The sequence below is a fragment of the Lacerta agilis genome, chromosome 3, assembly GCF_009819535.1.
Source record: "Lacerta agilis isolate rLacAgi1 chromosome 3, rLacAgi1.pri, whole genome shotgun sequence".
In the NCBI taxonomy this organism is placed as follows: Eukaryota; Metazoa; Chordata; class Lepidosauria; order Squamata; family Lacertidae; genus Lacerta; species Lacerta agilis.
This window is the reverse complement of record NC_046314.1, coordinates 36621729-36765907: the sequence shown is the minus strand read 5'-3', so window position 1 is coordinate 36765907 and position 144179 is coordinate 36621729. Positions and strand designations below refer to the sequence as shown.

The 144179-nt window shown below is 42.0% G+C and overlaps 1 protein-coding gene across 6 annotated transcripts; it reads left to right on the top strand.

Moving 5' to 3' along the window:
- Positions 1–60227: 60227 nt before the first annotated feature.
- On the top strand, positions 60228–138228 carry IMPG1 (interphotoreceptor matrix proteoglycan 1). Of its 6 annotated transcripts, none has more exons than XM_033143274.1 (19): positions 60755–60897; positions 74316–74549; positions 81800–81966; positions 82193–82221; positions 85399–85463; positions 86427–86473; positions 88092–88247; positions 102646–102704; positions 105288–105308; positions 108026–108273; positions 108832–108908; positions 111021–111360; positions 127389–127915; positions 129189–129408; positions 133509–133719; positions 135790–135957; positions 136053–136155; positions 136483–136560; positions 137794–138228. In XM_033143274.1, exons 1-18 carry the CDS (start codon positions 60816–60818, stop codon positions 136489–136491), a joined length of 2763 nt encoding a protein of 920 aa, XP_032999165.1. In that variant the 5' UTR covers positions 60755–60815; the 3' UTR covers positions 136492–136560; positions 137794–138228. The 6 variants fall into 6 exon arrangements, with proteins under 6 accessions (XP_032999163.1, XP_032999165.1, XP_032999164.1 ...); XM_033143273.1 differs by having other exon boundaries at positions 136053–136234; XM_033143272.1 differs by lacking the exons at positions 60755–60897; positions 136483–136560; positions 137794–138228 and adding an exon at positions 60228–60378 and having other exon boundaries at positions 136053–136408.
- The last annotated feature ends 5951 nt before the right edge of the window (positions 138229–144179 follow it).

Genomic DNA, 144179 nt, shown 5'->3' with positions numbered 1-144179 from the left:
AAGTTAGGCTCCAGTGGATTGAGCGGATGAGACAAATAGCGGGTTCAACAGACAAGAAGGCGGTTTATGTACATGCTGTAGAGGGAAGGGAGAGGGAGATAGGGTGCATCAACACGGGAAGATAGTCCATCTACCAGAAGGAAAACTCTGGTCCTAAATGTCTGCTGCCTTGAAGCATATCTTTGGGAGGAGAAAGGCTAAGGATTAACCCAACGAAAATCTGAAGTGGAGTCCCTACGACAGTCAGAAGGTGCCTTGATTCTGCATACTGACTGATTCTTTTTATAAACACTATAACCACACATGATACTAACCACACATGACAGGCTAATGTACTTATCTTGGGGGGGGGGAGAAAAGATTGGTCTGTGTTGATAAAGTCGGTATAATTATGATGAGATACTAAGAAGTAACATCAGAAATGATATTAAAAATACACTGGGTTGCCACTCAGCCAGCCAGCCTTCAATTAAATGTGGAATACATCCAACAGTGGACCATTAAACCTCCACTGAGTTCCCCCATGGTCCTCATGATTCCACCAAATTGTGAGAAAAATGAGAACATTTCACTAGTGTTAACCAATTGGTTTTGGATGGGCTTCTATTAAAAGGAAAGTTCTGATTCTAGAATCCCAACACCAATAAGTCTCCAACTGAACTTTGAGCCAATGTGTGTGGCTGGATGTCTATATAAGACCTTGGAAAGCTTCTCAGGTGCTGAATAAGTTAAAGAGTTATCAACCAAATGCTTCCTACCTCTGAATCGGACTGAACTTGTCCTGTGGTGTTACTCAAAATACAGATTTAACTTTGCTTTGCTGAGTATCCTTTCCTGACTATGGACACCAAGGCTTTAGTATTCAAGACACAGCAGCGTCAAACACTGCAAGCAACTGCTCCAAGGTCAGCTTTCAAACAGTATGATGTACAGTTCAGGGTGTTGCTCCACTGAACTCAAATGGTCTTCAGCCCCACCTGCCTCAAGCTATTATCTTCTGTCTCCTAGAAATTGATTATTGTAGAAGGATGGCTTATTATGCAACCCAAGTGCAGCACATACTTCACCTTCTGATTGCTTACTGACTGCGTATGGCTAACACAGAACAGTGTTTTTGCTGAACTACATATGGTATTTGCTGTCATTAGTAATAATTCATTTGGGGTAGTTATGAGCCAATTGGAGCATGCAGCGTGGTTAGCTTCACTGCAGGATTCTCCACCCCAGAGCTCGTGTTAATACTGTTTGTTCATTGGATTCCCTTTATTTCTGATGTTTTGGTGGTGAGAATCAATGTTTATGAATCCAAAACAAGCACCTTACACAAGAGGGTGTTTTCAGGGAGCTTGGGGAAGCTGCTTTTATACAAGTATGAAAATAATTAGAAAAGAAATTGCCCCCCCCCCCCAAAAAAAAGACCCCAGAGGAACAAGCATTTTCAGTGGTGGTGGAATGCTGATTGACCATTGGAGGGGAGAAGCGGAAAATGGGGGTAGGGGGAGGGAATGGAGTGGAGTGGAGTGGCTGGAATCCTGAACACCGCAGCATTTTGTGGATTCTCCCACCAGTCAGAATAGTACCTGTAATATGCTAATTCAGGGGTTGCTAACCTGTGTGCTTCTGTATGTTGGTGGACTACAATTCCCATCATCCCTGACTATCAGATGAGGCTTGCTGGGTTGTGAGGAGCCATGACACTAGCTTCGCACTACAGAGAGGAGGAGGGGTGAGATGGCAGGGAAGTTGCCATGATGCAAAAGCACTGACGGAGCCAACCCAGCACACCTGTCAGCACTTTTTTTGTGTGTGTGGTAGAAGCCCTAAAGTGTGGAAAGTCAATTGAAGTTCTACTTGCAGCATATGATGGAAGCTCAATGATTGGGTTGTGTTTGGAGGTGTCAGCCTGGAATCTACAGTACCACTTCTACACAAGTTGTACTCTGTCCTTGAGAGAGCTCTCGAACTCCCATATATTGAGTCAGCTAACATATTTTACCATTTGTAACATGTACTTTGTCACTGCTTCTGAGTGCTTTTCACTTGACTTTAAAGCAAACAAACCAAAATGGCATGTCAGAAGAGTATTGTGTCTATTCACCCTGGAGGATTATCCTACAGAAGTTCAGCGTGTTCCTTCAAGTGGCAACATAGCTGTCTCCACAGGGACTTTTCTCTACAAACTAAAAACAAAACAAAACCAGACCACTCTACAGTCCAACACACAAAAATCCACATCACTAAGACAATATCCCAAGATGTGCACACGGTTAACGGCCTCTTTCCAGAGACCTTTGAGTGCTGTGCAATGGAAGGTGTACATAAGCGGCTCCTCTTGAGTATTGCTCCTTGACACAAAGACACTTCCATGGATGATCTTATCTTGTCAGGAAATGCCCTGGATAAAATGCAAAGGACAGATATGGAGGATACTAAATTTCTTCACTTGACTAGATGTGGGCTGAACTGGGTTTGGAGAATTGAACTATCCCACCGCCACCCAAACTTGGAAAATGTGTATTCATATTTCATATGATATGCCCCTAACGATGGGATCCAATCCTTCACCCAGCAGTCTCCTGGTGAATTTCCAAACCTCCTCCCCCTTTCAACCCTATGACTTGCTTCTGCCCCTCTTCCTCCCTCTGGTGCCTGGCATATAGTAAGGCAGAAAGTAAGGCACCAGGAGCACTGGAGAACACTACTGAATATTTTAGCAGCACTAGGAAGTATTTTCCCAGTCTACTAAAAGATTCAACAGTGTTGGAAGCCTACATTGCCCTGTGCCAGGCACCAGAGGGAGGAGAGAGGAATACCTTCTTCCCTTTTTCTACCGCCACAGAAACAGTAAGAAAGGTATTGCAAGTGAGAGGAAAACAGGAAAGAAGGACTTCACATTTAGTTTGCATTAAGACTTGACTGAGCAGAAGTCATTTGGGGATGCAATGCTCAACTCCTCTTTGAAGCAAGCATTATGAGCCAATAAGATTTATATTTCTAGCCAAGAAGTACAAAATTTTAAACATTACTATTATTGACTATGACACCTAGAGGTGGCTCATGCTTCAGTGTCATGCAACAAATTATAATAATGGTACCCAGGTGAAGGGAAAGGTAAAGGACCCCTGGATGGTTGAGTCCAGTCAAAGGCGACTATGGGGTTGTGGCGCTCATCTCACTTTCAGGCCAAGAGAGCCAGTGTTTGTCCACAGACAGCTTTCCGGGTCATGTGGCCAGCAGGACTAATCTGCTTCCAGCAAACGGGACACCGTGATGAGTGCCAGGGTGCACGGAAATGCCTTTTACCTTCCCACTGCAGCAGTACCTATTTATCTACTTGACCTGGTATGCTTTCAAAATGCAAGGTTGGCAGGAGCTGGGACAGAGCAACGGGAGCTCACCCCGTTGCGGGGATTCAAACCGCTGACCTTTTGATTGGCAAGCCCAAGAGGCTCAGGGGTTTAGCCCACAGCACCACCCACGTCCCATTACTAAGTGAAGACAAGTAAATTAGCCCAATATCTTAGATATCTTAGTTTGGGCTCAAGCATTCCAAACAATCAGCATTTATGTGACACTAGCTGGCCCGGCCACGCGTTGCTGTGGGGTTTTTCTTTTTCTTTTTAAAGTTCTCCTGACCCCGAGAGTATTTTGGAAGCTCCTGTTTTCATTCTTCCCTGTCCCTTTAGAGCAGGGGTCAGCAACCTTTTTCAGCCATGGGCCGGTCCACTTTCCCTCAGACCATGTGGTAGGCCGAACTATATTCTGGGGACAGGGATGAACTAATTCCTATGCCCCACAAATAACCCAGAGATGCATTTTACATGCGAAGCTGCAGCGGCCATTTTAGGTGAGAGCACTGGTGACCTTAAAGAGCATTCTCCCCCACCCCAGTCCCAAAATTACCCAGTCCCAAAATCACGCACCCCAGCAACACAATCCCCTCAGAGCTGGTCTTACTCAGTGTGACCTCTCAGGCATGCCTCCTGCTCCGTGCTTTTTTTCCTCGGAGCATGCAAAGCTGCGGCGGCCATTTTAAGTGAGGGCACAGGCATTGTTGCTCTGGCCAGGTCTGATGACGGCGATGGGCGATCCGCCTTTCTATTGGATGCTGTTGGAGTCTTCATTCCTTTTGCTAGTGAGGTATAATAGGCACATCACTTTTTCCCCTTTATCCTTTATTTTAGGTATGACAGGTGTGGTTTTTATTATGCCAGATCCTTCCTTGATGGTCAAGTTACGCTTTGTCCAAATTTGATGCTGGTTGGTGCAGCGGTTACGGAGAACATAAGTTTCCGGCGTACACGCAATGGGAACATTTTTATATATAGATAGATGAGGTGAGACTTCTTCATACTAGGGAGATTTGAGATTTTAATTTTCAAAAAAGTTCTTTCAAACTTTCTCAACTTTGTTCAGAAATAATAGTTCTGACTGTGTGTGTGTGTGTGTGTGTGTGTGTGTGTAATAAAACAACCTTCTATGAAAATAAGATTGTAATTGTATCTCATTAACATAAATACAGTCATAAGGCAATAACTTTTGACAATGAAATTGGTACAATATATCCATCAATCATACCATAAGTTATACAGGTTTAGGAAAAACGAAAAGAAGAAACTGAAATACATAAATGCAAATCCATTTTCCTTCTTTCTCCTCTTTCTGGGCTGTTAGTTGTTGTTGAGACCCATAGAATTTCCCCCCAGCTAATTACTGCTGAACCATCTCTTGCCTACCCACCCCCTTCTCAGTGCTGCTGGCTCTGCCACTTAGAACAAGCCAAGGTGCATGGATGTATGTGCATGCACACATACACAGAGCCATAACTGGTAACTGCAGCTGCATGTTCCCCCCAGAGGCTCCTAGTTTTTGCCCTGCTCATCCTGGCCACCTGTGCTGCTGTCTCAGCATCTGCCACATCCTTCCATGCCACCATGAAAGTGAGAGGAGGGTTAGAATGGGAAAGACAGCGGCGAACCACAGGGCTTGGATTGTGTCTTTGTACAGCTGAAGTGACCCACTCATAGTCAGGATGCACTGTTCCATGAAATATAATCTTCAAAACAAGTTGGCTTGTCTTTCATTGTTTTGAACAAGGTCTCTGGTTAAAAATCAGATAGCAATACTTTGGGCATATAATTTTTCTTTAGTTAAAAAATAATAATAGCTTTAAGTTTTTCGTAAGCCTCTATGCCATTGATGTTGCTCTTAAGAGCCTAAGACCTGTTAGCTGCACTGCTTCTAAACCGCACGACCAGGCGATTTTTGTTCTGTTTCATAAACAGCTTAGCCACTGATCTTTGAGGAGAAAATGCACAGTTGCAAACAGCATGTGGGTTACTTGGGTTTAACCGCAAATGTCAAGTTTAATTTGGAGCTAGCAAAATGAAGGGGCCCCTGACATAAAGTTGGACAGCTCAGCTCTGCATGTCAGTTGGCAGAGTGCATGGGGATGACCTCTACCGGCTGGCTAATGTTGTCATCTGCTAATGGCTATTGGAGTCCAAAGAAGTAAGGGGAAAACTTTGCTTTGCTTGGGCATTTTTTATTGCACCCAAAGTATTACAGAGGAGACTTATATGACATATTGCGTGCCTTTGTGAGGTTCGTAAGAGTCAATTCATGTAGTTGTTTCCTCCCAGTGGCAAGTAGGATTCCATTTTGCGCCAATCATAGCTGTCAGAGAAACCATGGCGTGAGTCAGACTCCTTCCCACAATGCTATAATCAGCTCTTATCCTGAGCTCCCTATGCCAAACAGATCACCTTCACCCATTGGTTCCTCTGCTACAACCATTAGGCTCATCTGGAAACGATCTCTTACCTTAGAAAGCCAGTATATGCCAAGTTAGGATTGTGGGTAGGGATGACGAAGATATTTTGATTCAGTACATACTGAAAGACAGACTTACTAAATGCACACTTTCAAAAACAACACCAAAAATTGAAACGTAGCCACACTTTGAATATTGCAGTGCAGTTCCCCAGCCAACTAATGTGTACAAAAAGGCACATACTGGGGTAAAGTATGCATTAAAAATGTATATGTTGATGAAAATGTCATACAAAAAAATGCATTATATTGGGGAAAATGCTTTGCAATAATATGTATATCAGGAAAAATTGCATGCAGAAATGTGTACCAGGAAAAAAAATGCAGTTAAATGCTAACTAATATTCATGATGATTGAAAAATACCGGTAATAATCCCAAATTGCTGCAGAAATGTGGAAAACTGAATTTAGGACTGGGGGTGGAAATGAACCCAGATTAACAGATCCATCCATCCCAATTGGTGCTAGCATGCAAAGATGGATTCTTGGTGACTGCTCCTGAACTTTGGAATTATTTTCTCCTCGAGTGTCATATTATATTTTATGTCAAAGGCCTATGGAACCTTCTGACTTGACTGACCTGTGTCTGACCTGAAAAGCTGGCAAAAGCCTGTCAGAAAAGGCTTACAGGATGCTCAAGCTACAGTTTCTATCAAGCACAGCAAATCCTATTGTCTCTGTAATCAAAGTTTACTTTCCTTGAGGACACTGTTTGCTGAAGAGAGATTATTCTAGCTGTTCTTGCAGAAGCTATTGTGCTGAAGAAACCAAAAGTTTGAGCATGAAACTAGACCATCACACCTAAAACTAACATTTCTGCTAGTTGATTTTTCTCACTGTATCCTCAAGTTAACACACAGAAATGCTGGTCAGCAGAAAGCATGAATCAGGCTCTTGGCTCAAGGGCATGTGTCTGAGCTGTTTGCAAATTATTGTTCTCCAAGTTTGCTTCTGCAAGCTTGTGTTTGCAATTTTAACATGTAGGCTGAAAGTGGACTAGTGGACTTTTGTGACATCTTGTTGCAAGTAATGGCCAATATCTATGCAATCTTCATTCCCTGAATGAATTAATCAAGTTTATTTGTCCAGTCTAAAGTCTGCTTGCCTACCTGCCAGCCTTCCCTTTTCAAGAACTTTTGTGGTTGTAAGTTGGGCATGGTAAGCGTGTGTAGTTCTTTTCTGACACGTTAAAACCTGGGAATATGCATCAAGCAGAAATAATGTTAGCTGCTGTTTTTTCACACTAACTTTATGTGCCCCCCCCCAAGACAAGACTCCTAATCCTTGGGCTGGTCAGGTTATCCAACAATCCTCTCTCCCCTTCATTGGTAGGGATGGATGAATCTGTCCATTTGGGGTTAGCTGGTTTTTAAAATCCTTATGAAAATTTATCCACAGCTTATTGTACATTTTACAATTCAAAGTGTTAGTGTTGACCTTTAAAGCCCTAAGCAACCTCAGCCCAGTATAACTGAAGGAGCATCTCCACCCCCATCGCTCAGCCCAGACACTGAGGTCCTCCTCCAAGGGTCTTCTGCTGGTTCCCTCACTATGAGAAGGGAAGTTACAGGGAACCAGGCAGAGGGCCTTCTCGGTGGTGGTGCCCGCCCTGTAGAATGCCTTCCCATCAGATGTCAAGGAAATAAACAACTATCCAACTTTTAGAAGACATCTGAAAGCAGTCCTGTTTGGGGACGTTTTTAAGGATTTGTGTTTTTATTATGTTGTGTTGTAAGCCACCCAGACTGGCTGGGTATAAATAATGAAATTATTATTATTATTACATTTCTCCTAACACATAATTTCTGAAAGCATTCTTCTCCAAGTCATTTTTAAAATGTTGTTTTCATTTTGGTACAGATTCCTTGGTTTGCATTGCAAAATTCAGAGACCTGCTGTGAAAGGATAGCTGTGTGTTTCAGTTCATGTATTATTTTGGGAAATTAAGTAGTTTGACACTAAAATGCAAACTGAATTTCTCCCACAGCCCCACTTGCAGTAAGCAAATGAATAAATAGAAGTGGACCTGGAAGAGGAATGTTTGCCTTTACTTTTTAGCACCTTTAAGATGATGGTAGAGGTGTGCGAGTTGCCAGCCAGCATCATGCAAGCGCATGGGTGCTGGTGTGCGTGTGGGTTGCATGATGCTGTCTGCTTACACAGCAGTATTTGCACAGAGCTGGCAGCAGCACTCTGCACCCTCGGTACCAAGCAAACTACTGTACAGGTTACTGTTCGGCAGGGAAGAATAATGATAGTTACTTGCTCATGTTCTCAAGCAAGAGCAGGCTCTAAGTTGAATTACATACATAAATGAACTCACTTATTTATTTTTATTATTGAATTTATATACCACCCTATACCCGAAGGTCTCAGGGCAGTTCACAGGACAAAATACATTATTCCAAAATACCTGTACATTATTCCAATGCATGTTGCCAGTGCAATGACTGCTGCACTGCTCTGGTACGATGTGAATGGGGATCACTATTTTTTCCAAGAATTATGAAATCTGTGAAGAAGCCCAAAGTGATTCCATGGTGCATGAATGGCATGTGTGAGAGAGAGTGAGGGAGAGAGAGAGAGAGAGAGAGAGAGAGAGAGAGAGAGAGAGAGAGAGAGATTTTACAGAATACGTCTTTGTTTTACATGCAGTTGATGACACCCAGGTGAGAGGTGATAACCTTCTTAAAGAAACAAAAATTAGCACTGTGCTGCAGATTCAATTAATTTCATGGGGTATTTTTCACCCCACGTTGGACTTTGAATATCCATTGACATAAAAGAACATTTAAATCTGACTCAATGGCTTTGAAAAGCACAACTTATTTCATCTCTCATTAATGTGATTTTCATTTCATATTTTAATGATCTAGTTATTTGTACAGCCTAGGAGAAAAAGATGTCATGATTAAAATGTGGAGTGGGGGAAATCTCGTCAGAGGAACAGGCAACTTGTGATGAAAATGCTAATCAAAGTCCCAAACAGGGACTGTTTGGTTCATGTTTTTCAAAGAGACAATGTGGATTTCAAGGAAACATATGTACTGGTTCTCCTGCCTCCCGCAGGAACAAAGACCAGGCAAACACCACACTCTTGATGGATGACTGAATCAATATGGTAAGTGTTGACAAAATATAAAACCACAAAGGAGGACCAAGGAAACTAGAACATGAAAAACAATGGATACATCATAACTAAGAATTAATTTATCAAAAGGCTTACGCTACAAGGGCAGAAATCCAGAAATCCACTTGTACCATCCAGCAGTGAAATTGTTTTCAATCATGCACATGTAACAACCACAAGTTCCCCCATTTTGCATTTGTTTTAAGAAAAGTTTGGGATGTTGTCCAATGCAATCACTAGTTCATCAGTTTTCTGAAGAGTTTTCAGAAGGCAGTAGCTATAATATGGATGTTCTGATAGAATTGGGAGTGTAACAATGCGGAATGTTGTGTGACTAATAATTGAAATCCTAATGAAGAAAGAAAATACCATCCTTTCATTTTGAAACTGGCTTTTCCATAGAGATACTTTATTTGCACATTTTATTTGTTTTTTTGGGGGGGGGAGCGCATGAAAGCTGCAGATGCCCCGATTCATTAACAGAAAAAGAATACACAGTACTGAGGAATAACTGCAAAAACTATTATGTCAGTTAAGGCTTAGAAGTGAGATGTCAAGAGTTTGGGAAATATCTTGAGCCCTAAAGATTAATCTCTTTCATACACAGAAAAGCAGAGGCTATGTTGAAACACCCCTTTTGAACACACAGCCAATAAAGTGATAAAATACAAAAGATGTTACAATGTGGCTGTGTTCCCGTATGTGATCTGGAAGAGATATTTTCAGCAGATTCAATATTTAAACAACTGTACCAGCCAAAGACCATATGCTGTTTTCCAACCAATATCTTAAGCTTATCGAAAAGCCTTTAGTTCCACACAGGAAGAAATTAGGAAATTGACTGCTTTACTTTCTCTTTATGTCTGTGCTTCTTCATGGTTGCCCTGGATCACAGGGAGGACACCAGGGGCCTATTTCTAATGTCATGCTATGGATTTACTATACATGGCTTCTGTGGGGAAGCAAGGAGGAAACCTATTTAGCCCAAAGGGATACTGTGCAAATAACTCCAAAGTAATGAATTAGCAGGCTTCATAGAGGTTAGCCCAGCAAGTCAGAGTAGAGGGACAAAAAAGTATTACAGTAATTCCAGCGAGAAAGGTGTGGTGGGAGTATATAATAATTCTAATGGCAAAACATTGGGTGATGTCCAACATTAGCCAGTAGACCCATTAAATGCAATGGTCTTAAATTGATTAATTTCAGTGGATTTTCTCTATGTCTTAGTTGAATATCACTTCTTACTTTTGTGTGTGTGTGCTAGTTTTTGTGTTCAGCTTCAGGTACATTTTTGCTATGTTTTCAAACACATTTTTAATCATTATCCAGAGTTCTATAGAAACTTTCCCCCAGGGTATCTCCAGTGTCCAGAACTGTGTAGCTGCTATACTTGTAGTCCTCCATTTTAGCCATCTCCACCTTTACTGAGAGGAAAAGTTCATTAACATTCATTCAAAACGTTCATTTGTTGCTGCTTCTGTTTGCTTCTCCTCCTCCATCCCACCAATCGCTTTATATGCAGGCAGGGTCTAAGTTGACATCTTCAGTCTGCTCCTGCAGTCACACCATGACCCCTCTGGCCCTCCTTTTTTTACACCCAACTGTGTCAGGGCAGTGAGGTGCGGCAGCCGAGACTGCTCCTGGCTACTTTCCCAACTGTGGTCTATAAATGAATTGACAGTGACTATTTGTCTGTTAGGCTGATGACCTTATTGTTCATTTCTAGACCAACGCTTCTATGATACACAAATCAAGAGATATCACTTTCATAGGTACTATTTGGGGCTCTGGCATGGTGTCACGTAGACTTTTCTCCTGAGTCTTCACAACGCTCTCCCTGTCTCAGAGAAACAGCAAGTGGGATGCGGCAGGCTCATTAAATAATGCCTCAAATTTTCATTATGTATTGGATTACACCGCAAAGGTACTGTCACACTTCAGTTACTCAAAGTAAAGTGCTTCTGAACCAAACATGTTTGGCCCCCTTTAAGCCTGAGGAGTCACTAGACAAATGCACAGCTCTCCAGAGAACGAATGCTTGGTTCAGCAGTTCCCAGTTCTGAAACACGGGAGACACACTAAGCATCTCTGATCTGTGCGCACAAGCATCAGAGTGAAAATGACAGGCAGAGCTGTGGAAAGAGACAGATCCTGTATTTGAGAAAGTTAAAAAAGAAAAGGTATAGGTCACTGAAAACCTTATGACAATCACTGGAATTATTTAGAGAGGGTGTTTCTGTTTCAAGCAAGGTGTTTTCCCCCCGATAACACCAAAAATTAGGGAATACCACAGATTCAAGGCATAAAAAGAGACTTTCCAATAGATGCACACAAAAGCTTAATTAATCACAACCCAGAACCCAGAAATGCTTTGAAAGAATGTATTTCTCGGGTGTAATATTTTATTATTTCTCATATGCTTTCTTCACAAAGAGCTAACAAATAATATCCTAGCTCCTACAACTGCTTCTCCATGGAGAGATTCTAATCATTTCATTGAAACATGTTGAGATTGGAGCCATAATTAAACTATTTCTTGCACCTTTTGAATTATGTCTCTTTTGTGCCTTTCCTTTTCCACACAACACTAGTCAGCCCCAAGTAAACAGCACAGGAAAGCGGGTTCTCCTTCATGGAGAGCACGTGTTGCGGTGGGGGCCAGCAAGTCACCCCTCTGTTGCTGGGCGGGATTGTATAGATAGCCATTGCTGTGATTGGGCTCTGGGTGTCGTTGGGGAGATTTCTATGTTGAAATTGTTGGTGGACAGCCCAGAGGTTATATATGTCTTTGCACGCAGCGTGAACTTCCTCTTTGCTGCGTGCATCAGATCACCCGCCCTCCCTCCCTATTATTAGGCTTCTGCGTATGACCTTGCTATGCCTGTCATGGGGTCGTCTGCTTTTGGGGCAGGGGCCTGGTAGGAATTTTTCCATTTGGCTGATTGGCTGGTGCCATCTGGTTTTCGCCTACTGCGTAGCAATTCATCACAACTTGTAAGGTTGGCGGTTAGTCATTGGCTATTAATGTGTTGGTGGAGGGGTCAGGATTGACTGTGGCTGCCCCTCCAATGCTGCTGCTGTGCGGGGAATTCCCATTAAAGGAATCCAGGAGCTCGCCATGCTTTTGTCCGTATCCCCCGGTCGGGGGCCAGGGCCACGCAAGAGCCCCTGGGAACATTAGGGGAGAGGTGAGGGTCAGACCTCCGGCTCCCATTTTCTCCCCAAAGTGTTTTCCCTTTACTGACTTCCACAGGCGGGTGGATGTCAGTTCTGTCCCCAGTGGGACAGATAGTCTGAACCAATGCCTAAGCAACCACTCACATATTTTGTATTTTAATAAAGTTGTGGCCAAAATTATGCCAAAAAAAACCTTAAACTTAAATCTCTGTGTGAAGTGTGTTTCATTTGAGGGGTGGTTTGGAGACCTCGACACGCAAGCGGCACAATCCAGGAGAACTGTTCCTGGACTGTACTATTACAGAATGAACGTGGGCCCATTGGAGGGCAAAAAATCCTGCCTGCAAATACAAAATTGCCATATTAGAGAGGCGCTAGGCTAAAATCATTTGATGTGCTTGTGACACACACATTAAACTTTACATGTGTATCATACACAGAGGGAGAAATATTGAATAGCGATTTCCCTGCCTGAAACCTGAAGTGGTGCACTCCACGCCAACACAGTGTTACCCGCAGCTCAATCAATGTTTGTGTGAACTAGACCTCAATTCTTTTATGCATGAGGAAGATAACCCACAGTAGATAAAAAGGCTGCAGGTGGGTCGTCGCTATTCAATGTTCTCTCACCTGCTCTGCATGTATAATACAGAGAGTTTCTGCTTTATCTCCAGCTTGAGTCCCAAAGCAATTAGGGTCTGCTTGCCTTTCAGCAATCCTAGTAGGTGAACTACCCCCACTGTAGGAGACTTGGTCCTTTGTTTATGGTCCTATTGCCAGTAACACTTGGAGGTTGCGTTATGCAAAAAATTGTGTGGAAATTATGCTCAGAACTATTCTCCCCACAGGGAAGTTTGTAGAATGCTATTTCCTCACAATGCTTTTGGGAAATAAGGACCCCTTCATATCCTGGGTGATGAAGGACCTGGAAAAGGAGCAAAACTGACAGCTGGTTTAGTAGTCAGAGCCATAGAGAGGGACACAGGCAAATCAATTGCTGGTGGCAAAGCTGGAAGCTAAGGAATACTGTATATCCCCCATTATTATTCTCCTAGCCAGATACTAGAAGTGTAGTTTGAAAAGCTAGGGTTCATCATCTTTTACTACTATTCACAGGAGGGGAAAACTTAGTGAAAGATGATTCCAGATTTGGCTTCTTTAGTGCCTTGAATATAGGTAGCATATCAGACACAGAATATATTGTCAGGCATCGTGGTTGACTTTGTCAGGGAGTGGTCCCTGATTGACTCCAGCTACAAAAACTAAGGCTGCTGAACATACTTGAGCTGGGGTTTTTGTGCGGGGGGGGGGGTGTTGTTGCTGTTATTGATATTAATTTTTGTATCATTTTAGATATTATGATTGATGTGTGACTTTTTAAATTTGATTGTGCACTTTTTGGTGTTTTATTCATTGTTTATGACTACTTTTGTTATGTTTGTAATTATGTATTTTTTCATGTTTTAAGACGCCATGAATATGGTTTTAACTATGCATATGCAGCCTACAAGCAAAATGATATGTGCATGTATGTAGATTGACATTTCAGTGCTACTAGCTTGAGAAGCCTCCTGAATAGGGAATAGCCAATCAGGGAGCATTTGAAGATGGGGTGAAGGAAAATTCTAAAGTATTGTCAGGAACAGGAACCAGTGTGAGACTAGAGATAAGAAAAAATGTAGATATTTATGTTTCCTGAAATATAAAAGTATAAGGATCAGCTAAGAAGGAAAGGTGGAGGAAGGGCAAGAAAATATAGATAGATACCAGAAACTAGGTACTGAGATAATGGAAACGAAAAATCATATTAAAAAAAGCATAGTGGATAATTGGAAAGCTGACATAAAGTGAAAAGGGTTGAGCGTAGCATAAGTCAACGTCACACACAGAACAAAGGAAAGTTGCTGGATGAAGAGCTGAAGTTATTTAGCTGGAAGATTTAGAAGAAATTATAACTGCAAGAAAGGAAAATTGTCAGAGAAGATGTGCATAAAGTAAAAAATAGACCTTGAAAAATGAGGGGGAAAGAGCAAAGAAATAAAACTGTGTGACAGGGTAACAGAGGAGCTGCGGTTTTCCAAACCTAAAAGCCATGTGGGTGATATCAGGTAGAGAAGAAGAGTCTGAATATGCTTGCTCTGAAAATGTTTGAAATATAGGGGACCCAACAAAAGGGCAAGGAGCAACAACAAGGAAGAGCATCTTCCAGCAAAAAGTGTGGCGTAAATACCGGTAAGAGCCAAATGATAATCTCCACCTGCAAAATAGCTTTTATTAAGTTTCTATGTGCCACACTATTAATGTCATATGTGCAAAAATGTGAATTGGACAACAATATGTAGGACCACTATTAACATAATTTACACTCCCAAAACCAAGTGCTTTGTAAACATGATCAGGTTTAACAGATTCTGAGATGGAGCTCAGTGCCAGAACGTTTTTTTTTCAGCCATGGACAAGATCTTATATAGGCATAGCAGTATGCCAGAGGGTACATGTCAATCAGTTCATAGCCGGTCTTTTAACTGCCTTGGTGTTTGTGCAGAATGTAGATGAGTTCAGCATTTTAAAGCATTTCAGAGGAGGGCCTGATGTAGGCCACCTACTGTGCTTTGATATTTCACCTTCAGCCATGAATCCATATATGCCAGGTCAAGCTTAGGCAAGATGAACTCCAAAGTTTTCACTAAAACTACACAATGTTTTCAGCAGAGATGAATGGCACTGTACATTTGCAGCATTGCTATAGCATACCACTTCAAACAGTCATGCATTCCCCCAAAGAATCCTGGGAACTGTGGTTTGTTAAGGGGTCTCAGCACCCTTATTTCCCTCACAGAGCTACAATTCTCAGTGATTTAAGAGGCAACCCTCCCTTTCCACGGAACTCTGACAGTTCTTTGAAGGAAGCCATGGCTGTTTAAAAGTGGTATAATACTGTTTTGAGTACATAGTGCAAATGAGCTCTCCCCCCCCCCGGAGGGGGGTGTGAGGTGTTGCTGTTACTTCCCATATAGTGACAATCCCGATCAACCACTCAACAGCATGACACAGTTCCCCTGGGGACTTGTGAATTTCTGCTTGAGAGACAGACAAAATACACTTGGGAATATATGGTAGCGAAATGAAGGCTAGCATCTGGCTCTTCACTTTGCAGACATTAAAAAGTGTAAAGATCACACCACGACCTGCTTGAATCAACAGTGTAACTAAGCAGTTTTTATGTGGACTTAACGCCACATTTATTATGTACCGTACAGTATATATACATCAACCCTATCTAATAACTGCCAAAATTGGTTATTGAATATTTTAGATTTTGTCTTCTATATTTTTATTTTTGTACACTGCCTGGACAAGATGATAGATAGATAGATAGATAGATAGATAGATAGATAGATAGATAGATTATAGACAGATAGATAGATAGATAGATAGATAGATAGATAGATAGATAGACAGACAGACAGACAGACAGACATACAGGCAGACAGATTCAAATGCCACTATTCAAAAGACAAAACCAGCAAAAGTCCTTTATCTCAGTCAAGAAAGGCTGATTTGGGACTGCTTCACTATGTGCAAAGATTGTGTTTCCTGCAGGAAAACCATTGTTCCTGATAGTAAACACAGGTTTGAAGGAAAGATGCATGTTCTTTCATATCACATGCACATGCCCGGGAGCCTGACTCAAGCTGCCATTCCCTGCTGTGGTAGTACATGTGGAGAGTATCAGAGCCTGAAGAGTTAAATGCTCTGCTGTGACGCACTGATCACTGTGTGGGCAGTTCACATACGGGCTTTTGTCTTTGTCTGTGTGTGCTGTATTTTTTTGGTTTCGTTTTCACCGACCGGAGCAGTCATGGAACTGAGCACTCCGGGAGAAGATTTATTGTTTTGTAAATAAAGTTAGCTCGTTAAGAAGACAACGCTTCAGTGAGTTATTACTGGGCTGCCTTGGCAGTTACACACAAGCTTCTGCTGTGGCTTTGAACTCTGCTAATAGCCAGGAGTTGCCAGGCATTAAAAGCAAAGCAACGCAGTGATAGCGTGCCGGACCCTGGTATACGCTATAGATTGTGGAACACTCCATTTCACAATCCAGCAGGTTATGGATGTAATTAAAAGCACAGTGTTAGCTGCAAGGCGCCCACGCAGCCAGCTGGAGAAGCCTGTCTTGATGCAGTCGGCATAGGGCAGTGGAACTCGCTGGCAGAAGACGGACACAGAAGTGAAAGCAGCTATCGTTCCAGCCCAGGAAGGGAGCCAGGAGAGCTACTGAGTGAGTACGCTAAGAGCCCCAAAGGAGCTGGGAGATGGATGGCAATAAGGACAGCTTTGCTCCACCTTTTGCACCCTTGAATGGCCATAACTGGGAGGAATGGCAACAAAGGGCAAGGTTTTGGCTATTGGGGAAGGACCTTTGGGATTGTGTATCAGCCCCCCCGGTGTCTGCCCCTGATGGAGCCACGCAGGCAGAGCTAAATACAGCTGCAGCAGCAAAACGCAAAGATCAGAGAGCGCTTTGTGCCATAGTCATGAGCTGTGATGTTTCTGTGTTACCCCACGTCCAGCAAGCTGCATGTGCACATGAGGCTTGGCAAAATTTAGTACGTGTGCACCAAAGAGAAACAGCTGGAGCAAAACTACATGCTATGAGGCATCTGTTTGAGCTGAAACTAAAGCCTGGGGAAAGCGTGAAAACCCACATAGCTAGCGTTTTGGCAGCATTTCATCGGCTGAGGCAACACAAAATTGAGTTTGCAGAGGACGTTATGGTGTACATTCTGTTATCCAGCCTTGATAAAAGCTTTGAAAATTTATGTCTCTCATTTGAGGCTATGCCTACTGCTGACCTGACCCTGCACTATGTTTCGGGGAGACTTTCAGATGAAGAGCAAAGACGCCAGAAAGAAGCAGCAGTTTCTGTTTCTAAGAGTGGCTGTGCTCACAAAGAATGCAGTTCGCAGAGAAGCAGGGAGGATTCCTCCACTGTACAAGCTTATGCTGGAAGGAAATGTTATCGCTGCAATTCTCCCTCCCACGTAGCTCGAAACTGCACCTGGCAAGAAACTTCAAAGGCCAGCCAATTAAGTTCCCATGGCAACCAACCCAGAAGGGGGAGAGGAGGAAACCAGAGACGTGCCAGAGGCCGTGGCAAAGGCTTTGAAGGAGGCAAAGTTTTTCAGAACTTGTCTGCTGCCATGGCAACAGTCCGGGGAGGACAGAAAAGCAGTTTATCTTGGATCATTGACTCGGGAGCTTCAGACAATTTATGCCCCCCTGATGGCCAGTTGCAGAACTGCAAAGAAGTTGCTGAAAAGAAGCAAGTCAACTTGGCAGATGGAAGCACCAGGACACTTTCTTCTACTGGTTCTTATTTTATGCAGTGCTTGCATGCACAGCTAAATGTTTATGTGTTACCTGGCATGAAAAGTGGTTTGTTATCAGTACCTGCATTGCTAAGAGATGGCTTTAAGGTCTGTTTTGAAGGTGACACATGCTCTATCTCCAAAGAGGGGGTAGTGCTAGTTAGTGTGAAAAGCCGAAGCAAGGATGGGCTGTTTGTCCTAGATGGGAGGGGGCAAACAGACAGGAATAATCCAGGTACAGCGCAAGCACAGTGTGTCAATGCTCCTGTGCATGATAGGTGTCAACATCTCTGGCATCGAAGAATGGGGCATGTATGCTGGAAATATGTGAGCAAAGTACCAGAATGTGCTCACGGGTGCAAGTTCAAGTCATGCTCTAAATTTCTCGATTGCAGAGCATGTAAACGTGCTAAAGTCAAGAAGTGTAGCTACCCAAGGTCAGAACGGGTAAGCACACGGTGTTTTGAGCTGATTCATATGGATCTGACCGGTCCTATGGCTACTGCCAGTCTTGGCGGGTCCCATTATGCTCTAGTTCTTGTTGACGACCATTCTAGAATGTCGTGGTTGATCCCTTTGAAAGACAAGAGGGAGGCAGCCTCAGTGGTAAAGGACTGGGTCATTGAAATTGAGCTTCAATTTTCCCTAAAGGTGAAAAGCTTTCAGAGTGACCGAGGCGGGGAGTTCCTAGGGTCAGATCTGAGAAATTTCTTTCGGAAAAAGGGCATTAAGCACAGATTAACCTGTCCTGACAGTCCACAGGAGAATGGTGTTGCAGAACGCCGCAACCGCACGTTAGGGGAAGCTGCGGACGCTATGCTTTTTGACGCTAATTTGCCGCAACGCTTCTGGGCGGAAGCCTGGCGGACTGCCAATTTTTGTTTGAATAGGGCCTACAATTCTGTTGTGAGGGACACACCCTATTTCGTACTGTATGGCAAGAAGCCAAAAGTGCATTTCTTCCGAACTTTTGGTTGTGAAGCCTATGTTCTTTTTCCCAAATCTAAGAGAAGGAAGGGAAGCCCCAAATCAAGGAAGATGATTTTCTGTGGCTATGAGCCAAATTGTAAGGGCTGGAGGTTTGTGAATGCAGAAGGTGACCAATCACGTATCCACATTAGCAGAAGTGCTGAGTTCTGCGAACAAGATGGGTGGAGGCGTGTTCACGGCAATCCTGATATTCTCCTAGACAGTCTAGATGTGTCTGATGATGAGGAAGGAGAAGTACAGGAACCTGAAAGAGTACCTAGCCCGGTAACTCCAAGAGCAGTGAGACACGAAGTAAAGAGTGAGCCTACGTCACCCACATCTAGTCCCGAGGTGACACGGAGACGCAGTAAGTCACTGAGTGAGATCTCTGACACGAAGTCTGACTCTGATGTAGGGAAGTCAGAGGGGGTACCTGACGTTGTGCTAAGACGGTCAGCACGCACAACAAAAGGCAAACCACCCGAACGGTTCACAGCAACCAGTGTATGGGCTTGCATGGCTCAATGTGAGCCAGAAAGCTTTGAGGAGGTTCAGAGGTTACCTCCAGAGGAAGCTAGCAAATGGCAGGAAGCGATGGAGAAGGAATTGAACTCCATGAGATCGCTAGGAGTCTATAGCACCACACCACTGCCAGAGGGCAAGCGAGCTGTTGGCAGCCGGTGGGTATATAGACTCAAACCCTCAATATCTGGTGAACCACAATATAAGGCAAGGCTAGTCGCAAGGGGTTTCACACAGCAGAAGGGGTTGCATTTTACAGAAGTTTATGCTCCCACTTCTCGCAGTGAATCTCTTCGCATGCTTCTAGCATCAGCTGCTCAAAGAGGTTTCACTGTGCAGCATTTTGATATAGATGTGGCCTATCTAAATGCAAATTTGGAAGAAGAGTTGTATATGTTGCCACCACCAGGTTTCGAAGAGGAAGGTACAAATCTAGTGTGGAAACTCCACAAGTCAATTTATGGTCTGCGACAATCGGCCAGAAATTGGAATTTGTATCTTAATGATGTCTTGGAAAAAATGGGTTTCCAGAAAAGCTTGGCGGATAGCTGCCTGTATCTGAAGGGCTCTCAGGAGCAACAGGAGCTACTGTTAGTTTTTGTCGACGACATCATATTTCTGGCAAGGAGCCAGAAACAGGTGCAAAAATTTGCTAAAGAGTTGGGCAAATACTTTAAACACAAAAACCTAGGACCTGTGAAAAACTACCTAGGAGTACAGGTTGAAAGGATTGAAGATGGTAGTTTCATGCTCAGCCAGGAAGGCAAAATTGAGCAGATACTAGAAAAATTTAGGATGTCTGACTGCAAGGGTACTAGAACACCCATGGAAGCAAGTTTCATAAAAGATTCCCAAATCGGGGATAAAGCCGTTTTTGAAAGCCTTCAGTCTGCTTTGGGAAGTTTGTTATACTTGTCCCAGTGGACTCGACCAGACATAGCTTTTGCAGTCAATTTGCTGAGCAGAGAAGCTTCAGAACCTAGTGTCCATGCCTGGAACGGTATAAAAAGAGTGTTAAGATACCTGCACAAGACTAAAGATTTCCGCCTCAAGCTGTCAGCACAGGGTGAGCCAAAACTTACGTGCTACACAGACAGCGATTGGGCCAATCTAGAAGATCGGAAATCTGTATCAGGTTCAGTAGTAAAACTTGGAAATTCTCTGATTGGTTGGAGGTCGAAAAAACAGAGTCTAATCGCACTCTCCTCCACCGAAGCTGAGTTTAGTGCTCTATCCGATTTGTGCAGAGAGGTAGAGTTCTATAAATGTTTAGTACAAGAAATCTACGGTGTTTGTGATTTACCCATTGTCATCTTGGAAGACAATCAACCTTGTCTAAAATTGGCGGAGTCAGCGCAATTTAAGGCCAGAACAAAGCATCTGGATATCAGGTTTAAAAATGTGTGCCAAAGTGTTCAATTAGGATTGGTGAAAATCAGCTATTGTCCGAGTACTGAAAATTTAGCTGATGGTTTCACAAAACCGTTAACCTTTCAAAGACATGAGGAGTTCTGTAAAGGGTTATCTCTTGTATAAGTTGATGTACTGTTGTTTTCCACAGTGAACCAGCGCGAGAGGGGGTGTGGAGAGTATCAGAGCCTGAAGAGTTAAATGCTCTGCTGTGACGCACTGATCACTGTGTGGGCAGTTCACATACGGGCTTTTGTCTTTGTCTGTGTGTGCTGTATTTTTTTGGTTTCGTTTTCACCGACCGGAGCAGTCATGGAACTGAGCACTCCGGGAGAAGATTTATTGTTTTGTAAATAAAGTTAGCTCGTTAAGAAGACAACGCTTCAGTGAGTTATTACTGGGCTGCCTTGGCAGTTACACACAAGCTTCTGCTGTGGCTTTGAACTCTGCTAATAGCCAGGAGTTGCCAGGCATTAAAAGCAAAGCAACGCAGTGATAGCGTGCCGGACCCTGGTATACGCTATAGATTGTGGAACACTCCATTTCACAATCCAGCAGTACAAAGGTGTTTGGGACATGAATCTATTCTTCACAGTTTGAATGTTTGCTATTTGAAACACTGCTGTTAAAGTCGCTGTGCTTGCAACTAGGGATGGGGTGGAATTTTGATTCAGTCCGCATTGAAAGAAAACCTTAGAGGAGTTACAGTTTCCAACACAGTCATCCTTTGAAATCTGCTCTTCTCTGAATTTTGCAATGCAACTCACCTGCCAAGAAAGCCATGCTGTTGGCATTCATCTGTCTCAAGAGACAATGAAGTGCGCCTCTGGGGGTGAAGTCAAACCACTAGATAGGCAGCACTGAAGCGACCTTGTTGGGATGCAGGCCTGGGCAGTGTTTATGGAGGTCCTGGGCTGCCCAGACGACAAGACCCCCCCCCCCCTTGGCTTCATTGATGTGGTCCAAAGGAAATCTGAGCAATACATTTGACACCAGCTTGGCTATAGGAGTTGCTGGAAGGAGGCGTACATAGCACCATCCAACTGTCTTGGGGACTCCATTCCAGATTTGTGTGAGATTTACTCCTTCGCCTTTTCTTCTCCTGAAGATGTCCCACAAGGCAGCAGGTACAGATTTTTCCTTGGGGTTTACTCCTGAAGCCTTTCTCACAAATGAGTATAGCCACAAGGCAGCAGAAGTTTAGGATCATAGTTTTCTGTGTACTGTGTACAAAAATACATCTGCTAGAATAAAGTATGTATAGAAATGAATACAGCAGTGAGGGGGGACGGACCCACAAAATGGAAAGCATAATGGGAAAGGCTGTGCCCCAAAGCCCTATATTGCCCTGGTTCTGCACGGAAGAATCTATTAATTTAATAATTTTGACAATTACAATTGTCTCTAAATGGTATACAAGCAACTCAATACAATAAATATGAAAAATCTGTTAAAATTATGAAACTGGAATTCAGTTCAAATGCTTGCTGGAATAATTCAGTTCATCTGGGAGGGAGCCTGTCTGACTTCAGCTGGAATTGAGTTCCCTAAAAATCAGAGAATGTTGTGAGAATAATATTTTTTTAAAAAAAAAACCCAGAGAAGGACTGATGAGGATATGCATACTGTAGCCTTCAGGGAAAACCATGATAGCACAGCACAGTCACCTGTGGAAGGATTAATCCTCCCATCCTAATGAATAAAAGCAAAACAGTATTTTAGAAGGTACGTTTAATTAAAGCATGGAACACAACAGGAAGGAAAATTTTCACATTTCTGTGTGTAGGAGGAAATTGCTACAATTCAAATTTAAATAGAATAATAGTTAATAGCGAAGCTCTAAATTGTCACTAATTACAGCATATTAATCCCGTGGTTTCCTTAGGAACATCTGCATCTGCCTGTCACGACCTTTTAAGACAGGAGTGGGCAACCTTTTCTAAGTGTTTAACTAACAGGAGAGGCCCTTCTTCACACAGTGTACTTCACTCCTGGTACCGTACGTTGTCATTTTCTTGACAAGAAACACCCATATATGTTGAACATCCGTCAACTGAACTAAACCTTCTCTAACTGAACAAGGTACCTGACAGGTTTGCTCTTAAGAGTCTATTAACATTAAAGTTACAATGACATATCTTGGCAGGGGGTGGATAGGGGCTACAGAATAGGAGAAGGCATGGGAATTGGGGTGGGTGGGTGCAACGAAGAGTTGGAAAAGGGAAGGAAGATAAGGGGGAAATGAGTTTATAAGAGGCATGGGATTGGGGGTGCAGCTGAAGACGAAGGTCTGAAAGGTGCTGCAGAATGGGAGGGGGTGTTGGCTTCATAATTGGGTGGGAAGTGAACAGGGCACATTGTAATTGCAATGTGTGGGAGGAGGAAGATGCCATGGGGTGGTCTTTGTGTGTGAAAGCTGGGATTGCAGAGTGGTCAACCAGATGCCTATGGGAAATCCAGTATCAGGACAGGTGGGTAGCCGTGTTGGTCTGCCATAGTCAAAACAAAATCGAAAGTTCTTTCTAGTAGCACCTTAGAGACCAACTGAGTTTGTTCGAGCTTTCGTGTGCATGCACACTTCTTCAGATACACAGTGTGTATCTGAAGAAGTGTGCATGCACACAGTATCAGGACCTGAGCTCCACAGCACTCTAGCTTCCTGCAGTTTCCAGCAACTCAAATTCCCTCCCCTGACTGTGGCAGTAGAGCATATATCCCTTGTGGCTCATAACCATGGCTGGCCTTATCCTCTATGAATGTGTCTGATCCTTTTATAAATCCATCCAAGTTGGTGGCCATGACCCTATTTGTGCGAGGAGCAGGTTCCACAGTAGCTGAACCATGAGCTGTGTGAAGATTTTGCTCTGTCCTTGAATTACGCTCAACGCTGCAACCTTTCCTCTTAGGGAAGCTGTCCCTAGCCCTTGATCAATATATCTTTGGAGCAGTGTTCGAAACCGGGAAAGAAAAGCAAGGCGCTACATAGCTCCTGAAACCTGGGTTGTTGTGGGGCGCTGCGACGACCGGAGGATCCCCAGAAAGAGGCACATCTAGGGCTGCTCCTGGCAGGGGGGTGGTCGGGCTGCAGAGGCGGAGCTGCACGTGCTGCTGCTCCAACTTCTTAAACAGCTTCAGCACTTCGGTGGCAGCGTGGCTGCAAAACCACCCGCGACCCTCTCACTTCCCAAAGCAGCAGCAGCAGCAGCGATCCTGCTGCCACCATCTTCTCCCTCCCTCTGTCAGGCGAAGCCTCCCGTTCTTCTTCCCCTTCCTCAACGCTGCAGAGCGAGGGGGGGGGGAGCTTCGCTGGGGTGAGAGAGGCGAGGCTTCGCTTTCCCGCCCGGCCATGTAGAGGGAGGAGGCAGAAGAGAAGGAGCAGGAGAGAGTTATTTGGAGCTACAAGCAGCCACGCATTTGCAGCCCCAAACGGCATCTCGGCAGCATCCACAATGGCTTAGGGTCTGGCGCGGGGGGGGGTGTTCTGCAGCCTCACAGCTCTTCCGCACCCCACCCTCTCCTTACAGCCGGATCTGCAAAGCTCTCTTTGAAGTCCCGCTTCAGCTCCAGCGATCTCTTTCACGTAGGGCTGGTGCTGGCGGGGAGGAATGTCTCCACGCGCCCCAGCGGTGGCAGTTTAAATTGAAATCTTAGGCGGCAGCGTACATAATAATAATAATAATTTGTACCCCGCCCATCTGGCTGGATTTCCCCAGCCACTCTGGGCTGATAAAATTCTCTATCGCAGAATGCGCCCATTGCTATGGGAGTTCTAAACACTGCTTTGGACCAGAACTGCACACACGATATTCCGAGTGCAGTCGCGCCACAGATTTGTAGAATGACATGATACTGGCAGTTTTATTTCCAGTTTCTTTCCTAATGGTCCCTAGCATGAAACTCGCCTTTTCCACAACTGCTGCCGTAATGGACTTCCAGGGCAGGGCCTTAAGGCACGTGAGGCGACCACCTTGAGGAAGCTAAGCAAGTCTGGCTCTGGTTAATTGCCTTGATGGGTGACCACCTGGCACCAGCATCGTATGCTGCCTAGAAGAAAACCAAGGGCAAATGTATACAAACAAACAATGTGTCACGTAGCCAGTGTGCAGTGGCATAGCATTTGGGGGGGGGGCACAGGGGCAATCACCCCAGGCCCAAAATTGTTAGGGGGCACAAAATTTCAACACCTTTTGCTACCTTGACACAGCTGTGTCCTTCTGTCACTGGGCTCCATTCAAAACGGTTTCTCCATGCAAACCAGGAAGTGAGGTCTCCAGACAACAGAAGGACTCTTCTTACCCCCTGCAGCTTTGATCTCCTTAGTGATGCAGATGATGTTAAGGCAGTTGAATGCACACACATACTCCATCCATTTCCCTCCCTTCCACACACACCCCTGCACAGCCCCAGGTACTGGCAACCCACACTATGCCACTTCCCATGTGTTCCCCTTCAGATGTTGCCGGACTACAACTCCTATCATCCTGGGCTACTGGCTATGCTGATAAGAATCCAGGTTCTACAGCATCCAAAGAATACTACCACACTGGTCACTGCTGCACTACAAGATGAAGTACCTTTCTTTGTCTGCCTTGTACCGGCTTCTGCCAGTTCACTGGATGGCCCTGTGTTCTATTATTATGAGCAAGGAGGGAAACTTTCCGTTCCACTTTCTTCCCACACCTTAAGCACTCCACTGGTGCCTCTGCCAAACGTAGTGATGTCACACCATGCTCTCCATTTATTTATCTATCTAGTTAGCCGCTTTATAACCCATCATAGCTCTCAGGCTCAAAGCACTTACCAGCATATTTGAAACATAAAAAGCATATCAGAAGGAACAAAAAGTTAAACTAATGTCACAGGTATCCCTGATCCTGCACAGCAGATACTTGGTAGGGAGGCCTAAAGGGCCTTAAAGTTCACTCGCCTGTGAAAAGTAAAGTTAATAGAAAGCTCTCGCAAGGACACCTAACTACAGAAATGTCACCAGCACAATGAATCAGGGGCATAAATAAAAACCAGATTGTTCGTGGTCATGTGAGGTTAAAAAAGGGGGGGGGGGAGAGAAGATGACTGAAGCCAGTTGGCATTTATAAGGATTAGCACGGCAGCAAATTCCTGAACATTATAGAACTCTTGAAGTAGATATAAGCTCCATGCAAAAGTACTAAGCTTCACACTAAGAAGCCCGGAAATTGGGAGAATTCTGTGCTAATCTCTAGCAACATGGAAAGCAGCCTTGTAACAAGTCAGACCTGTTGGTCCACCTAGCTCAGTATTCATACTGGTTGACAGTGGCTCACCAGGGTTTCATAGAGGGGGAGTTTCAAGTCCTGCCTAGAGATGCCAGGGAATTTTAAGACTGGGCAAAAATAGTCTCCTTATCTCTCATCTATTTTCAGGGAGTGAATTTGGGTTGGGGTGAACAAATTTCAGCAAATATTGTTGGGGTTGGGTGCAGTTTTCACAGAAAATTCTCATCTGAGAAATTAGAGCTCAGTAAATTTCCCCTTCTAAGCACCACCACCGTATAATATATACTGCTTTTGGGCTTCCAGTGACAGAGGTGTTGGGGTGCATGGGAAGACAGAATGAGTTTGAAATGAGACTTCAAGCATCAGATCAGGATGGTTGCAGGTTGGGCGCCCATAAATTTAAAAAAAATAAGCACAGCTTGATTCAACTTGGGTGGTTAGACTTATCAACAGACTGATGCTATGAACAAATGAAGGGAGCATCAGGGAGACCCAGGCCATGTGGAATCTGGGTGCCCATGTTTATCATACATCATTTTAATGTATGCCAACTTTCCATAGTTAAAACTTACAACTTACAAAGTGGCTTACAACATGAAACAAAATCACATAATTACAAATATAACAAAATAGTCATAAACAATAAATAAAACAAATTAAAATGTATGCAATCAAATCAAACAATGGCCACATTAAATCACAAGAAGATCTAAAAATCAAGATACAAAAGAATAATATCACCAGCACACCTAAACAATTCCCCAATCCAGGAGTCTGTTTAGCAGGCTCAGCTTTTGTAGCTGGAGTCAGTCAGGGCTACGCTCTCCCAGGCCTGGTGGGAAAAGGCCTGCAAGGCAGGGAGCAGGTCTTCCAGGACTTGCAGCTAAGATGGTTGTGAATATGAATGGTTTGTGTGGGTGGATGTGAGTGGTGGCTCTTCTCACTCTATGCATCTGATCCCACCCAGCACTGGGATGTGGCCCCTGGCATCTTAATTATGAGGGAATACGGCTCTCAGGCGGGGATAAGTTTCTTCACCCCTGCTTTAGAATGGGAGCAGGAACAAATTTCATTCCATCAATAAGCTATTTGTTTAGGGCTATTAGTTATACAATTATATAAGATAACTAATTTCTAAAATTACAAAGGTAAATTTGTGATGTATGAATGTAATTATTTAATTCATACGTGCATTCTTTTTCTCAGTTCAGCTGAAAGTATTATAATTAATGCTATTTTAAGATAAAATGACTGTTAAATTGCTGATGGCTTAGAAGGAAGGGAAACTTTGTTTAAGGAGGAGGTGGTAATTGAAATAATTGAACTTCACGTCGTAGTTCAATTTGCGTTCTGCCTCTTCCTTTTAGCAGTCACGATACAATATAGAATAAATTACTTTAAACTTAAGGCAGCAGTTGTTTAATTTCATTCTTTCTGTGACAAAGATGGAAAAGAGGGCTTATCTCTGTAGCTTTAAACTCAGTGGCTATTAGTAGACTGTTCTTCTGAAGGAATATCCTATACAGAGATAGAGAAAGAAGCAGGTGAGGAACAGAAACTTTTTGTTTTGTTTTGTTTTTTTAACCCCAAGAGGAAAATTACTGAGAAATGAGGCCTAGGCAATGAAGAAACAACATACAGAGCAATTTTAGGCATGTTGCTGAGCACCACCTGTAATTTAAAGTGCACTTTCCTAGTCTGAAGGTAATTTGAGTATAGCATTCTGGAAGATTGAGTTAACCGCAGGTGCTCCACTAAGTACTTCTGTCTCCAAAGATATCCACTTCTCTCCCCTTGGATGAGGAGAAATTCTGCTTCAGGTCTGTGTTTTAGAGCCCTGCCAGCAAGCTGAATATAACCCTATTTAATAAACGTTTTATATTACCAATACTTGGATATTACCAATACTTGTGGACCATGAGACAGTTACCAGAGAAAACTTTCCTGAAGATGCCTCTGTCTTGCTTTGTTATCACAGAAATATTTTCAGATCATTTTTAATTGTTTCCTTAAATATATATACTGTATATATATTTGTAAAAAGTTCTGTTTTAATATTTTGATGTTTGCCACCGACGGCTCCTTAAAAAATACTGGTAAATAAAAAAAGATAAAATCCCCACTTCTAGATCTAACGCATCAGTTTCATTAATGCAATCCAAGGCAGAATAATAGAATCATAGAAACAGAGAATTGTAGAGTTGGAAGGTACCCTGAGGATAATCTTGTCCAACCATACTAAAAAAAAATAAAAAAATTCCTTCCAGTAGCACCTTAGAGACCAACTAAGTTTGTTCTTGGTATGAGCTTTCGTGTGATTTTTTTTTAAAATTTTGTTTTGACTACGGCAGACCAACACGGCTACCTACCTGTAACTTGTCTAACCAGAATATGCAGCTATCCCATATGGGGATTGAACCTGCAGACTTGGGGCTATCAGCACCACGCTCTAACCAACTGAGCTATAGTAAAATGGATGACTGTCAATGCATTGTGCCTCTATAAAATTATATGAATAGTAAACACCTAAAATATTCAAGTTTACCTTTCGTAAAAGGAAGAACAAAGGGGGACTTGTAGTGTGTTTCACGTCTTCCACACATTACAAATCAAGGAATTTTAGAGAAATACACACACACGCACACACACACACACACAACCTTTTAACAGAAACATTTGGTGACTGTCAATGCCTGTGACTAGGGAAGAACTGACTTCAACCAGCTGGTCTATCCATGTGTTCAACTTCCTTTAATTGGGGCAGAGGATGGAGAATGCAGAATTTGGGGAGTTGCTGTAGGAATGTTTTCTAATTATTACCATGCTGTGGAAAGAAATGTAAAGGCCGGGGGTGGGGTGGTAGCAAAGGAATCAGTTCACTCATAAAAGTGATGAATGATATAAAGCAGTGGGTAGAGAGAAGGAAGGAACTATTGCTATAAATGCTCATCCACAAGAGCCATAATTAAAAGCTGCTAAGAATCAGTCATTAAATTATTTCACTTAGGAAGAACAGAAGCCTAGCGTGCTCATCTACACATATTAGCAATCAGTATTAATAACACTGAGACTTAACATATCATACCCCACTCATTAAAGTGCATTCAGTATTGTAGGTCCAGTCCTGTGGATTTCCCGCCCCCCCCCCCCGACAACGGAACTCTCTCCAGAGTCCAGGCTGAATTTCAGGCACTTGGCCTGACTTCCCTATTTCAGAAGGCATTTTAAGGTAGCTTCTGTTTCTATGGTGAATTCTAATTGTTCTTATTCTTTGCATGTTGTCAGCAGTTTGTGTACACTTACATTTTTTATATTAAGCAATACAAAAAGAAAAGGGGGGATGCATAAAAAGCAACATAGTCTTGCCACCATAATTGAATTTTGGATTTGCAGAAGTCCTGTACATAGTAGCCAGGAACTCAGACATGTATGCAGACTTCTGTGCACACAGGGTTTTCCCTTTTAAAACGGGATATATTTTAGGGGGACAAGTAATGTATGCTTTAAGCCACACGGACTATACTTTTACAAATAAAGACTGGAGAGTGTGTGTAGAGACCAGTGTATAAATCTCGACTAGTTATGCTATGACAGTAAGTAAGTGTTATAAACAGGTTTACGAACTGCTGGGAAAATCTGCAGGGCAATGACAACAATGACAGCGAAACAACAGTGAAAAATCATGGTCAGGATTAGGAGGGTTCAAGAGTAATCCTGCGGGATCCATAAAATATCTTACAATCCTTCCCTCCAGAGAGTGTCACAAATGATGCCTATTTCTAGCAGCCCTCTCCCAATACTATTTAAAAGGATGGATTAAATATTGCCTTTTAGCTGAAAGATTGCGGAAAAGGAGTAAGAAATGTTTTCACACTTTCCAAGGCTACCCTTCAGCAACCTATCATTGCTCTCAACACACCGTGGACATGTGCATTCTTATGTGCCAAGACAACCTTCTCACAATATCCAGCAAATGGAATCAGGGGCATAGCAACGGGGGAGCGGTGGGGGCAGTGCGCTCCCATTGCCACGTCTCTGGGGGTGACAAGGCATGCGGTTTGCCGGCGGCACCGCTCCAGCGCCATACGGACAGTGCTGGGATCCTCTGGTCGTGGCTGCAGCCGCATGTAGAGGATCCTCCGTTCGCGGCTACAGCCGCAAGCAGAGGATCCCGGCACCGTCCGTATGGGTCGTACATCGCAATGCTGCGCATGTGCGCTACATAGCGACGCTCCGCCCCCGGGTTCACGTCATGTTTGCTGCTCCGGGTGCCCGAGCGGCTTCCTACACCTCTGAGTGGAATGGTGGTGTGGGTTTCTGGAAGAGTGACATGACTAAAATCATTTTTTAAAAAAATCAAGGGGTGGGTTGGAATGTGGGCTCATGTGCAGTTCTAATGAAAGAGCATCTAGTTGAGATCTTGGATCCTTAAATTTTGCAACTGCACTCATGCCAGGTTTTATACTACCTAGAGACTAAGGTGGAAGCAAATAGGAAAGGAGATATATTACATGCCATTCAGGGGCTTAATTTAGGGAGAGGGGAGTTAACTACAGATGGTATTCAGCTGAGGCTGCATCTGCACTATACGTTTAAAGCAGTACCATAGCCAGTCTCTCCCCACCCCAATAATCTTGGGAACTGTTAATAAGGGTGCTGAGAGTTGTTAAGAAATGCCTTAACAGAGCTACAATTCCCAGAGTTCCTGGGAAAGAAGGATTGACTGTGAAATCACTCTAAGCTTAGGGGACCTAGCAGTTCGAAAGCACGTCAATGTGCAAGTAGATAAATAGGTACCGCTCCGGTGGGAAGGTAAATGCCGTTTCCGTGCGCTGCTCTGGTTTTTCCAGAAGTGGCTTAGTCATGCTGGCCACATGACCAGAGCTGTCAACCCTCCCTGCTGTTCCCCACTGCTATATACATAGCTGTCAACCCTCCCTGCTGTTTCCCAATGCTATAATAAGGGAATTTCCCACAAAAAAGGGAAAGGTTGACAGCTATGCACATGACCTGGAAGCTGTCAAACGCCGGCTCCCTTGGCCAGTAAAGTGAGATGAGCGCTGTAACCCCGGAGTCGTCCATGACTGGACTTAACGGTCAGGGGTCCCTTTACCTTTACCTTTACCAACTCTCAGCTCACTTAAACTACAGTTCCCAAGATTCTTTGGGGGGAAGCCACAGCTGTTTAAAGTGGTATGACACTGTTATAAATGTATAGGTCATGTGGGTTCATAACTCTGAAATTAATGGGCTTAACTTAGTTATGTTCATTAATTTCATGAGTAAAACTCCTAGTAAAACTTAGTTGAATACCACCATATATGTCTTTCACACCTAGTTCCAACTAATGGGCCCTGAATCTCTCTTTTAAAAAAAAGGGGGGGTTGAATCCTGAAATTCAACACTCTGCTTCCCCTTGATATACAGCAGCTGGCTTTTTAAGTAGTTCCAGGATGTATCTATCAGACAAGGAGAAAGATTTGCAGATGGTCAAGAATGATGGCTTGTTGCAGGTAATTATTTTAGCAAAGTAAAAACCTATTGGCTTTATTTAGTCATGATGGTAAGACTATGGCTTATCAAGCTTGTGCCCTCCCCATCCACTCTCCATAAGGAAGGAGATCAAAATCCTTTATGTCCATTTTCAATTAACTACAGTTTAGCATTATCTCCAAACCATAAATTGTGCTTAGCCTTAACTATGATACTTGAACAAGTTCATAAACTGAGGTTGGAACCTAGCTTGTTTTGGTAACTATAATGAAGACGAATGCTAAATTGTGGTTAGATAAACATAGATGCTAAAAGCTGCTATTTCTTCCCCACACCAGAGGTTAACCGCTGTGGATGGGTGGGGAGCATGCCAGAGTAATTCATAATATGGTAACAGTTTATTGTTATGCCCAAATGCAGCCATTAAAGGCAAAGTGAAATTTCTTTGTGCATCTGTCTCTCTCCCATATACATGTTATTAAACGATAAAAGCTTTGGATAGTTATACCTTCATGTTTACAGTAGTTCCTTAAAAGCATCCTTACGTTTTTTGCAACAAAAAATAAAAGTGGGACAGGCAGCCTTTTAAAAAGTTACTAAGGTAATGAAGAAAAGATCTCATCCATAATGCATAATGGTACAATGGAAGATAACAAAAAAAAGTCAATGCTAATCCAAAAACATTTATCTAGAATACAAATCTGACTCCCACCCCATCTTCCAAACACAAGATTTCAATTCTGCAAATTAAGCATCAATATAAATGCATCATCGGGGCCTTATTAGAGAATTTGTCTTCACACAACCAAGAGGTTCTTCCTCACTGTGCTGGGAGCTCAGCATTTTATATTCTATCAAAAATGTTTAAAAGCTGAGTGAAATCCAGCAATCTTATTTAGTGTCAGCTGCCATAAGAAAGACTTTCAGTCTGGTACAATGGATCAAGATTTGAGTAGCTTGAGTAAGCCATGTGCTAGTCTATGGTGGTCAAAAAGATAAAGATTCCTTTCCTGAGAAAGCGGAAATATTCTGAGTAATACCCCTCCCCACTCCCTCACTATATATAAGGGTCTGGTGGTAACTTCCGTTTCAGTGTATCTGAAGAAGTGTGCATGCACAGGAAAGCTCACTTCAAGAAAAAACTTAGTTGGTCTCTAAGGTGCTACTGGAAGGAATTTTTTTATTTTGTTTTGTTTTTTCCTGAGAAAGTCACATTTTCCTGATAACTACTTTAAGTTATGCTCATTACAACTGCTATTTCGGACTGCAAATTCTCATCAGAATTTGTGTGGAGGGAATGCTTTTCTAGAGCATGTTTCCTAATGCTTCAAATGTTTCCCAATAAAGGTTCTGTTCCAAAAAGTTTTCAGTACAAGCAACGCACTTTGAAATACATATTCCAAGTCAATTGCAATTCACACCAGTTGATGCAGTATTTAAGATGAATTTATTTCAAATACAATTTTTTTCTGTTGTGCAACGCAGGTTTTATTTTTTATTTTTTAAAAATAAAGAAGCAGCAGGGATGAGAAACATGTGGCTCTCCAAGATGTTGCCAGACTTCAATTCCTATGAGCCCCAGCCAGCACGGCCAATGGTCAGGGATGATGGGAGTTGTAGTTCAAGAACATCTGCAGAACAACTGGTTTGTCATCCTGTTATACAACTGACTTAGGCTGTGTTACAAGGTGCATTTCTGAACCCACAGAGGGTTCAAACCACATGCATGGACCTCATGTACATTCCGGAGAGCAATGGAACCTTTTGTGTGGAGTCAAGAACTAACCAACCATTGAAAATCTGGGGTTTAAGTACATTTTGACTTTAACCAACTTCCATGGAGAGAAGAGGGGTTCCTTTGTGAGTCAATAACATAACAACACCTAAGTTCATTGAACTCTTGTTTGTTCCTTCTAGTGTACGATTGTGTTTTGTGATATAAGCTTGAAATAGGGAAGACACGACCTTAATTTTGGGGATACCACATCTTTATCTTTACAGTTCCTAAATCACAAATAGATTTCCATTGTCTATGTGAAGTCTGTTTCTTGTTTACAGGAGCGTGATAATTAAATCTCCCAGCAAATACAAAGATTAGTATGGTGATCTTTTCTACAGCTATTATTACACACCTGAAGATTGCAAGCCAGGATGTTAATTATTATTTCAAGGTCACATCTGAGATAGGAGCTTGTACCAGGGTCACAAATAGTTTATGAGGAATATCTTTTTACATTAAACTTAGCCAGCTGCACAGATGCCATGATCTGCAGAAATAAACCAAGTCCACAATTACACAATTACACAATTACCCACTTGAGAGCAAGCCCACAATAGGACTTGCTTTTGAGTAAACATGCATAGGACTGCAATACACATATCAATGAAAGCAGCATACTTACCAGTCTAATCACCAGTCAACCCACTTCTCACATGCTTGTCATGGAAGCATCCCCAGAGAGCCACAAGATGTTTAGAGTATGTGCAATGTGTTGTTATTCACAGTATCCTGAGAGCTTTTGTTTACTTCGCTGTGTGAATGGAGTTGCTTTGCAAAATGGCTGGCAGGCCTGCATTTTTTTTTAAATGGCTGCTTTCATATATCGCTTGTTGGAGAAATGTATTAAACATTTTAGTGCTGTTTTACTGCCTGATGCTTGAAAATGCAGTAAAGATTGAAAGCAGATAAATTTTCCCTGCATCCTTTTTCTGACATAGGCTGTGTACACATTACCATTTATTTCGGCTCCAGTTCACTACCACTGCTGGCGTTTGAAGCCGTTTACAGTCCATGTTTTCTGAGATGTACACACACCTAGATCAGAAAATTCCCAAGGATTGGCAGATGAAAAGAAAAGGCGCATCACTCCTCTTACTATGTCTAACATCCAATATGTGCCTCTTAGTACGTTTGAACTTCGTTGTTTGTTTCGACTTCACTGTTGAATTAATAGTGATTGCTGGCTAAGAGACCAACCTTTCTCAGTTCCATGAAGTATTGCAGTCTGAATGCACTTTGCATTCTCCAGAGTCTTCCTAAAGTAACTTGCACACTCTCTCTGTGAAAGAACTTCATTAAATTTGTATTACACGTTCAAAATGATGAAATAACTTTGAATTCTGACATACTGACGGGTTTGGTACTTAGCAAAATGCTATTACAACAGCAAAGCACGACTTCCCGCAGATATACATTTAAACAAAATATTTCTTTTAAAAAAAAACAACCATACTAACAGAGCTTCTTTTTCTTTTCAACCAGAGCTCAGATCTGGTACCTCTCGGGTGGGCACCATTGGCATTCTCAGAGAACAAGGGAGAAGTTCGTGGTGAGCTCCAGCACCTCTTTTTCTAGAAAAATAGCGCTGCCTACTAGTATGGGTATTTGTTACATTACATGTCCTTATCTAAATACAAATCCTGAATTTGGTCCTGAAGCTTATTTATCTGGACTATCTGATGTGTACTGATTTGTTGAGCAGCTGATGTTTTAGAGCTGTGCAGACTTTTCAACACATGGAGTATCATGTACCCTGCTTCCCGTCTCATTGTGTTCAGTTGAAGTCATCTGCAGAATTGATGTGCTTACAATTTGACATGATAAGGCTCTCCCTGTACAATTGGGAACCCTGAAAAAGTAGCTTTCCTGATTGCATGGCAGAGGTCACACACAGTTTCCATTTCTTCTTTGGAATGAGAGGTTGCATTGACATATTGTGGAAGACCACTGTTACCTCAAGGAGATCAGGGTACTGCCCAGCAATTGCTCCTCTCATAATTCCATAATGTCTAGAATTCCTGTGGGCCTGGGAATTTAAGTGGTTGCGTTTTTAGACCTTTTACCTCTCCCCGAAATAAATTCACACAGGAGTCAGATATTTGGTTTGGTTTTCGGCAGAAATTTAGGCCACAACTTTATTGATTACAATCAAGTGAGTGGTTGCATAGGTTCTGGTTCCACTATCTCTCTGCACACATGCAAGCAGCGCTGTCCCAGAGCCACGTTCGTGGGACAGCCATGGATGAACACCAGGGACAGCTGATGGAGGGAACACCAAACAGCCTTCCTGATGTCCCCTGGACTCGGGTGCAGGCCGAACCCCTTCTGGGGAACGCCAAACCAGTGAGTCCCTGGATTCCTTTACCGGAATATCCTGTCATTGCACAGGCATGGCCATGTTACGTGCCACGCCTATCACCTGAACCAGAGCCTATCCGCCACCAAGAGCGTAAGCACTCGCCGCCAACCACTCACCCTTGTAACCAATCCCTCAACCCCGCTGACACGGAGGTCAGCCATAAATCATTCCCAAATACAGACAGGTGAACACCATCAAGCCTGTAATGGATGCATTGCGATAGGTGATGCCTGGGTGGCAAATGAGTGCTCCCCCTATGGACAAAACCTTTCTGGCCACCAGCCCAGGAGATACAGGTGTGCTAAATATTGCAACACCTCTTGTGTATTTAGGCAAAGGGCCTCCTGTACTCCAGGGAACTGGGCCCTGAAGGCCAAAAAGTCCTTCTTATAAGGGTGGATGAGGATATGGATGTGATTACTCCCTGCATTACAATTGCTGCCAAGGCTCCAGAGGTATGGAGAGAAATAATCCGGAAGTTGCCAGGCTGCTGGAACTAAAGTTCTGAAGCGCTCTATCTGAAAATGTGAGAAAGCATCAGCAATTTCGTTACTGGCACCAGGAATAAAACAGGCAGAAAACACAATATTAAACTTGAGGCATCCCAACGGAGCCTCGGCACCAACCCGCCCCAACAGCCTAAAAGAAAGCAAGACCGGCAAGGCCAAAGGCACCGAGACCCGGTGAGTCAAGGTCAAGGTGGAAACGACGACCACTGGAAAACAAAATAGGAAATTCTTTCCAGTAGCACCTTAGAGACCAACTGAGTTTGTTCTTGGTATGAGCTTTCGTGTGCATGCACACTTCTTCAGATACACTGAAACAGAAGTCACCAGATCCTTAAATATAGTGAGGGAGTGGGGAGGGGTATTACTCAGAAGGGTGGTGGGAATGGGTGATCAGCTGATAGGTGTGGAAAACCTGTTGACGACTCTTAACGGCTGCAATTAGTCTTGCAGGGAAAGGCAAGGGATGAGATGGCTAAAGATAGCTTTGTTATGTATAATGAGATAAGAATCCAATGTCTTTGTTCAGACCAGGTTTCTCCATGGTTTTAAGTTTGGTGATTAGTTGCAATTCAGCCACTTCTCTTTCCAGTCTATTTCTGAAATTTCTTTGTATTAAGACAGCTACTTTGAGATCTTTTATAGAATGTCCTGGGAGATTGAAGTGTTCTCCTACTGGTTTCTCTGTCTTGTGATTCCTGATATCAGATTTTGTTTAAATATTTTGTTTAAATGTATATCTGCGGGAAGTCGTGCTTTGCTGTTGTAATAGCCAACAGTGCCCTTCAGCTCTCTATATTGGACAAACAGGCCAAACCCTACGCCAAAGGATAAATGGACATAAATCCAAACTACTACTCTTCTTCTTCTTCTTCTTCTTCTTCTTCTTCTTCTTCTTCTGTAACCCAACTATCACATTGCTGGGAATGAGTTACTCAAATATGCAACTCCAAGGGTACTGTGTTCCAGATTTGAAATGAACCATTGACCCTTTGATGATACAGAGGTTTTTACTTTGAATACATACTCGTAATTACTCTCAATTACATTTTCATTCTCATGAATCAGAGCTAGCTACTTCTGTTTCCCATGGCAAACCCTTCTCAGATCAGTTAATCACAGGGTCTTTTGAAAAAAGAAGTCCAAGCCTTCCATAATGGATGTTAAGGTTGTTTCCCCCCCCCCTAAAGGCAAGGCCTCTCCATGTCTCTTTGCATTGTTTCAATCTGCTTTAGCTTCTGAGCAATCTAGGTCAGCATCCATATCAAACTTTTTACTTGTACAACTCCTAAAGTACACTGTTGGCATTTGGTAAATAAATAATAACAGCAAGAAAACGTTACAAATTCAAGGTTGAATATTCAAGACACTGAAGCTTGTATGCTAGGGTAGCTAGGAAAGCCAGAAATTCTGAGCCATCTGTGTATTCTTATCATTTTTCATTATACACAATTTCCATTCTACAATCCCTGATGAACACAAGCAAATCACTTCTGCAACCTACAAACAAGAAGAACTGACACCCCACACCCACGTTTCCCTTAACGTCTTTCTGTGTGATGCATTCGTCAAGTTTAAATAATTATAGAGTGTTTGTTACACCCTGCCGCATGACAGACATGGAGTGGCCACTGCCAGAATCCTCCTATTTCACAGTTTCTCCCCCTAGCATGCTGGATGGAAGCCATACATACATACATACATACACACATACATACATCCCTTTGGACATGCTTAGCGGCTCCCTCCAAACAAGTGTATGGGGGGACACAGGCTGAAAACTTCTTGCTCAGTGCAATCAGCTATACTTACATTCAAATAGCTGTCCACAAAACATGTGAATATTTAAAGCTATTCACTGGATCTCAATAAACCAGTAGGTTTTTCAGCAAGTATGGGGAACTTATTGCCCTCCAGGTGTTGTTGGACTCCAACTCCCATGCTATATCCAAAACACCCACCTCTTCTCACACCATGTTGCACAGATTCTCCAGTTTCCAAAAGTGACAGTATTGGGGTGGCACTGGCTGTCAGCTTCCTCCTCCTTGGCCTCAGTGTAGTTCTTGTAGAAATCAGCAGGGAGGAAGATAGGGTAAAAAACAAAATTAGTTGGAACTGCTTGTCATTGGCTCTGGCACCACCTACTGTTGACCTCCCTGCCTTCTGCCCTAGCAGTTCCAATGGATATGCAGCCCCTGCATATGTACAAATCTTGACTCACACACAATGCTTGCAAGAAAATGAACTAAAATTATTTTAATTGCAGTACCTGCAAGGCATTATAAACTTACAAGTAAGATCTGATCCCACTAATAGAATTCTTCAAGTTTGTTCCATATGAAAGGTTGCCATTCACCTATAATGACTACAAAATATCTAATATAAGGAAATCAACAGAGTAGCTGAGATTGCTTCCCAATCATTGCCAATATCCCAGCAATAAGTAGAATTGCATTCGCTTTTACTGGAAGATCAAACATTTGCATAATGAATTTTCCACCTATGGTTGAAAAGCAGTGGATGGCATGTGTGATCTGGCTGCATAATATAGGGAAGTTTCTACAGATGAGATGTTTATTCCAACACGTGGAGCTAAATTACTTCCAAAACAAATGATTGCTTGGACAGTTCAGTCTGAATCCTTAGTAGGCAACAAGCATTCCAACTGCAAAGTGTGCTGAAGTGGGATTTGCAGAGATGGGTACTGTCTTCTGTAATTAGATGCCAGCTGTACTAGACTGAAAAACTTACAATTTCCTCAAAGTGGAAATTCCTCAAAGTTCCCAAAGTGACTTGCCCTTTTTGTTGAGGTATTTAGAAACACAAGATAGGGTGGAAGTGACATTGCGTTTTTTGGCATTTTTCTAAAAAAAAAAAACAACGAGGGGGAAAAAAAACTCAACAACATTGGGGGGGGGGTCCGGATTTTTACTTCTTGAAATGTTGAAACCCTACACAAGACTGTAGGCACAAATACCTACCTACAGGAGCAATGTGGAATGTGACCATCCTGGTGTTGCTGGACTGCAACTCCCATCATCCCTGCCCATTGGTCATGCTGACTGGGGATGATAATACTTGAAGTCTATCAAATCTGGATGACCACAGGTTCTCCATCCTTTACCTACAGTGCTGTTTTCTTTGTTGAACGTCATCTAGCTAAGCAGGTAACAATCTCAGTACTGAAATATAAGGTAAAACAGCATTTCTCCACCACTGCCCAGTACGTGAAACTCTTCATTCACAGAAAATGTGACTGGAATAGAGTTGGTTAAGAAAATAAGAATCATGCTAGCTCAGTTTCATACAGCCATATATTCACTCTCAAGACGCTTCAATGCCTGGAAAGGATTCCACATTTAGTAAACTCAAAACTGCTAATGCAGTCTTACATACTTCCATGTTGCAAGGGAGTTACATGATAATATGCTCACATTAGGCCTGTTTGGGTGTAATCCTAATCATAATTTACAAGGATTACCCTAGTGCTCTCCCTCCCTGAGTCATTCTTCCACCTTCAGCATGGTCACAAGCATTTTTTAAAAAACTGCTGTTTAAAACTGCTATGTCATCCTAACCTGGACAAACTGTGGTTAATCTTAACTATGGCTGGTGGAAACTAACCAATTTCAAAATGCGGGTTATGTTGGGCTGTAAGGTTTTCAGTGGCTGCTCATGAGTAACCAGGCTGACGCAGAAACTTCTAAAACTGAGTTTCTTTATTGTGCAAATATATACAGTGCAGCTAAGAAGAAGACGTCCAGCTCATCCTTCGGCAGAGTCCGGGAATGACCCCTTCCGGTTCTTTGCCCAGCATAAAAGGCGTGGGATGCGGAACCCCCGCCTACCCCCTCTGCGTCTTTCCCCCCTGCGCAAATGGGGAGATGGAAGGGGTGCTCCTCCAGCCTCTGCTTTGTGTGAAGGCTCTCTTCCCCTGTCAGAGCCCTGACTCTTATTTCCTGCTCCCATCTCCCCCTCCCCACTAGAGGGATCACTGCCTCCCTCACCGGATGAAGAATTGCTCAGCATCTGAGACGGGGGCTCGCGATACCGATAAAGCCCTGGCAACTCCTTGCCTTACGGCGAGGGCAGTCCTCTGACATGGTGCAAGGAAAAAAAATTAGTTATAAAAAGGAGAATTGCTGGATGCCAAGATCCAAGATCCAAGTTTGGGGCAAGTATTCTTAGGTGAGAGAACCCCAGCAGAGATTTAACACTGCTAAAATGCAGCAAAGCATGGAAATATAGACCTTTGAAATATGTCCTAGCACATTTTAATAAGTGAGGAAAATAAAGTCTTCCCCTACATTTGCATGTAGCATTAAATTAAGGGTGGTGAAAGCAGTAGCATGAGCCCGCTCCAGTGGGCATAAAAGCAAAGAGAGCACTTAAACTCTTTTAAAGGAATTAAACAGTTGGCTAAATGGACACTTAATAAAATATGAAAGGAAAGGTTTATTAGGTCATTCATCTAAAAGCAATAACAGGGGTATCTAAAATTACTAAGTAGCAGCTGGAGTCCAGCCTTGTGATAGAAACAAAGGATATTTTGCTATGCTTTAGCTAGTGATGGAGAAGGGCAAGTATGTGTTGATAATTATAGCTGATACACACATCTTTTTGACTAGTTTCCCCCCCTTCACTGTGGAAATTTTGTAGCTGCTCATTTTGCAGAATTGTGGCCATGTTCACCACCACTAATAATAATAATAATAATAATAATAATAATAATATTTTTTATTTATACCCCGCCCTTCCCTGCCAAACCGGGCTCAGGGTGGCTAACACCAATAAAATCACAACAAAAACATAAAACAATTCATTAAAATACAGATTAAAATACAATTTAAAATTAAATCTAAACTGCAGCCTCATTTTTAAGTAGCCCACCAATCACACCAAAAGAACAAAACATCAGGGTTAAACTGAAACCAACCCAAAGGCTAGGTGGAACAGCTCCGTCTTGCAGGCCCTGCGGAAAGATGCCAAATCCTTCAGAGCCCTGGTCTCTTGTGCCAGACTGTTCCACCAAGTCGGGGCCAGTACTGAGAAGGCCCTGGCCCTAGTTGAAGCCAACCTAGCACTGGATGAATGTGGTCCTGCGGCAAAGACCCCGTGAGGAGCCTCGCCACGGCATTCTGCACCCGCTGGAGTTTCTGGGTCAGCTTCAGGGGCAGCCCCGCATAGAGCGAGTTACAATAATCAAGTCTGGAGGTGACCGTCGCATGGATCACTGTGGCCAGATCAGGGTGAGTGGTTAATGCTTAACCACTGCAAAATATTGAAGTCTATGCTCACCTTGAGTTTATCCAGTACACTTCTACCCTAATAATAGCTTTTGCAAAATGGTAGAAATGACTGACAGTAGGTATACTTGAAGACTTTGTCAGTGTATGCCAATTTGTGGGATGCTATTATCTTTCTATAATAAAACTTATAGTTCTGCCCTCAAGGGTTCTTTGTTGAAATTCCATACTGATAATGCTTGAAGACGAGAGATCTTATCAATGACAACTCTCCCGATTGGCTCCAAGTACCTTCCAGCCATAAGGTATTTGTTGCAAACCTTTTTTTGTTTCCTGCCTATTAAAGGAGATTTACAAGCTGGAAAGCCTTTCCTGTTTACACCAGATAAGGATGGAGCAGACATCTTCCTTATGTGTCTATGTCAATGTTCAGGATATCAGAAGGATCCATCAAAAATGGACCATCATGGCAACCAAGCATAACTTTAAGAGCAAGGTGTGCTGTAGCAGTAATCCCCTGGCTGTGTAAACACGGTGCCTGCATGTCCTAAGTGCTCTGGCATCGCCATCAGAACAAAAAAGCCTACTTTGCTTTGGATCTGATTTGTTATAGCAAATATCCTTCAATAGAAGAAGAAGAAGAAGAGTTTGGATTTGATATCCCGCTTTTCACTACCCGAAGGAGTCTCAAATCGGCTAACATTCTCCTTTCCCTTCCTCCCCCACAACAAACACTCTGTGAGGTGAGTGGGGCTGAGAGACTTCAAAGAAGTGTGACTAGCCCAAGGTCACCCAGCAGCTGCATGTGGAGGAGTGGAGACACGAACCCGGTTCCCCAGATTAAGAGTCTACCGCTCTTAACCACTACACCACACTGGCTCTCAAACTGGGGGAGAGTAATGGCTCCAGTTTCCCTTCCTACTTCTGATGCATATTTAAAAGAAAAAGGGGGAAATGAACCATACCCTCCATTTCATTTATGGACTGTGCACAAAATGTTGGATGGGATCATTGAAAGATTGCTCTTACAACAACTATTTTAAACTGTGATGGCTCTGTGATAATCTAAGTTATTCAAGAGATGGATATCTTGCTGGTAAATTAAGTCACTGCCTGTGATTGCAATGCATTACTTTTGCTAAGAAGTTCAAAATTACATCAGGTATAGGCATAATATTAGCAACAGGGTGAAATAATCTTTCTCCCTAAATTGCCCATTAATAGGTATGGGAAAACATAAGTCATTTGTAATGTTATATGAGCTAATTGAACACCGGCTATTAGATGCCTACCGTTTCTGCATGAATTTTAAATGAATATAATTAGAGGCAAATGTAATATGTTAAGATTTCTACAGGTGCTATCACAAAACATCCAGAAAGAACACTGGTTTAAAGAGGGGGGGAAAGCAGTATTTCAGAACATGCTGACAGTCAATATCAAAATTCATAACTTAATCCAGCATTCAAGTTCATGTGGTTTGGCATAACGAAGCAACTTGCAATGCTTTCACATTATAAACATTAGCAGAATCCCCAGGGAATTTGTATCTGCATTTATATAATAATAATAATAATAATAATAATAATAATAATAATAATAATAATTAATAATAATTTATACCCCGCCCTCCCCAGCCAAGACCGGCTCAGGGCAGCTAACACCAGGTATAAAAACAATTGATTAAAATACAACTTATAAAGAAGATTAAAATACAACATTAAAGTGCAGCCTCATTTCAGTAGAAACTAAAAAAAAAAAAAAACTGGGGAAGAAAGCGTCAAATCTTCAACAAGGCCAACTATCCAGACTGGTCCTACGTGGGCCAGAAAAAAACCAGGGAAGTCCTCAAATAGGAGCTCCATCACAGAAAGAAAAAAGGAAAGAGGGGGAGGGGATCAAGTTGATTCCAAGCCAAAGGCCAGGCAGAACAACTCTGTCTTACAGGCCCTCCGGAAAGAAATCAGATCCCGCAGATTTGAACTTTAAGAAAAGACTTGGAGCTATTTTGTCATATACTGTTTACACCCAAAGTTTTTCAAGAGCCCACTTAACCTGACCTGGCTTCTTTAAAGAACAAATCTGAACCAAAACAGACACTTGTTCGGGTCTTACTTGGCCTGCAGGATTCTACATGGAGTGAGATCAGGCTTGTACACCTCCTCCTCCCTGCTTCTTCCTTCACTATAGGAAGTAGACAGCAAGCACATAGGGATCTTTCAAACTGTTTGACTGCAGAATAATTCCCTCTCAGTGGTGAGAAAGGCAGGAGAAATTATGTGTGCCTACAGCCTACTACCAATTATACTTCTTGTGGAGAACATAAGTAATGACTGATCAATTCCTATGCATGCATTTATCTGTCCTCAGATTGAGCTTAATCTGAGTTTGAGTCAGTCCCTGGCACACCCACTCACCCACCCACCCCAGAATGGGAGTTCAAAAGAATAAGGAGATAGTTCCTTACCTGAGAGATCTTGTCACTTTTCTGGGTCAAAGGCTTATTTAACTTCAAGACTTTGGGTCCCAACAGAGGACTTGAAAACTGGCAGCCTCTGGTTATTTCTAAATATTGTTTTCCCAATATAGCATCTTGCTGTTGGCATCCATCTGTCTTGAGACAATGGATAAATGCGCCTTTGGGGGTGAAGCCCCACTCCCACAGGCTGGGCGCCCTGCGTCCAGAACACACACTGCCACAAGCACTCCTCCCCCAGAACGCGTTTCACGCCCCTGCAGGCAGCACGGCCCACCCCCACCCCCACCTGCTCCCCGCCCCCGGTGCTGGAGAATGAAGCTCCGCCACTGAATACTGAACCCTTTCCTGATACAGTGTATGTGGAAGGCATTCAGGAATTGCTCCTGGTGGTTGCAAGCTGCCCACGACTCACTTCCATAAAGCAGCATGCTCAATACACAAGCCTGGTAGACCTGCATCTTGGTATTGGTCATTAGAATCCATTCTCCCATACCCTTTTGGAGAGGCAAGCCGTAGCCATAGCTGCCTTGCCAATACGCTTGTCCAGCTCAGCGTCAAAGGTTGCTGGTTGTGGTGGAGCCCAGGTAGACAAAATCATCTACCACATCAAGTGTGTGGTCTTGTTAGGCTGATGGTAAGGCTGAACTCCATGCAGGCTTGGGCAAAACAGTTGATGTGTTTCTGTAGAGCTTTCTCGGAGTGCGTAGTCAAGGCTGTGTCATCTTGCAAAAAACATAACTCAGAAAAGGACCCACTGCACTTTTGTTTGGGCACAGAAACATGCCAGGTTGAAGAGACCCCCCCCCATCCCTCCTCAAATGAAAGTACACACTGTCTTCTCTGAAGCTGAAGGCATATGAGAGCACCAGGGAGAAGAATATACCCAAGAGTTGAGGCAAGAAGAACACAGCCCTGTTTCACACTGCTCTTTATAGGGAAGGCATCCAAGGATGAGCCACCATACTTGTCCTGAACCCCTGGCTTACCTGGCAGCAAATCAGTATGTCAAGTCCAAGTCTGGGGGTCAAGCCACACAAGCAGAAAGCAAAATCCAGGAAATACATTCCAGGGTCAATCCAAGTAGCCAAGTCTGAAGTCACACAGTCACACATCCTCTACTTGCCCCGGAGTGTCTCTACACTCCTCACTGGGATCTTCTTCATCCTCTTCCTCCTTCCCATCATTCTACCAGTTCATGACAATACTGGATGGTGCCTCAGGAAAGGACACAATCACTGACAGAGTCTATCCTAAGTCACAATATGGCTTTAGTGCTCAGACATCAACAATCAACACTGTTTTCTCACTGTGTCAGCTGCAGGAAAAATGCCTCGAGCAGAGATGCCCCTTGCACATCACCTTCATAGACCTGACAAAGGCCTTAAACTTTGACAGCTGAAAAGGACTTTTCACACTGCTCATCAAGAAGGATGTCCACATAAGCTTTGCAAGAAGATTGTGTCCTTCCACGAGAATATGCGTGGTATACCCATCTATGGCTCCATAAAAACTGACATTTGTCTTTGATACCTAAACATACTGAATTGCTGTTGCACAATGTCAGGAAGCAACAAGAAATGTTTGAAAAATCATGATTTCACATATGACTCGCTGTTTTGATATGGATGTCAATAGATACAAAGCCTTCTCGCTGCTGGCATAATTAGTGCAGAAGTTTGATTGAGAGTGGATTATGTGATAGACTGTTCATTGAAAATTGTGACGGCGCATTGTAAAATTGTTCATTTTGCAATTTATGAAATTATGGTGTGCAGTGGTTGTAAGGAAATATAAAAGAAAGGAAAATGACAGTCTCTGACAGGGAAGATAGTTTGAACTTTGATCTTTCAGAATGACTGTTCTCTCTGAAAGATCCTTTACAAGCTCCCACCACTGCTACATGTTTATATGCTTGCTAATCTCAGATTTCATTGCATTCATCTGATGAAGTTGACTGCAGTCACAAAAGCTTATGCCAAATGTTGGTTAGTCTTTAATATGCTGCAGGATTCTGGGTTGTTTTTCCTACTGGAAAATGCAGGCCTTCATAATTTTGATTAATGACATTTTGTATATATTTAATCAAAGTATTTGCTAAAATGTTTTGTTTCTTTTAAAAAACAACAACCAGTAATTTAGTTCTGCTTAGCTTTTCTTTGTTTGCATCTTGGTTGTTCCAACTCCAGTGTTTCCAACCTTGGGTCTTTGGACTACAACTCCCATCATCCCTAGCTACCAAGACCAGTGGTCAGGGATGATGGGAATTGTAGTCCAAAAGCTGCTGGAGACCCAAGTTTGGGAAACACTGTTCTAATTCAATATATTGGCAACCATCAAACTGCACCACGTGATATATGTTACAAAGCAGAGATACATGGTGGACTGGAAAGCCACAAGAGTTAAACAAGATACATTTGTATAGCCCTGCATCAAGTGAATTCCTGACTTTTGCACTGCCCCAGCCAACATATGCTGACTATCAGATATGGGGTCCAGGATGAAATTTATTTGGCTCAGTTGAATATATGTGAGCTAAAAGTGGGAACAGGCTTAGGAATCCTGCCTTGTAATGGGGAGTTACATCATTTGAACAATAAAAATGCTCAATAGGGGAATATATTTCTGTGCATTTTTTGAAAGAGAAGAAATAATAGCAGAAGGTGACAAATGCAATTATATTTTAATTTCCTTGCAGAGAAGTCTGAGAAAGCATGTGTTATAAGGGAAAGAAAAATACACATCAAATAGCATATTATATTAATATTTTAAAAGCAAGTAAATCAATGGCAGGGTGTTGATGTGTAGCAAGAGATCGCTGGAGACAGATTTCATTTCTAACACAGCTTTGAGGGAAATGCTGTATGTGGCCAGCGGGAGTCGTTTAAGTCCTGGGAAATATATTAAAAGTAAGCAGGTAAAGCAAGGTAGTTTTTCTTGCATTGTAACACCAGCTTTCCATGAAATTCATTACAATTCCCATTGACTGCCTAGCTATTCCGTGTGGAGGGTGGAACTGACCAGCTGTAAATTGTTCTGATGCTGGTGCTGTTGTGCTCAACAGACCTGGAGCTTAGGCTTTTAAACTGACATTTCTGATTCTTTGTGAATGAAAGCCTCAAGGAACCTTCTCCTTTGCTCGCAGAAGCAGATGTTACAAACTCGCTAATCCACAGTTTGAACTGATTACGGTGCCAAATGAGATTATCCATTGGGAGTGAAAACAAACTTGTTCGGCCAAAGAAAGCAGGGGTTTGCATTCTTATGTTACAGAACCACCACCTCTTAGTAATTATATGGTGTTATTATTCACCTATATCAATTCAGTTATGGTTAGAGAAAATATGTCAAGTAAACACTTGTCATCATTTGCATATTATGGAATGGGGGTGGGCCTGAAGTTGAGAGAGAGAGACTTCTGTGAAGGTCCACAGTGAGCTCATGAGACTGTTTTGCAGCTCATGGTCTCAATATCCAGTAAACCAATGCCACTGATGGATGCTTCTTTGTGTGCGGATGTGTTCTGCAACACATATTAGATGCATTAAAGGTAAAGAGGTAAAGGGACCCCTGACCATTAGGTCCAGTGGCAGACGACTCTGGGGTTGCGGCACTCATCTTCCTCTACTGGCCATGGGAGCTGGCATACAGCTTCCGGGTCATGTGGCAGCATGACTAAGCCACTTCTGGCAAACCAGAGCAGCACACGGAAATGCCATTTACCTTCCCGCTGGAGCGGTACCTATTTATCTACTTGCACTTTGATGTGCTTTCAAACTGCTTGGTTGGCAGGAGCAGGGACCGAGCAATGGGAGCTCACCCCATCGCGGAGATTCGAACCACCAACCTTCTGATCGGCAAGCCCTAGGCTCTGTGGTTTTAACCCACAGTGCCACCCGTGTCCCTAGATTAGATGCATTTGTGGTGGGTTTATACAGACCTTCAGACAGAACAGGGGTGGGATACCTTTTCAGCCCAGGGAGCCTGATTGCCATCCTTTTCCTACCGCATGGACCAAATTTGAATGTGGGCTGGGCAACCCAATCACCTAACATAATTATTACATCAGAAGATGGGCAGGTGGGTTGTTTTGCACACACCCCTGTTGAATTCCCTTGCCCAGCATTTGAGACATGCCTGACAGCCAGTTGGTTGTCAGGTGCTTGGGTGCCTCAGCACAAGCTTCTCTGCCAACCCTATGCTGCAGGGAAAAAGCAGCAGGCAAAACAATCAAATTCCTCTTGGGGATGAGCAGTGAGTTCAAACCTGCTTTCTGTTGTGATTGGCTGTGAAACTGAGTTCCTCATTATGTCAGGTGTAGGGCGGGTGGACATGGGATGGGGAAAACATCTTTTGGGGGTTATTTTGGTCTGTGGGACACTTCTGAAAGAGAGGGTTTTCTTCTGTAAAAGAGCACCCATGGCCACTATAGTGTGACCATCTCTCTCTCCCTCTCTCTCTCTCTCTCTCTCTCTCCCCCACCCCACCCATCTTAACAGGGAATTCTATTATGGGGAGGAACAGCAGGCAGGCTTTGTGTCTAAATAATAAGGAAGCCTTTATGCACAATTAATTTTAGATGTCTACCTGAAACACATTTGTTAGGAAAGCTGAATATCGGTGTCTGAAATGTAAAGCACACTCTGAAAGACTGCAGATCTAATCACTTAAAAGAGATATAGGCACAGACAATGCAAACAGAAAGCAGCTATCAAAATTACCTAGGAGGAGTGAGCCTCTATATTATCAACCAAGTTTTTCAGAAGAAAAAGAAAAAGATCTGATTTCCAGCATTTATGCACCAAAACAAATTAATTCCCATGCGGGATTATCAAAAAAGCTGCTCATTTAAAAAAAAAAAAAGCACCAGCAAACTAAACTGATAGCCATATGTGCCTGTAATTATCCACAGGCCTCATTCGATTGTGCACAAGGCAATAAAACTGAAGATAATTTGCCGCCACAGGCACATGATGTATACAGCCGGTGCAGGGAAGACTGAGGATATGAATACAGGAGATTGGCATTGGGTTGAACTAGGCCAGGTAAGTGTAGGTTTGGCTAAGGCATTGGGCATGTATCCAGCATCAGATAGATAACCTCAACATAGGTCGGGTGCCACAACCCCACACAGGGTATCATTGGGAGAGGTGTATTGGCCTGTGTGGACTCCCTGACAGAGCCACTCCTCCTGGAGTCCTTTGACAGGGTACCCCTGTGACTAAGGATCCAGCCAAATACCTTATCTATCATAAGACAGTTGCTATAAGATGGGCGAAAACCAATTTGCCTGCAGGAGAAAATTCCTCCCTGGTCCCAAATATGATGACTGAGACCATAGCAAGATCACACACACATCCATCCAGGCAAGCAAGAAGCATTATTACACTTCAAGGGCACTTCACCAGAGACCCACTGCACCAGCCACCATATTCTCTCATGCAGAAGAAACCTAAGTAATGTTTACTACTTTTTCTCAAACCCTGTAATAGGGTCTGAGGCTTTTCTGAAACAGGAGAGCAAACTCAACAGGCATACTCAACAGGAACGGACATAGCAGTCTTCTGTAACTTCAAGACATTCTGGTGAGTTTTCTGGAACGAGGGGGTACGTGAGTACTTACCTGTTGCTGTTGTTATTTGTGCTCTGTGCTCGAATTCTGCTTGAGAGTTTCCCATAGGCATCTGTTTAATCACTGTGAGAACAGGATGTGGGACCAGATGAACCATTGGCCTGATTCGACAGGTGGTTCTCGTGGCATTTTATTCTTACCTATTGATCCAAGTGGCACAATGTTGTTTTGTTCATTCCTTGCTATACTGTTGCTCCTGGTGTTGTTTGTAATAAAGCGAAGTACAGTGGTGTTGTTTTTTTTAAGTGAACATTTTTATACAAGCATATTATCAGTCCATTTCCAATCATTTTGTTGCTGAGTTTGCTTAGCTAGTTGTTGTTTTTCTGTTGTGAAATGCTGTTTGGGGAATCCTGAGAAACTGGAGATGTTTTCTCACATTATAGAAATCTCTGATTTGGTTAGGAAGAAATCATTTCAGCATTAAGAGTTCGGTTTTGGTTACTGTGTTAGCAAGAACGAATGTTGATATAAAGCTATTATGAAGAATGGAAATTTGATCAGGCAGTCATGTAGCAGTAGAGACGTGTAAATTCAATTACCGGTAACGTTAGCTCATTTTCATACTGTAGTGGAGGTGGGGGGTGTGCATTTTGTGCTGGCTGTGGCTGTTGGGATCTTTATTTTTTATTTTGTTTCTTTCATTTCATCTCTCTTTTGGAAAGTTTTCTGAGCTATTAGGGCTGGACAGCTGGTGCAATTAAAACATGGGATGTGAAGCATTAACACCAAGCATTTTCCAACTTTTTATTCCCTACAGGCCACTTGAAAATTGCTAGGGGTCTCAATGGACCATTTAGGGAACCTTTTGTTCTACAAATCAGAGCACATATTTCTTATTTTAATAACTGCAGTCTTTCCTCTTCAGTGCAATGGATTTTCCTGTTTTGGTGAGCAAAAATGTCCATTGCCAGGGAGGAATCAAATACAGGGAAAAGCACAGAGCTTCATCACTGTTCAGCAAATGTTCCGTAAGCCACCTGAATGGAACTTGCAGATAACAGTTTGAGAATTTCTGAACACAATGACAATATGCTCAAGGTCATGTTTCTAAATATTTCCTCTAACACCTGGCATTTCATGTGCCATCACTATAAGTACTCAGCAGATCAATTATAGTTCTTGTTTGCCTTAATCATTCAGCTATTGTCTCTGTTTTTCCCATTCATTAAATTGAAGCCCTTGTTGCCTCAATCATTCAGTTATTGCCCTTGTTAACGCCATTCATTAAATTATCCTATGTCCGATTCATTCAGCCTCCCTGGGCACTCAATAGTTCCCCAGGTGGACCAAACAACTGGGACAAAGATGAGTAAAAATCAATATGTTAAAAAAAAATAAAAAGTGGATCTGGATTTAAATAACACTTTCTTTTTTATTTTATAGTAGCTCAGACAAAGCCAAGTATATGATCCCAAGGTGTTCATGACTTGGACAACAATAGACTTTAAGTTAAATAGCATTGTCTGTGCATCTGCAGGACCTTTTCTACAGCCCAGTCTGTAAGAGGAATTTTGTGCTGCATCTGAGCAAGATAAGTTCCAGCTGCGGCCCTACCATTAGACAGTAGGGAGTGACTTCCTGATGCAACTGATTCTGGGCTTCATGAAACGGCATCAGATTGTTTCTTGTTGCTGAATTTTTACTGCCATGGAGAGGGAGAGGGCACTTGTGGGGTTTTCTGCCTCAGCTGCCAAAATAAAATGGCAGTCTTTGGGTACTATGCATCTTGATTTCTTGACATGGCGTTCAGTGAGACTGAAGAAGGGCTCCTGGCTATTCCTGATCTGCTGTTTAGTGTAATTGGCCTTGTGAAGAACAAAGAGGTTGCAGCAAGGAGAGGGACAATCATTGGCCCGGGAATGCAGAGCTAAGGCTCCAACATGACTGTGAGGTCACCAGCTGTGTACTCACTTCAGCACAGGTAAGGTTGCCGATTCTGGAGGCCTTTTAAAATGCATGTGCCAATATATACTTCTAAGATGCACTCTATTTACATGTTATTTTTAGACTCTCAATACCCATAGCATTTTTCAGCGTGCAAAGTGATTTACAGTTTATTTGCTTTTTTACAGATCCGTATGTATTTGAAAAAGAGAGAGTGAGCAGGCACACACTCGTCTGAATTGCCCCTCTTACTGGAATACAGCGCGGCAATGCCTCACAATGGACAGCAGATGGTGCCCAAGAACAATGTCCAGCCTTGACCGGCATGCAAGAGAGGTTGGAAGACGGGGAGCAAGGACTACAGTTTTTGTGGCATTGGGGGAAAAAAGTAAGTGTTCGTCGACCATGCTTGTGCAAGGGACTCCTGGAACCGATATTGAAAAGGTCAAAAGGTTGACATGTGCATTCCTATGTACAAAAAAGAGGGGGAAGGGTAGGGCTGTACTGAAGAGGAAACTTTGGAATAGCAACTGTCGGGGCTTTTTTCTGGGGGGGGGGGTGCATACCCCTAAACATTTTGTGAATCTAAGTTTGACCTCATTGAGGGGCAGTATTTCAATATGAGTAGGAAAATGAGAGTACGCATAAACTTTTTTTAAAAAAAAAGAAAAAAAGCACTAGCGACTGTCATTGCTCTTTATTAATTGGTCTGAGATGCTTTGCCAATTTTTTCTGCCTGGAGAGGCTCCCTTGAGCTCTAGCATGACAAAAAAATAATAACTGGAACTCTTCTGGTATAGAAAGTTACAGGAATTGATCAAGAAGTCACAGGACATGCACTGACTAGAAATGAAACAGTTTGTTTTTGCAGGTGCAGTTTTTAAAGCAGGATCGTGTGCTGTATAATGGTTCCCATCATGAGTACAAATCGCCGTGAGTACAAATCATAATGGAAGCGCAAGAAAACGGGCACCTGGAGGATACATAAGAAGAGCCTGCTGGATCAGACCAATGGCCCTTCTAGTCCAGAATCTTGTTCTCACAGTGGACAACCAGATGCCTGTGGGAAACCTGCAAGTAGAATCTGCACACACAAGCCTCCCACCCCCGTCCTTTCCAGCAACTGGTATTCAGAAGAATCACTTCCTCTGACTGTGGAAGTAGGCTGTAGACAAAATGACAAGCAGCCATGGACAGCTTTATCCTCCATGAATCCATCCAATCTTCTTTTAAAGCCATCCAAGTTGATGGCCATTGCAGTTTCCTGTGGGAGTGAGTTCCACAGTTTAACTGTGTGGTGCATGAATAAATGGACCCCCAGCCTTCTGTAAAACAACCGGAGGGACAGAACTGAAACCTGCCAAGGAAAACAGCAACTTAACTCTCACAGTCTGCTTGGGCTTGCTACATTATTCTTTTTTGTTTGTGTTGAGCTCTCCACAGTGTCATCTTCTTCTCAGTCACAAATTTCCTGTTACCTCCTAGACTGAGCCTTTGGCAGTTTCTGCGGACATGTGTATGTTTCACCCCCACATAAATCGAGCTCAGTAATCCAAGCTGTGCCTTCTCAACACCATATCAAGGAAGATAATGCTCAGCAGAGAAAGAGGATTTGAAGACAATAGTCTGGCAGGTCTTACGTTTGGCTTTGTAGCCGTCATCTTCTTACCTTCCTCTAGAATCTAGAACACTGATAATGCAGCAACCATAAGCCAACTTCTTTTTTATCTTGAAGGCAACAAAGATAAACTTGTCTATTAGTATTTATTAGTGGCATTTTAATAAAGATGGAAAATATCATATTCTACCAGGAAAATATAGAACATAATTATCCTTAATCAGTGCATTGGCAACCACCTGTGAGATGCCAGAACTGAGCCCAGCTGAAAAAAGCCCTGTACTTAATATAGAAACAGGAAGTACAAGCAAGCCATACTACTACTACTACTACTACTACTACTACTAATTACATTTGTATATTGCCCATATCAGAAACACATGCCCCATAGCAGAGGTATGTAAGATTCATTTTCAAATGCATAAAAAGGGACATACAGCTGTCTTTGATGTCCTGTGTTAAGTGTTTGTTAAAAAGTTCAGAGCTGCCCCTAAAGTTGCAACCTAAAAACTAAAGGGGAAGAGGAAGGTTTTCCTAAAGCTGTTGCATAAGGACTATACAGTGGTACCGCGGTTTGTGAACTTAATCCGTTCTGGAAGTCTGTTCTTAAACTGAAACCGTTCTTAAACCGAGGCACGCTTTCTCTAATGAGGCCTCCCACCGCCGGTGCCCTTCCACCGTCCGGCTTCTGCTCATAGACCGAGGTAAAGTTCGGAACACTACTTCTGGTTTTGCAGAGTTTGTATACCGAATAGTTTGTAAACAGGGCTGTTCTTAAACCGAGGTACCACTGTAGAACCAAAGGGAGGCATACTCTGGCCTCTGTCGGTGGCTAAGGGCCACTTGCAGGTCTACTCCCTGCCTCCCAGGGAGAAGATCTTATCTTAGGAAGGAGAAGACCAACTGCATCAATGGAGCAACTGCATCAATGCTGTTTTAGTCTTCCTTCCCCATTCCCTTTCCTTTTATATTGTGTCTATTTAGATGTCATGTATGTAGGCAGGGACAGTCTTTATACATACAGCACTAAGAAGACTGTAGTCAGTTTCTCAATATTAAAGAATAGCATTCCTGTTCCACGTTAGAAGTGAATACCAATCTTTTTTGAAGAGTTGAAGAAGGGGATATGCGAATGGATTTGTGTTGTTCCAGGTTTTGGGTACAAGTTAACTATGCTCAGCTAATTAAGGCCATGTTAGCAATGGTGCGTTGATGATGCTGAATGTGAAATGTCAGCATCGTTCTTTAGATGCAATATTTATTTATTGACAGCATTTATATTCTGGCCCATAACCAGAGTTCTCTGGGTGGCTTAGAATAAAGATGTTTAAATACTCTGCCAGCCACAAAATGCAAATACAGCACAAAGTTCAGTAGCTGATAAATCAAGGCATAGCATAAATTGAAGACAGGAGGATTTTCAAGCAGTACGAGCGGATCTTAAAAGCGTCAGAATTCCAAATCCTGCAAAAAACCCTTACAGGCCTTTAAGCCTTTAAAAAGCCCTTTAAGAACCCTTTTTAAAAATCCCTGTGGAATAAAAAGAAAGTCTTCTTCTCACACCAAAAAGAATGCATACCACTCTGGAGACAAGCCAAAAGTATGTTAAAAATAGTGAGGGGGGCAGGGACAACACAGGAGGCAATGAAACATTATTTAAAAAAAACATTTTAATCATGTGCTGAAATATTATTATTTATTAAGTTTCTATACCATCCATCATTCGAAGATCTCAGGGCGGTTCACAAACAAAGACAAAACGATAACCCCCCTCCCAAAAACACACTTAAAAAGCCATGAATATTAATTAGCCAAAGGCCTGGTTGAAGTGGAATGTTTTCACCTGGTGCCTAAGGATGTATAATGAAGGCACCAGATGAACCTATTTGGGGAGGGCATTCCACTAATGGGGAGCCACCGCAGAAAAGGCCTGTTCTTGTGTTGCCATCTCCGGACCTCTCATGGAAGAAGCATATGAAGAAAGGCCTCAAGTGATGATCACAGAGTCTGGGACAATTTATATGGGGAGAGGCAGAGGGTAGTTAAAAGAATGCTTTTTCACAGGTATGCTCTATGCACATGTCATTTAAAAAAATAGTGAAAGGTAGAAAGTGACACAGAAGTTGATATTGGTACTAAGTGAATATACACTTAGCCTACATTACTTTTCTGAATCTTGGTCAGTGTTCCAGTCTTGAGATGGGGAACAAAACACTGGAAGAACATTAATAGGATTTATGATATAAATACCGGTATATCTCTGCCACTGCTTGATGTGCCCATGGACATGAATAATGTTGGTCCAGCTAAACTAGAACAAAACACACATCAGCACCAAAATCTTAGGTAAAACAAATTTAATGAATTGAGTTTTATTTGAGTTCTGGGGGACCAAACAGGCATTTGAATCACAGTAACGCAATCCAAAAGAAAGCAGTGAAGCTGAGTAATGGCAGCCACATAATCTCAGGGTTCAAAGGAACTCCTTTTCTATAAAGGACCCCCAAGAGCAACAGGAATGGGAGGAAATAACTATAGGCTGCAGAGATATGCAGGTTACTGTCTGTAAAAGTAAAAAATGGTCACAGCCAATTCTGTGAGTTGAAACTTTAAAAAAATGATAGAAATCAAATGCTATTTGACATGAAAAGGGAGCATTCTCAACAGGCAGAAGCTGCAATGTTAAAATGGTTCCCAAAATCTTTGACAGTTGAACAGGGTAATCACATACATGTTGACTCAGAAGTAAGTCCAGTTGTTGTCAATGAGGCTTTCTCCCAGGCAAGCTAAATGCTTAGCATAATTTCATCAAGTGCATGAGGACATAAAAGGAACTGTAATGAAGAGATGACATTTAATATACAGCAAATGAATATAAACACTTTCCACATACACACACCCCCGAATGCTATTCTCTTTGTTGTCACACATTCTTTTCTTTTTCTGTCTTCTGTTCTTTTAACAGCTGCAAAACAGAAATGCAACAAGTGACTTTTCCCAAACATGAGGGAAAAAGCATCACCCATTGAATTCCTGCAACTTGACTTCACACAAGATAGTTTTCTCCAGTAGCTTCAGCTGTTGACAAGTGATGATAGCGGAGGTGCATTGTTGTAATAACTCAAAAAAGAAAGAAAGGTAGGAGTGTTAAAAATCTGGAAATATATAGTTCAAGTTTCAGTTGTCAGCATGACACAGTGTGTTGATAAGGAGAAATAACAATTAATATGAAGGCATGTTAATGAACGGGAGATTGCTTATAGGTGTGCCAGTTCACTTCCTTGTATTTTGTCACAGCTCATAAAGATAAACAATATTAGGAATTCTGTTGCCTAATGTTCAGAAGTAGGCTAAGTAACCTTTCCCAGGCATCCTGTCAACTTCAGATAACATTTGTGCTGCAAAGGGAAACTTAGGGTAGTATTTAACTATGTTTTACTTAGACTCATTGAAATTAATAAGTATGACTAAATTGTGCTCATTAATTTCAGCAGATTTATTCTGAGTAAAACACCCTTAATTGTCATCTGGTTCATGTTGCAGGTGTGTATATGAGCTTCACTAACTTTCCACATTGAAAAATATTTTTCAGATGCACCTATCTTGTAGAACAGGTGATAAATAGCACCATTAGATGTCCAGATGGTTTTAATTAAATGTATTTAATTATTGCTTGTCTTGGCATATGAGGAAAATGGCCCTTACATTAGTCTCTCCCTCCTTCCATCCTTCCCTCCCTCTCTCTCTGATTCAGTTCTCCGTGTAGTATCTTAGGAACCACAGGTGTGACTTCAGAAGTAGGGAAGAAACACAATGAAAGAGCAGGAGTTCTCAGAAGCACAATGAAAAGAAGCTTCTACATACAATGTTGTTCTTTTCCGAAAACACCCACAGCAGTGCTGCAGGATGTTTTTGTCATGCTGCTGCTTTATACATTAGGAATCAGTGGACACGAAGCCTTTCAAACTTTCCTAGCACAATATTCTGAAAAAACAAGAAACTTCTTGCTTCCTGTGAAGCACATGAAAAACCCTTAATCCTCAGCATCTCCAGGTGGACCTGGGAGAGATAGGCCTGAGACCCCAAAGAGTCACCACCAATCAGTGCCGACATTACTGAGCTAAGAGGACCAATGGTCTGAGTCAGTATAATGTGGCTTCCTGTGTTCTTTTGTTCTATTGGTGAAGAACTGAGCCAGCCACTCCTTGGGTCAGGCACTTTCTGATATGCAAGCAATAGCTCAAACCTTTTCATTTATTATTTGGGAGTTCAACTTGGTTCAGCCCTGGGCATGATCCTAAGCTCTGCAATGAGTATACTGAGCTTCCTGCAGACGGGAGATGCTCGTGTCTTTTCTGCAGTGAAGTAATACTCTGTACTAAATAGCCATTCCCATTACCACATGACAGGAGGATAAAAGTTCATATTCAGTCAATTCCGATAGCTTGTCCAGCACAAGGATCCTGCTTTGTATATCCAAATAATGTTCATGTGTGGGATGGGTCAGAAATGAGAGCAGCAACTACACAGCCGCCTACATGTGTGAGATAGGAGTAATGGCAGCATATTGGACATGGGTCCAAGAAGTGTTGGTCCAGGAATATGATTTGACACAGAGCCTCCTTGCCCCTGCTTTGCACATGTCAAAATCACCTAAATTACCCTACAGATACAACGGATATCATTACGTCTCCACTCTAGGACAGTCCCTGTGCATTTCAAATGCTCTCGGACATCAGCACAGGGTTCCAATTGTCCCTCCCTTCCCATTTTCCCATTCATCCCATTACTAGACATAAAAGGATATTGGGGGCTCTCCTGTATCTTTCCACAATTGGTTGAAAGAGAGTCTCTTTGTGGGTGCAAAGTTGGATCGCATAAAAGCTGCACCTACAACAATTCCCTTTTGCTATGGGGGCCTACTGGGAAGAAGAAACAACAATAGCTGATCCCCCATTTTGGGAATTTCACAAACCAGCTGTTAATTAGGAATCAATGAAGCAGTCTACTCTGGTTCCATTGTTTTACCAGTCTTAAGTTCAGTTTGCCACATTTCCACATCAAATTTTGCATTTTTAATTTATTTAAAGAAAGTCCTCATGAAAATCCACCAGCCTTTTAGTGAAAATGTCTCATATTATACACCTTTTTGCAAGACTCTTTCCCTACTATTATGCATTTAAATGTTCTTTTTCACTATTATATGAATTTCTCCCTACACAAATTTGTACACATTTTTCTTGGGACCACTGCATCACAAAATTCAGAAAAGTGAAAATGTGAATTATACTCATGCCTCTGTTCTTGGATGCAAATTAGGTAGGTTTGCATTAAGATAGGAACAAAACCAAATTTTCCCTCCATCCCTAGCTATTACCCACATGTTCTGTGATAGGTGGGAAACAAATGGTGACAAATGAAGTCTTCTGGCATTCATCTGTGTTTGCTTCTCTTGGCTGAATGAATGCTTCAGTTTCAAGCACTGCCCTGCTATGCTTCACTTGTATGTTTATAATGTCCCATTGAAATACAGCCATTAAAAAAAAACTTTGCCTCTTTAAGAATGTATAATTATTTATGACAGCAAACCGGCTAGAAGAAGCACTTCTAGATTAATTAACAGTGACCCATAATTAAACACAGCAGTACTTTAGAGAAGCAACAGTCCCTTGATAGCATTACTTTTGCTATAATGAGTGTTTATCATCCTTGTTTGCTTTCACTGTGGTAGTTATCAAGTTTAGTTACCAGGTTTTTTAATTAAGTGGAAATATGGATAAGGTACTGTAAAAATATCCAAGATTTACAGATAGCTCTCAGTGTATAAATTCCATCAGAGAAACATTCATGTGGCCCATTCCTGTCTTTATTTGCAAGTAAATAATTCCCACTAAATTCAATTGAGTTTATTCCCATGTGAGAAGATGCTGTTCATATTAATGTACTGCCAAAACTTCCAGTGGCTGTCATGGGAGGTTGTTTTGTGTGTGTATATACATTTTAATGAAGTGTAGGTGTTTTGTATGGGCTTTTCTAATGGTATGATGTGTTTATGTTTATGTTTTAAAATGTGCTGTTAAGTCTATCGTGAAAAAGATTTGCAGTCTTTTCACAAAGCTGCTGTATATCTTAAGTTTATTAAAGTTAGCAATATTGAAATTTTGCAAAATAGGTTATCAATTTTTAGTAAATGTTAATGCACTTACAATCTCAAAAGCAAAGTTTGATGAGAGAGTGCTGCTGCCAAGTAATTTTGTGCAAACACACATTAATTTAGTAATATGCTAAGTAGTAGATTATTCTGCTCTGAATATGTTCTGGGTAACTAATAATCAAATTTTGGTTCTGCCAGCTGGTATTTCAGTATTGGACTCTAATGCTTTTAAGCATTCTTCAAAAACTTTGATTCCATTTCTCTGCCTTTCCTAGTGACCATGATTATGTTTATCTATTTTGTTAATTATTCTTTAATAATGGGTATCTTGGCTACAGAGCAAGTACAAGGCTTGCAGAGAACATTCAGTCCTCCTAGAAAATCCATTCATTGTCGTTGCAGAGGTGATGTTGCATTGAGAATTCCTGCAGTGTGTAAAAGAACAGAATCTCCTAAAGAATAGACAACATAGTCTTTTCATCCTCTCATATTGTGATTTTTACATGGCTTAATTATGGTTGGAGTTGTACTTTGTTCCCAGGATTTATGAAAGAAGAAATATCAGCATAGCTATAGTGCTGTTGGTGTTCTCATGTGTAGCTCAGAGTAAACCCAGAATTCCATTGTTCAAGATGGCTGATTTCCTGGCACAGATTTCTCCCTTTATTTCCAGCAGGCTGGAAGAAATATTTGTTCAGAAAACATAAATCTATGCCCCTAAAGACTGTAGGAAAAGAAAAAAACAGGCAGCAGGGTAGGTCAATTTGGGGTCCCAACAGCAGCGGCTTTGTAATCCTTGCCACAAGTAGATCGAAGAGGGTGATCTTTGTTTTCTTCTGCCATTGTTTAAATCCCAAGTAAAAATAGAACTCTGACCAGGTTCAAATGAAGGTTGTTCTGAGAGCAACTTGTTCCTGCAGCGCTAGGAAAGTTTCTTGCTGCCAGTGAATCTCACAGTGTGAAGCCTAACCAGGGCAAACAAAGATATGCAAGAGAATGAAAAGACCAATTCCATCATTGTCCCTGCTTTCCTGGAAGACGTGTAACCTCTTTTTAACCAAATAAAGATAACAGTACCCTGGCACAAATATAGGACAGATAAATGTTACAATAGGTCCAACTATTATTATGGAATGGAATGCTGATTTGTAGAAGGAAATACTTGTCATTAACAGTATTGCAAATTTTGTTAGGCTTCAGGCTGCAGAATGCATTCCTCTTACTTTCCTGTCTCTGCCCATGAATCCTTCTTTTCCCTCCCCACCCCCTCCTAATCTAATTTGGAATTGGATGCTCCAAGTTGTGACTGCTACAGGACTTTCCTGCTGAGTCATGACATTGCTTGCTCAGACATTGCTAAAGCAGCCTTTTCATGGTTTGGTTTGGTTTGTTTGTTTTTAACGGAAAGGCTCCGCACCATCAGCTTGCTGAAAGGATGCTCGCTAGCTATGATTGCACCTCACCAAAGTAATGGGCTCTCCTACTGCCGTCATTTGCCGATGCTTCTTGATGTGACATAGGCCACATGACTGGGATGTCCAAATGGCAAGTGTTGACAGGTAATGGTCACTAGAAGAGGGCTTGTTGTTTATCATGGTGCTACTGAAAGTCTACTGGGAGCTGACAGATGCCACTCCAGAAGGTTAATAAGATGAAGGCAGCTCCTCCAGCTGGACCATAAGAGGGATTATGTCTGAGCAGCAGATAAACAGCTTATTCCAGAAACAGACACTGCTTTTTTTTCTTCTTGTTTAAACTTCGTCACTCTTCTCCGAATTCTCACTCCAGTTCTACTTTCATTCTCTTCGGGTTACAGGTGTGAGCTTGAGAATTTGCTCAGGTTTTCTGCATCCACACCTGTTATTGCACATTGGGCCAGAGAGCATTCTAAACAACTTGGGGTTTGGCGGAGGGGGGGGGAACGCAGCTAGTTTTGTTCCTAAAGTCAGTCCAACGGAAGTTCTGTTTCCTGAATAACCAGCCTTGAACATTGTGAATGATAAAAAGCAGCATGCATCTGAAAAGTGGATTAATATTCCTTATAATTTGGCTCGCACTCCAAGTTCAAGGAAGCAAAGGTGAGTATATCTTAAAGTATATTGATGCTTCAGTTGGGGGCATAGCTGTCAACTTTTCCCTTTTCTTGCGAGGAATCCTTTTTGGAATAAGGGAATTTCCCTTAAAAAAAGAGAAAAGTTGACAGCTATGGTTGGGGGTGGGGAAGCAGGGGTTTTAGCTGAGAGGAACAAATGCCAAATTTACTGTGCGAATGTTAAAATGTGTTTTGCACTCCAGATTTGGACATGCTTTCACTGAAGAGTAATTTTTGTTATAGGATTTGTTTTTCCTATTCACTATCGCTGTATTACAGAAGCTTTTTGTGCTACCCTTCATAAAAAATCCTAGTATGCCTGATTCATTCAAATTAGCCTCTGTAGATGATGCACTTCGCTTTAGACCTTTCTGTAAGACACACATAATTTCAAAACCAAAAAAGGCAATAAATGTGAAGAGGTAAGTATGGATTTCTGCTGAATCCAACTAAAATTGGTCATTTAAGTTGCAAATTCACTACCAACTTTTCCTTTTAGTTTCAGTGAGGCTTAATTATAAATAACTTTTGGGTGGATAATGTGCTTCCATTTCATTTTAAGAGAAACTGCTATAGTTCAAAACTGAAGATGTACTTGCCATCAAAGTGTTTATGTGTTAATGATAATGCTGTACAGGGATTAAAAACATTATTTAAGTGTTTGCTGAGAAAGGCAAGAACTACCGGTAACAATGATAATAAAATGGTACATACTACTTTTGCAGTGAATTAATTTTTAAAAACAAACAAATAAAGTCTCACTTTGTTTTAGAATGGAGTCCTAATATAAGCAAAGGCATTTAGTATACATCAGAACTGGGCTTTGTTCCTTCTGATGAAGTGAAAAGTTCACATGCTTTGAAGTTTGTGTAACAGAAACAGCATTGTCACTGTTACATTTCCGTTTTTCTTTCTAGGCAGAAAACAGCAATTGGGTGGGGGATTTTGTTATTGTTTATTAGTTCATTTGGTGTTCTGATTTTCTTTCATTTTTAATAAATAAATAAATTCACATTGCTATGATTGGATTTTTAAAAAAATGCAAGGATTCAGTCCATGTTCCAACTCTGGGTCTGTCCAGCATATTCCAGGAAAAGTGAAGTACAAAAAAATGAGTGGATTTTAGCTCATGCCACAAATATTTTAAAGACTGCCTCACTCATTCTTGAATCACTTCGTACATATACCAGACATATCCATTGTGCAGGTAAACGTCAAATGGGATTCAGGATCAAATCTATTTTTATTGGATTGTCAAAATGAGTAGGGATAGATTAATGACAGTGTGTTACCAATACTGTTTTGAAATAATGTCTCTAGATGAAACAATGCAGTCATTTGTCTGCTATTTTTCTTAAGCTGCCTGATAATAGGAAGTAGAATCATTCACTGGCATACTCAAAAAGCTGTAACAAACACTGATCAGAATCAACATTGAGAACATTTGTCTAGAGAAAAATATAATTTAGCTAAGTAGTAGTACCACTTACAGTTGTCTTTTGAAACCATTGTTTGTTATTCCATCTTTCATTTTCACAATCCAGTTAATGTAATCCTTTAATACTGTTTTAAAAATTGGGACACCTGGATGCTAGAGAAAAGTGAATGCGTATCTGCAGCAAGAGCTATAAGCAAAATGTGGGTAGAGATTCACTGCTCTTGCATTGAATGAACCTTTTAAAGCAATTAAAACAAACGTATTTGACAGATTGTCAATTAACAAGGGTATGAATCTTGTAGCTTTTAAAAAAAAGAAAATTATTATACGGAAATATGTGCTTGTTCTTATATAATTCTTGAGGATTTCAACCTGTCTGAAATTAGGAGTTACTGGGTGACATTTTAGGAAGAAGAAAGTGACTATCTGAAACTTCCTGATAGAGATTATGAATTATTTCCGCAAGAAGTCGTCATTTAGAGGATAAGACACAAGGCAACTACCTGGGTCAGGAGGGGACAGGAAAAGGATTAAATAATAAAATCTCTTTTTTCTTATACTTTGAACCTGCACCAGACAGCTTAACTCAAGATTATTTCTGTGCATAGGGGCTATGACAGATCAGAAGATTTATCTAAAACAGTGCTAGTATTTGTCAGTTTGTGTTATAGTCTTCCTAATGTGATTCCCCCCTCCCCATTTTTCCTTTTTTGTAGTAAGGCATGAAAATGCATGCACATATTTTGATACCCCTACCCTGCTCTCTTGATACTAGAGTCTTGCGGCACCTCAAAGACCAACAAATTTATCATAGCATAAACTTTCATGTCCACAAAGCAGTCCACAAAGGCTTGTATCATGGCAATCCTAATTCCACATACCAGGGAGTAAGCCTCATTGAATTCAATAGGATTTATTTCTGAGTAGAAATGGTTAGGACCACACTGTTAGGCTTTGTTGTTTTGGGTGCAGCAGGCTAACATGGCTAGCCTCTAAAGATTTATATTTTATTTAAATGTACTGCCAGGAAGTTGTCTTTATGCCTGGACAGAGATCAATGGTATGAGAGTTGCATTAGGAAACTTCAATTATTTGTTCAGATTAAAGGACCACTTTCATACTGGGCTCATCAGTTTCTTTCTTGAGTAAAGACAGAGACAGCAATTATGCAGCTGCCCCAGAGCAAATTGTGATGTAGGTTCTCCTCATCCAACTATCTTTTGGAAACTTTCTGCAACAGTAATGTCATCTTCCAGGAAGGTCTGTCATGTTAGATTCTACATTGGGATGAGGACAGTCATGGCATAGCAGCTTACTGTGATGGTGTGTATACAACACGGGCCTACTCTTGACACGGCAATCTAAGCCACACCCTAGAATTCAGTTTCTATTCTTGGCTCCACCTCTGTTTTTCAGCACCTATTAGCTTTGATAATGGGTCTCAGACATGAAACACTGTTTCGGAATGAATCTGATACCCAAATGAAAGGCAGATGCAAGACATTCTGTCATACACGGACCAAGTGTTACGAAAGCATTAATTTGACTTATTTAAATATAAGTAGGAAGTCGGTATATAACTTTTTAATCCTTGCAACAAAATTCCCTCATGACCTAATTGAAATAGTATATTGCACAGGTATAAAGAATAAACTAAAATAATAATAATCCTAAATCTTCTTGTTAGAGAATTAGAGGGAAATATGTACATCCAATGTTAGGAGGAGACTTCCAGATGATTTGACCCACATCAGGAATACTGTAGAGGAAGCTGCTGTTCACCAAGCCCAAATTCATTGCTCCATCTAGCTTAGTTTTGTCCTTACAGTGATTTGCAGCAGTTCTTCAGAGCTTCAAGCATTGCTCTTTCTCAACCTGCAGATGCCAGAGATTGAACCTGGGTCTTTCTGCCTGCTAGCCACATGCTGTGCTACTGACCTATGGTACTTCTTCATCCTTTCTTAGCACATTAAAGCTATTTGGAATTTCCTCTCATGGCTCCATGCATATTAGGCATAATTCCAATGGTTGTTCAGGCATGTTCTTAAGCTGGCAATACACACACATCCCTACTAAGCAGAATTCTAGTCATATTTTTCTTCCACAACCTGAACTATTAATACAAGATGCATGATAATTCTTGTCACAATATTATTGACTCCTTTTGTTGTACATGAAAATTATGCCATGGTGAAATGTTGCTGAAAGCATTAAAACAACAACCCTATATTGCATTTTATTGGGTCACCCACATGTGAATGTGCTATCTCTTGATAGTGTTCGTTCCATCCCTTGATGACTTATCACACACTGTGTTGCCTTCACTGAAACAGTAGAATATTGTTGAACGGCATCAAAGCATAATTTACACATACATGTTATCATCACATGATTCAGGAGTTATTCATATGAATGTGTGAACATGTCCCCTGTCTAAATTACTTACACACTGAGATCAAGTACCTCTACATTGTGTCCTTTCCTTTTCAGAAAAGAGTACGAGGATCATGTGGTTCATGGAAGCCTAATGTGAGTTTTAGGTCAGAGAATAAATATTCACCAGTTTATTCAGACAGGAGCACAAAAGCTTTCTATGTGCTTTGAGAAATCATTCTAATTACTTCTGGCTTTCCACTTCCCCTCCTGATGGCCTCAGCAGTGACTAGCAACTGTTAAAGATCTCTGTTTATATAACTGACCTCAAGAAGGTTAAAAATATCTGTACCAAGAGGCCCTCATCACAATTTTTCTTTTGTTTATGCAAGGCTACAAGCTTTTGAGTGCTCAACGCCATTCCACAAGTTAAATTTTCTGTTCACAGTGGAAATGCTATAGGCAGTTGTATTGGCTGTATTAAACAACACATGCAACCTGTTCTCTAACACAAGACCTGCGAGTGACCCTTTTGTATTATTGAAGTATGACTTATAAATATGACTTATAGGGATATTAGCATAAACTAGTCATCATGATAGATATGCTTGTAATATTTATTGTATACCATCCATCTGTGTCCAAACCATTATGTTTTAAGATCAGGAGGGGGGAGCCTTTTGCCTCCTTCTGAAAGAAGGTATATACAATGAAATGTTTGAATTGACTGTGTTGGTCAGTTGGATTAGATAGAGGCATTGCATGTTTGACTCTTGATAGCATGGTGACTGGTCTACTTGTCCTCTGAGACAAGTAGACTTGATAATAACAGGGGAAATGGGGGGGGGTGAGAACTCTGGCATGCGAGAACAAGGCAACTAATGCTAATAACAGACTCTCTGTACAATAATGATCCAAATGAACAGGTCCAAATTAATATTGAGTAGTACTGTACTCTTGGCAGGAAGCTTACTCTATTGCAGTCTGTGGTCTGGTGTTTTCTTTTTAATTTCATAATTGTACTGTCACTTCAAACCGGTCAGAAGAGCATTGCAATTTGTACGCTGTTCTGTTGCCTGTGTGTTCATATGGATGCATTCAGTGGTGGAGCTTCATGCTCCGGCACCTGGGGCGGGAAGCAGGCAGGGGCGGGGCTGGTGCGCATTCTGGGAGCATGGCGCACTGCCCGCAGGGGCAGGGTGTGCATTCTGGGGGTGGGGTGTGCATTCTGGGGGTGGGGGCGCTGCCCACAGGGGTGTGGTGCGCGTTCTGGGGGCGGGGCACACAGCACGGGTGGGGGGGCAGTTTTCCTTCAAAGAACCAGCCAGCTCTTTCCAACCCAGCACCTTTCTTATTTTCCCTAGAGGACCAAATCCTACTTTGAACTAGCCTTCACACTCTTTCATAGTACAGTGGTACCTCTGGTTACGTACTTAATTCATTCCGGAGGTCCGTTCTTCACCTGAAACTGTTCTTAACCTGAAGCACCACTTTAGCTAATGGGACCTCCCACTGTCACTGCGCCACCAGAGCATAATTTCTGTTCTTATCCTGAAGCAAAGTTCTTAACCTGAAGCGTTATTTCTGGGTTAGCGGAGTATGTAACCTGAAGCGTATGTAACCCGAGGTACCACTATATAAGTTTGGAACTGCCTTATAAAGAGGCAGAATTTTAAGGTCAAGGCACGTAATGGGGGTTATGGCATTTATGTAGAGCCTGTATAGCTCTATACATTTGTTATGCTATCTGTTGGTATTTTAATAGTAAGATTCCCTAAGGGCCAGCTGCTTTAGTATGTCCAGTTGAGAGCTGATGAGTGGCTGCGAAACCAAACTTTTAGCAAGCTGTATCCATTCCCAGTAGAAGGGAGCAGAATTAGTCCTACTCTAGCAGCTTCAAATACACAGCCAAAGCTCCACACAAGCAGGAGCTACCCTTTTAACTTGTATTATCAATCAATACAATTTATTCAACCGTCAGTCGGTACAACTTGTATTATAAGAAAGGGAAAGTTCTGAATGTGAATCTTCCTCCCCCTCCATTGAACTGAATGGGAAATGCTGCTACTGGAAAAATTTGCTCAAGTTGTATAGTATGTGAGTGATATGTCTTTCTTATTCAGCCGGCAGACTCGAGTATTATTTCTTTGTTCTGTATTGCAATGTTCATATTATAATATAAGCATATTCTTGATTGGATTTTCCCATCTGCCACATTTAAATACTGATCTGTATTTAATTATTAAAGCTCCCTTTCCATCATTAGTTTTGCCTAGTAATTTAAACACAAGCAGTGCAGCAGCTGAAAATGTAATTCTTGTCCTTAGCTTGCTTGGCAGCATATATAAGAAAGCTAATAAAATTATCCACTTGATAATTTTTGGAAGGGGAAGTTGTCATCCAATACTGCTTTTGTCTCTGAATTTATGCAACTTTTTCCATTAGTAATTGGTCTACTCTAAAGGCAGTATGCCTTGCTAATCAATCAGGCAGTCCTGCCTGCATTTTGAAAGTATCTTATGGGACAGAAATAATTTGCTTTTCATAGCTTTCCAGCATTGGGTTGACCTTCAGGCATAGTTGTCAACCTTCCTTTTTTTGCAGTGGGAAACGGTGCTGGAATAAGGGAATTTCCCGCAAAAAAATGGGGAAAGTTGACAGCTATGCCTTCAGGATATTATTGCCCCTTCATCCAAAATTATTCAGATTTCAGCAGGTTTGTTTTATGCAATCACCTACAGCTGTTTGGTCCACATTCTACATTTTGTTAGTCTTCTATTTTACATAACCATATTATTTTTGCTTTATATCACACCTCATCTAGATCTCTGAACATTTTTGCTTTCCAATCTAGCCACATGTTCATGAGAGCCAGAGAGCAAGTATGAGGGCTCAGAGGGGAAAGGCTGTGAGATATAGGGTGAGAGGATTGGGAGCTCTTCTCAAAGTTACTTGTCCCAGAGAAAGGCACATCTTGCCCATGGATACCTGTGTAAGGAGTAGAGGAATTTAGTACAGGTGCTTTTCTTCTTCTTTTGGTGGGTCATAAAAAAGAACTACTGCCCAAGTGGTAGAAAAACTTACTTGGATTTATGTAGAAACATGATGAAATGGGTGCAAATCTATGAATTATGATGAGGGTGAGGTATTACATAGGGGAGGCCTTTTGCTATGGGTAGCTGTGACAGTGCCCCCCAACTGAGTCCACTAATTCTCACCAATTTCCTCATGATGTAATAACTCATTCTCTGCTCTCTCTCTTCGTTTTGAGTCTGCATCACTATGATCTATTTTCATTCTGTGTGTGTTTGTTTGTGATAGAGAGGTCAGTGGCATAGGCGAAGCAATCCTATGTAGGCCTAATTAAAAGTATGTCCTATAGAGTTCAGTGGGGCTTATTCTCATGTAAGCATGCATGCAGCCTTGTACTCAGTTCTTAGTGTCTTTGCAAGGGAGGAGGATGGCTCTTCCAGTTAGCTCTGCCTACTGTGATTCCCTGATTCTTCTACCCCTGGTGCCACCTACCATCAACTGTCCTTCTCTGTGTCCCACCAGTTTGAGCCTAGTCTCAGGAAGGAGTATGCAAACAACATGTTGAAGAGAATGAGATGTGAGAGTACTATAGAACGGTTTGTTGTAAGCAATAACATTAATCTATAAGGTAGCTGCCAAAGATTTGGCTAGTGTTCCCCACTACCAAAATATGTGAATTTCAGAAGCCCTTGATCTGTTGGGTCCTCAAGCTTAATTTTCCTACTAAAACAGACACACATACTTAAAAATTGTATTTTCCCACTAAATACACACACACTTTAAAATTGGAGCTAATTGTTATTCCAGGGACAGCTTTTGGAAGGAAAACAGTACTGGGAGAAGAGTTAACCTGTCTTCTCATGCTGTGGAGAGTCTTTGTCCATGCTGGTTGTGGAGGATCTGAGTGGTGGTTGTCAATGAATTTGTCATCAACCAATGAAACAATGAATACAGCACCAACATTGAGGGCTAGCTTGTTCCAGGAGGACTGTCAAAAGAATTTGGGTGACTGTGGCAAGGGGAAAGAGTTGTTAATAGAAATAATAGTGCCTCAAAAACGCACCAGTGAGTCAACATTTGTACAGAATTGCAAATAAGAAAAACGTTACATAAATGTTAAGTGATAATGAAAGGTCAGCGGTGTGTGACAGATGTCTGCCTATCTACAATTGAATTATAATTGGGGAGGGGTATAATATTTCCACAGCTGTCTTCACAGTACAGAAATCAGGAAATGCCTTTGCAAATAACCAGAACTAAGTAAAAGGGCAAAATTATCATGCTTAGCCAATGTGTCACATGCAGATACAACAATGATGGTAGCATAAAATATTTGTTATATGTGGCAAATCTGAGGCTAGAGACTAACTATCCATGCTTCTGAGTTTATTTGAAAATATATGTATTGACAAACTCATATATGTAGTGCTTCTAAAGAGAGAGAAGCTAGATGGAGCCGAAGGCTGACAAGTCCTGCCATTAGCTGTGGTGGGACTGAAGTAGAACAGAACGTGGTTACTCAGCAATGCAGAATACTCAAAAGCACTTCTTAAAACTGTTACTTTACAAATCCTAGAATTAAAAATGGATTCTAGGGCTAAATCCTGTCACAAATTACTAAAGCATGCTTACACCCAGCACAATTGAACAGCTGCCTCTCTTACTGAGAGAGGGAACTAAGCTGGCCTGCCAAGTGAATGTTTTAAAGTGGGTGGGCGGGTGGGGTGGAGGATAAATGGGAAATCCTTCTCAGACTTGGATTTTAATCCAAGATGGAGGATACTTTGGGGCTTGTGATACTTTCCTGTTCTTTGAGCTGCCAAAGTTTCCTTCTTGGGACAAGCCAGGTGAGCTCCATCAACACCCCTACATTCTTGCCCTGCTTGTGGACTTCCAAACAGCTGGCCACTCTCAGAGATGAATCTATATGGTCCGATTCGGCAAGACAAATTCTTATATCCTTGTCCTAAATTTTCACACAGTGTATATATGTGCTTGGTGCGTACAGATTAGCTATTTAATCCTGGAATTCTCATCTTTGTCACAAGCAATTGAATTGGAAGCTGTTGGTCCAGCACTGTGTTTTACAGCAAGGCCCTTTGCTCCTTTCTGATGTTTGAATTGTATTTGTTTAGTTGAATATAGAGAGCAGCCTTATGCAGAGTCAGGCCAGCTATGCAACTTGCCACAGTTCAGAGAATGGTTAAGAGTCAAGACACACAATGAGTTCTGCTACTATGGATTGTGCCCTCCCCAGGGAGAAAGCAGAACTACATCTTTAAAAATGATTTGGTTGGCTGTGGTATCAGGTGCAAATGGGAATGGATCGTCAACCCTGCTAATCAACTTCTGTTGACTTTTTAAAAAAGAGAGAACAGGTACAGTATATCAAAGTTCACCTGTCAAGGATTTGGAATTATGTGAAGCTAGGATGAGTCAAGCTTAATTGCCTGCAGAAGGAAAGGAAGGGAATTCATAGAAGTACAAGCAATTTTCATGTCACAGGACTTCTTAAAGAATATATTGTTACTGAGCAGCGATAGAGCTTGGCAAGCGAGATACTTTAAAAGGTGCTCAATGTGACGGCCTGCATTTTGTTGGTTTTGCTCTTTGGTGGAAAAAAGGTATGTAATTACTAGTAACTATATCTATGTAAATAAGATATGGGGGAGGGGCTGGTGAACAATGATCTTTCCAAGTGTGGAGAGCTTGAAGGCACTGGATATTGGGTTTATCTATTTATATTTTAGAAATGGATTGCAGGGGAGATACAATTACCTCACAAAGTAGGCGAATGTGTTCTCATCTTTCTATGAATCCTTTGTCTGGCTTATTTCCCCCTGGTCTGGGAGGGGAGGACATTGACTGTGCCTAGTGACGAGAAGTACATGAAAGATCACATGAGAGCAAGTATGTGCGGTGTTCACAAAAGTGATGGAAAATGAAACCTCTGGATGCTTCCTTTTTGACCTTTACAGCAAATATTTATGCCAGCTGCAAGGGACTGTCTTTGTTTAGGCCAAAGTTTCCCAAACTTAGGTCTCCAGCTCTTTTTGGAGTACAGCTCCAATCATCCCTAGCTAACAGGACCAGTGGTCAGGAATGGTGGGAAATGTAGTCCCAAAACAGCTGGAGACCCAAGTTTGGGAAACCCTGACTTAGGCATTTTTAAGGGGAACCAACCCCAAAAAGACTTGCGTTTGCACCATTTAAAGGTGCCAAAATGTAAGCACCACTTAGAAAGGTGAGGCTCCCAATTATTCATTTGCAGTTGTGGCTTTACCTGCCCTACACCTAACATCATGTGGGCATGGCTAAAAACAGCTTTCTGGGCATAAATTAGCCTGCAGGCCAGAAATCCCTCACTCTGGAGTGTTTGATGGGGACTAGGAAGGCCTGAGTTCAAATTTCACAATGTGTTAGTGAAAAACAGGTCTTGAATGAAAAAATAATAGATTTGTTTAGCAGGCCCAGGAAAAAACAACAACCCAGCATGAGAACTACATCATGTTGCCACTTTAATGAGGCAAGCTGAGACAGTTGTGTCGGGCACCAAGCACCATTCCTTCCACTTGCTTGCTTCACTGCCTGTACCAGCCATACTCTACCCATCTCTGTCCACCCACCTCATGAGGCTTTTTGCCTCCCTGTCTCATTCTGAAGAAGGGCCAGAGGTTTTACCATGATTGAGGAAGAGAGGAGAGGAAGAGAGAGAGAGAGAGAGAGAGAGAGAGAGAGAGAGAGAGAGAGAGAGAGGCTGCCAGTATTGATGGCAAATTAGCAATACAGTGGTACCTCGGGTTATTAAATTAATTCATTCCGGAGGTCCATTCTTAACCTGAAACAATTCTTAACCTGAGGTTCCACTTTAGCTGCTGCTGCGCTGCTGGCGCGCGATTTCTGTTCTCATCCTGAGGTAAAGTTCTTAACCTGAGGTACTAATTCTGGGTTAGCGGAGTCTGTAACCCAAAGTCTTTGTAACCTGAGGTGTTTGTAACACGAGGTACCACTGTATAAGAAACCAGCAGTGCAGTGAGGTAATTTAAGATCCTGGTTGTGTCCATGTGCAGTATACCAGTTGTAAAGCACATGTTTAAGACTTCTCTTCTGCCACCCCGCACTTGACCCAGTCTATGATTGCAACGACCTCTACTTTCCTGATAGATTAGAACCAAAATACCAACCAAATATAGCATGGCAACTCTGTTATTAAAAAAAATACTCTGAAAACGAACAGTTTCTGTACTTCACATTCGCTTAAACCATAATGTCATCTCCACAACAGGAATAAAATGTAGGAGAAAAGTGCAATCCCTTATGCCAGCCCTGCATGTTGCTCTGCCTGTTCTGCATGCTGGATCACAGAATTAACAAATAACAACTAACTAAATAAAAATAAGAACTTATGTGAATCAATTTAGGCCAGTGCTGGCTGGGGCTGATGGGTTCAGTATATATGTGGGACTTCAGGTTCGGAAAGACTAATTAGAAGTTTACAGCATAATCAAGGTTTTATTCCTTTCTTTCCATCCCTAGAATTGTAGAGTTGAAAGCGTCATCTTGTCCAGCCCCCTGCAATGCAGGAATCCTTTTGCCCAATATGGAACTCCAACCCAAGACTCTGAGATTAAGAGTCTCAGGCCAACTGAGCTATCAAGAAGTTGTTCCATACGTGCTTCACATTTGTGCCTTATGACTGAAAGGTTTTGTATAGTGCTACTTTTCCACTTTGGCAGTGCCTTGGTTCATGCACCAAGGTGGTGGTTTGTTGTTGTTGTTGTTTACAAGTCCCTGTCAAAGCCTTCCCACTTACTGAATATCTGGTCCTACTTCTTAAGTATGCTGTTTTAGCAAACTTTTATTTGTGTTTGATGCTCATTTTGCCTGGTCACAGGTTAGTGAAAAATAATTGATTGTTGATAGAAATGGAGCTGAGAAATATGGCAGAACCACATTGCTGTCTTCTCTTTCCTTGTCGTCAGTAAGATGTTAGAATCTCTCTCTCTCTCTCTCTCTCTCTCTCTCTCTCTCTCTCTCTCTCTGTGTGTGTGTGTGTGTGTGTGTGCTGCCCTTGCAACCAACACTAAGGTTTGTGCAAAAGAATAGTTCTGGACCAGACTCAGATCCAGGTGTTTTACTCTCTGTGTTCAAGAGCACTTGACTGTTCCCAGCTTGTGTGTTTTGAAAAAGACATCCATTGGAATGTTAATTAAGAAATTATGCAATAGTCCAATGCACAAAGGAAGCTACTTTTTCTTTGACATATTACCGGAAGTGTCACTTCCCCCCATTCTCCCCCCCCCCCCCGCCCCTGTCAGCTCAGATTCAATTCATTCAATTCCAAATCATCACAAAAAGCATATTTTCTCTCTTATTTTCTTTTCATCTATCTAACAACCACTGACATAATAATGAATGTTTACGGCTTTGCTTGAAGCTATATTCTTCATTTCAAAGAGTGAGAGAAAACTATGTGGAAACTGCTATGTGGAAACTTGTCATGCTCCACTAAATATTTAGCTCTTAGTTTTCCTAATATTCTTATTTTCTTGTAAGCTTGATTCTCTTGAAAGACATTTGATTCCTTTTCTCTGTCCCTTACTGAATTTGAACTATTTCCAAATGCAATTACCATCTACAGCCAATTCATCAGTATCTAAGTTAGCTACACACATATTGTTGTCCTCCTAGACAAATATTTTCTGCCTCAGAAAGTTTTCCAATTATCTACACATTTTACCATTTCCTTTTCATGGGAGGTCTTTAAACAAATATTGGGATGCTATTTACCTTTCCTTCTTTTAGGTTGCTTGTGCAATTAAAAGACAGAACTGCAAAAATGCTTCCAAAGCATCTTGAAAAGTTCATTTAAAATCAACATTATAATTTTTTTTAAGCATCAGTGAATAAAATTGAAAATATAATTACTTCACTGACTGCTCCTTCATTATCTCCATGAAACTGATAATGCAGCTTTTTTTTTTTGAGCCATTGAAATTCAAAGCTCATAATTTCCTTACTGTTAACTTAAAAATTCACATGCACCTTGAATTAGAATGTCATGTATAAAGTTGTGTTTGGCATAATATCTAGACTAGCAAATACGCTGTACAAAGTTCTGCTCTCATTTATTAAAGATAACTTTCCTGCATAATTTCCCACAAAAAGGATAGTGTCAACTTTCCCAGTGCTTTGGTATCTTTCATGAGCCAGAAGCAGATGCATGCTGGTAGGTCTGGGAGTGCCTGGAGTGCATGTGACTCAAGACAGCCAAGCATAAGCTGTTGAATGATGCAACAGGCAAACCCACTTTGACTTGAAAGTGAAGATAAATGTAGCACGGTGGACAGTAATGCATAGGTTAGACAGCAGATCTACACCCAGTTCCTTGTAACAGAGGCAAGTTATAATGAAACATTTGTCATGTTGTTGGTATTTTGAGGCAATAGTTTGTTTCATTATTCTTCAGTAAATGGGGGTTGACTAGCTACCCACAACCATCTGTGTACTGTATAGCATTTTATTGATGCATTTGTTTCTCTTTGTCTTTCCTTCAACAGAAACCCCTAATAAAATGAATCGCGGTGAAGCAAAACATCTTGCAGATGCTTCAGGGTCTGAAAAGTCAGAAAGAACAACTAAGAGGTCTAAAGTATCCACTATCCGAAGGATATTTGATATGGCAAAACATCGAACAAAGAGGTCTTCTTTTTTCCCAACTGGAGTGAAGGTTTGCCCTCAAGAGTCAGTGAAGCAAATTTTAGCAAGCCACCAAGCTTATTATAGGCTAAGAGGTGAGCATGCCACAATTTGATCTGCTTTTGATATACCATGCATTTATTTTTGTAACAAGTTACCCTTAACCTATTGGCCCATAACCTGTTGGCCACACTATATAAAATGAGATAATTTTTAATGTATTTTATGCTGCTCCAATCTCCTTGGAGAGAGGGTCAGGTACAAATGTGACAGTGTATAAGCAACCATTTATACTGAATCAGACAAAAACAATCTGCCTGGTCTTGTACTGTCAATTCTGCCTGCGTTTCATCTCTTTATAAGTAACCATGTAAACTCGGGGAAACCAAAATGGTGTCCTCAATATGATGCTCGACTACAGCTCCCAGAGGATTTCACAGAGGCAGCTAGTTGGCTGCTGTGGGAGATGGGACTTGATGAGTCCTTAGTCTTCTGATCCAGCAGGATTCTTGTTGTTTGTTGTTTTCTTATATTGCAGCTTAATTCTAGAGATGTTGTATAGAACCAACAGCATTCCAGAGGCAGCTTGCCCTCCACACACACTGAATCCTAGCTGTGTCACATGAATTTCTGGATGATGTGTTTCAGTTCTAGTAAAAGTAGCACAAGGTAGAAGTAGGATTCTTTCATGCCCTCCTGCATCACTTAGAACTATAGCTAACCTATGGACATCTGGAGGTTTGCGCTGCACTTGACCAAAAGAAGGGTGTTGGAGGAAGGTTTTCCAAGACACAGAGGCTTTTGAGAGACTGTTTATAATGATGTAGCCGCTTTGAATTTAAAGGATCCAGATAGTGTACACCTGCAGTCCAAGACAAATTTAAAAGTTTAGTGAAGCTGTTTGAGTTTGTCTGCTAAATACGATGAATGTTGTCCCTCTTCTGGAGCATCAGCAAATGCAGAAAAATTGTCATGCAGTTCCACATATTTCTGCATCTCTCATATTTATGTTTTGTGAGTTAGAGCTAAGATGTTCTGCACGAATGTTTGTAGAACGTATATAATACATTATCTTGAATAATTCATCAGCTGCAGTGCCATAGGTTTTGTCACACATGAGTTTTGCAAATGGGTTAAAAATGATTCATGCATATCAGGAACTTGTGGTGTTTACAGAAAAACTGCAAGCAGATAAATTTTCTGCCATTTATAGAATGGAATAAATCCAACCTAGATCTGTAAAAATGGGTGACTTCCCATTTGCCCAAACTGGCACCTGTTTCCTTCCAAATCTAAATACCAGAACAGGCAGCACTCTTACTGGAATCACAGGGATAAGAAGAGTATTGTTAACCATTCCCTTTCCAGCAAGATCCTCTCCCTGCATAGTAATTATTCTTAGGAAGAAAACAAATCCCTCTCACTGGTGCCAAAAGGAGCATTTTTTTCCCTTCTCAGCCTAATTATAGTCCTGGGAGGTAAGAGGGATTCCTGTCTGTATTGCTGTGTGTGCTGCTCTTTTTATGCTATGATCCCAACAAAAATCCCATCAAAATCCCCACAAGATGTGGTGTGGGGCAAGGAGAAGGCGTGACTGGGTGTGGCCTGCAGGTTGGTGTTCTCTGACTGCAGGATTTGATGCATGCTCTGAATGTTGGTTGGTATCATTAAACAAATAGTGATTAAGCAGGAGACGTAGTTCATCTGCCAAGGAAGAGTTAAAGCATCAAAGACTAGGAGTGTGTTTAGCATGGTGTGCTGGCATATTCTGGGTATAGCAACTTCAGTAGCCTCTGAGGTACTCCTTAGGTAGTGGTTTTACTCAGTGGTGCTCCCCTGTTTGTGGAACAGCCACCTCAGTGTGATGTTTCTGTCTCCTTCACCTTTATTTTTTTTATATCGTTGTATTGCCCTTACAGGGACGTGGGTGGCGCTGTGGGTTAAACCACAGAGCCTAGAGCTTGCCGATCAGAAGGTCTGCGGTTTGAATCCCCGCAACGGGGTGAGCTCTCATTGATCAGTCCCTGCTCCTGCCAACCTTGCAGTTTGAAAGCACGAAAGTGCAATGGAATGCAAATGAATTTGATGCTGATCAGAGCCCTTCATGTTTGAAGCATGGGAAGCCAAAAAAATTAAAATTTGGCAGAATATTTGTATTATTTGCTATTTTTATGTATAATTTGGAATATTTAATGTGATTTGATTGGATTGTTAGAGTGGAAAATTTAATAAAAATGATTTGCAAAAAAGAAAAGAAAAAAGAAAGCATGAAAGTGCAAGTAGATAAATAGGTACCGCTCTGGCGGGAAGGTAAACGCCATTTCCGTGCACTGCTCTGGTTCGCTAGAAGTGGCTTAGTCATGCTGGCCACATGACCCGGAAGCTGTTCGCTGGCTCCCTCAGCCAGTAAAGCGAGATGAATGCCGCAACCCCAGAGTCGTCTGCGACTGGACCTAATGGTCAGGGATCCCTTTACCTTTACCTTTATTGCCCTTACAAAATTCCCCTAGGCAGCTACCTAGTATGAACTAATGGGGATGGAAAAGAAAATTGCACAGTGATTAACCCTTTTATATCAGCAAGACTATTGGTGCAGAGATGGCAGCCTTGGAACTGCATTATTGAATTCACTGAGTCACAATGTTTGTTTGCTTCCTTGAAGTGACTGTTTTGGGCTTCCTTGGCAATTTCCCACTCAAATCTATGTTGAATTTGGTAACACCATGGCAACTTTTTGCAATCAGCTCAACAACATTTAAATCTTGCATCGCACCAGGTCCTATGCACCATTCAAGTTTCTGTCCATGGATGCTTATCTGGTTGCTTCCATGGCCAACTGTTTTAGGTTGGTCATTTAGGGCGCCTAGAAATGTTACCTCCTTTTCATCACTGGAACATGGTAATTGAAGTCACACATTATTACAACAATATTTCTTCCTATGGCTTCCTCCTTTATTTCACTCTACATCTCAAAATCATTCTGGATGTTTTCAACAGGGGATGGTGGTACCTTCCTAGTGCTAAATTACTCTTAGGGCCTTGTATTGCCTCCTAAGTGATTCTGTGGAGAAGTCCTTTTTGGATTTCTAGTTTGTTCGACTCTAAAGTAAAGAATGTAATGACACCTAATATGCCCTTTTGGCTTGCATTTTTATCCAGAGATAGCCATGTCCCATTGGCTTTCTCTCCACTTCACCATGTTTCTGTTTTGCCCATTATATTGATGCTCTCCTTTAAAATCAAGCACTTACTGGAAGGAAATTTTTTAAATTTTATTTGGAATCTCTTTCTTTCTTTCTTTCTTTCTTTCTTTCTTTCTTTCTTTCTTTCTTACATTCATTCTTCCTTGCATTTTCTCCTCTCTATGCAATCCTTGCCTATATATTTATACAAATGGATTTTTTTAAAAAAATAGCAAAATTAAATTGCATAGCAATTCTTGATTTTCGACTGCAGTTCTCTTCTCGCATATGGGATTGAGCTTTCTTTTTCAGGACTGTCTTTAAGGTATGGAGGTTTTAATGTCATGAGTTTCACAGCATCTAGAAACTATGCATTTCATATCCAGGTGAATATGGAAAGAACTTTCACAGGCACCTGTTATATTAGGGTTGCCGTATTTCAAAAGGTAAAATTCCTGACACCTGCAAAGTTGTTGAGCCCCGAAAATAGTGATTTCAGGCTTTTGGAGCTGTTTCTGCTGCTTTTTCCATCGTGTTGACATACATCCGGGTTTTTCCTGGCACCAAGCACCCCCTAGCCCAGGCATAGGGAACCTTCGGCTCTCCAGATGTTTTGGACTACAATTCCCATCATCCCTGACCACTGGTCCTGTTAGCTAGGGATCATGGGAGTTGTAGGCCAAAACATCTGGAGAGCCGAAGGTTCCCTATGCCTGCCCTAGCCAGCCTCAGAGGCACCATGTACCTCGGAAGCTTGTAGCCTGGGCTGCTGCAACAGACAGCTGTGCAAGGTTTTGGTAGGCAGAGACACAAGAGGGCATCAGAGAAGGGAGAGAAGGGAAAAGGGACAGAGGCCAGTGTTGCCCGCAGCACCCCTGACCATCATTCAAGGCACCCCAGGGTGCCATGGCACACTGGTTGAAAACCACTGTTCTGGGAAATCGCTCTAGCTGCCAGTTTCCTTCTCTTCATTAGTTTCCATGTTGCTTTTGTAGAACTCGGCAAGAAGGATGGAGGCATTAGAATTAGAATTACCGGTAGTTGGCTCTGCCAGTCATTGGCTCTAGCGCCACCTGCTGTTGGCTTCCTGCTTTCTGTCCCACCAGTTCCAATGTATACCAGCCACTACTGCCAGCTTCCTTTGCTTCTATACCCTCCATCCATTGTTTGTGGACAGGATATTGTGCTAAAAGCATTGGATCTAGGCCACCATTGATATATCTCCCTCCCCATCAAAAATAAAAAAAGAATAAATTGAAAATCGTTTTTGGCTTGGTTTTTTCCTCTCAAAAACTTCCCTCAGGCAACATATGTTTTGTCTGTGAAGTGCCCAGCTCCCTTTTAAAGCTATTCAAGCTGGTTTGTACGATATGGCAAAAAAACCAAACACTTTTCTTTTGTTAGGAATTAATTAATGAGCTGGTGTAGTCTGACATGCACACATTCATTTATGAACAGCAGGTTGTTAAATATTTGTGTGCACGTTAGTCCTCCTTTTTGGAGCTTGTTGTATTTGTAATTGCACGAGGCTGCTGACAGAGGCTGAGCAGAGGGGACTCTTGGAACTCTTCCTTGCAGCCATGAGATTTTACCCTACTGTGTGTTTGTTCTGAAGCCTCATCCCAGCCTTATTAGTTTTGTGTGTTTGCACGTGCTCGCTTTTATTTCCCCAAATGATACAGAAGCCAGCAGTTGTTCCACAGCTGCGATGGCTGTTATTTTCCACCAGTAGCTACAGTTTTGGCATGCGGTTCAGTTAGTTATTCAGCATCGAGAGGGAGCACTTTAACTTTTAACAAATTAGAGCCAATGTACAAAAGAGGAGAGTTGTTTCCATGGGGACTATACATCAAAGCAGGTTTTCTTTTCTTTTCCCTGCAGGGTCATTTGAATCGACAACAAATGAAGTAGGAATATAGATGCATAGGACCACAGTATAACATTTATGTGTCAATAGATTCTTGGGGGGGAGATAAAATGTACGCTAGAATTGGCATTATCTATGGCTAGATTATTTCCATCTGTGCCTAGGCAATTCTTTCTGTGGAACAACAGTTTTCCCTTTTACCACAGGATCCTGATCCAGCTTCAGTAGCTTGGTTACTGTTCAAATGTAATGAATGAGAGGGCATGCCCAGAGAAAAACACTTTTTTTTCAAAAATACACCATTTCAAGAGCATTTTTGTATCATATTGGTAGTCCTACACTGTAAAAGGCTGCAGTAGGAACCATGAGGATCAGCTGATAGGTAACCATCCTTTCAATAAAATGTGAATTTTAAAACCATTTGAAAACCATTTCAAGCATTATCTGGGCATGAATGTGAGGAAAATACTTTACTCCCAATAGGAACCAGCCATAGTCACCTTTCTTTATTGCAGCAGCGCTAGGAACTGGTTCTGGTGACTAGCTTTAGATTTTATAGGGTACAGGTATAAATCACTGTGAAATCCTGGGGTGGGAAATAGTTTTGCAAGGTCTAGAACAGGATATAAAAACTGGATGGGTGTATATACTCAAATGATGGTTCTGTAGTATCGCCACCAAATATCTAAAAAGCTATTACTTGGCCCATAGCACAGATCTCTTGTTTGTAGGATTTGTTGTCACCAATTCGCCCCACCTCAATCAGCACAGCTTTTTGCAGACAGCAGTTTCAACTATCCAAATCACTGGTTATTCAGATGCCAATACATGCGCAACTTGCACTTGCCCTTCAAGGCACTTTCTTTCCCTCAAAGAGTTCTGGCCACCATAGTTTACCCCCTCACAGAGTTACAGTTTCCAGCAACCCATAACAAAACTACAGTGCCCCGAATTCTGAGGTAGTTAATGTGCTTCAAATGTGCACTAAATATGTCTGGTGTGTACAGAGCCTTAGAGTAGCAGGAGTATAAAACATGTCTCACAGAGAGTTACCAAGTTGACATATTTATTGCAGCAGAAGCCTGTTTGATTGAGGTAAAAAATCAAGAGGAAAGGCATTTCTCATTATTGTACTTGCCAGGGTATTTCCACCTGTCAATGTAACTTTTAAAAGCCACTCTTTGGAGCCTGCTCTTTTATTTGCTACCATCATACTTAGTACAATTTTCCTGCCATAGGTCCGGTTCTTCCAACCACACATTGCCGCTTGATCATTTCCCCAACCGTTGAAGTTTTAAAAAATATATATAATTTTTTTAGATCACCCCAGCTAAAGGAGCCAGCAGTTCAATAACCACCCCATACCCATGATTTTCACTATTGATTGATCTGAAGAAATTAGTGCTTCATGACTCTTAGTTAACATGTTCACCTCCTAATTATTGCTGAGCAAGCTGCTGTCCTTTCTCTGTGTCTTCCCTTTGGCTGAGACCTCATGATTTTCTGAAACATTTTTTTAAAAATCATTTTGGGGAGATGGACCACGTAGAATTACAGTCACAAAAAGGCATTATCACTGGGGAAACAAAGTCTATCGTTCGGTGTAAGTGGCTTTACTGTAAGCTTTATTGAACAAATAAATAAATACTTCTGAGTAACTCCTACTTAAGTGAAATGCCCTTCCAATGTATATTTATCAGGCTAATCTTTCTATGCACATCTGGCAAAAACACGACTGTTTTGGAAGACATTTGATTATTTTATTGGCTTTGTGGTTTTATTTCTGTTCCTCTATTACTGTTTTTTGATATATGAATGTTGTGTGTGTGTCCATTTTTAGTGGGTATTTTTTGGTATTGTGTGACGTTCTTATACTGTAAGCTGCTTTGAACAAATGTGGAAAAAAAATTAAGAATGAAATAAACATATGAGGACTAGTTCTGACTAAACATACTTATGAGCATACTGCACATTTCTTCCCAAAAGGAAAAAAAAAAGGGTGCTGGGGGTTAGCCTAGCTTTGAAGTTGCTAGACCGTTCTAAATAGAGAGGCCGCCAGTGGTCCTTTCACTTCTCAAAAAAAGGTAGAACTAGGAAATGATTGAATGAGCTTCAGAGGTTGGGGCATTTGTGGAGCAGAGTTCCATGTAACCCACCATTTAGCTGCATATGTGAGACAGACTGAAGCATTAGTAAGGGATCAAACACCTTTAAGTCTCTATATGGGTGCTATTACTAAATTAAGATTACAGTTTTTGCCCAGTAAAGTGTAGGCATTCTTATTCTGTTTTCTCAGTCTGCCAAGAAGCTGTATGGGAAGCCTTCCGGATCTTTCTGGATCGGATTCCAGATGCATCAGAATACCAGAATTGGGTTACCGCCTGTCAACGAGACACTTTCTGCATATTTGACATTGGGAAAAATTTCAGTAATTCTCAGGAGCATCTGGAGATAATTCAACGGGTAAGACCTAAAGACTGTGTTTTCTCACACAGAAGAATGTCTCTTTTAAAAGACCAAGGCACATTAAAAAAAAAAAAAAGATTTAAAGGTCCATGGTGGAAAAGAAATGGCATTAGACTGAATCATGGAACAATGAAAGACAAAAGAAGTGGCATTAGAGCTTTCCATTTTGTGGTGGAAGAAACTTGCAAGTAATCTATTTTTCTCTTTTTAAATCTTTTTGCAGCGAGTAAAACATAGAACCTTCCAGGACAGGTAAGTAAACCAAAATAAGAGTTCTCTCCAGTTGATGTTCCTGCCTTTTGTAACAAAAATGTAAAAGGTATGTAAGGATTTTGAATGTCATATAGCTCATGTGTATGACATATATTTATTACACCTGCTACAGTTAAGAAGAGTGTAAAAAATCCTCTGAGTCTGATGTGTCCGTGAGTGACTCCCTCTAAAGAGTGAGTGATTCAGAATCACACTCTGTTCATAAATAATTTGATCCACAATCCTATCCGGGAAGATTTGGGCATTAGCTATTGTAGGCTGAAGATCTTTCAATCTCCAAAACGATTTCTAAATAGACATAATGCAATATTCACAGGAGAACTGAGACGGATAATGTCAAGATTGAAGTCATATAAAGTTATTTACTTCTCACTGTATATTTATTTGTTTAAAATTTCATGAATTTTTCAATAATGTTTCCTGTTACATAAAGCATTCTGTAATCTGGTTTTTATCAACATTTCCAAATTCAAGATGTCCAGTCCAAACCATTTTTAAACAGTACTTGTGATCTTATACGATCGGAGTAAAGTCTGGCTACGAAACCCCACAGATTCCACTTTCAGCAGAGTGTGAAAGTTGGTTTATAGGTTTCCTTTTCACTGGTTCTCATGACTAGAACACTTGTGTGAGCTGTTAAATGTACAAGAAAGCAGGAGGGTGCACGATAGGAACAGGACCTCTGCATTCTTGTGGCTTCAACCTGAGCTTTAGTGGCCACCAGATCAAGCAGAAAGAATTCTGAGAAGACCTTTTGTTTGGAAATATGTTACTTTAGATACAAGTGTGTTCTTGGGGATCTGGCCAGTTATAATCTGAGAGAGAGAGAAAAGAGCATGAAGCCCTCTTCATTCGTTCATTCTTTCTGATTGCCAAACTCTTTTCTCCTTACAGTCCTCCCCTCCCCCTCACTCCAAGCATTTCTCCTCTGGCAATGCCATAGTAATAAGAGGGCATGCTTTAGATGCATAATGTCCCAAAATAAGCCTCTGCATGGCACCTCTAGTTGAAAGATACTAGGTTGCAAAGGTAGAGAAGACCTGTGCTTGAGAGAATTTGGTAAATGGATGTTTTAGAAAGGGTTGACACCCTAAATTAGAAGAACGTTTAGCTTGTCATAATGTAAGACGAGACCCTCAAAGAAGGAGAACACATAGATTTCCTGACTTTCATCTATTGTGTGGTAGCCACATGAGGTGCTATGTCAGGCAGAATATTGGAACAATTCATCAGAAAGGAAAGGAAATATTTTACCTCAGTGAAAATGACGCCTGTGGTTGTTTGTTGTGCCACTTATTCGTTTTATTTACTATTGCTTCTACTACTACTCTTTTGAAACTGGATCAGTTTTGTAGAGGGCAAAAAGTACCGGTAAAGGAACAGCGTGAATGGAGAAAAATTGAGTTATCGGACCAGTTCACGCATCACTATAGAAAGAAACAGAAGCAGTCTTTTACATTGCCTAAAAAATAACCCTGACGAGAGTTCATTACAAGTGCAAACTGAAGTGAGGCTACATTTGGTGCACTTTGTATGTGAATCGGTTTTTCCTTCTGAGGCCTTCACACCATTGCCTCACCGTACCTTTCTCTGCTTGTTTTCTGTTATACCCCTTTATGACCTTCGCTCCTCCAACTCTATTAGCCTCAGCTTTTTGCTCTCTTAGAAGCAGGCATAGCTGGCAATGATGGAGCTGGTTGTTATCCCTCACCACCCCCTGTGTCTGAGCTCCTTTTCTGACTATGAGAGCAGAACCACCTTTTTATTTCAAATCCCTCCTCAGAACCCACTGGTTTCCTAAGGATTTTGGTATAACCCCTTAATTCCCATCCCCAGCTTTAAGCAAGTCCATGTAATATTAAAAGCACGATACCATCAAACATTAAAAACTTCCCTAAACATGGCTGCCTTCAGAGGTTTTCTAAAAGTCAGTTGTTTATTTCCTTGACATCTGATGGGAGGACGTTCCACAGGGCTTTGGATTTCACACTTCTCTGAATTTGTCACTGTAGCTCTTGGTTTTAAGGACATACACACAGGGGTGTCTTAGCCATAGAGGCTACTGGCACAAGGCACCACGGCCTGGAAGGCACCTCCGCCATGCCACGCCACGCCACGCCAAGAGCCTCCTTCCTGCCCCACCAGCAGTGCCGCTCTCGCCCACCTCTTCTCAGGCTATTTGGCCATTGCGGGGAGGCCGTCGGTGAGCCTTCCATCAGCGCAGCAGCCAGGGCTCCCTGGACGGCAGCGCCACTTCGGCCAAGGAGGCGGAGCACAGCTGGCAGCATCCCCGCCTGCCGCACTGCGCCCTCCGGCTGCCTGCCACGCCCGGCCCTCTTGCATGGGAAATGGGGAGCGCCAGATGGATCTTCACACCACAGCGCCAGATATGCTTAAGACGGCCCTGTATACACATTTTAAATGTTTATTTTAGGATAAAATGGAGGGAACTCGATATCACAGTAAACATTGCTGGATGGAACAATCACCTGTTCTGGGGATTTCCCCCACCCCCACCTTGAGCCAATTTTGGGAGGGGGGGTAGAGGCGGGGGAAAGCAAGTTGTGCAAGTCCTTTGTGTAGGACTTCCACTAATAGGACTCATTAGTTGAATCTCACCCAGTGTGTTTAGAAAATTCTACATTGAGATAGAAAATGTATTTAAATGCATTTGTGATAAAGCATATATATATATATATATATATATATATATATATATATATATATATATATATATGATTTTTTTGTATGGATTTGTTAAAAAAAAAACAGAATCAGGATGGAATTAACTTATGAATAAACAACTGCAAAAATGGACAGAGACCAAAAACAGACTGATTCATTCACGGATAGTGTTGTTGTTGTTGTTGTTGTTGTTTTAATTATGGGGGTATTTAGAAACATTTATTCCATTATTTGGGCTGTGTCTATAAAACTAAGGCACCTGCCCAGCCAACATAAGCAGTTTTAAGTTCCATTGATGTAAGTGCAAAGGAGAGTGAAATAGAAGATTCATTAGCCTATTGAGACCAATAGAACTTTAGAGAATACCTTTAGTTGAATCAAGGCCTTAATCTGTATGTCAAAGAGGAAAGAATTCCTGTTCCTTTCATCTTTGCTGCATAATTTACAGTGTTCCTTATTTCTTTCTGATAGAAAAGAGGAAATTTCTACAGAGAAAACTAGTGGCAAAAAAATTGAAGAACCTTCTGTTGCTACAGGTAAATTAAAAGATGCCATATGTGTCTATCCATTAACCCTGAGTATTATTGTTACTTGTTGTTCAGAACTCTGAAATATAATGGGTGTCGCAAGTGAAATATGCTAATGGCATATTTTTGGATTGTAAGTCTCATATCTTTCCCTTAACTACAAACTAATCTTTCAGTGCTTAAACCAGAGCATTTAACTCTGCGCTATTCATCTTGTTTCTGCTGTAAAATACTTCCCAGAAAAGCTGCTGCGGTTTGCTAAAAGAAATAATCAGGCAGGAAACTGGCAACATAGAATTTCATCTGGATGGGGTTTGATGGTATGTTGTTGGAGGTAATTCATGCAATTGCCCGAATGGCTTTCAAAAAGTAAATGGCAGCATTGAAGGGGCCATTTTGGAGTGTGATCCTAGCAGGGACATAGGGGGTTCAAAACCTTTGCCCCCTGCTATGGTTCTCGTCTGTGTTGGACCCCTCCCTCTGTACCTGCTAATTGCATTGAAATAAAACCTTCCACTTGCACCAGCAGTCTTTCTTCTAGTGCAATAGTAGGTACAGGGCTCCTAATCTGGATTGGGGCTGCAGCAGAGGAACGGAGGTTTAAACCCCTACAGTCCCACTACAGTCAAGCTCCTGATCTGAATTGGGGCCCTTATGCCTACCAGTATTTACTTCAAAACATTCTTTACATAATTGTTAATTGCTTGAATGGTGGCATGTGTCGTTTGGCCTTTAAAGTGAAGTTCTATCTCTATTAACTCATGGTGAATTCAGTGCGTAATATTGTCACCCCAATCTGTGCCTTTGTTTCTCTTGAATTATATGCACCACAAGAGGTAAATATATGTTTTAATTCATTGCTTAGGTTCAAATTGGTTCTGTTATTTTGCTAATTCGCATTATTTTCTTCTTGGGCAAAGAAAGAACTCCCACACCTGTTTTTAACCCCTCTCTACCTTTTACTGCACACAGCAGCCCCTACAGGCCCCGTTGTCGATGACACCAAAGCTCCTGTGAAGGTGAGGTCACATTAACATTCAATATCGCTAGCCAATTGCTCTTGGTTTTCTGACTCAGTGACTTGTGTGCCATTAGAGAAACCCATTAGGTTTTCTCTATATTCACTTCAGTTATGATGTAAATGTTGTATTAGCGTCTCTCCTGTGAGCTAATTGTGAATGATGCTTCCTGCCCACACTTGTGGAAAATAATGGTCATTTGAAATGGCTTTAAAGCAAAGGTTTCACCCACCAATGTTAATCAAGGCCTTTTGTCCTTATTGCATAATCCATTCCCATTACACAAACAGAAGCCTATGCTTTGCTAGGTGGGAAAACAATCAAAGTTTTCTTTTCTAGCTTCTTGGAATGAGGGAAAAGGCACTGAGGAAGCATTGGTCAAGGGGAAAGCCAGCCAGGAATTCATGTAAGGAATACTTTGAAATACTGGCTGGTATACACAAAGTAACCACAAAGCCCTGAGCTGAACATACCTCGGTCCATTGTATGTTGCAGTCAGGACTATTCCAACTTGCCCCATGCCATTCATGCAATCATTCTAGAAACCTGTATGTTTAGGGTCATTAGCAAAGCTGTGTGCATTTTGTGATGTGCTCCCCAATAGCCCTTTCATAGAGGATGCTATAAATCTTCTGTTGTTGTCTTCAGACTCACCAGAGCATCCTCTGTGACATTACAAGTTATCATGGGATGCACCTCTCGGTTTTTGCAGCATAGCTGGGCAGTGAGGGAATGAAGTATTGGGATAGATGTTATTTAAACTTGCATATTTTTTACATCCTGTCAAATGCTTACATCTCATCATAATCATCACAGTAGCCCTACCCACCAACCCAAGGGAAGACCCAAGCAAACCAGTGGCTGGCATCAGAACCACTAAGGGCACCCTACTTGGTTTATTCTTGGAAAAGTCTCCGCTGAAAATAGCAGTGACTGGTACTTCTCCTTGTTGTGATGCTGTTACTGATTGTATCAATCTAAAACTGGGAGATGTTGCTTCTATGGGGATTTCAGAACACTGGAAAATACAGACATTTGCATGCTGACAGTTTTCTAGGAAGTTGTGATTAATATGCGCATATTCATATTCATATACACATAAATATTCATGATTTTAGAGATTAGTGCTGTATCCAGCCTTTTAACACAAAATCAGTTGGTGTAGATTCTGTGCCCAGTTATTTTTAAATGACATGTGCATGCATCTTTAAGAAATATCACCCAAAGTTTCTTTAAAATATAGAACTAAATAATGTTAGTGAGTTCTGCAACAAGATGATGTAGTGTGGAGTGCTTCTGTTGAAGCGCAAGCCTGCCATACCATTTTCCAGAGTATTCTATTCCCCTTCTCTGGTTTTCTGTTTTTCTTCTCCTCCTCCTCCCCAAACCCTTTGACTTTTTCCTCCTTTTACTTTGTCTCCTTTCCCAAAGTTTGTGTGTGCGCGCGCACGCGCTTCTGCTAACCTCACAGGTTAATAATACCTCTGTCTTGTGTGTGGATAGTGCTGTTTTGATCACATAAGATTGGCAGTCAGATAATGAGTTCACTTTCAGTATACAGGATGTTGGGTGTTGCCCAGGTAGGATGGCAACTCATTTCCTCTTCTGTTTTTCTCAGGAGCCAAAGCCAGAGGTCCCGAACATAGTCCCCGAACGTCCTGTGGAGCAGATGGTGGAGTTCAGTGTGACCCTCACTGACCAAGAGTATACCCCAGAACTGAGTGATCCTGCATCTCCTCAATACCAGAAACTAGCTGAAAAATTTCAGCTTCAAGTAAGAGCACTGAGTTATTCAATGACAATACAACTTACGCTTGTTTGATTAGAAGGTTGGTTTGGTTTGGGTTTATTTAGTGGGACATTATAGACAGTGATAAATAAGAAAAGTGTCTGTTGTCTGCTTTGCTGTGTGTTGATATAGAGTAGTGAAATTATTTAGACTGAAATCTGTGGGAAGCTGCTTAGGTTTGTGTTTCCTAAGTAGTTCAAATTTGCAAGGAAATAATGAAGAGCTCAATCCAGGCAAGTTAAGCACTTTTAAACCTCATTGATTTGATATGGGAAGGTCTTGTGCTTTCAGCAAATGATAAGCAGTCCCACATTTCAGTGGGGAAGATGCATCAGTCCATGCCAACTGTTCAGTCCACATGAGAAGTTTTTGTACATGTGCATGCCAGTGTCAAATCAATATCAAGATGCCAAGCTAAGTAAAGAGCTTTCTGCCATACAAACTAATTAAACCTTGCTAAAACCAATGACTGGTGTTTTTAAAGTACATAGGCACTGTGTCCAAGAACCAGGTTGCTTGATAACCCAGCACCAGAACCTGAACCCACATTTCACAGAAACAATTTGATGTTCTACTACCCTGGACCACACTAGCTGTCAGGAAGCAGTAACAGTGACGACATTCTGGCCTTATGGTAATTGCTCTTTATATCAGTTGGAACCTCAGTTAGTTTAAAAATTCAATCATTCAAAATAGAGAACACCCCTTGCTCCTAACTCTTACATCCAACACTGCAAAGGTACCCTGCACAATTTGTGAGCCATTAAACCAACAGCCATCCATGCAGGGGTGCCAACTTGAATAAAATATTGTGGGGGCCCAGGTAAGCCCTGCCCCACATAATTGATCAAATGATGCAATCCACACGCACCATTTGAATGAGAATGCCCATCAACCTCGGGGGGGGCAGCCCCCTCAAATATTTTCTAATGGGGTCTGAAGTTCCCGTGGCCCTAGGAGTTGGCTCCTATGCATCTATGGTTGCCTAGAGATTCAAACTTCCTGTTTTGGTTGCCTACCTGAGACTGCAGGTTTGAAGGGGGAGGTGGTCAAGTACCTGAGAGGCCCCACAATATGTGATTGGTTGGTTGCGTTCAGGGTTTAATACTTAGGTGTGCTCAAATTATATGAACTGTACATTCTCTGTTGCTGTTTATAGACATGGTGGCAGGAGGAACTGTGAGGTGGTGTTCATCTTGTGGGGTAGAAATGATGTGGCCCTGGAGAACCCCATGTTGACACACACATTTACTTCATCTTTAGATGTATCAGGGAGATCACAAAAGTGATTGTGTCAAGCTGCTGCTTAAAACTTACCAGGGGAAAAGGGGGTGGTTCTTCATAATCCCTTAGCTGATGCCTGTTCATGCATTTTAGGAAAATTTGGTCTGGCAGGAGACATCATGTGTGAACACGATGTAGTGTTTTCCATTGTCGAGCCCAGCCTTTGGGATTCCTTCTCCCTAAATATGACAGATATTGACCTTACTTGTATTTTGACATCTGCTAAAGACATTTATTTCACCAAGCATTTGCTGATCTCTCTCTCTCTCTCTCTCTCTCTCTCTCTCTCTCTCTCTCATACACACACACACACACCACCCTTCATCTGAGGATCAAAGGTGGTTTACCATATAAAAACACAAAAAAATAATTAACATAATAACAAACAAAACAAAACCCTCCCAGTTTAAAAGGCCATAAAATATTTAATTAACCAAAGGCCTGAGAGAGGTGGAGTTTTTTCACCTGGCACCTAAAGGTATGCAATAAAGGTGCCAGACCAGTCTCCATGGGGAGAGAATTCCACAGGGAACCATTGCAGAAAAGGCCCACTCTCATGTTGCCACCCTCTGGACCTCATGTGAAGGGACCAAATGAAGAAGGGTCTTATGATGACCACAGGGTCTTGATTAGCTGCAGGAGATGTGGTCCTTGAGGTATGGCAATGCTGAGCCATCTTGAATTGGGCCCAGAAACTAATTGGCAGCAAGTGCAGTCTTGCCCCCGGTGAGCAACTTGGCTGCTGAATTCTACACCTGCTGAAATTTATGAACTGTCTTCAGAGGCACCCCCCACGTATAATGCATAGCAATAATCTAGCCTAGAGGTTACCAAAACATAGATGACAGAAGTTAGGCTATCCCTGTCCAGATGGGATACAGCTGGGTCACCATCCGAAGCTGATGGAAGGCACTCCGTGACACCAAGGCCACCTGAGCCTCAAGTGACAGCAATTGATCTAGAAGTACCCTAAAACTATGTACCTGCTCCTTCAGAGAAAGTGTAGCCCCATCAAGAACAGGCCACCTCTCATCCATCAAGTCTAGGAAACCACTTGGTGCCTCGGTCTTAGCTGGATTGACATTCAGTTTGTTGGCTCTCATCCAGTTTGTTACTGAGGCAAGATGCTGAGACCTTTAGAGATGTGTTTTCTATTTTTTCTGATGTGGATTGCTGTATTTCATTTACTACTGTTTTAATATTTTCTGTAAACTGCCCTGAGATTTGATAATGAAAGGTGGCATATGAATATTTTAAATAAATAGACAAAATAATAGAACTATGTGTGCTTGTAAAAAAAGAGCAAACAAACAAACTTAACAGGAAGATGCTTCTAGCTCAAATCCCCTGGGCATGTTCCGAAATGGTACAGGCCTATGAGAGGCCTATACCACTGTGCTGCACTCCTTCTCCTCAGGTGGTTTAAGCATCTGTTCCCCCATTGCCTGCATCCCCTCAGCAGCAGACTATAGAGATACCCAGTCAGCAGAGAGCATTAGTCGAACTACACACCATTAGGAAAAGTCATTTGAGCCTCATCAGGAATTAATGGACAGTACTTTGTAGCGATTTCATTTCAACAGTAAACCTAATGAGCAATCTAAATACGAATGTAGAATGAAATTAGCCACTGTTGTCTGAACTACTTTTCAAAGGAAGCTGCCAGGGGACCCAAAATCACACATTCTCCTCTATTCATTTGGGCATTATCCCATTTCCTCTGAGTTAGAGGAGAGATGGCATGTTTATATCATTACTAAGGCTAATTGCATGCTTCATTAGCTATTTAATAGCCAGCAATTAATGATCTGAAGGTTGCTTAGTTGAAAGTTAAGCAAAAGTCAGTATAGCAAGTGAGGAGGGAGGTATTGCGGGGATGCTGCTTTGGGGTATTCGCTTTGCCTTTTGAATTCTTAAATCTGTTGCAAATGCAGTGCTTATTCAAAGTGCGTTGAAAAAAACTTGCAAATAACCTCTTCCTAGAATGTAACACAAATTTTTATGCAAAGTTGTGGGTAAACTTTCCACATTGTAAAACAACCTACTGAGATCTGAGAACTAATAAACTGACAGTCCAACAGCTTTTAAACGAGTTTTGAGAGAGGTGTATGAATAATAACGGGAAAAGTGTGTGTTTGCATGTATCTATCAATCTATAATTTCAGTCCAAATGTATATGTATTGACTGAAATTGCCACTGACTGCTTTAAAGGGCCTGCAGCTTTGTTCTTGAGATGAAGTATTCATCAATGAAATTGTTCACAGCTCTGTCTTTCATGTCTAGACCCATTGGCTTCCTCCAGAAAGAGAATCTAAGAATGCAGTGGGTGATGCTAACCAAATACAATGCTCTCAGTTCTCTAGCTTTTGATGCAAAATGGATAGCGACAGATCTCATTATTTGCGGCAAGGTCTGTAGCTACCCTGCCACCACTTCCATGGCAAAAGGGAAAAAATTAACTGACATGTTTGCTGCATTGCCATTGCAGCATATATTCCAAGAATAAGGGGGTACCTCTTTTGACTGTTGAACAAAACAGTGGTTCTCCTGCCCACTTGGCAGATAGGCTGCTCCCTTTCCCCTGATCCAGCCCATCATGAGGAGGAGAATAAGTGTGTACCTGCCCCCACATCGACCATCCCTGCATAGCCATGCGTGGACAGAACATCCAAGTTACAACCACTGTGCATAAGTCAAAATTGCACAGTTGGGTATTGTATTTTTCCACTTGCTGTTCTCCATGTGATGGACCAGGTCAGGGAAGTGGTTTCATCCAATCCAGCTCAAAGGCAGCCAGCATTTCAAGTAGTTATAAGCACCTCTGGTAAGTTACCATTTGATCATCAGTCTGTGTTCCTGATGGTCAGTAATCCTGAAGGTCCATTTATGGTGGAATATAAATACAAAAAAGATGATGATTGGGCATGTATAGTATATGTATCACAGTGTTTAACACAAGATATTAACCAAGAAATGGCAACCAAGAGAATAGTAGTAGTAGTAGTAGTAGTAGTAGTAGTAGTAGTAGTATATTGGCTCATAATCAATCTAAGCTTCCCATGGGAAAATGAAGCTTAGCAAATGTTTATGTTACTTGCTTCAGTATGGTAGGATTCTTTCGGATATCCATAAAGTTATAAACTTGTACCAGAAAAGCCTTCTGTGGACTTCCGGTTAGGTGCCGAGTCAATGGCGGACGGGAGTCCGATGGCTCCGTCCTCCGTTAGGCGATAGGGATCTCCGTGCCTGCGCCACGGGTCCCTTAAAGCCACGGGAAGAGCGTCCCGTGGACCGACGGCTTCGTGGGTCCCAGACGTGCTGTCTCCGCTCCTGATTTACCCTCGTAAGGGGGAGAATCGGGTGAGCGGAGCCCCAGCACGGGACTGAAGAAGCGACTGCCTGCGGAGGATCAAAGCAGCGATCCCGCCAGACTTGAGCACCCGGCACTTCCTACATAGAAACTTCCAAAGAAACTCTGTAAGTTAAAATATTGGATTATTCTACAAGTTTAAAGAGCACTGCTTGCAGAGGAAACTTTAAAAGGAAGCCTGTTCCCTTTGAACTGTTTACGCGAGCTTGGTAGCGCTAAAAGATCAAAGCCGCGGCTAACGGGAAAGTTTTGCGAACTCTGCCAAACTTCTTAAAAGTGATTTAAAAGTTGTTTAAAGTTTGTTTAAAGATCCAAAAACAGTTGACATGGCAAAAGAAGAAGCCCCTCACCCTCTGGATTAGGATTCCGGGTCAGTAGCGGGCTGGGATATATTGTTGCCATTTTTTCTTTGTTGGTGTTCCAGTGTTACAGTGACTGTTTACCAGTGGAGATACTTTGACTCTTTTGCAGCCAGATACAAGCTATTTTATAGACTTGGTGGTTACATTGCAAGTGAGAAACAGATACTGACTTGGGCTATTTAAAATAGACTCTTCTTGGCTTTAAGGAACTTATAACTTTTGAAAAATCTGAACTCTTGCCTAAAAGTTGGATTGCTGGACTGTTGTGGATTCCTGGCTCAGCAGCCTCTTTGTTCTCAGAAGCTTGCTGCAGGCCACCTGGTGTTTACTTTTGGGACTGTTGGTCTTCTGCTGTGAATGTCTGAGATTGTCACTACAGCAACTGGAGTGACCTTGAGATTACAGTTACAGAGCCCACAGGGAATGGAACTTAGATCTAAAGGAACTGGCTCTGAAAAAAGGAAAGGCTCTGTTTCCTTAACCCTGCAGGAACAAATGGAGAAATTGGTTGCAAGTGTTGCAGAAATTGCAGCAGGTTTGAAAAGCGTCACCGATGGGTTGAAGCAAACACAAGAATCGGTGAACACTATTGGTGCATCAGTGAATACCACAGTCAACTCTGCAATTGAAAAACTCCAAGTGGATATTAAGGCTGATATTAAAACCTCTACCCAGATTTTAGAAAAATCAATTGGTCAAATTGAGGAAAATGTAAAAAAGAACAGAGAAGAAATTAATAAAATTGGGCAGGAGGTGACTACGTTAAAAAAGGACTCTGAGGAAATCAAAGTGGTCAGAGAAAAAATAAAAAAGGTGGAGGAAAAACTGGACAATTTAGATTTGGAGCAGCTAGAAAATATTGGAACACGGCAGAGAACTGTGGAAGAGTCTCTTGCTTTTCTGCAACTACATCAGAGGGAAGGAAACATAAGAATAAGGGGTCTTCCAGAATTGGAGGGGGAAGACCTAAGAGCCTATATTGTGGAACTATTTTCAACTTTTTGGGAGTTAGAAGAGGTGAATGTCTCAGCACGCATAGTGAAGGCCTTCAGATTTGGACCAAGAGGCTCCAGAGGAAAGAAAAGCACTAAAACAGTCAGTGACTGTTTGATTGTGCTGCATGATAGACACGACAGAGATTATTTCCTGGATTTACACTACAGAAACAACCTGGTGGTACAGCAGAACAAAGTAATCTTTTATAAGGATATCCCCAGATTTTTTTTTGGAAAAAAGAGCTCCTTATAACGACCTGGTGACGGAGCTAAGAAGAAGAAAAATCTCCTTCAGTTGGGAATTTCCAGAAGGCCTGGCATTTACGTTTGAAGGGAAAAAGATAAAAATAAGGTCCCTGGCGGAAAAGCAAAAGTTCTTGGACAAGCATCTGGAATTCTTTAAAGGAACCCCATTAGATCCAGCACAGCTCTACAAGTTTCCAGAGGTATTCCCACCACCGTCGGGATCACCAGGACCAAGCCAAGATCCAGAACAAGAAAAGAAAGGAGAGGCAACTGGAGGAGAGGAATAAACAAAGAAATGGCGCTCAAGTTAATGACTTGGAATGTTCGGGGATTGAACCAGAGACCAAAGAGACGCAGAGTATTTTACAGCATAGAAAAGAAGAATTTGGACATAATATGTTTACAGGAAACCCACATAGTCCGGCGCCACAGAAGACTACTACAGAACAAAAAATTAGGCCAAGAGTTCATATCATCGGACAAGGTCAAGAAGAGAGGAGTAGTGATTTATGCAAAGGAGAAATATAGCCCAAGACAGCTATTTAAAGATGAAGAAGGGAGATACATCGCAATTGAAATTAACGTACAAGGCGAAAAATTTTTGATTCTGGGACTTTATGCACCAAATGATGGAAAGTCGATTTTTTACAAAAAAATACATGATTTGCTGCTGGATTATTTGGATTATAAGGTAGTTTGCCTCGGAGATTTTAATGGGGCAGTTTCCACATTAATGGATAGATCTCAAAGAACAAAACTAACAAATGATGGGAAACTCCCAAAGACTTTTTTTGAAATGGTGGACAATCTGAATTTGGTGGACTCTTGGAGATTAAAAAATCCCACAGAAACAGAAGCAACGTACTTCAGTGAATCGCAGCAGTCATGGTCGAGGATAGATTATATTTGGATCTCGAATGAATTGGCTCCAAAATTACAAAAAGCAGAAATCGGTCCCAAAACGCTTTCAGACCATAATCCGGTGCAGGTAAACCTAAAAATGATTTCCAAGGATTCTTTCAGGTGGAGAATGGATGATGCATTGATGAGAGATACCAAGCTAGTAGAAAGAGCGGCGAAAAAGATGAAAGAATATTTTCAAATTAATTGGAACTCAGAAGTGGAGAAAAGGATTGCTTGGGATGCAAGTAAAGCAGTAATGAGAGGATTCCTCATTAGTGAAAAGGCAAAAAAGAAGAAACAACAAAATGCAGAAATGGAGAGATTGCTGAAATTAATCAAAGGAAAGGAAAAAGAATTAAGAGGACATCCCAGATGCGTCAAAATCCAAAAAGAAATTAAATACTTGCAATCTCAATATGCGAATATTATGAATCAAGATATCGAATGGAAAGTGAAAATGATGAAACAAAGAACATTTGAATCTGCAAATAAATGTGGAAAACTACTAGCTTGGCAATTAAAGAAAAGACAAAAGGCAAATGTCATCAGTAAATTGGTAGTAAATGGAAAAAATGTAGAGAAACCGGAGGAAATCAGATGGTGTTTTCAGAGATTCTATAAGCAACTGTACAAGGAGGAGAAGATAGATGAAGCAGAGATAGACCGATTTCTGGAAAAGAATGGATTGCAAAAGGTCCCAGAGGAAAAATTAATAACTCTCAACCACCCAATAACGACACAAGAAATAGAAGATGCAATAAACAACATGCAATTGGGGAAGGCTCCAGGACCGGATGGATTAACAGCAAAATATTATAAGACATTGAAAGACTGGCTATCACAGCCGTTAAGAGAAATTTGCAATGGAATACTAGAAGGAAATAGGGCACCAGAAACGTGGAAAGAAGCCTTTATCACACTGATATTAAAACCAGATACTGATAAGACTCTAATGAAAAACTACCGTCCAATATCCCTTTTGAATGTGGATTATAAAATTTTTGCAAATGTTCTGGCTACAAGGTTGAAAAGAGTGCTGAAAGATCATATTCATAGAGACCAAGCAGGTTTCTTACCAGGAAGACAAATAAGTAATAATACGAGAATTATTGTGGACATTTTAGAAAAACTGGAGAGAGACATAAATACAGATGCAGCACTATTGTTTGTTGATGCAGAGAAAGCTTTTGATAAAGTATCTTGGATATTTATGAAAAAGAATTTGGAAAAAATGGGAGTTGGAGAAAAATTCTTAAATGGCATTAAGGCCATTTATACAGAACAAAGAGCAAAAGTCATTGTGAACAGTGTGATATCGGAGGAGATTGAAGTAGAGAAAGGAACAAGACAAGGGTGCCCTATTTCCCCTTTACTTTTCATTACGGTCCTGGAAGTCCTTCTAAATATGATTCGGAAAGATAAACAGACAAAAGGAATTAAGGTGGGAGAGAAGGAATACAAATTACGCGCCTTCGCGGACGATTTGATGCTATCCCTGCAAGAACCAGAAAGCAGTGTCCCCAGAGCTTTGGAATTAATTGAACAATTTGGACTTGTAGCTGGCTTCAAATTAAATAAGCAGAAAACCAAAGTTTTAGGTAAAAATATGAGTGCAGAACAGATTCAAAGAATCCAAGAAGCCACAGGCCTCAATTTTGTCAAATCTGTAAAATATCTAGGTATCAATCTCACAAATAAGAACTTGAACCTGTATAAGGATAACTATGAAAAACTGTGGATGGAGATAAAAAAAGACATGGAGATCTGGACAAGACTTAAACTATCGTTAATGGGAAGAATAGCAGTGGTTAAAATGAATGTCCTACCAAGGATGCTGTTTTTATTCCAAGCCATACCAATTTTGGATAAACTAGACTGTTTTAAGAAATGGCAAAAGGACCTATCGAAATTTATATGGCAGGGCAAAAAGCCAAGAATAAAATTTAAGATCTTAACAGATTCTAAAGACAGAGGAGGCTTTGCCCTGCCGGACTTAAGACTTTACTTTGAAGCAGCGGCCTTTTGCTGGCTAAAAGATTGGTTTAAGTTAGAGAACGTCGATGTGTTGGACTTGGAAGGTCATGATAATATGTTTGGGTGGCACGCATACCTTTGGTACGACAAGGTTAAGATCCACAGAACTTTTAAGACTCATATAGTTAGAAAATCCTTGTATCAGGTTTGGACTAGATATAAAGACTTGTTAGAGAGAAAGACCCCTAGATGGATCTCTCCAGTGGAGGCCAAGGCCTATAAGAGACCGAACATGTCTGCAAACTGGTTAAGATATATGGACATATTGCAGCAGGAAGGGGACTCTTTTAAGCTAAAAAGCTATGATCAGGTGAAAAGCCAGGTCCCCGACTGGCTGCACTATCATCAGGTATTTGAAACATTTAAGATGGACAAAAAAGTTGGTTTTCAAGTAGAAAAATCAAAACTGGAAACAGAACTGATAGAATCGAACTTTAAGAACCTTTCCAAAATGTATAATCTTTTGCTAGAGTGGCATACGAAAGATGAACTGGTTAAATCATCAATGATAGATTGGGCGAAAGATATAGGACATAATATCATGATGGACGACTGGGAGAGATTGTGGCAAAAAGGTATCAAATTTACTGCTTGTCATAGTTTAAGAGAAAACATAATGAAAATGGTTTATAGATGGTACTTGACACCAGTTAAGATAGCTAAGATGAATACCAAAATGTCAGATGTATGTTGGAAATGTAAACATGCGAAAGGTACCTTTTATCATATGTGGTGGCTGTGCCCAGCGGTAAATGCTTTCTGGGATAAGATTTACAATGAGTTGAAGAAGGTAATGAAAGTTACCTTTTGTAAGAAACCAGAGGCATTTCTTCTGAGCATGACCAACGAAGAGATACCCAGTCAGGACAGAGTGTTTTTTATGTATGCCACAACAGCAGCTAGAATATTATTGGCAAGAACATGGAAAGGGGAAGAGATACCAACGGTGGAAGAATGGCAGATGAAGATGATGGAATACATGGAACTCGCAGAACTGACCGGCAGAATCCGAGACCAGAGGGAGGAGACGGTGTCACGAGAGTGGAAAAAATTTAAAGACTATTTAGTTAAATCAGTAAAATTGAATATTTGAGCAGAGATAAATTAGAGGCTTTAGTAGGGTTATATTTGATAAAACTGGCAAAAGAAAATTTTTGAATGAATGATTTATTTGTTAAATAGGAGTTAAGTTTTGACATTAAGATAAGATTTATAGTTGACTAAGATTATGATTGTGTAAAGTTAAGCATATCAAAAATTCGAGCAATTGTTAAATGAACAAGATATAAAGCTACCTTTAAGATGTTTTTGACTTTGAAGACAGTGGAGGGAATGGGGGAAGTCCCCAAATTAAGAAGTTAGTAACAAGGAAAGTATAAAGATAGGTAATGGTTAAGGTATGTATATGTTCTTTTTTCTTTTTATGTTTATTGGTATTGTTATTGTTATTGTTTTTATTGTTGTTTTTATGCCTTGTGTTGTTGTTTTTATGCCTTGTGTTTTTATGCCTTGTGTTGTTGTAATTTTGTTTTTTGGTGTTTTATTGGAAAATAATAAAATCTTATAAAAAAAAAAAGAAAAGAAAAGCCTTCTGTGATTCGTGTTTTCAAGATCCTGTAGTATGTTTGTAAAGAGCTGCCACTGTAGTAATGGTTTTGCTTGGAAAGAGAAGCACTGTTTATATATATATATATATATATATATATATATATATATATATATATATATATATATATATATATATATATATATATTTCTTTCCACAATTTATATACACTGTGGTCTCTAGGTCGATAAAGATACGAAAGAGATATGTTAGATAAAATAGATTACAATTAAACACAACATCAGAAAATCTTGCAGTCATACCTCCGCTTACGTAAACTTCAGGATACGTAAGCAGCAAACCTGGAAGTATATTTCCGGGTTTTTGCCCCACGCGCATGTGCAGAAGCGCTCTACCACTGCACGTGGGTGCGCAAAAGCAGTCCCTCCGGTTGCGGAAACCTCAGGATCCGACCGGAGTTCCAGAACAGATCCTGCCCACAACCGGAGGGTACCACTGTACTTTAAATACCCGCTGAAATAAAAAGGCCTTCTCCAAGTGCCAGAAGTTCAAAAGGGAGGAGACCTCTCTCAGCCAGGAGGAAGGTCCACAGAGTTTAGATATTGAATGGGTACCTCAAGATCAGTCATTCAAGATACCTAGCTAGGAAGTTACTGTGCCAACTTACCTGGAACACAAATATGCAGTCACATGTGGGATAAATAGAATAAAATAAATAAGGAAGGAGTATTGCAAAGCCAGCGTCGTCGTCATCGAGCGCCTTCAGAGGTCCACATTGGAGCAGGGAGCTCACTGCCAGTCTCCAGAGCATGGGCATACCCAAGGGGGGGCAGGAGGGGGCACCTGCCCCCCCAGAAGCAAAAAATAATAATTAAATGGTTATTGGCAGCCTAAAAGGAAAAAAAGCTCTCCTGAAAAGCTCAACTACCGGTCTTTCTCCCCCTCCCAAAATCTAAATAACAATTGAGCTCTGCCGACCGGCAGCCGGCCACTGTGTGTGTGTGTGTTGCGCCGGCTGATCGTTGCAAAGGAGCTTTGGAAATAGTTCCCTTGCATGGTGAGTTGCAATGGCTGAGGATCCTAGGAAACTGAGTTTTTCAGCCATTTGGGGGGGGGGGAGTTTTTCTGTTTTTTGAAGCTGTTTTTGTTTGCTGTTTACATAATATGGTCAGTAATCTAAAAACGAACTGAACCCCTAAAAAACGGGGCATTCCTCATCCCCCAAAAAGGTCAACAACTTTGAGCTGAACCCCAAAAAACGGGGGTAGATCACTGCTGAAAGTAGATCACAGTCTCTTGGGAGTTGGCCACCCCTGGTATAAGACATGTAACTAGAATAAAAATTTTAAAAAATTCCAGCAAATAATTGTAATAACTACCGTAATAAAGCACTGCTATAATTATATATAATTTTCCAAAATTTTTGGTTTCATTCGCCTTTCCGTGCTGAAATGTCACAACCTGAATGACCATGGCTTGCCCCCCCCCCTGGTTTTGATCCTGGGTACGCCCCTGCTCCTCTTCTTTGATTTTAATGTTGGTCACTTGCCCTCACCTAGCATTCAAGGGCAAGAATATGGAACAGCACCCACTGCCTGCTTTGCCCTCTCTGCAGCAGTAGTGTGCATTTGGCCCAGAAGGAGAGGGGAAGACAATGGGCTGCGCTGAGCGTAGCAAGGAATCTGGCCTACTCAATAAGGGCACTGAGGGCATCTTCCACAAGAGAGTGATGTCAGAAAGGCAACGTAGCCATTCTCTGTAATTGTTCTCTCCTCCCCAGTACTGTCAGCACAGCTTTGACACAACCTGATCTACTGAAACAAAGTGCCTAATAATGTTTCTGTCATTTGTCTTATGCATCCTGAACAAGTGGGCTAGGATGGATCATTAGGCTGCATTATAAGTCGGTGGATTTAGGAGAAGGCCATTAGATTGGTTGGCTCACTTGGGTGGGCTTTTATCTCTCTGCATCATCCATGTATGAGGTTCAGCCATTATCTCCTGCATCCCACTTTATAGTGTCTTCATATATACCCATCACTTAGTCACTGGAAATAAACCACCTTATGTCATTTATCAGGTGTAGGAAGTGATTGTTGTGTAACACAGTGGAAACCTTTTCTAATAATGATTTGTGGATGTAGGAAGTTGGTCATTCATGAACTAAAGAAGTGTTTTGCTTCAAACCTGTGGTTAAATTCTTTTATGGGATTTAACTGCCTCAAGTGCAGGGAGAGGGGGGACACAAGAATTACAAATGAATGCCAGGATGGCACACACATCAACTGCCTACTGTTAGGTGGTGTGAAGCAACTACTCAGGTAACAGATTCTTGGCAGTGGAGGGGTGTTGGGAAGAGCGAATGGTATACACCAGGGGTGTCAAACTCAAATTCATCAGGGGCCGCATCAGCAGTTTGGTCACCCTCAAAGGGCCGGTTTTATCTGTAGGACTATGTGTCCACTCCGTGCACTACTTCAATCACTTTAACTCGGGGTGAAAGGAGAGCACGGTGGCACTGGTGTAAATCATGGCCCTTCTGATAGGACTAGCATACACAAACCCATTAATTAGTAAACAAGCACCATGCCTACTGAATAGTCACCATGTGAGAAGACCCAGGCACAAAGCAATCTGTTACATGCAGGAAGGAAGCTGAAGGGCATTTTCATAAGTGATGCTATACAAGCCTTTTAAACCACTTCTGAAACCGAATGGGAGACACAAGCTTTAAATCGGATGTGCTTGTGGCTTTCCAAGGTGACACGGGTTTCACACTGCAAAAAATGGTCTCGGTTGAGTGTGAACCAGCAGAATTGGGGGTGCAAGGGAACCCACATGTGTGTGTGTGTGTGCTAGCCTTTCAGTGGTGAACAGTGCTCTGCCAGCAGTGGTGAAATCAGATTTCACTGTCATTCCAGTAGATGGGTAGGGGACACCCTATTGCCCATTGCCTCGGGCAGCAAAATGCCTTGATCTTAGGTCTGAAAGCTTAGGTCATACGGTTTCCTGCATTATATCACAACATGGTAACCAACTTAGATTTATTACCAAGTGTACTCTAAACAGCTGTACCTAAACCAGGCTCCCTGATAAACTGGATGGCCATGATGCATTTGTTTGCAAACACATGTTCCTACCTCATTCACTTTATGTGTTTAAGGATGCATCAAAAACCATAAAGGGACTGAACAGGCTGATAGTGGAGTTTGGTGTCCTGCACATGCTGAGCGGAAATCAAACTGCCATATTGCTTCATGTAAACTGGAGCGAATCCTGGTCCTCAAAACTAAGGACCTGGGCTTAAACAACGCCCTCTGTAACCTTATGGCAATAATGCATACAGGCTCACTTGGTGAGAAAAGCTGCAATGTTGCAGGGCTTTGTCCATTAATCTAAACAGTATCTCAGCATGTCCAAGTTAAAATGCTTAATTAAGGTCTCCACTAAGCATGCAACGAAAGCAAATTCCCCAATGGTCTTTCTAAATTCCAAAGTTCTGTTTTACAAATGCTAGCATAGGCTCTGCTGGGAGTAAATGCTTATTTAGCTAACATCTGTTAGTTCCCCTGACAGAAGAATGAACATATAATTAACTTTCCCCCCCTCTCTGTTTAATAGATGCAAAAGATATTTGAGAAACTTGCAGGATTCAAAGAAATCCGTGTGTTAGGATTTAGGTAAGTGATAACGTTATTCACTTTCTAGTTAGGGGGTAAGTGTTCCCTTCTCACTAAGGAAGCAAATAAGGCATTTTATTCTAGGAAACATTTTGTTGTACATTAGCATTTCAGAATCTTCTAATCAGTTTTCTCTGTGATCTGTAGCTTTGTTCGATGTTTACTTGGCTTTGGGGAATTTTTCTGAATGTTGCTGTGTGTCATTTTATTATTCTCTGGGGACCAGATTCGATTCATCCATTCTGCTAGCAGAAGCCAGTGCAAGGACTCCTGCTAGCACAATGGGACTCTCCCCCAGTGCCCCACTCCATGCCTCTCCCTCTGGAGAAGCCCTGGGACAGCAGATGGGGGGAGTGGAGAGGAGGGGAGATGGTTCTGATGGGGAGCAGAAATGCTTGCACTGATGGAACAATCTCCTTAGCAGTGTGTTGAACTCCACTCTATGTAAACAGTTTAGCAATTTATTTTTTAAGTGGTATAATTTTTAGTTATTTTCATCAGTTTTGAAAGCAGGTAGAGAGGTTAGTTGAGACAAAAGTATTTCTAAATTGGCACTTCAAGGCAGTGCGAGACTGTGGACCCTGCCAATACCTCTTCTTCTGTCACCTCTCTTCTCCTCTTCTCTATCTCTTGCTCCACCTTCCCAAAAGCAATAGGCAGGAAGCTCCAAATTGTAGGTGCTACCATACTAAAAGATGAAAGGGAACATGCAGTGTTTTCTTACATCCAGCAGAAAAGACAGTCCCTGGGGACATTATTAATCATGTTCTTAACAACCCACATAAGTGGTCCCACAATTACAAATTTGTTTGCAGCGCACTGAAATTTTCAGAGATCCAAAGGGACTGCAAGGACCCATGTGGTGGTGGGGACAGTGATTCTACTTGGGGTGGTGGCTGATATGCAGGGGAGCCTCAGCAGAACTAGGTCAACATCCCATTCAAGCTCAAGCAATTCAGGAGGTTGGCTTCTATTATTGTCTCCATCTTTATGCATTCAGGTCTTCAGATTTTTTTTAAGACATCCTAGTTAATTCATGACTACAGTGAGATTTCAGTTGGGGACATCCCAGTTTGTGCTCTTCGCCACTACAGTACTGTCTACCTGTGATGCTGTAGGTGATGTTAGTTTACAACTCCCATCAGTCCTGAGCATACGCCAGGCTGGCTAGAGCTCGTGAAGTCCAACAACTTTTGGAGGACTACAGGTTCCCCACCCCGTTCTACCGTAACATCCATCTAGACCCTTTCCATGCCTTGAAGAAAGCTTTCTATAATTTTTCCCCAGGTGCTGATATTTTATCAATATGATACCAGTGTGTTATCCCACACCTACATTTTGACCAGATGTGGGGAACAACAACTCCCATCACCCCTGGCTATTAGCCGTGCTTGCTGGGGCTGATGGAAGTTGTACTTAATAATATTGTTATACCCTGCCCATCTGGTTGGGTTTCCAGGAGGGCCAAATATTTCTGACACCTGGTTCTGACAAAACTTTGCAGCACATCACCAGAAATAAAGATCAGTTACCCAAGGATTAGCTACATATGGAGAAGAAGCCTCCATATGCAGTGGTACCTCAGGTTACAGACGCTTCAGGTTATAGGCGCTTCAGGTTTCAGACTCCGCTAACCCAGAAATAATGCTTCAGGTTAAGAACTTTGCTTCAGGATAAGAACAGAAATCGTGCTCTGGTGACGCAGTGGCAGCAGGAGGCCCCATTAGCTAAAGTGGTGCTTCAGGTTAAGAACAGTTTCATGTTAAGAATGGACCTCCAGAACGAATTAAGTTCTTAACCCGAGGTACCACTGTATATCATTCACTTACCTGGCAAATTTAATATATAAATATTGGGAAATAGCAAATTTAATATCTAAATGTTGGGAAAGAGCTAATAGGAATAGAACCTGGCCCTACACGAAGATTCTTTCTGTTTACCTCTGAACATTTAGCAGTGCTAGAAATGGAGTCTTGACTTTCATGATTACATCCGAGAGAAAAAGTAGTCTTTGTTTTGGTGCCTTCCCTTCTTGTACATCTCAAGCTAGCAGAAAGAAAGCTGTTCTGGGAGAACCACATGGGTGTGCGGGGGCAGCTAAGGAGCTCCATATTTGGCATGGAAGATATGTCAGACAAACAAAGAGAGGACAGTATTACAAAGTGTCATGGCAGGACATGGCCTCAAGAAGTGTGCATAGTCAGAATGATAATTAGGTCAGGTTACTGAGGCCCGGATTTGGACAAGAGCCAAACAAAGTCAATCCCAGCTTCTTCATTGCCACGGGAAAGGTGCTGATTAGCACCCGATGAATTGCAATTAGTGACCTGCGGAGGGGAGGGGAAATGGATGGAAAGAGAGGGAAAGGCTGAAGAGAGGGAAAGAGAAAAAGACCGCTCGCGTTTTGTGAAGAAAGGAATTTTAATGATGGAGATCACTTGCCCTGGCAAATAACAAAGAGGAAAGATGCAGAGTAACCTATATTACTAACCGCAAGTTAATATGTTTGTAGGCTTTAATGCTCTTCTTTCTTTTCTTTTGAAATACTTCCATCTGTCCTGCCTTCGTGTGCTGGAACTGAAGACAGAAGAAGGAAAAAGATGGGTAACTGTCCTGCACTTATTTTAAAAAAAACATGATATGACATGCATAGTAGTGGCAACATGAAATTACCTAGTTTTAAGATACAGAATCTGGAAGAAACATGTAGGCTTGGCTAACTTTAGGCCACTTTAGCCTAAGCCATTATGCAGCATAGGCAGACGAAGACTGATGCGAACAGCAGAAAGTTCCTCCGTCTACAACATAAAAGAGACAAGGGAAATGTTTTTGCTTTTCTGTTCAGCTGAGAAGACCAGATTCCTTCTCCCCACCCCCCTCTCGATAGGGTCATCATCCAATCACAGAGCTACTGTAACCTCCACCTTGTGTGTAGGAGTAGGAAGCGATAGTGCTAGCACAGTAAATTAAATGCATTTATACATGGCTTTAGAAAATGATAAGAAGCAAACTTATTCTCAGGCTCTCTTTATGTATCTTGGAAGTGCTGCTGGAAGGTCAGTTATCATCTGACTCACAAAAAGAAGTTGTCTGATGTGTAGGTTTTTTGGAACCCCTTAGGTGCCTACCAAGTAATTATTGATATTCAATGTATGATACAAGTTGAAAATATTTTTGAAACCTATTCCCCACCCAACCCCACCCCGCCATTGAGGAGATTTGCCATGGAGTAGAATATGGAAAGCACAATTCAGTGTCTCCCCCTCCCTTCAGATGTTTGCCATGGCAGAGCAGTTTTAAGTAGGTTTAGTACATAGCTATTCCTTGTTCCTTTTCCCACTCAGAAAAGTGAAGACTGATATCCTGATCCTAAACATTTGTGCTGTTGATTGTCTGTGAGGTTGATGTAACATTATTGAAGCACTGACATGATGACACTTGCAGTGTTTTTGGCCTGGAGTCATGTTCCCTTACCCTGGAACCCTTTATCCTAGAACAAACCAGCTCTTTCAAGGCACATTGATCTGCTTCATATGACATATTAAATTATAGTCAAATTTGCTATGGTTTAATATGAATGGCACTTTACTCCTCCCCCACTTCTGCTGCACTGCCAAGGAACAAACCATGATGTGACTTGTCACGCCTCCTGAGCTTGGTCTCATGATTTATTTCCCTCAAACAAACCATGAGTGGCAAACTAAGAACAAACCTTGGCTTCCCCTTGTGGTTTGTTCAGAGAGAAACCACAAGTCCAGGTTTGGACAACATGGCAAGCCATACCATGGTTTGTTTCCTAGCAGGAGCAAGGGAAGAGTGAAGCACTGCTTGTTCACATTAAATTGTGGTTTATTTTAACTCTGGTTTAGTGCGGCATGTGAACCAGTCCTCTGAGTACATAGTCACTCCCTTTTTATTTGATGTGACTCCTGCCACAGAGCAGATCTTGTCTCCTGGCACTTTTGTTTATGTGCCCCGTTCCTCCTAAGCATTCATGTACTGTTCCAGCAAGAAGGGTAGAACTACAACTACTTTTGTTTGACTGTTCAGCAACTACTCCTAGGGACTTACCCTATTAGTGCTATAATCAACGTTACCTTTAGTACACGGCATGATATGGTTGCCACAGGTACTGAATGTGGGAGGCTGCCTTGTAGTCTGGAATGTGCCTTTTCACTGGGATCTGGTAACACCAAATTATAGGAGTTGATGTGACCTAGCACTGGAAGGGCTATGTTTTTTGATGCTACATGTGCACGCACACAAACCTATATCATCATATAGTGAGTTATAACTTACGTGAACACTTCTGCACTTGACAGATTAGGAACACAGGGGCATAAGGAAAGTGCCTTATACTGAGAAGTCAGGCCATTGGCTATCTACTTCAGCATTGTGAATACTGATTGGCAGTAGCTCTCCAGGGAAATGCTGCAAACAGAATCTGGAACCTTCCGTATGCAAATTATATTCTAGTCTAGCAGTCGCCAACAGCCCTTACTTACAAGTTCAAACAGGGAGTGCCCAGGCTCCAACTATGTATTTTAAACATTTTAAACTGCTTAGAAAAGGCACCTTACCCCATGGGTTGGGTGGGATTTTTCCCCCCAGCACTAGTTATATAATGTGCTGTTCAGTAGCTGGCCATACCATCCTGCAGTACAATTAGAAAAGCAAGGGATGTGCTTGGAGAAGAATATTGCTATTTGAATGCTGAAGAAATGTAGTCATTCTGTTTAGGATATACTGGTTAGAAAGGCGTCTGGTTTCCCATGCAAGTGTGAAGCAAAGTTCATTTATTTATGCTAAAAGGGATTTTAAGCGTCTCCCCCTTCACAAACACCTACCTGCATGCCTCAACCCAAACCAGGAAGGATGGGAAATCTAGTTTTTAAATTTTGCATCGTTAATTGTGTTGCATTGTGGATTAAATGTTGTTTCCCCTTGCTGATATTTAAATGTGTTGGTTGCCTGGAGAAGGCGTTTCAATAATTTAGCCAAGTTGACCTTTACATGACTGGAGTGAGTCATATCGCAAGAGCTCCTGTTAACTCGCATCAGTGGCAATATCTCCTAGCCCATCTCAGTCACCATAAAAGCAGTGTCACTGGGTTTTAACCAGTGAAGAAGGCTGGGTGACTGAGGGAAGTTGTGACTCATTGCTACTAACTTAGATTAGCAAGCTAGCCAGTGAAATCAATCACCTAATGACAAGCAGGTCTTCCATGTCCTCCTCTATTACTAAACCAATTTCAGTGAAATATGAACTTGGAACAGGTAAAAGCATTTATCATACACTTAGTTTCCTCCCACACCCAAAGGTCAAGCAGCACGGTAGCTCGGTATGTCATCAACTTTGAGAGAGATGAGTCCGAAGTTAAAGGTCCTGCGGATGACATCTCAACTATCAGCTCCAACAAGATTGAAAACGAAAAAGGTTCTATTAGTACGGAGGGTGAGATACCAGCAACTAAACCAAGAGTGACAGACCTTCAGCAGATGGTTGCCATGGCACTACAGGAAGATAAGTCACTGTCCATGGATCTTGGGACACTTCAGTTTACTGACGGTCAGTCAATCAGATTTTCCTCTTTGTGAACTAGGGACCCAGTTGAAAATGTCCCTGCGCTGTGCATCATTGATGCCCTCTGAGGTTGCAGAGATCCAGTAAAATGAATAAATATATGTATGAATGCAACAAATGGATTTGAACAGCACATATATTGCACAAGCGTACCACATTTGTCAGAGAGCTAAAATTAACTGTCGCTTTGAGCCAAATAGACACTCAGTAGTAAACCCAGACCTGTTGCTGTGTAATGGGAACAATGGCCTTGCAATGTGGACATCCTGAACAATCTGAGTTCATACTGCTCTTTCCCATTAGTTAATTTAGAGAGAAAGCTCAGTTCTCTGGAGTAAGCAGCATCTTTAAAATTTAAATTCATATTGAATGACCAACCCACCCACCCCCAGCTCCGTAATTGTATTTGCTGTGTGGCATTACTCAAGTTTACAACATAGCACCTTATATAACATTTTGCACACTTTGATCAGTAAGCATGCTTCTTGTCGTTTATGCAGATTTACTGAAAAAAATTCACTTTGCATTTGTCTCATTTTGCAGAAGCCATTAGGCCATCAAGTGACGTAGATAATGATATCCAATCCATGGTAACCGATGGTGTCGCTGGACCTGGGTTGGTGAGTAAATTTTCCTGCCTTTGTTCCTTAAGGTAAGATATATACCAGGAACCAAATAAAACCATTGCAAAATAAATCTTTGACTGTGAATATGAGTAGCATCCAACAGACCCAGGTTGCTGTCTATTATATCTTCTCTGTCAAATACAACTCCTTCTGCTTCATGCAATTTTTGTATATTTTTCCTTGTGTTCACATCCTATGAAACCCTAGTGCTGGAGTGAACTTTTCAACACTTTTGTTTTTAAGGCAAAGTTTCCAACACTCGACCTCCTGCCCTCCCAATCCCCCGCATAAACACCTATTTTGTGAACTTGTATATTATTCCATTGGTGGCTATTAAACTTTGTTTGCTAAACCAAAACAGAGCTGGTGCTCATCTGCCCTAGTTTTAAAAACTAGCAAAGGAGGGAGAGCCAAGAGGTTCCTGCCCCTTCTACCATTTATCTCAGAGCAAAGCTATGTCTCCCATGGTGGGAGGAGGCAACAGATACCAAAAACAAAATCTGGAGCATGCATGACTTGTGGCAGCAAAAAATAAAATGTGTTTAATGTATAATTTGTTTATTTATTGATCATGTGAAAATGTCATATAGCAGGAGTGACCTACCTGTGACCGTCCATATGTTGTTGGGCTCCTACTCCCATCAGACCACACCAGCATGGTCAATGATGATGGCAGGCATGGTCCAACAATATCTGGAGGGCCACAGATTAGCCACAATATCTGTGGTTTCAATGATACATTGGATCCAGGAAAGAAGAAGGTGACCTGTTATAGATGGGGTTGACTCCTCTTTGAAGGATCAGACCTGTAGCCTGGGGGTACTCCTTGATTTGACTTTGTCACTGAAGGCCCAAGTGGTATCTGGTATGGAGTGCCTTTCTCCAGTTGGGGCTGTTTCGCCAGTTATGACCATTCTTAAATAGGGAATGGCTTGGCCATAGTGATCCATGCTCTACTAACCTCCTGTTTGGAGCACTGCAGTTCATTCTGTGTAGCATTGTCCTTGAAGATGGTCAGGAGACACCAGCCATTTTAAAAAAATGCAGCGACCACAGAACTAATGGGCATGCAGTCCTCAAAGATCTGCACTGCCTGTCATATTTGTCACTGGACCTATTATAAAGTAACAGTTTTGATGTATAAAGCTTTAAATGCCTTAGGACCCAGTTACCTGATAGATGATGTCTTCCCCATATTGTCCTTCCTCTGGTGTTGGCTGTGGAGGCTCTTCTGGTACTGCCAGTGTTAACTGAGAACAAACAATGAATGCTTATTGTTTGTTTGAGGATAGCTGCCTTGGTGATATTATCTTGTGTCGATTGGAGTAGGCATTGTATCACCACCCTGTTCATTGTTTTACTGTAATGTTAACTGAGGCCAGGATATCTACGACCCAATCCTATAGAAAGACACAGCAAGCGCCTTCTCAGCAATAGCACCCTGGGCTATGGAATATTCTCTCCCCTGAAGTCTCGCTAGCACATACTCTGTCTGCTTTCTAGTGCCAGATGAAGGCAGTTCTCTTCCTTCAGAGTATTTTGAATATTTGTGAGAGGACAGGTGAATGCGTTCATGTTACGTTTATATATTTATATTGTTATGATCCACTCCAGAATCATATGCGACAAGTAGTGTAATAATAAACTCTATAAATAAAAATGCATACGTATGTGACTCTATAAATAAAAATGCATACGGATGTGTGTGCATGCACACACGTACACAGTTGTAAAGTATTTTCTGGAGTGTACCTGTATACATTACTCCAGAGTTTCCCAAACTTGGGTCTCCAGATGTTTTTGGACTACAGTTCCCATCATCCCTATTAGTCCTGCTAGCTAGGGATGATGGGAGTTGTAGTTCAACAACAGCTGGAGACCCAAGTGTGGGAAACCCTTGCATCACACGGAGGCAACCCATGGTTTGCAGCACAGTGTATAGAAACCAGAGCAGATCAAGGCTCTATAATGTAAATTTAAATCATAATAGACAAGCACTTAGCAACCTTAATGTGTGAAGTGGCCTTCCGTGGACCACAGTTAAGTATCATAGCAATTGTTCCTATCTTCAGGTTTTCTTCATCCTTTCTTTCTTCTCTTTGCTAGACCTCTGAAGTGCCACTGGTTTATGCAAGTCCAGCAACAGTTAATGACATTGAGGATACAAACCTCATTCTAGATTACCCAATGCCCACAGTGCCTTTCAATGCCTTGGATAGTACCGGGGTTCCTCTCAGACCAGGAGATCCTGATTCACCTCCTCCAGCAGATCAATCAGCCAGCAATGATTTAAGCCCAGCCTTTACTGAGATGCCGACTGAACAGTTATTCACACCTGCAACATTTACTGCTGGTATCTTTCAGGAGGTTAGCGATGAGGAGAGTGAAGATGAGAAGATGAAAGACCAGATCCCCAGCACAGACTCAACAATCCTCCCTGAGCAAGGTAAGCTATTTAGTACCTTTCCAGTACAGGAGATCCTGTGTTCGTACCATGTGTTGACAGTAAGCAGATAATGGCAATATATGTAAAATGTGCATTTACTGTTGCAGAAAGGCTTGCATTTCCCTTCCAGTCATATTTAACGAACTGTGCTTATAATGATGTTTAGTATGTATATACTGCAAGTCAAGTGTTCAGGGGTACTCACATACATTATCTCAGTTAATCTTGTAACACTCTGGTAAGGTGAGCAAGAATTATCATCCCTATACTGCAGGTGAAGTAAGTGGGATAGCTGAGGCTGAGAGAAAGCAGCCGCATGTTGATGTCACACTGCACTGTAGTTTAGTGCAGCATGAATGGGCCTAGCCCCCTCCAGGCACATCTATGCAGGGCAAACCATTCAGATAACCCAGTCGGAAGCAGTTTAGGGCTTTAGGTAAGTACAAAAGCCTTAAACCTGGCATGGCAGTAGCGTATTGGCAGCCAATGTGGTCCTCTAAAAAGCAGTGTTAAATGTTTGCATTAAGCTTCCTTAGTCAGCAGCCTAAGCTCTGTGTTTTGCATTAGCTGCAGCTTCTGTACCAGTCTTAAAGGTTGCCCCTTGTAGAACGCATTACAGTAGCCCAGTCTTGATGTTACCAAGTCATTGTGGCATGGTTAGCGTGACCCAAGAGCAGTCGTACCTGCAACACCAATCAAAGGTGGTAAAAGGTGCCATTCCCACCACCTGGGCATCCTGCACCCCCCCCCCAAACTGCACACCTGCTCCTTCAGGGATAGTGCAGCATTATAAGTTGCCTGCCAGACTCGGGGCCTCCATCTTATTGGCATTTAGCTGGAGCTTATTAGCTCTCATCCCATCCGCCACTACATCCAGGCATTGACCCATCACTTTCATAACAGAGACGTGATTCAGATGTAACATAGAAATAGAAGCAGCATCACAGCTGTGGAAGGGAGGTTGGGACAGTGGGCAACCAGCAGCTGCCCAGCCAGGATACCAGGTGATGTGGGACCTGCCTCTTTTCAGTGTGTTATTTTCATGATATTGGTGTTCTCTGTTCTCTGCAATTGCATGCATGGGCATGTTAATTGCCCCAAAATACAACATCGGAAATGAAATACCTCAGCGTGGTTTGCACAAGTTAGCATTCTTTTATTCTGCAAATCGTCTCTTTGGTGGTCTGAATTCTGTAGCCTTCCAGGGTACTCTGGCACCCTGGGTCTAGAGCCTTTGCCTGAATGTCCTGTAGGATTTTCAAAGTCTTAGCTGGGATCTGCAAAGCAGTTCCATTTTTCTTCTTTCACATTGCTGTCACTATCAATTTAATGGGGTTCCAGGTCTGCTGGAATCATCATGGTGCATGAAAAATGCACATGCGTCACTGGGATCCTATAAATTCTCAGCATCTCAGAGCAGAGTGGCCAGTTCATGGCAGCAAGGAAGTGTTAAGGTGCTGAATGTGAGGCAGTCTTTCTTGGCATACATCTGGCAGTTTGTTAGCAGTCAAGATTATCATTGTCCTTTTCAGAATAAGGTTTATGAGGGCTAGGTAAGAAACTTGGCTTCGCAGGAAGCTCGTTGTTCACGCAAGAGAAAGTGATCCAAGGTGCTTTCTGTTAGGGCTTGTGACAAAATACTCAGACAGGCAGTGATGAAATGGAAGTTATACACTCGGGGGTATGAAGGGATTTGCTGTAACTCATTCAGCTGATGGCAAAGTGACAGCAATTCCCAGTCTGCTTCCATGTGTGATACATTAGCTGCATTTCCCTTATCTGGCTTTCTGGTTTGCAGCAGCTAACAGGGTACCCTGAAATGCTTTCCACAGGCAACAGAGGGGGAAAAACAACTGTGCCAACAAGCTTAGACAATCATATCTTGGTTTATTAAGCTGAGATTGTCAAAGGGCTTCTGTCCCCTTTACCCAAGCCATAGTTAAATCTGGGAGCTTTCAATAAACCGTAGCTTCCCAGTTTTGGAACATTCCAAGATAATAAACCAACTTCAGTTTGTAGTTTAGTTTAGTATCCCAGATTGTTCCAAAACTAGTAATCCTAGTTTCAGATGGAACGGGAAACTGGTTAGTTAGATACCTCCTCGTTTAATCATGGCTCACAACAGAGTCAGTTTAAGGGTAGAGCAACCAGTTCGGTCACAATGGTTACCATGCTGCGTGGGACACCATGATTATGCTGTAGAATGGCTCGTGAAAGGTGGGGTGGGCACTGGATTCTGTCAGCACACAGGGTGCCACTGAAATTTGAGAGCTCCATTGCTCGCAACAAAGGGGCTGTGTGTATGGGCAACAGGTTCATGTATATCTTTAAGCTGACGTATGATGGTTCAAATATCATATTGTATGCCTCTGCACTGTGGACCTTAAAAGGAATGCGGAACCTCTCTTCTGTCAATTTGAAACTGACCATGTTTTGTGTTGAATTTGCTTTGATGATTACCGATGGTGAGTTTAGCCGACACCAGCAGCAATCTGTTTGCTGACATCGTAAAGACTAAAACTGCACAGTCCAAATGACAGGGTGTATCATGGCCTCTTTTTTTGCACTTTATTGGCAGGGGCTGCCACTTGGCATGAACTGCTGGAGCACCTGCATATCCCTATAACACCAATCATTCCACCCTAAAAAGTCCTGTTCTGCCATCTTCTGTCCTTCATGTGGCGTTTTGTAACAAAATGAAGCTGCATTTTCTGGGCAGCTCAGTGTGTTGCAGGCACGCTTCTGCATGAACTAACTGGGTGGGAATACTTGAAATCAAAGGACTGTTTAAATAAGAGAAACTATCAGTTCTCATTTGATTTCCAAGTACATGCAGCCAGTTTATTCATGCAAAGGGGCCCATCTCAGTGCTTACAGAATGTTGAACAGATCAAAACAAATATGGTTTTCTTTCAGACATCGTGGACACAGCCTGCAGGCAAAGGCAGCTTTCGTCTCCATCTCATTAGTTTGTAGACATTGCCACAAATCTGTCTCATGTTCCAGATTGCTGGATTTTAGACAAATCCTTTGTTTGTTTTTTAGTGGGCTGACAGGTATTAGTGCTTTTCGTTCCTTAACCAAAGTAGCAGAAGGAATTATGCATTTCAGAAATGATTTGAAACAAACATTATGCTAAAGAACTTGCTCCCATTCTATTCTGATCTAGGAGTAGCCTTACCATGAACTGACGGGAAGTAGTTTTCTCAGCAACAGGTTCCAGCTAGAGATGCCCCTTTGGTTCCTCCAAACTTCATATTTTGATCTTATTATATATATATATATATATATATATATATATATATATATATATATATATATATATAATGACTAAAGTGGGCCCAAGATGGAGCAGACACTTAAGCTGAATACACTGGGATAGCCACGATGGGGGCCTGGTGTTATTTGCTGAGACAAAGGGCAATATTGTCATCCATTCTAAATAAATACAAGTGAAGGTAAACAGTGCAGGACAACAGAATCTAGTGCTCAGATTGTGTGGAAAGAAGATAAAGTCACAGGGCATTTGAACATTGTGGGCCCCAAAAAACTGCATTTTGTGGGCTAGAGTGCGCGAGGTTATCACCCAAAATGGCCATCACAATCTCCTGGGGGGGAAACCCCAAGTTGTCCCATTTTTACCAGGGCCCTTGGCAGGTATGTGAAGTACATTCATGCTTAAATTACCACTGGAGAAGTGTGCCACTGTTTGCGGGTGTAAGTTTGAAAGCGTCCGAAAAGACATGAGACACAGGACCTTTTAAAAATTCTTTTGGATGAGCAAGCCTTGTCAGGTAAGAACTCAGATTTCATTATCCTTTCTTTTAGTTCTTACAAATTCTGTTTGATCACAAAAAGACAAAGTCATTGTTAATGTTTTCATCAGGAGCACCATCCACTGTCTGCCAATATCATTTGCTGCTATAGATGTGTTGAGAATCATCTGGCTGAAGTCAATGCTTTGAAGATAGAAAAAGTAAGTCCAGCTATGTACCTTTTATGAGAATTACGCGAAGTTTTGATGAATATAAGGCTTTATGTTCCCACATCCAGATGGATAGATTGTGTGTGTGTGTGTGTGTGTGTGTGTGTGTGTTGCTTTAAGGTTAGAAAGCTTTTCAGCCCTGGGAGTTGAAACTCTGAAAGCAATATTAGATTGTATGTGCAATGGTTATTTGGGGGGTTTGGGAGAAGCAACATGCAATTTCATCAGCAGCACAGGGTATTGTAATAAAGACACTGATCTTGATGTTTTCAGACAGCTCATATTTCTATGTTCAAACATCCATATTTTTTGTCAGTTTTTTTAAAAGTCAGTCATTATTCTGTACCAAGGAAGTTATTGTTTTCTGCAAAAGGACTGCTGTACAGATACATTTCAGGAATACGTTCACAACTTTCAGGTTAGATACAAACTTTCCTTCAAGAACACGTCGCTGCTTTCATGTTCATCCAAGATTTTCCCGAAAAGCACTGTGCAATTCTATGTATGCTTACTTGGAATTTAGTCCCACTGAGTTCAGTGAGGCTTCTTATTCCCATGTAAGTGTGCAAACAATTGCAGCGTCATCATGCACTGCCTTTCTGATTGACTATAGGCCAAAGTTGCACATTTTCTTCCATACGAATTGCTTTTTTAAACGTTCATTCAAAGGAACTCTGGTTCAGGGTGTCCTCAACATGTGAAAGGGTGGGAGAAACAACTGGAATTTCAAATCATGATCCTTCATAGCCAGTCATCCTTTATAGGTTATGCCTTAAATCCACCTTAAAATGTACTTCAAACACACCAAGATGTGCCAGGGCTAATGTGCCCTAGGTATTGAGAAATAACAAATAGTTTTAGTCCACATAATTGAAGAGAAACGGGCATTGCAGTTGAACCAGTAGGATTGGTTTAAAAAAAAAAAATCCTTCCAGTAGCACCTTAGAGACCAACTAAGTTTGTTCTTGGTATGAGCTTTCGTGTGCATGCACACTTCTTCAGATAGTAGGATTGGTGTTATTCTTCAGTTTCTAATTTTCTATTTCCTTTTTTTTTCTTTTTTAGGAATCTTGGCTTATTCTTTCACGTGTTTTGTGCCTTGTTGACTCCTGTCATTGCTCTCTCCAATAAATGCTGATACCATAGAGCTACGTTTCCGGGTATTAAATTAGCCTGTGAAAGGGTTTGCCATAATGTTCAATATGTCATATAGCAAATGAGAAACCAACGGTTTAAGCATCCTATTTAAGATTTGATTTGGAATCCCTTCTCCATTTACAGGGAACATGCATTGTATTGTTGCACACCACTCCAATCTCCAAGCAATGCGAGATTCCAGGGGTTCCATATGTTTAACCAGGCTCCATATTTCCTTCAGATACCTTCAGTATCTGAAGATTTTTGATTTTATATTTTGTTTTGACAGACAAGCAGTTATTTTAGTTCTTTACACTTCTTTTTTTTACCTTCTGTAGATAGCTTTTTGGCTCACTTGCGACCTCTCTCATTTTGAAAAATGTTAAGTGTGCTGAGAATCAGACACACCCTGCATTTGATTACAGTGGTGCCTCGCAAGACGAAATTAATTCGTTCCGCAAGACTTTTTGTCTTGTGAGGCACCGTTTCCCATAGGAACGCATTAAAATTTAATTAATGCGTTCCTATGGGGGGGGGAAGTCCGGGGGCCCCTCCTGACCGGCACCGGAGCCACGCTGCGCCGCGTTTTAAGGCTTCAGCGAGCGGTGCCGGTCAGGAGGGGGGCCGTCGGATCGCGCCCACCCACCCAAGATGGCGGGCGCGATCCGATGGCCCCCTCCCGACCGGCACCAGAGCCACGCGGCGCCGCGTTTTAAGGCTGCAGCAAGTACTGTACTATTTTGGGTAGTGTTTTGGAGCAAAGGTCATATTTTTGTTGCCACAAGTAGCTTTCCATCAAAAGGCTCTGCAACTGCTAAATGTATATGTAGCAGCAAGGTGTGATCAGAAAGCCAGTGACACACAGTACTTACATGGTTCAATTTGGCAAAATGTGCTCACTGGCTTCTAAATTCCCATTCTAAGATCTTCCTAGATCATTTCCTTCAGGACTCAGCTGCTTAGGCCTAAGCTACCCTGACCCCCTGTGACATCAGAGCAGCTAAGCCAGAGGGGACACCAGTCTTTCAGAAATATTGAAACTTGAAGCTGTGTTTTAAAATATACTGTCCCTGTATCTTCCAGCAACAGGCAAGACACTATGTCTGCATGCTGAAGTGCATGCTGTTGGTGGAAGTTGGTGGAAGGGTTAGACATTGTACATGAATACAAGAATCCATCCTCAGTTCTTCAGTATACATACCTAAAAACGTAAAGGGACCCCTGACCATTAGGTCCAGCTGTGGACAACTCTGGGGTTGTGGCGCTCATCTTGCTGTATAGGCCGAGGAAGCCGGCGTTTGTCTGCAAACAGCTTCCAGGTCATGTGGCCAGCATGACTAAGCTGCTTCTGGCAAACCAGAGCAGCACACGGAAACGCCGTTTACCTTCCCACCGGAAGTTTTAATCCACTTGCACTTTGCCATGCTTTCAAACTGCTAGGTTGGCAGGAACTAGGACCAAGCAATGGTAGCTCACCCCATCGCGGGGATTCGAACCACCAACCTTCCGATCGGCAAGCCCTAGGCTCTGTGATTTAACCCACAGCACCACCCATGTCCCTACTTGCTGCTTATTTCATTTTCAGTCTTTCTAGAAATATAATTGAAATGTTCTTTTGGGTACAGGATTCCAATGTAAACAGCTTTTACCGGAAAAATTTACCTATGGATTCTAAATCAAATGAGTAGTATTCTGCCCTGAGAGTTCTGTCCTAATAGAGTTAAGTGTGCTTGAACTTGTTTAAATTAGTGGACTCAGTGCTTTTTTTCTAGAAAAACTGGTGTCAGTACTCACCACGCAAGGGAGGGCTATCAGACCCTGCCAGAGCATCATGTTTCTGTCCCTAAGCTGGGCAGAAACTTCCCTGGCTTTGGGAAGGAGATGTGAGGCTCTGATTTGGGGCAGAAAAATACACCGCCAGAAAAAAGCACTGAGTGGACTTAACCCAGATTTAACACTCTGTTGGATTGTGGCATATGCCTTTTTGTTCTTAAACAACATGTTGCTTTCTATAATGTTTTGGTAGTCCTTACATATTCTTTTTTTTTTTTTAACAGCACTTGAGAGGCAACAAAATATAAAAGCAAAACAGGAAGTTGAGTTACAGATGAAGGATTCTTTCATAGGCCTCCTCTGACCTGCAATTCCCCTCCTGTCATATTAGCCATCTAATTAGACTCACGCTGTTTTGGTACTGTTATAGAATTCAGTGGCATGGCTCTCACTTTATAATCCTTTCATTAGGAAACACTAATTCTCTAAGCTGCCCAAAATAGTTAAAGTACAGTAAGCAGAAATAAATAGTGCATTCCCAGAAAATACAGTGGCAAATAATAAGCACACTGTAATGATTACATTTTTTCATGAAATGAATTTCTTCACAATACCAGAGAAAGTATTAATAATGAAGATGTAATTTTAATCTATCTTGTGTGCATGTTAGATGTTTTATTATCAGCCGATTATAAAATAGATTCATATGAAAACGTAACACATAAATATTACTACCTTATATAGTAAACTACTTCTATTCCTGTAAAATCTAACTTCTCTCCCATATACAGGCAACAACCATTTTGCACGTACCTGACTGACACACACATCATTTTCAGCTCTGGAAAGGGGTGGGATGGGCAGAATGGGGTGGGGGGCAGAATGGGCTTATGTGCTAACGCAACCCCATACAAATGGGGAGTTCCCTGCATTGAATCACAGGGATCTATTTCTGTAAGTCATTTTTGTAATTTTTTGGTATCCTTCACCGTAGCTGTCCATTTCATAATTTTAATCTGCTTCCCTAAATTGTACATTGGTTCTGTTTTACAGAAGCTTTGCATATAACATTTTTTCCCTGTTAGTGAGTATATAAATCTATTTTCTACCTGGCATGCTCTTCAATATAGTTTGACATAGAATCATAGAATTGTGGAGTTGGAAGGGAACCATGAGGATCATCTAGTTCAACCCCCTGCAATACAGGAGTGGCTGGGTGGCTAAGCCTATCTGCTTTTTGTAGGGGGATGATGCCACAGCTTGGCTAATAATTATTCCCCCACCAACTTGAGCACTGAAGCTCCCTGCTTCTAAGTCAATAGGTGACAATGAGAAATATCTGAGAAACAGGCTCCCTAGAGCCAGTGTCCATGCAACACTGATGTTTGTTCCCACCAGTTGCCGTTGTAGGAAGCACTCCTGGTAAGGGGTCTCTAAACAGTGATTATATAGGGTGGGTGAGTGTAACATAACTTCAAAGACATTTTTTCCTTTGCCAGCAGCACTGCAATAGCAGAACAAACCAGTAGCATAGGAGAAATGATGGCAGAGACTTGAGTTATCTGTTTTGCAACACTCACTAGGGTTGTGGAGGGGAATAAACTGCAGATCAGACCTAATTCTATTCACAAAAAGCAAGTAAATCACTGTGTTCAAACAAAATGTAAGTTATTCCACCATATTCATTCATTTGCTCCCAGTCACACTCAAACTTCGTTAAAAGATCGTTACCTAAACAAAAGTCAACAGCAACCCACTTATGTGTCTTGCAACCACCCAGCCTTTGACCAAGGTATATTGGCAAGTTAGTAAGGAAATATTGAATCAGTGAATTTGTGGAATAACTGAAGAATGTGCATAAGTGTGTTCAGCAAATTTGTATTGACTACACTCTTGGAGATAGTCAGCTTTACCGTTTTGATGTTCAAACCAAAGGCAAATCATTGTCATCTAATTTGCACCTAATTGCACATGCATCAAAGGTGCGACAGTTTGTCAAACCAATTAGTTGCTGAAGATTTAATCATAAAAATGAAGATTCTGAGCAAGAAATGTCAGCATAGCAACTTGTAGGACACAATACTACTGAAGTGAATTATTCTTCAAATAATTGTAATCATCCCTTTATCTTTATGCTGTGCTCCTAATTCCCTTTCCTGTCATATTTCTTTCGGTTACAGACACTTGAGTACTCTATATTTCTGTACAGAATACCAAGGCCTTTGCACATTCAGGAGAAAACATGATTGGGAGGGGGCGGTCTATAAGGAGATTTAGTGACCTAAGATAAATCAGGTTCTCCATTAAAGAGGGCATGTGTTGCAGTGTGACCTGGCCACCTGACCTGGTGTTGTGGGTGGGTAATCTTGGAACAGCCACAACCCCTGATAGGTGGGTCCCGCGTTGTTTGGGTGCAATCTGGCCAATGGGGTGCCTTCAAGAAGCAGCAACGCGGGACCTATATAAACCCATGTGAGGCTTATGAGCTTCCTCTTTGGGGCTTTTGCATTGGAACACGAAACATTGGATTGTGGATCGCTGCTGCTCCGAGAGTCTTTGATCGACCTTTGGTGATCACTTCCCCCTTTTTACCCTCAAACGTCCCTTAGTTTTCCCATAATTGTCCTCTTTTCCTTAATCCATCCTTTCCCCCGTTCATAGAGAGCTTGCTTTGGGGCTTGTCCCCCACCCCGGGGCCTGCACGCCTTTGCGGATAGACCCTTCACCCCCCCCCCCATTTTTCCTCCTGGGTTGCAGGGAGTCTGTTGGGTGGATTTTAATCCCTTCGGGAGCCGTTTTCCAGCGGTCATCATTTCCACCTTGGCCTTGACTCACCGGGTCTCGGTGACCCCCAGCCATGGAGGCGGTCAGCGTTCAATCATCTGATGAGGATCTCGCAATGCCTGAAGTTCCACCATGTGCTGGCAGGAAGCGCAAGACTGGTCGCTCGCGATGCAGGGCCAAGAGGCACTGGGATGCTGAATCATCCTCCTCCACTGGTACGTCCTCTGACACTAGCGATGAGGAAGTGTATTCCCCCCATCCTTTATTGGGGCCATATGGAGGGGTCCTCTGGGCTCCCTCATTGGGCATGGCTAAGGAGAGTTAATATGCACAGAGCCAAATATGGCCTTCCTCTAGAGTGCGTCAATGGTGTGCCTGTAAAGGATACCACAGTCTCTACCAATTCAGCTAGAGACATAATCCCAGGTGCACATTTATCTTCTAGGATCTGGAATAGGATCCTAAATGGTAAATTTGTGGATATGGGCAAATTAATTCCCCAAATGAGAACCCTCAGGTTAAGGATAAGGCTGGGGCATCACTGAGGAAGAAAGCCAGCAAGCCTTGCCTTTCCTTTGATAAATGGTTTGACGCCTTTCAGGTTTTCGCAGGGGTGGTTTCTGCTGCTTACCCCAAGAGGAGCCTACGTCTCTGGATTTACCTATCCATAGTCCTGTTGGCCTATTCTATGGCCGGGGAGGCAGCAGCCATTGCCTATGACCGGCATTTCCGGACCAGGGCCTCTAGGGTGCATACAGCACGTTGGGGATTGGAAAGATCTAGACGTCTGGTCTACTTACATTGCGCCACACATCGAGGCTAAGTCCTCGGAATTTGCAGTGCCAAAAGTTGAACCCAAGAAGGCTGCTAAACGAGTTTATTACCGTTGGGGGTATAACAAGGGCTCCTGCCAACGGCAGGCTTGCAAATACCTCCATTCTTGCGACAAATGCACAGGAAACCATCCAGCTGTTTCCTGTGGCCTGAAGTGGCCCTTTCGTGCCCAGAAGAGGGGAGCAAAACAAGAGGCTAAGGCTGCCTCTCCTCAACCCAGTGAATCTAAATGAGGAGTTGCTCACATTGGCGGATACTCCCATAAAATTGCCCCCTCTCAAGAAATGGTTAGCAAAGTCTCCTGATCGTTCAGCAGCACAATATATTTGGAAAGGGTTTTCTGAAGGCTTTCGTATTTCATTGGCGTTCCCACCTAGGTTGGCGGAAGTAGAAAACCAAAAATCAGTCAGAGATTTGCCGGAAGTGGCCCAGTGTAAAATAGGGAAGGAGTTGGCATTGGGCAGAATTGTGGACCCATTCTCTACACTTCCGTTCCCTGACCTCCACCTTCCCCCTTGGGGTTGTGCCTAAAAAGGCGCCTGGGGAGTTCCGGCTAATTCATAATCTATCTTACCCACAAGGAACTTCAGTTAATGATGCTATTCCTGTGGAATTAGCTTCAGTTAAATAAAGTGGTACCTCTGGTTATGTACTTAATTCGTTCCGCAGGTCTGTTCTTAACCTGAAACTGTTCTTAACCTGAAGCACCACTTTAGCTAATGGGACCTCCTGCTGCCACTGCGCCACCAGAGCACAATTTCTTTATCCTGAAGCAAAGTTCTTAACCTGAAGCGTTATTTCTGGGTTAGCGGAGTATGTAACCTGAAGCGTATGTAACCTAAAGCGTATGTAACCCGAGGTACCACTGTATGCCACTTTTGACCAAGCAGTCAAATTAATAAAGAGTTTTGGGAAGGGAGCCTTGATGGCCAAATGTGTTGTGGAAGCCGCATTTCAGCTGCTCCCGGTGCATCCCATGATTTTAAATTCATTGGATTTAAATTTGAGGGGAATTATTATGTAGACAAAGCCATGCCAATGGGATGCTCCGTATCTTGTGCAGCTTTTGAATTGTTCAGCACTTTTTTGGACTGGGCTCTGCGCAAGAAGATGGACCTGAGGGGCATGGCCCATTACTTGGATGACTTTATTCTTTGCTCAGCAGCTGGGTCAGATGGGTGCACCCAGCTTGTACTGGCTTTTGATGCCCTGATGAGGGAACTGGGTGTCCCTTTGGAATCTGCCAAAACAGAAGGCCCTGCCAATAAGCTCTCATATCTTGGTTTACAGCTGGATACAGTGGCCCAGACTTCCGCTTTGCCAGAGGACAAACTTGTTGCCTTGCGTGCCCTCATTTTGGAAATCCTGCCCAGAGAGAAAATGACCCTACAGCAGATTCAGTCCCTTTTGGGACAATTGAATTTTGCCTGCAGAATGGTGGCCCCTGGCCGCTCATTCTGTGCACGTCTGGCAAGGTTGTCCTCAGGCTTGCATTCCCCCCATCATTGGGTGCAAGTGCCCAGCGAGGTCAAGAAGGACCTGCGCAATTGGCTAGAGTTCCTTGATGGATATAATGGGATATCCTTGTGGCAGGACATTCTCAATTTGGAAACTGAATTCCAGGTCCATTTGGACACTGCTGGCTCTTAGGATGTGGGCTTTATTTTAGATGCTGCTGGTGTGCCCAGGGGTGGCCCGGGCACTGGCAGGGTACTGCCATTCTCCACAATTTAACCTTTCTTGAGTTTTCCCCCATTGTAGTAGCGGTGCACATCTGGACCTATGAGTTCCAGGATAAGCGTTCTCCTTCTGGTCCGATAACCAGGCGGTGGTGAGCGTGCTGGCCAGGCAGTCTTCTCGCCAGTGTGGTGTAGTGGTTAAGAGTGGTAGACTCGTAATCTGGGGAACCGGGTTCGTGTCTCCGCTCCTCCACATGCAGCTGCTGGGTGACCTTGGGCTAGTCACACTTCTTTGAAGTCTCTCAGCCCCACTCACCTCACAGAGTGTTAGTTGTGGGGGAGGAAGGGAAAGGAGAATGTTAGCCGCTTTGAGACTCCTTCGGGTAGTGAAAAGCGGGATATCAAATCCAAGCTCTTCTTCTTCTTCTTCGCTCCGAAAGAGTCTCCGCCCTGTTGCGCACATTCGTGTTGCATTGCGTCAAGTTTAACATTGCTTTCTCTGCCATTTTATTCCTGGCGCCAGTAACAAAATTGCTGGTGCTTTGTCATATTTTTAGATAGAGTGCTTCAGAACTTTAGCTCCAGCAGCCCGGCAACTTCCAGAATATTTCCTTCCGCACCTCTAGAGCCTTGGCAGCAAATTGTAATGCAGGGAGTAATCACATCCATATCCTCATCCACCCTCCAGTCTTATAAGAAGGCCTGGATGGATTTTTTGGCCTTCGGGGCCCAGTGCCATAGCTGTCAAGTTCTCCCTTATTTTAAGGGAAATTCCATTATGCCAAATAGGCTTTCTCATGAGAAAAGGTAAAACTTGACAGCTATGCCCAGTGCCCTGGAGTACAGGAGGCCCTTTTTCCCAAATACACAAGAGGTGTTGCAATATTTAGCACATCTGTGTCTCCTGGGCCAGGCTGTGAGGTCTATTCGAATCCAATAGTCAGCCATTTCCTTCTTTTGCAAGTCCCTTTATTCAATGGACCCCTGCTCCAAATTTGTAGTGCAAAAAGCATTGGAAGGCTGGGCTAGACTGCAGCCACCAAAAGCCCCAGCCCAAAAACCGATTACTTTTGATATGCTTTGCACTATGCGTACTAAATTGAGGCAGATTTGTTGGTCTACCTATGAGGCGAGACTCTTTTCGGCAGCATTTTCCTTAACTTTCTTTGGTGCACTGCATGTGGGCGAGGTAGTGCTTGAGGTATCACGGGGTGGAGTTTCCAGAGGTTTACTCCTGCAGGACATCCAATTGGCTGATTATGAGCTGCTGCTCACTATAAGCAATTCAAAAATAGACCAACTTGGGCAGAGGCGCCTTGATGAGGCTGCCTGCCACTTGTGAACCTGGCCCTTGTCCAGTTAAGGATGTCCGGAAATATTTGTCCCTTCACCCTCCTGGGGATGGCCCACTCCTCATTCATGAGGACAGCACGCCTCTGAAGAGGCATCAGTTTGATGCGGTAATGCGTATGGCAGTAGCAGCATGCAGCCAGCAAGCCTCTGAATTCGTACTTCATTCCTTCCACATCGGGGCAGCTACCACCGCTGCGCATCTGGGCCTATTGGTAGACAGGATCAAGGACCTGGGCCATTGGAAATCCGAGGCTTACAAAGGGTACGTCTGGAAATGGCACTGAGGTGCAGTCAGTAATTGTGTTTTGTTCATTTGTAGGTCCACCTCCCTTGCACATCTGGATACTTGGGCACAGCATTGTCCACTGGGCCAGCAGGAGGGCAGCAGAGTCTGGAATTGGACACTGGCTCGGGCTTCCTGGGCATGTGCGGCTGTCCTGGATTTCCAGATGCAGAATGCGTTGGGCGGAGCTTCTCCCAACGATCCAGAGCAGGTTGTCTATTGCAAACATGATTGGTGCTCCAGCTGGGCGAGAATGACCTGCCGGAAGCTCCCAGCCTGAGCCTGCAGACTCGCATGCAGGAGGACTTGGAAGAGTTGGCGGCAACTGTTCCTGGACTCAAAATATTTTGGTCGCAACTCTTGCAGAGGCACGCATGAAGAGGGAGTCGTAGCCCAGCTGCCACTGAAAGGGCCATGAAATGCATCCAGAGCATGGTGGCCAGAAAGGTGGCTTATGCTCTTGGTGGTGGATAGGCTCTGGTTCAGGTGATAGGCATGGCACGTGATGTGACCACGCCTATGCAATGACAGGATATTCTGGTAAAGGAATCCAGGGACTCACAGGTTTGGCGTTCCCCAGAAGGGGTTCGGCCCCTGCCCAAGTCCAGGAGACATCAGGAAGGCTGTTTGGTGTTCCCTCCATCAGCTGTCCCTGGTGTTCATCCTTTGGCTGTCCTATGAACGTGGCTCTGGGACAGCGCTGCCTGCATGGGTGCAGGGAGATAGTGGAACCAGAACCTATGCAACCACTCACTTGATTGTAATCAATAAAGTTGTGGCCTAAATTTCTGCCAAAGACCAAACCAAATATCTGACTCCTGTGTGAATTTATTTTGGGGAGTGGTAAAAGGTCTAAACACGCAAATTATGAAAGTAATCATGTAGAGGTATCATTACTAAAATAATAGTTTAGGGGGAAATGTCTAAAAGTAACACAATGGCTATCTGGGGGGCAGAAAAGGACTGCACCCGCGGGCACTGTCCACAGTGTCATGCATTCTGCCTGCTCTGCCATCCATGCATTCAGCACATTTGAAAAGGGCAGCCTACACTTATACATCTGAAGGAGCGTGAGCTCTCTACCCACTTGGGAACGTTCACCATGTAGGGTTTCAAATCATGCACAGTATTATGCAGCTGCACATGGATAGGGTCTCCTTTTGAGATGACACACATTCATAGGAGCCAACTCCTAGGGGCTGAGGTCCCTTCAGTCTCCCCCAATAAAATATTCAAGGGGGGCGGGGCCCTCCAAAGTTGATAGGCATTGTCATTCAAATGGTGTGCGTGTGCCATGTCTGGTGGTCAATTGTGCAAGGCAGGGCTTACCTCTCTTCCCCCTTACACACAGATATCAACTGCAGGTGCGTAACACTTAGGTTAGGGCTAACCCATGTGGTCCTCCCTCCTCTGTATGCATGCACTAAATGCAAGGAGATGACTGTATGAACAGGGTTAAAGATGTAGGCCAATTTTTCATTGAATATGGTCCTTATTGGAATAAAGAGAGCAATGTTTGAGTTGGCACATTAAGATTTCCCCTGGAATTCATGTTCCACATGCCTCCTCTGTTCGAATTACAGTGGTACCTCTGGTTGCGGACAGAATCCATTCCGGAGCTGCAGCCGGATCCTGAGGTTTCCACAACCGGAGGGCCTGCTTCTGCGCATGCGCGTGGCATGGTAGAGCGCTTCTGCACATGTGCGCACAGCGAAACCCAGAAAAATACTTCCAGGTTTGCCACGTAGTATCCCAAAGGATACGTAACCAAAGGTGAACGTAAACAGAGGTACCACTGTAGTGTGTTTGTAGGAGAGGAGGCGTGGATAAGTCCTTGTGGAACTCATTCCATATGGATGGATGCCTCACTTTTACTCAGCCAGGTGGTTAGTTAGGACACTGTTGTTCTGTTGGACTTTTGAGACTATAATGGATTGGAGTTGAATTCCTGTATTTATTTGCTGCAGCTTATTGACATTTTAATAAGGTGCCCTGATTTGCATTTTGCTGAATTACTGTCATTTCAATTACCTGAATTGGATTTTAATTATTCTTTAGACATCTTGTGTGCGTGTTTTAAGTGGAAAGTAGGGCATAAATGCCATAATAGGTAAACCATTCCACTTCGACACCTTCCATAGCAGACCTTAAATGTGTGTTTTCTACAGTGTTGTTGTTCAACATGTCGTTTCCTTTTCAGATGTAAAGATTACTGATGAACTGGAATCTTCAGGTGATGAGATTTTGGCTGCAATAAGTACTATACCAAATGTTATTGGTTCTCCTGCTCTTCCCACCTCTCTTCCTGAAGTTGATATTTTGGGGCTTACAGATCAGATCATTTTATTGCCTGCTGTGACTACCGGTGGTCCTTCCATTGTCATTGACCAGTCTTTTGAAGCAACAAGCTCTGGGTGGGCAGTGACCGACGGAGGATTTGACATGGGGGTGCAAGATATTGCTACTGAACTAGATACGGTTGACATCATGAGGCCAGCAACAATTAGTGAGGATGGAAGTGGCTACTATGCACTGCCTGAAACTCCGGATATGACTCCAGCTCCTCCACTGAAGTATGTAACCACCAGCTCAATGACAACTGTAGCCAAAGGCAAAGAGCTAGTAGTCTTCTTCAGCTTGAGAGTAACCAACATGCGGTTTTCCGATGACCTCTTCAATCGGAGTTCCTCAGAATACAAAGCACTCGAACAGCAGTTCATGCAGCTGGTAGGTGGCAAAGAGTTGGCTTTAATGCATTTATATTTGCAAGCTGTTATCCCCCCCCCCCCCCGCCGCTGCCATTCCCCAAGTTAAAAACAAATTCCAAATAATGAAAAACATTTTAAAAAGAAAACTGGCACCTACTCTTCTTACAACCCAACCCTGTTCATGATGCTAATCACATGTGCTGAAGGGCAGCAAAGAAAATTAATGATGATGATGTAGTTTCAACCTCATCCCTGCCTCAACTTGGGTTGGTTGGAAGAGGAAGTTAATTCACACTTAATGGCAAACCTAACCTGTGCTTTCTGAAACAATAGAAAACCCCAAACACACTCATTTTTCAAAATCCACACTTCCCTGAATTTTATCGGGGTGTTCTTCACCTGAGTTGTGTATCTACTGTCGCTATGGTGGTGGTTAAAGTCTTCCTCTCTAACTGCAGCTCTATCACCAGCACCTCTGAAAGAGGGAAAGCTGAAGAAGAGAATATTTTAACTTCTCCCACAAAGCAGAGCCCAGCAGGCATGAGAGGATAGGGCCTCCCTTTTAGGTGTGCATGAAAGGAAACCAGCTCCAGAATATAAAAAGGATGACATCCCTTGAACTACCTTAGCTACCACTGATCACTCCTGCTGACATTGCAGGGCGGGGTTCTTTTGGCTTCCTCAGCCAGAAGGCTGAGGTTGGAAGTAATCATAGCTGGAGGGTGCTAGCTCTCCTTGCCATGAAAGAACATACAAAACATGCTCAGTTATTGGCTATGCAATGCAGAGCTCCCAGTATACACAAGTACCTGTTGTTGACTTTGGCAGCTGGGACATAAATATCCAAGGCTCACTTTTTCCTTTTAACAACTAACAACAGGCAAAATCCTCTTGAAACCATAGAACTGCCTTGCCTATGGCTGCAATTCACATTTAAGTATGCTTTAGTCCCATTGATTTCTTTTTTAACTGGATTGCAGCCTATGAAATTTAATTAGAAGGAAAACTGCTCTCTATCTATCTTAATAGATTATTGAAGAAGATCTAACCAGAGAGACAGTTAAAGACTAACTGAGAAACTTAACCTGGTAGCAGATGTAAAGTCCACTAATAAAGTCAGTGAAACAGAGCAGTTGATTTATGTTCCCCAAAATGAAAAGTGAATATAAGTGGAATTAATGATACGTGAGCACTGATAGAGGACTTACAAGTTTTCTTTTTTCTTTCTTTTTTCCTTTTTCCTTTTCTTGTTTCTTTCTTTTCTTTTCTTTTCTTTTTTCTTTCTTTTGTAGCTCCTTCCTTACCTACAGTCAAACCTAACAGGCTTCAAGCAACTGGAAATACTGAACTTCCGCAATGGAAGTGTGATTGTCAACAGCAAAATGAAGTTTGCCAAGTCAGTGCCGTACAACATCACAGAGGCTGTCCATTGTGTGCTGGAGGATTTTTGTGATGCAGCAGCTCAGCGCCTTAACCTTGAAATTGACAGCTATTCCCTTGATATTGAGCCAGGTGATGTAAAAAAATGGGGCAGTGGGGGAAGAAACATTGCTCTCCTGCAAGCATTTAATGATGTCGGTTGCTCTCTGTAAGACGGGTGGCCCCGGAAGAATGAAAAGCCCCAGGTTGTCTCTAAGTTATGATCAGGGTCCCTCCTTAGAACCCAGTGAAACATGGCACAGAGCCAAAGAGCTTAAATAGCTGCTTTTTATCAACAGATATTAGCAATTGGGAAAATGCATATTTTGACAAGAAACATTGCAATTTATAAATGCATTCTAAGCTAACACAAGGCACATGTTGTTTGCACTTATTTATTTGTAACAAAATGTAAAGCTCTTAAGCATTCCTTAGCATTGACAAAAAGGTACCTAGAGAGAAACTGACTATACTGCATATTTACTTATATTGGAAAAAAGGATGCATAGGCCAAAATCAAGGAAGATATTATTTTGCCCACAGTCCAAATGAAGTCATTGGGAGTTCTGGCAAATGTTCTATGTACTTCATGCTTACAGAGAGCACCAACATAATCACTCAAGAGTAAGAGGCCCATCCTGCCAAATGAAGCAACAGCAGGGATCTTGTGCAAATTAAAGCTACTGGCTGGGGGGGGGGGGCAGCATGATGACTGAAACAATCCTTCTGCAGCTGCAGGTCTGTTGCAGCTTTTCATTGGGAGCAGTTCCTGTAGGGCTGTGGGGAGATTTCCTAGCTGTTCAGTGCCTTGGCCAATGTCCAGCCAAACATCATGTAGAACATGGCAGAGAACTGAGTGTCTCTTTTAATGAACTGACCTTTCCCACAAGCAAATCTAAGAGTAGAATGAAAACTGTGGACTCTTCTTAGAATGTGCTCCCAGATTCCCAGAATGTATCTCACATGTCCCAACATAGCCCAAGGATCACTTGGTTTTCTGGTCAACATGCTGCTGTCATTGAGCTATTCTGCTGATTTGCACACACTTCCTATGACAGCTGCAGCACTAAAAAGTATCTGTTATATTTGGCCACCCATTCTACAAAACTGGTGAAAGAGTTCATCAGGCATTACAGACCTGAGTTCTCATTCCTTTGAAGAGTCACACTTCAGGAATGTGGCATAATGGGCACTGAGTACCCTGCTGCGAGATAAGCACATGTTACATTGAGGTTATATGCTTGGGTGCATTTTTAACAACAGAAAACTGTCTGCTGACCAAGGAAGGGTGAGGAGGCTGGCAGCCAGGCTACAGTAACTGAGAGAACCTTAATGCAATCACAGACAGTAACTGTGAGAAATATCTCAAGATGGCATAACAACTGTGCAATGTGAACTACTTATCTGAAGTTGTGTGTGTCACTGTGTACTTGTGGTTGTACTCATTCTGGCTTTTAGTCCCTTCCTATTTTAGGCAAAGATGTATTCACAGCTCTTTGTGAACTTCAGTCCTCATCCTCCCACAGATGTGAGGCACTTCAGGTTCCGCTGAGGGAAATTTCCATAGTATGTTGACATGGCAGTATCATGACTCTGCTGCCATTGCCAACATTCATGACTTAGAAATGTTGTCTTGACAACAGTCCTGAAGGATCCTCCTTCTACCTCACATCCTGGAATGCTGACGCCGCATTTAAATGAGATAAACAAGATGGGTGTTAAATTGTGTCCCTTTTCTAACTAGAACAAAGTTCGTGGATTAAAATGTGAGATACCATGCAGCCAAAAGCACTGTAAGTGAAACCAAACATAGTTGACTATTTGTTTTTATGTAGGTCTGAAGGGATGAGACACTGCAGTAGCCAGACCTCCTCTAGGGGTTCTTCAGCACTGCAGTTTGAGAAGGTTGTAGACATTTGGAGCTGGTTCAGAGGACAAACGATGGTCAAGGGTGTTGCAAAGAAGTCCTGTGAAGTACGGGTGAAGGAACTATGTCTCTTTAGCCTGGAGAAGGGAAGACACAGAGGACATGATAGTTGTAGTCAGATACCTGAAGGACTGTCGCCTACAAGAGGGCAGAGACATCTTGTCTGCTGCCCGAGAGGGCAGGTCTAGATCTAATGGGATTAAGTAACAGGATGACTTTATTAAAGGATTAGACAAATTCATAGAGGTTAAGGCTTCCAGTGACTACTAATCCTAATAGCTATGTTGTTCCTCCACTGATGGAGGCAATATGCTTCTGAGTACCAGTTGTTTGAAATCATCAATCAGGTGCAGTTGTGCTCAGGTTCCATTTGTGGGCTTCCCACAGGAAGCTAATAGAACAGGATACTGGGACTAGATGGGCCACTGTTCTGATCCACCAGGGCTGCTCTCCTTGTGATTTATGAGGGTGGATGTCAACTGAATGTTAGGAGAAAATAATCAAAGATAAGAACAGTTCAACAGCAGAACCATTTACCTGGGTGGCAGTGCATGAGATTCTTTGAGATTTCCAGCACTGAGCAAGGGATGGGACTAGATTAGGGTTTCCCAAACTTGGGTCTCCAGCTGTTGTTGGACTACAGCTCCCATCATCTCTGACAGGGGTGCCAACTGGAATAAAATATTGGGGGACCCAGGTAAGTCCCACTCCGCATAATCAGTCACAAGATTGACAAACCATTTGAATGGCAACACCTATCAACTTGGGGTATCCCCTCAAATATTTTATTGGGGGACCCTAGGAGTTGGCTCCTATGATCCCTGACCACTGTTCCTGCTAGCTAGGGATGATGGGAGTTGTAGTCCAAAAACAGCTGAACATTTTGGGAAACCCTGGACTAGATGAATGAACTATGAATGAAAACTGAAGTCAACAAATGCCTGATTGGTATATGTAGAAGAACAAATATATCTTGCTTTCCTATTATTTGTTTTAAGGGTAGGATGAAAACTCATTACTTGAAAAAATAGGATTATGTCTAAACCAACTTTGTTCCTAAAATTCTGCAGAAATATATAATCTCCAGATTAAAAGATGGCTTTTATTTCAGTGTTGTAAGCCTAGTTGGGGATTGCGAACTATAACGGATATTCTAATAAATTCAGTGCAAGGCACACAATCACTTGAACCAGTTTCCTTAGCATGTCCTAAAGGACTTTTTAAACACTGTTACATTCTCTCTTAAAAAAAAAAAAAGCCTGGGAGATATAAAATTAAAAGTTCAGTGTTGTGGAAAAATGAGAAAAAGATCTACATACTGGTTCTCAGATATCTGGAGATGAGGCAGACTGCCAAGAAAACTGAGCCAAGTGACACACGCAGCTCTGAGTCGCAGGCTTGTGTGGGTAGCAGACTATTTCAGAGAGGGAAAAGCACTCCTTTCCAGAAATAAAAGCCCTGCTGGATCAGACCAATGACTTGTCTTGGCCAGGATCCTGCTTCCCACAGTGGTCAAACAGTTGCCTTCAGAAATCCTACAAGTAGGGCATGAGAGTAGTAGCGCTCTCCCACAGTTGTTCCGAGCTACTGGTACTAAGAGTTGGAAGATCTTCAAGTTCTGATAATGCTGGTGGGTTTCCAAAAAGATCAGATAAGAAATCTTATAGCACTTGAAGTATTTTATGTATTAAAAGATAAATGTTATAATAAATACTAGTGGCGTCATTAGATCAGTGTTTCTCAAAACAGTAGAATAGGAACCGCTGGTGAGACTTGGCCCATTTTCAGGTGGGCTTCTGTGTCACAGCTTGCCTAGAGCCTCCTTACCTGCCAGCCATGCCATAGCCTCTTGGTTGTACCAATGCCAGCACCGGCAATTCCTTGCATACTGAGTCAAGCTGGTTAGAACGTGGGATGAATTATATTAAGACATGGAGAGGAGCACTAGATACAGGGCTCCCATTGGGAAGAGCAGCCCATGTTATTTGTAATATGCAGCTCCATTATTAGTCTGAGCATACAACTGTCACAGGTAGGAGGAGAATCAAGTAAATAGAAAACCAGATCACCAAAGAAAAGAATCCATAACTGCAGCTTGTAAATGCAAAATGCCGGCTCTTCTTCTAAGACGTGTTTTACTGATAGACTTGTACTTGTGGGGGGAGCTCCTGTTTCCCTCCTCAGTCAAGAGTAAGTTTTCGCCAAGTGCACATGGCACTGCAGCAACGGACCCATTTTAAAAAAAGATTGTCCTTTTCTTTTACAGCTGATGAAGCGGATCCTTGCAAGTTCATGGGATGCGACGAATTTTCACAGTGCGTAAAGAACGAATGGACGAAAGAGGCTGATTGCCTTTGTAAGCCTGGTTATGTACGAAGGGATGGTCTGCCGTGCCGTAGCCTGTGTGAGATTGAGCCACACTTGTGTGTTAATGGTGGCAAGTGTGAATTGGTTCCAGGAAGAGGGGCAGTGTGTAGGTAAGCGTCATCACTATTATATTATTATGTATTTATTTATTATACCCCTCTTTTTCCTTGGCAGTGACTTAAGGCGGCTTAAAGGGGGGGATAAGAACAGCTAAAAACATTTTTTATATAAATTTGTTTTTAAAAATCATTTAAAAACAATTAAACACTAATCAAACACACACACACACACACAAACATACATACAGATACTTACACTAAAGGCAGCGGGGCACCAACCCTTTCATTAAAAGAAGTCTGTTCCTTGTTGTCCTTCTGGACTAGGATGGAGCCAGTCTAGCTTCTCCAGGGAGGGAGTTCCAAAGTTTTGGGGGCAGCCACTGAGAAGGCCCTCTCCCCACATCCCTACCAAGTATGCCAGTGAGGGTGGCAGGACCAATTGTGATTATGAATATTGTGAATATCGATGCTGCTGTAGAATTTGAAAGATATTATGGAATCTATTGCATCATGCGAACAGCATCACATGATAGAATGCTGCCATTATTCTTGGTTAGACAATGACTAGGGAGGGAACAGTGGTTTATGTCATCCATACAGAAAATTCGCAATTGAAAAGCGCTCCGGTAGCAGGACTGGGAAGATCCCAGGAGAGCTCCTGCTTGTCATAGTAACATACTGGCCTAAATGGGCCAGTGCTATGTTATGCCAGCATCAAGTTTTTGGTTTCCACATAGTCACATTGACTTCCCACCTCCATTGTTTGCCATAAGCCGGAATCTACTTCATGCAGCCCAGCGGAAAGGGCTTCAACGTTAAACCTTATTTTTGTCAGATTTCAACATTGCATGTACTTGTCAGCTGTGTAATGGATCAGACGCTTTGTTTAGATTTAGCTCATTTTAAGAATCTGAAAATTGAAGGTGGTAATCTTAGGAGTGTCCTCGTAGCCTAGTTGATAGAATAAAAATGCAAATCTTCCTATATTCAGGCCTGTTGTGGAGAGAGGAATGCATGCGCTGGCTGGTAGCCTATGCACCTGTTCTGCTATTGCAAGGGACATGTGCTAGCAGAATGGAACATTCCCCTCCTCTCCCCTGAAGCTCCCTACACACCCTCAAAATCAACTCCGGGGGTTGGGAGACCCTCTGGAGAACATTTTGGGAGTGGGTTGAGCAAGGAGAGGAAACGGAAGTGTCACTGCACCAGCAGAACTCCACTGTGTTGCTTTGGATACAATCCCCTGCTTCTATATTCTAAAACTGGGAGGTTGGCCTTTCCTTGCCCCCCAGGCACCTCTTGTGATGAAGACCTGCTCCAAGCTCTTTTCCTTTTAGGACCTTCCACCATTCCAAGTGAGCATGTGGAGCTTCATGAGGTAAGTATCTGAGGCTTCACCATGCTTGTGGTGGAAGACATCTCCGTATAGGAAATGAACCTGAATGAACACATATTTGCCTGTCAGCCACTTAACACCACGTTATTATTAGCAATTCTATTACAGTATTATTACCATAATTTATGTACAGCATTTATAGCACACTCTATATCAGTCCTCAGCGTGTCTTACAAGAAGAAATCAAACAATTTAAAAGTTAATATGGAATCATAGAATTACAGAGTTGGAAGGGGCCCTGAGGATCATCTAGTAGTCCAACTCCCTGCAATGCAGGAATATGCATCTGTCCTATAGGGGCATAGAACCTGCAACTTCGGCATTATCAGCACCACACTCTAACCAACTCAGCTATCCTATAAATGACTGGCATTCAGCCCACTTGTGCAATTGACATCCACATGAGCTATAGGACTTCCCCTTCACTCTCTTGTCCATGTGCCTCCAAAAGTCCACTCTGAGTGGTTGTGGGGACCCCTGGAGCATATCTGAGCTGGGGGAAAGATAGGAAGGGGAAGTTCCACTGTGTCTACTTACACTTTGGTGCCGACTGATAAATATAAATGCAGCATAAAAGTGGAATAAAAAGAAAAGTCCTAAAACCTAACACAGATTAAAGGGTTTAGGACAGGCATGGAGAACCTGTTTTGAATTGTTTTTCCTGCATGCCCTTAGTCGTGTTTTCACATAAAACTGCTTTGCTTCCCTTTCCCTCCATGTTTTAGATGCCCAGCCCGTAGAAACAGCCGAGGGCGTTGTGCAAAATACGCTCCAGCACCCACCCGGTCCAACATCTCCAAAGCTTTGATGCTTGGCTTATTAAGCCTAGTTATTCTTCTCGTCACTTTAATGTATAAGTTGCGAAGAAAATGCAATACCAAGCCTAAACTGGAGTAAGCAGCTTAACCCTCCCCCAACAGTTTTTTTGGAACTTTTAAAAACTACAGACAGGAAGTCTTACCCTAAACAAACATGTTCTGCCTTGTAGAGGTCCTCCTCTCAGCCAAAGCAACACAGAGAATGCTGTCAGAATTAATCCTGCCTTTGACCACCATGAACCCATCAGTAGTTTGTGTCATGGGCCCTGTAACGTAAGTGCTTGTATCAGTCCTTCAGAGAGCAGTGATCAAGGAGCATTGCAAAAGCATGACCACAGAACAGAGCATGGAGGTAAAATGCATGCAAATACTACTCGCTCTTCTTCAAAATGTGTCCTCTCTGAGTTGCCCTTGTTAACAACCAACTTCAACTTGCCTTTGGTGTTCCACAACTAAAAAGGACTAACCCTCACTGTCTCTAAAACCTCTGTTCACAGCTTCAGACCAGAACGTTCTTGTTAGCACTTTCTGCTCTAGCTTTTTGGCTTTGATGGCTTGCATAGCATGCACTAAACATTCATATCCTTCTTTTCCTTACAGGCCACCTGATACAAAGCAAAGACTGATGAGTTAGTATCTGACGCCCTGAATTCTAGGCAACAGTCAGCGGACATAAAGGTTTGTGGTTTTTTATTTTTGTAAACAGCTATATATAATCTTGCTATTGTGTGGAAACCTCTAAATATATATGCCTTTGAGAGTCAGAACAACCCACCCTTCATGTATTTATTTGCCACTGCTATAGTTGAGCCCTTTTTAAAATAGCCTAAACAATAATTAAAGAGTGGTGTGAAAGTAAAAGAAAACTGAGCGCTACAAAGGCCTGATACAAACTACTGAAGGAGAGGATCTTGGAGTGTAAACTGGATTCTAGGGGTGAGCAAAAATGTCTGTCTGTCATTGTCCCCCCCCCCTAAATTATCTGCCCAACTTGTGGGCAGCAGCATGGTGTGGGTATTGGAGGAGGGAAGCATTTTCCCAGATATTGTGTCCAAGTGAGGTAGTGGACTTCTCAAACATTCACAGAACTTTCTACTGTGAAATTTCAATTCGGTTTATGATGAGTATAATACAAACATACATTTTTGTTTGCACTGGTAGATGAAGGTAACAATGGAGTAAGGCAAGGATGGAAGGAGGATTAAGCGCTTTGCTTCCTTCAGCAATTCTAAACAGTATTAAAACTGGATCTGTATTTAACCCTGTTAGTGGGCAATAGAGGGGAGTGGTTGCCAAATACTCTTGGTGGGAATGGAAGTATCCAGCAATTCAGAAGGAGTCCAAAGAAGAAAATATTCTCAGAAAATGTAATACAGGTGAAACTCGAAAAATTAGAATATCGTGGAAAGGTTCATTTCTTTCAGTAATTCAACTTAAAAGGTGAAACTAATATATGAGATAGACTCATGGCATGCAAAGCGAGATATGTCAAGCCTTTGTTATAATTTATTTGTTATAATTGTGATGATTATGGCGTACAGCTGATGAGAACCCCAAATTAACAATTTCAACTTTGGGGTTTTCATCAGCTGTATGCCATAATAATCACAATTATAACAAATAAAGGCTTGACATATCTCGCTTTGCATGTCATGAGTCTATCTCATATATTAAACTCCAGTAGCTAATGAAAACAATTGCTTACATAAATGGACTTTTCCACGATATTCTAATTTTTTTGAGTTTCACCTGTAGTTATTTTCTGATAAATTTTGGCCAATAATTTATCTCAAGAGAAGTCTAAGGTGTGGGGCAAGTGTCACTCCAGAAATTAACTCTGGAATTTGAGGGAAAGCTCTCGGTGCCTTTTGAGTCAATGTTGGCCACATTATTGGCACTTTGTTTCCACAGATTTTCACCAAGAGGACTGCTGGTAATACCAAGTTCACTCACCTGGATAAATGGAGTCTTTGGGGGAGGAGGGAGGCAACAACAAAGCTTCAGAAGGCAACCAATACTTTTTTCCATAACAGAACACATTAACTGAAGTTTATATGTGAGTAAAAAACAAGGTGGCTGCACCTACTTTCCGTCAAAAACTATTGTCCTCCATTACATAATATCCATGTTATCATGAATGCAGTGCTAAATGTATTTAATAACTGTACAGTGTTTATATGATAAATATTTTTGTTATTTTAAAGCTTAGATTCAGATGCAGAAGTCTCTGCTGAAAAAGTTACCATTGGTGGTATTCTATCCCAAAATAAAGGAACAGAAAAGTGGCCGACACATATACTAACTACTGGAATGACTGTCAGTTATGTGGTAGTAACTGTTTTATTATAAATAAATAAAAAAAATTCCTTCCAGTAGCACCTTAGAGACCAACTAAGTTTGTTCTTGGTATGAGCTTTCGTGTGCATGCGCACTTCTTCAGATACACACGAAAGCTCATACCAAGAACAAACTTAGTTGGTCTCTAAGGTGCTACTGGAAGGAATTTTTTATTTTGTTTTGACTATGGCAGACCAACACGGCTACCTACCTGTACCTGTTTTATTATAATTACTGGAGAACCGTATTGAAGGCTTACAATGGGGTTTTCAGCCCTAAACACCACCACTAGTGATTATTATAAGTCTTTATTAAATTTGTTAGTCACTTTCTCTTGTTCAGGGCAACCTAAAGTGACTTACAATCAGACAAACAGAAACTAATCCCCACAATGCTGTTCTTTTACAGATATAAATAAAGACACTAAATGGACATTTTTATTTTAACTAAAGAGATTTCCCTATATCCTTTTGAGAATCGGCCTGTGAATTTTAGGCTGTGTGTATAAGAAGCGATGTGTTTGCTATCATATAGTTGTGATAGATTGCAGGAATTGTTTTTGTTCTCACAGAACAGACACCAAGCCACTAATGTGGTGTGATTAGTTACTGTACAAGACTTCTCAACTAGCAACATGCAGGCACATCTAGTAAGTTTAAAAAAAAAAAAAGGACACACACACACACCAACTACAACCCACACTTCTGTGCTGGGTCATTTGTCTAATAGGTTGTGCAGAATATTCAATGCACGCTGAGCACTGCATAACTGGTAGTGATCTGCATTGCTTTCAGTAAAAACAAAGTGCTTCAGGTGTCTGCAGCAAGTAGGGGGTAGAGAGACTTGTTAGATAGGTTGATTCAGGTGCATAATCCTACAACCAGCTAGGAATACGCACGAGCCTCGATTTCAAATATTCTAAAGCAGCAAGAGATGAGGAAGCACAGCTTATAGGTCCTTCTTCACTCCAACCCCCAGGTGTACAGGGTATCCAAAGCCAGAATTATTTAAAGTTAGGTGTGCTTCGGAAACGAGCACTAAGTGGAAGTATTTTTACTAGGGCTAGCATTGCTTCCTTTAATTATCAAGTGCATTTCTGCTCTGGGTATAATCCTAGTGCCCCCTGAACCATCTCTCCTTCCTGCGTGCATTTAGGCAATACAGCTTATATAAACAATACCATGGCTAATGGCTTCTCTTAAATGTTTACTCGGAGCCAATACCTGTAAGAGTTGAGCTAGCTAATCTTCATCTATTTATTTTACGGTGTCAAGAAAGTCGCCTGCCAAGTTATAGTCTCATATGGGTTTGTAGATGCCGCTTTAGAGGTAGTCAGCCGCCTCAAGGTTAAAAAAAAAAAGTTGCGTTTACAGTCAGGTATAACATTATTTATGTATACATGGAGAAGATCTCATCTTAACGTCAGTGAGGAAGCTTACATGGGCGCTAAGGTACCATTTCACAGCCTGGATGACATCTTTAGGGCATATATATATATGAAGATATCCCACTATACACCAGGCACTATTGGAGGTTGTGTAAGTTAAGATTCCTCATTGTATTCAATATATTTTCATTTCAGAGCTATTTTTTTTGTATATGTTTATTCATACCAATTTCTGTAAGAAAAACAATAGAAATCATTTTTACATGTCAGTTTTAATAATGAAACAATTGTTCTTGACCATAATTTATCATTTTCAAATATTAATTACCAAATATCTTTGCTGGATGAGAGAATGTTTTGTATTTCAATAAAATAATAAAATATTTAACTAGAGTGTAGACAGACTGTATTTCTATGTTATATATCAGAAAAATGTCTGCTTAGTAGTTAAAAGATTTTTTTCCCTTTGTGTTTGTTTTGTGCATCTATGATGCATGCATATATATAACATAAAATATTGATAAGGGCAATCAAAAATATTTTATAATCTTACAAAATATTAAATCCAGTGCTTGTTTTAAAGTAAGCTGTAAACAACTTGGCTTCATTTGATTCAAGCTGGCTTATGGTCACAACTATCTTGTGGGAAATAATGGTGCAGATTTGAGAAAAAAGCATTAGTTGATAAGAAGAATGTTACAGTAGTTAGAAGCAATGACAACCCTCGACACACACACCCCGCCACCCCCCAAAAGTTCCATGTTGGAATATTATGCAAGCCAATTCATGAGACAGTTTTAGAAGCCAGTACAGTGAGTGGTACCTCGGTTTACGAACTTAATCCGTTCCGGAAGTCAGTTCTTAAACTGAGGCGTGCTTTCCCTAATGAGGCCTCCCGCCGCCGGTGCCCTTCCACCATTCGGATTCCGTTCTTAAACCGAGGTAAAGTTCGCAAACCGGGACACTATTACCGGTTTTGTGGAGTTTGTAAACCGAGGTACCACTGTATCTTACTTTAATATCAAATGTTGTTCGTTTATTTGCTTTAATGGTTACACTGACTTGAGAAAGCAAAGTGCAAGTTTCACAGCTCCCCCAGTCATTCTCACTCTTTCTTAAAATAAATAATATCCCAGAGAGATCAACGGAGTGTTTTTTATTTTGCAGCAATTTTCAGTACATAATTAAGGTCATTTGACAAAAGTACTTAAAACAGTTTAGGGTGAAAATAACCCAGGTATAAAGTAGGCAGAGATACCAGAAGCTGAGGAAATTTTCAATGGGATGTTAAGGACATTGTGCTATTTTCTGAAGGGAAACTTCTGTACAGGTTTATGTTCCCAGCAAAGTAACATGAATTGAGATACAGGGCATGTTTATAACTGCATTTTCATTACTCAGTGACTGCAACCAGCATGTGAAACAGTCATCGCAGACCAAACACTATAGAAAGAACTTCAACAGACCATCACATCCCCTGAAACAATAATTGGAATCTATTCAGGTGTATTCAAGTAATGTACATGCATAAGTAAAACAGCACCACCCTTCCAGAGACCTCATAACCAAAAGGACAGCAGTAGGTCCATTTCTAGCTGCAACAGAGGGCTTGTTTTCTCTTAAGCAACACATGGTGGTTACTAATTTTCATAACGAAACATGAAGCCAAATTATACGGAAGTGTGGGATATTGCAGTTATCATCCCAATTAAAAGTATATATAGATGGCATCACATGCAAGCATTTGGGGGTTCCTTTTTCACAACCACTTCCTAGGATGCCTTTGCTCAAGGCTTTGATTCCCAAATATAATGCATACAAATCATCTATTATGCAAGCCTACATTCTTAACCTTTAGTTTCTCCCCCCTTTTTTGTAAGCCATACCTTTAAATTACAACCCAGAAAATATTTTAAAGGAGAAAGTGCATCTTTTATATGCCATTAATGATTTGATGCGGTATGGTGGTTCATAAGAAACAGCCCCAGACATGCAAAGGAAAGTGAGTGGCAGCAGTAATTAACAAGAGGGGTTTTTTAAAATAAAAAAGCATGCATAATGTCAATAACTGTTGGGAGGATACAGAGACCATCAGAACATATATAGGGCAAGAGGCATTTTTAAATTGAATGTGATTTTCTCCTGGCAGGAAACACAGAGAGGTGTGAAGCTCTCATGTAGTGTAACATATCTATTCCTCATTAACTATTCTCCACCCCTCTTTCTCTGAATGTCTTCGCTATAAAGATTTTTTTGTGTTATCCAGTGCTTTTTTAAAAGAAGAAGAAAAAGGTGCCAGTACTCACCATGAAGTTGTTAACAGTAAGTGCCACACTTTTAACAATTAAGGGAGAAAAGGTGCCGGTACTGCGTGCCCTTGAGTACTCCCAGGGAAAAAAGCACTGGTTATCCAACTGACTTTGTATGTATTCGTGACACCAATCAGATCTAAAACATAGCATTCAACTAGTGGAGTATCTGATTAGATCATGGTCATTTAATGCTTAGCTTATGACTATAACTTTAATTCTAACATCCAGTCTCTATGGCCTCAGCTCAACAATTTTGCATTGAACATACTAATCTTGTTTTGCCTAACATTGATTAGAGGGGTTCTCCGAGTGCAGGACCAGCACAAAATCCTCTCTCGCTCTAGCCCTTCATGGCAAAAATGTGTTGTATGCATTGTTCCTGTTGTTGGATCCTTACCACCCAAAACATACGTACATAAACTTGGATACCATCAACTGCAAGCGGGCTCTGCGCTGCCACCTCCTTCCTGTTGCTCCTTTAGACCTAAAGGCAGGATTTTTCTAAAATAGCAAATGGTGCAATGCAGGAGGCTGGGGACAGCAAGACCCTCCTTTGTGTGATTAGAAGTGCCTTTAAATTGGGGTGGGCTTGTGACCCTCTAGATTTTGTTGGGCTCTGATTCCCATCAACTTCAGCCAGAGTGGCCAAAGGTGAGAACTTTAGTTCAACATCATCTGGCAAGCAACAGGTTCCTCATCCCTAGATTTAAGTCATAGCTCCCATTGGGGGGTGAAGGTTGCATGTGCAACCTCTGATGGATTTTTGGTGGTGGCAACTTCAACAATCAAATTAGTTTAACTCAAGGCTGTCAAGAGCTGACCATGCCAACCAGATCTTCAGAAAGTTGATGTGCAGGGGCCTTTTACAGACTGAAGATGGAAATAGACGGGGTGTGAACAGTTTTAAACCATGCATTAAAATTGGGGGTTAATAAATATTGCAGTTTTACATCCTCTCAACCCTGTCCCAAAGTTGGTAGCCATGTGGGCATTTAGCGTTTTACATTGATAGTTATTACACCGCAGAGGGTATTTCTGCCAAGAGGCATGCTGTGGCAGAAGGCAGTGACAATGGTGTGCTTAGAAAGTATATTGAAGAATTAAAAACTACAGCCCAGAAATGTAATTAGCTTCTTAATATAATAAGGAGGGGGGGAAGCCTCCCCAAATTCAATCTGTTTCCCTCCCAACCAGGCAATACTTATTTCCCCAAATCTCCTAACACTGAGATAATACCAAGGTTTAATCTGTTGATATTAGCCAGCTATAGGGCTATCCAGCAACATCAATAAAAGGCAACTTCCATCTGTGTGAAACAAGTAATCGTTATACATAAGAAATTTAATTACCATCCAGGGTACATTAGCCAAAAAAAAAAGCAACCCACAAAGCCTGAAGTTGGAAGATTAGCTGCAAAAAAAAAAAAATCTGTAAGATTAGAAGAAAAAGTTTATTACTTTAACACTATGAAGTTAAGCCATTTGAAGCAGCATGGCGTGATTAGAAATTCCAGTGCTGTGCCACTCGTCAAGTCTGAAAGTTTCTGACAGAAGCCACCTAATCCCATGTGCATCGCACTGAAGTACAAAGGAACAGAAAATTCAGCTGACAATTAGGCTTTGCTGTCATGAAAAATGGAACCCACTTCCCTTCTGCTTTCAGTCCTAAATGTATCTAGATATATATTTTTGTAAAATATTGTTTAATTCTGTCTTACTTCGTTTGACTAAGAAAGTTATAACCGAAAAATAAAAATGAAGAATTGCCTGAAGAAATTTGTCTTGTAAAAAATAGTTAAAAAAGGAAAAACCCACTGCTTAGTAAATTCAGCGTGCATCAGCATATCTATCCCTAAGTACTCCAGACGCAATTGTCCTGCTCTCAGTATTTGAAATCCTGCAATCTAACTAAGACACATTTCCCAAAATGCTTTCTTGTGGACATCTACCTAGATGTCAAGCAGCTTTCGTAAGTTACACAAGAAGACTTTCATCTTATAAAAGTTTTTTTTTTTAACCTCTACAGTAGAAGTTAACAATAAGGCCTCACAATTCCAGTTATAAGATGCAATGTGCTTTTTCTTTTTGCTATGCTATCTTGAAGGAGAGACTAACATTCTGGGTATCACAAAGGAATTAACAGTGTAAAGAGGAAGTCAAAATGCAGTCATTGTTATGTAGTTAAATCCCAGTAGAGTGTTACTCTACGTTACAGCACTTTTAGTGTCATGATAGATGCTATGTGCAGGGATCGGTGTATGA

Bases quoted from the DNA above. Each gene is read 5' to 3' on its own strand.
- IMPG1 (XM_033143271.1), top strand. From the start codon at position 60,816: ATGATAAAAAGCAGCATGCATCTGAAAAGTGGATTAATATTCCTTATA. The intron at 88,248-102,645 runs GTAAGAGCACTG...TCTGTTTAATAG, and splicing joins CTGAAAAATTTCAGCTTCAA to ATGCAAAAGATATTTGAGAA. The intron at 129,409-133,508 runs GTGATGTAAAAA...TTTCTTTTACAG, and splicing joins TTCCCTTGATATTGAGCCAG to CTGATGAAGCGGATCCTTGC.